Source organism: Pantherophis guttatus, chromosome 10, assembly GCF_059756535.1.
Source record: "Pantherophis guttatus breed Tessera chromosome 10, ASM5975653v1, whole genome shotgun sequence".
Taxonomy (NCBI): Eukaryota; Metazoa; Chordata; class Lepidosauria; order Squamata; family Colubridae; genus Pantherophis; species Pantherophis guttatus.
The window spans coordinates 10,698,350-10,808,149 of record NC_142072.1 but is presented as its reverse complement, the minus strand read 5'-3'; the positions used below and the strand labels follow the sequence as shown (position 1 = coordinate 10,808,149).

The 109,800-nt window shown below is 43.0% G+C and overlaps 2 protein-coding genes across 3 annotated transcripts; both read left to right on the top strand.

The window, feature by feature from the left end:
* Positions 1-19,193: 19,193 nt before the first annotated feature.
* Positions 19,194-29,484, top strand: HTR1D (5-hydroxytryptamine receptor 1D). The gene is made up of 3 exons (XM_034423621.2): positions 19,194-19,362; positions 25,827-25,868; positions 26,903-29,484. The coding sequence occupies exon 3, from the start codon at positions 27,007-27,009 to the stop codon at positions 28,138-28,140; it is 1,134 nt and encodes a 377-aa protein (XP_034279512.1). The 5' UTR covers positions 19,194-19,362; positions 25,827-25,868; positions 26,903-27,006; the 3' UTR covers positions 28,141-29,484.
* Positions 29,485-43,634: 14,150 nt separating this feature from the next.
* On the top strand, positions 43,635-109,077 carry LUZP1 (leucine zipper protein 1). Of its 2 annotated transcripts, none has more exons than XM_034423623.2 (4): positions 43,635-44,070; positions 93,882-97,142; positions 105,869-106,044; positions 107,607-109,077. In XM_034423623.2, exons 2-3 carry the CDS (start codon positions 93,984-93,986, stop codon positions 106,031-106,033), a joined length of 3,324 nt encoding a protein of 1,107 aa, XP_034279514.2. In that variant the 5' UTR covers positions 43,635-44,070; positions 93,882-93,983; the 3' UTR covers positions 106,034-106,044; positions 107,607-109,077. The 2 variants fall into 2 exon arrangements, with proteins under 2 accessions (XP_034279514.2, XP_034279515.2); XM_034423624.3 differs by lacking the exon at positions 43,635-44,070 and adding an exon at positions 54,496-54,585.
* The last annotated feature ends 723 nt before the right edge of the window (positions 109,078-109,800 follow it).

The window sequence follows — 109,800 nt, the reverse complement described above, 5'->3', positions numbered from 1 at the left end:
CCCCAGCCCTTGAATTAAAGGTTTCGGTTCAAAACAAAACAAAACAAAAAACCTCTGAAACGTAATGCAATGAAAGGCAGTTTGATGCCCAAATATGTCAAAAAGAAATAAACTGAATGACCTGTCTTCCTCTGGAAACCATTTGCACATTAGCAGAAGCTTCTGAATATAAATGGTTTTATAGTCAAACTACAGCCACATGCAGCCCCGAGAACGTCTTCATTTGATCACAGCGGCCCATTTGGTTCAGTCCACGTGATCTGATAAGAAAGGAGCCCCAGAGAAAATTGGGAAACTTTCCATGTTGAATTCATGAGAGAAGATTCCATGCTCCAACTCAAATTTCTTACCTATAGCACATGACACCTTGGAAAATCTACCTGTGCTTAGGATTCTCTAAGACCACTGCGCAAATAAGACTTCATAGTTGAGATTTTACTAGCTCTTGCCAAGTACTTTATGGAGATAGTTGCACATTCAGCTCCCTTCACCCGTGTAATCACTAATACAGAATTTTGCACACTTGCCAACAACTTAAATACAAGGTAACTTAAGAATTCAGAATTTGCCATATTTTCCCAAATCTATAAAACTGGTATTTTTAGCACTTAATGTGTTTCTTTAAAACGCATGAACTGAACCTGTTGTTTTCCCTGCGAATTTGTTCCCACCTGTTTATAGCTCACCTGTCAATAAAAAAAAAAAAATCTTCCCCCCACTCAGTGCCACCAAAAAATATTCATCAGATCTTATGAAAGTGTCACTGCAGTGTGATTGAAATAAATCTGCAACCCAAAGTGCCTTCTTAGCAAACTCTCCACACAGGTGTTGTTTTTTTTTTTTTTTACTCCAACCCCTTGTCAGAAGTTGTTTTCTGGATAACACCACCTGCCTGCCTTCTCGGTTATTTAAATTTGAATATAAGATATCTGAATCAATACATGAAAACAGTTGAAAAGGAGGATATGAGCTACTCTTAATTGTTTTCTTTCCTAAGCAATTTCATATTTCAAGAAATGGTGTGACAGCTTCAACATCATAAAACAATATTATGCCACAATTTAATGGCTAATGAAACTCTTCAAGGTTGCAGTTCCATTGTTTCAGACATTCTTAGATTAAAGGGGATGCTCAATAGGTAGAGTGGAAGTGATCAAAGTGTTCCTTTGATCATTGGGGAAGAACATTCATTATGCTAAACTATTATTTATTGAGTACAAGATCTTGTATTCCCTTTTCAATCAGTCGTCTTTTTAACTATGATGCTTATAGCATACAAATCTAAATAATAACTAGACAATCTATGACCCCTTAAGTCATCATCTCAGATAACTTTCTTATCAGATTCCTCAATGTTTTAAATCGGGGTGTCAAACTGAAGGCTTGCAGGCCGGATTCGGGCCACGGGGTGCTTAGATCTGGCCCGCAGACCTGGAAACAGCAAAGGACTGACCCGCAGTGCCTCTGCTAGCGAAAATGGAGCTCAGAAGGACCGTGCATGTGCCCCCCCCAGCTCCATTTTCGCTGGCAGAGGGCTCTCAAAACAAACTAAAAGCAAAAGGAGAAATGTTTCACCTTTTGCATTTGAGCATGCAAGAAGGGACAGGAAAGGAGAAAGGGAAAGAGGAAAGACAAAGAAAAAGAAAAGATGGGAAGAGAGCAAAGAAGGAAAAATAAGGTAAGAGGGGAAGGAAGAAGAAAGGAGAATGAAGAGGGAAGGAAAAAGGAAAGAAGGAAGGAAGGAGATTATAATGAGAGTGAGGGAGAATCTCAGGGAAGTCCTGCCTTAACACTTGGCCACCATAGGTCCCCCAACACAAGTCCCATGTCACACCCACCATGGCCACACCCCAAGCCACACCTCATCCCCCCCCTGGGCCCTCCGAGGTCAAACACAACCCTGATGCGGCCCTCAATGAAATCCATTTTGACACCCCTGCTTTAAATAGTGGTAGAGCTTCTAAGGTACTTGAAAAATTATTAAAAACCCAGAAAGATATTTAGAGATGTATTGTAACTGCCTTGAAAAGTAGCCCATGTGGAACTGAATAACTGAATTAAATGAATAAAACGAATATATTTAGTTTTGGTTTAATATGTCGTTTGACCTATTTTGGATGATACGATGAATGTGTTGTGCTAATGAAAATTCGTTCAATAAACAATGGCTTCACATGTTGAAAGCCGGCAGAAGAGAATGCAAAAGATTGAGGGTCCCACATTCTCACCCTGGATTGATAATAGTAATGTGTGAAAGATAACTGGAATTTTTATTATTATTAATTAATTATTGCTATTGTTATTGATTATCTGAATGCAAAAAGACTGCTGCACTTCTTCAGAGTTCTAGGTCTTGCTCTGAGAACTAAATCTTGGTTTTATTTGATTGATTGAGCCTCTACCCCAAAGCTCTCACCACTTACCCAACCCCAGTATGTCTATTCATTATCCTTATTTGCCAAGTTGTAATCCTAACAGAGCAGAGCTAAGTTTTCCTCTTCATCACACTTCCCAGAGACTCTTGCTTCCTCCCAGGAACATCATCATTTTTCATTTCCTTTTGATGAAAGAGGAAGTTATACCTCTCTCCACAGAGATCAGATACGATTTTATTAGCTGCTGCCTGAACAGATATTTCAAAAGAGGAGGGACAATACTCCGTTACTTTGGAAAAGCCTGGTGGTTTGTTGACAGGATGGCGGGGTAGATTTCTGAAGCTGTACTTTTAACATAACTTATATCAGTAATCTGACTTTTTCATATCCAGGCCAAAAAAAAATAAAAAATCCACCAGCTCTTGCCTGCACATTAGGTTTTCCCATAGTGTTTAATTATAGCTTATTGAATAAACCTCAATTGGTCAGAGTCACACAATGCTGTAAGCTGCAAACCAGGGTTTCCAAGCAACACTGATTGGATTCACACAGTACAAACGCACAAGCATGCACACCAACAGTCTCAGGACAATTTATAAAAGGGGAAAATACAGAAAAATTAACATAAAATGAACCAAAGATTACCTAACAAAGCAGCTCAGGCCTGTATAAAAAAAGGTAAGTGGGGGGATGTTTAAACTGTAGGCAAGATGTTCCATAACGTGGAGCTACCACTAAGAAGACGTGGCTCTGGGTTCCTGTTCTAGTCACCTCACAAATACATCACTTTCTTTTACTTCTTCCTTGGAACCACTGCTAAGCTTGTTTCCTGCTTCAGTCTGGCAATCTCACCAGTGGGACAATCGTATGCATGTACCTTTGCTTTAAAAGGGGGTGATGACCAGTTCTCTAAAAGCAATAGCAATAGCACTTATATACTGCTTTATAGTGCTTTACAGCCCTCTCTAAGCAGTTCAGCCTATTGCCCCCAACAATCTGGGCCCTCATTTTACCTACCTCGGAAGGATAGAAGGCTGAGTCAACCTTGAGCCTGGTGAGATTCAAACTGCCAAATTGCAGGCAGCCGGCAGTCAGCAGAAGTAGCCTGCAGTACTGCGTCCTAACCACTGCACCACCACGGCTCTAAGATGCAGCATCTTTAGTGGTAATTTCCTGACAATGCCTAAGAAGTGGGAACACATCATACCAAATGTGGTTAGTTGTTTGGCGGCTGTGAAGCCAACTTAGGCTGTGGTTTCTGTTAAGTACATCATGAATGCATCCCTGGCATATGTTGGGGGCAGTGCGTGTTATGTGACCCCAGCAGAGAGAGAGAGAGGGTTTCGTTAAACCAAAGTTTGGATTTAGCTGGTTGTGTAAGAAAGTTAGACATCTTTATGGAACAGTGGGCTTTGGCTGTTTGTCATGTTGACTAAATAATCTTCTCCCACCAGCAGTTGCTCAAGAGAAGCAAATTGACAGATCTGCTCCTCAGTTTTTCTCATTATCATCCAAGCTTCGCATTAAAAGAACATTATTGCCAAATTACTTGAACGCCTTCCAGCGGTGAATTGGGCAGCCTTAACAGAATTCAAGCATCATGCAAAGCCTTTACCAGCCACAGTGGCTGGCTGCACATATTCTGCTAGACTGAGAAACAAAAAATATGTCAGACAGACATAGAAATTCAATTAAATTGATGATTTTTTTTTTAAAGCAAAACTAGATCACCCGCCTCATACAGTGTCTGAGTAACTTCTAAAATTGGTTGAATTGGAACTTTCCTCAAATATCCAAAAAGACTTCGTGATTCATATATACTTTTTCACCCTACACATTATTAACTTATGGAATCTGTTGTCGGCAGTCATAATGGCAGCCAATTCAGATAGTTTTATAAAGGTATTAGATAGTTTCATGAAGGATCAGGCCACCATTAATTGTCATATTTAGAAACCAACCATTTTCCCCCACAGAGGGACCCTGTTAAAAATGTATTAAAAATTAAAACTGATGATGGTTTATTGCCTTCTGAAGCATAGCTGCATGCCTTAAAATACATTTCCTTGAAAGTTACAGTGAAAGAGGGATATGCATGTCCCAGATAGATACAACTGACCAGGGAGCCCTGTATTAAATGGCTGATCTGGTTGGCCTCTTCTTGTGGTCCCTGTCACATCAACTTATGGAAAGAAGATATAGTCACTAGAACTAAAATCAAAAGGACTTGTTAACTTTAAGTACCATAGTTGGATAGATGAGCTAATTTCAGAACTTCTGCTTTTATGCATAATTTATAATACCCTATCCACTTCTTTATTGGAAAACTATAGTAGCTAACAGCATCTAGATGGGTTTAAAGGCTCTTTGAAAGATAAGCATGATTGGAGATGGGAAATCACCAGGAAATTACAAAGACTGTTGAAAAAGAATCCCAGAAAAGCATTGTGGCTTGATACTTCAACATGGTCTCCAAGAAAACTGTATGGAGTTGTCCATGAAGCCTAGAAGAGTTCAGCTGGACATAAGGAAGATTTTACTTACTTTAAGAGGAAAATCTGGCACTGTAGAGCAGTCAAGAAGTTGGATTAGGACTGGGACATGGGACAGTCCAAGTTCACACTCAGCCCCAGAAGTTTACTGAAGGACTTTGGGACCATAATTCTTTCTCTGCCTAACCTATATCAAAAGTCTGTCAATGTGGGACAGTCAAAGGAATAGCTCAAGGGTGTCCACATTACATGCGTCAAAAAAAGTCAAAATGGCAACCACAATGATGCAATCAAAACTGCACCCATTTTTAAATGTGACAAAAGGTCTCTAGATCAATCACAGTTGAGCTCTGGACAAAAAAGTAGTGTATGAATCTCAGAAACAAGACAAGAAGCCTGGGAAATGTGCATCCCCAATAGCTTCCTAAAGCCCTGGGAGTTGGGGGACAGAATGAAGAGGCTGGCATTTTGCATTGTTTAGTTACCATGGCAAATATGAGCAGGCACAGACCTAAAGATTTTTTTTGCATTCTTATTAAGACATAGAACAAGGTGGGGACGGGGAATGGAGATGCGTTAACGAAAAACTTTGAAGAACTCCCTCAGCCTCCCTCGGAATAATTCCCTTCTTTCTGTAGAAACCGCAATCCCAATTTCACAGGATGTAGGCAGCCTTACTTAAGGGAAATCTTCCTCCCATACCTGAAACCATCAGAAATTGCATCCACAAGATAGAATGTGGCATTTTACAGCTGGTTTGTCTACAATATTTACCTCTAATTTGAACATTTGAAAGAGTCGCTTTTTATAAGATGGCCAGATACACAGATTTGATTGATTGATTGATTGATTGATTGATTGATTGATTGATTGAACAAACAAACAAACAAACAAACAAACAAACTATAGGCTGGAAAATGGCTGCTCTTGAGTTTATAATGATTTTCTCTTATATTTTCTCTTCCATAAAATGGAGTCCCATAACCCTAGACCAGGAATCTCCAAACTTGCAACTTGAAGACTTGTGGACTTCAACTCCCAGAATTCCCCAGCCAGCACGTCCACAAGTCTTAAAAATTTGTCAAGTTTGGAGAGCCCTGCACTAGATAGATTGGAGAAACCTGGCTAGTTTCTAATGGGATGAATTCAAATTCATCTGTCTGGGGAATTCTGGGTGTTGAAGTCCGCACATCCGAGGTTGAGAAACACTGCTCAAACTAAATTGCTAGTGCAAAGACACATCTGTCGAATATTACCCTGCCATGTGCTGGTGTCAATCAGATGAATCCTCTACTGAGCTGGGGGTGGAGGGGTGAGGGATAAATAACAAGTGGCAATCCTTAATTGTGGCTTGGTCTGCTACACAATCATGGAAATGATATTCAAATGGTTTTAATTGCTTGCCGCTAAAAGTGGCTCATGCTCTCGCTCCCCAACTTCCAAGGAAACCAGCCAGTCGCTCATTCGTGCATGGCAAGATAACTTTGAGTTTGCTCCTGTTCTTAGCTTGTCGGAGCCACCTGGAATTTCTCCGATTTGCATATCATCCACTCAGTTGCACTCCTCAGTCTTATGGGCACAGTGATGTTCAATAAAACAAATGACTTTGGAATTAATTTACATCTAAATAAGCGTTGTGAGAGAAACTTAAAGCTGAGTGGTACTTCTTGAGTCAGAAGAACTTGGTAAACGAGGACAGCTGTGCTCGGTGGGCGCATATTAAATCGGGGACCTGCAACGAAGTTAATGCTGTTGGGATTTTTACACTTTAAGTTATTAAAAAGTGTAAACAATAAAACTGTTCTAGAAGGCCAAAACGGAAACTTGTAATGAACAACCAAGCAATTTTTCGATAAGTATTTGTGAAGACCTTAAGCTTGGTTGGAATACAATGTAGAGGAGGGTTCACAAATCATGTAAATCATGTACAGGGCGTCCTCGACATACGACCACAATTGAGCCCCAAATTTCTGTTGCTAGGCAAGAAAGGTGTTAAGTGAATTTTGGCCCATTTTATGAACTTTCTTGTCACAGTTCTTAAGGGAATCGCTGCAATTGTTAAGTAAGTAACATAGTTGTTAAAGTGAATCTGGCTTCTCCATTGACTTTGATTGCCAGAAGGTCACAAAAGTGGATCACATGATCCCAGGACACTGCAACTGTCATAAAGCTGGACAAGAGGCATGTGTTGTGCAAGAGGATGCAGCCTTCCTGGCTTTCCACATTTACATTAAATCCCAAGGCATTCATATAAAGATGCACTAGATTTCTCAGAAATTAGGATGTTGATTTGCCAAATATTACGGTCTGGAACATCTGCAAGTTATTTATATCAAGAAAATGGGTAGCCCTTCCTCATTGCATCAATGGATGTTTAACAAGAAGATCTAATGAATGTAGAGATGAATGGATTGTCCAAGTAAACATATCCAGTTGCAAGATTTCTGCAAGATTTAGGGTTAGGGTTAGATTGCTAGGGTTAGGTTATTCCCTTTCAATAAAGACTGCTAGTAAGATTCTCTGGGATCTGACTTCTGCAAGACTTCTTACAGGTCTCTGTCAAAAGCAGAGCTCCTATCACTGTGAAGAAGGATTCTGTCCTTGAGAAATGGTAGGGGCATTTTCTTGTTCTTTCTGCGCCAACTCAGGAAACTCAAACTGCCCAAGGAGCTGCTGATCCAGTTCTACAGAGGAATTATTGAGTCTGTCATCTGCACCTCTATAACTGTCTGGTTTGGCTCTGCAACCCAACAAGACAGACACAGACTTCAGAGGATAATTAGAACTGCAGAAAAAACAATGGCTACCAACCTGCCTTCCACTGAGGACCTGTATACTGCACGAGTCAAAAAGAGGGCTGTGAAAATATTTACAGACTCCTCACATCCTGGACATAAATTGTTTCAACTCCTACCCTCAGAACGACACTACAGAGCATTGCACACCAGAACAACTAGACACAAGGACAGTTTTTTCCCAAACGCCATCACTCTACTAAACAAATAATTCCCTCAACACTGTCAAACGATTCACTAAGGCTGCATTACTATTACTATTAGTCTTCTCACCGTTCCTATCACCCATCTCTTCCCACCTATGACTGTAACTTGTTGCGGTATCCTTACGATTTGCATTGGTTGTTTCTTAGTATGATTTGATTGCTTATTTGTACCCTATGACTATTATTAACTGTTGTGCCTTATGATTCTTGACGAATGTATCTTGTCTTTTTATGTACACTGAGAGCATATGCACCAAAGGCAAATTCCTTGTGTGTCCAATCACACTTGGCTAATAAAGAATTCTGTCCTGTTCTATTCTATTCTATTCTATTCTATTCTATTCTATTCTATTCTATTCTATTCTATTCTATTCTATTCTATTCTATTCTATTCTCTTGGAGAAATGCCTAGAAGCCCAGTCTTCCTTTTTCAGCTGTGGTTTCTCTCCAAACTGGTCGACCACTTTCTGCTTTCAACACTTTTTTTTTTTTTAACATCTGCTCTTCCCTTCAGGATTCTTTATAAATATGCATGTGTTACTGAGGCTGAGAAGCAGCAGAATTCCTTAAACATTGATGGGTACAATTCAGATTCCTCCACTGTCGAGAAAACATCTGCTAAGGTCCTGGAGACACGTGATATGGCTTGCATCAAATTTTGTTCAGTTAAAAAAAACCAAGCATAGGAAGGCACGAGTTGAACCTAAACCAGAGCAGGAGGTGAGAGGTTTAACTCTCTCCCCTGTAATTGTGTGGAAGAAAATGGCATCTTTCTCCAGCATTTCAATATTAATGTTCTGATCCAGCTCCCCAAACATGACAAATCCTCTGAAGTTAACTCAAAGATTCCTTTATTAGGAGCGCCATTAGCCCCGGCAAAAAGTTTCTCTCTCAACGCAGGCTAACAAGTCCAGCTGGCCGGGAGATGAATAGTTGTCTGCCACATCTATTCATCTCCGCCCCCTGCCTTTTATCCCCAGAGATAGGGTGGGGCTTCGCTAGCAGCGGTGGCTCTTCCTTTCCAAGGATCAGCCCACGGATTTCTACTGCTCTCCTCTCCTCTGCCTTCTGTGCATATGCATGCCAGGCACTGGACCCAGCTGTTCCTCCTCTTCCTCATCAGCCACCTCCAGACCTGGGGAGGTTGTTAACTCTCCATTTGAGGGCTGACGGATGGTCCAGGCTCTGCCTCTGTATCTATCTCTGACAGCTCCATTCCCTCTTCCTCCTCGGAGCTCTCAGGTTGCCTTGATGCTGACCCTGACTCCCACACCTCCTCTTCTTTTTTTTGTAAATATTTTTTTTATTTTTTTCAAACATAAACATAAAATATAACTTTCAAGAACAGAGTCTCGATCCGGTCATAGATGGTTACCACACTTACATTCCTTTAACAAGCTCCATTCACAATTTCCCATTACATCTTTTAAGAATAAAAGTCCAAAACATAAAAGAACAAACTTTAACATAAATTCTAGCATCTTCATCTAAACAAATCCATTATATCACTACAATTTAATTTTAAGTTAACTTTCGCTCATTTTTATATCTGTATATCAATCCTGATTATATCTTGTTCTTCTTCACCTTGTATCTTTTACCATCAGTGTCAAAGTAATTTTTAACAATAATCTAACCTCTTATTCTAATTATTTACCTTACAATTTTATCACCACAAATCTTAATTTCAAATTCAATACAACTCCATTTTTATTATGCTCCCATAGAGAGGGGCTCCTCCAGGTGCCGTCGGCCAAACAATGTCGGCTGTCGGCCCCTAGGGGGAGAGCCTTCTCTGTGGGGGCACCTACAATCTGGAACGAGCTCCCCCCGGAGATACGGAGGTGCATTTATCATGACAGGAGGATCCCGGATCTGCACACCTTCCGCCGCGCGCTTAAGACTCTTCTATTTCATCAAGCCGGCCTGGCCTAAATCTTCCCCCTTTTAAATGTGGAAATTTTAAATTTGTTTTAATTATAGGGTTATGGGTAAGGCGTTTTAAATTGGGGAGCCATTTTGGATTTAATTTTCTTTTAAATGTATTTTAATGTTTATATTATATGTTTTTTAATCTGCCCCGAGTCCTTCGGGAGAGGGGGCGGTATAAAAATTTAATAAATAATAATAATAATAATAATAATAATAATAATAATAATAATTACATTTTATAAAACAAAGTTCTATCTAAGTCTTAATCTCTTGACCCTTTTCTTCGAATCTTAATATCTTAAACTTTATCAATTTATCTTTGATTTTATCCCACTTATCATCTATTACACCTTTCGTGTTACACAGGTTTATCACAAAAACATGTTTTATTTAAACCACACCTCCTCTTCTGATTTGGCTGCTGGAGGGGCCGGCGGCTGATAGGCCACAACAATTAGTATAGAAAAAGGAAGACTAAGTAGGAGTTTTGTTGCCCAAGCATAGGGCATGTGAACTTCTTTCATTATCAGCAGGGATCTTGAAAGAAAGATATATTTTTGTCATTTAATGAAATCCTGATTGCCCCACTCCTTCCTTTTAGTGTCTTTCCAATTGTACATTAGGACCCATTAAGTGACAAGACAATGCTGGACTGCTGTTGACTGAACAGCAGAAGTATCAACCATATCAGTTGCTGCAGAAGATATACCGTATTTTTCAGAGTATAAGACGCACCTTTTTCCCTCCTAAAAGGGGGTGAAAATTTAGGTGTGTCTTATACACCGAATGTAGTCCCGCCCACCCACTGGCCCCCACCCTTTGGCCTCTGCCTCCCAGCAGTTTACCTCCTTGCAGCAAGCAGCAAGAAGAAACAGTCCGTTTCAGCTTCAGCACAGCCTAATTAGCACAAGTTGATTGTCCGTTGGATCGGCCTTCCGACTCTCAGCTGTTTTGCGCAGGCCTCTGCTGCTTGCTGCAAGGAGGTAAATTGCTGGGAGCAGATTTTTTTTTTCTTGTGCTAATCAAGCTATGCTGAAAACAAAAATGAAAGTAAAGCAGGCTATTTTCTGTTTGCTGCAACGAGGCAAAATTGCTGGGAGGCAGAGGCAGATTTCTTTTTCTTTGGTTTTCCTCACCAAAAAAGGTAGGTGCGTCTTATTGTCTGGAGCGTCTTACACTCTGAAAAATACGGTATTTCCAGAAATGGGTTTTTTTGAAAGGACAATTAAACTCATCCTAATTAGGTAGCCATTCTTCTTTAGTTTCCACCTCAAAATCCTAATTTTATTTCTAGACCAGTTTAGCTACAACATGCATCTGATGTAGTTTAAAAAGGTTATTCCTTTTAATGTGCAGGCCTAGAACTGCCAACAGAGGTGGTTGTCCCTGCCTCAATTGCTCTATCTGAGCTTTAAACTACCCATTGTGAACTTTAACATTCAGTTACATCCCAGAGTTTCAGTAAAAGGAGGGATGCAGTTATCCAATAAAACAGGTCATAGAGACATAGAAGAATTCAACAACACATAAAGTGTAGGAGGCAGACTGGTTAAGCCAGGAGGAGGAGTCAAATGGGGACTTAGTCTAGAATCGCTACATGGACACAAGAGGGTGGAATCTGACTCCCTCTTGAAAGCAACTGAACATTCTGATTCTCATCTCACCCAGGTGCCTACTGTTAGTCTGAGAAGATGTCTAAGTATAAGCTTGAGTAATAAACCAGTTAAATTGAATTCTTCACATGTGGACCTGGTTGTTCACACATGACATGAAATGTATGAATAAAGTATAGTCATTAATGGCTGAATTGTTTGCCTTCATTATCCAGTTCTTCACACTCCTATTTGATTAAATTAACAAATATTTCATTTCAGGTAATAGGGCCTTGATTTCATTTCTCCCATCATCAGACTTCCTAGGTCTATCAATTGTAAATGGCTTGCTATAATATAAAACACAGGAGACCATCATGTGAAACTCAGTAGTTAATTTAGAATCCTGAAGAAATGTTATTAAAGAAAAAATTATGCAAATCTGTTTATCCAGAAATGTGACATCGTGTCTGCGGAAAAAAGACTAAACTCACACAGAGTTGAGATTACTGGCATCAATATTCCATGGTTGATTATCCAGAGTGACAAGGCCGATCAGTCTCATCTGCGTTGGTGAAAAGCCACTGGAGAAGAACAAAATAATCACTCAGTTTCTGGGAAATATTTCAGAAAAAGAAATAATTAAGGCAACTAAGTTGATAGAGCCTATCTAACACTAAGTCAGAATTCCAGAGAATCTGGGTTTATAGAAATACTTGTATAAGTGCTCTTTCTAGCTAGGAGTTATAGGTAGTCCTCCCCTTGTGACCATTCCTTTAATGACAGATCAAAGTTACGACAGCCTTGGAAAAGGTGACATACAACCTGTATTCACACTTAAAATTGTGGCACTGTAACTTGTGGACAGAAGCAGTGGTGGGATTCAGCCGGTTCGGGCCGGTTTTGGTGAACCCAGTGGTGAGATTCAGCTGGTTCGGGAAGTTTGGGCGAACTGGTAGTTAAATTGCTGGCTGGCTCTGCCCCTCCCCTCCCCTTCCAGGAGTCCCTACGTGCCCGATTTTGGCTCCCAGATAAGTGCAGGGAGGCCTCCTAGACCCAAAACAGGGTGCGGGAGGGTGTGTCGTGCCCCCCCCGTGGCCCGTTTTCGCTCTCAGGGGGGTGTAGGATGCCGAATGCTGACTGTCACACCCCCTGGGCACACCCACCATGGGCACGCTCACCCAGCCACTCATTAGGGCAGAGAACCGGTTGTTAAATTATTTGAATCCCACCACTGGGCAGAAGCAGTAAACTTGTGAGCTTGAAGTGACTTCCATATTTTTTTCGTAGCAGATTGATTGAGCTACCTCCTTTCGAAAGATATTTTGGACAAACATTGACTACTATAGGAATGTAAATCAAGATAGTCATCTGAGCTAATTTTTGGGCTTAATGCAGCTAAAGTGCCAATCCATTGCCATACTAACATAATTATTTTATTTTTTTTAATTTACTTGCTTTACAGAAACTAAAGCACCTTGGAGCTTCAAATGATGAGGAAGTCACGACTGTGTCTCCTGCTGCTCTCAAGGGATGAATAACATGGAATCTCACAGCGGGATACAGCCTACAAATGTCCCTTCTCTTCAAAGCTTGTTATTGAATTGTACTGTGACAGGAAGCACATTAAACAGATAGACAGTGATCATGTCCATTGAATTTAATTAATTTTAACGTGATCAATTCCAATTTTGCTCTTGTCTCAGGGCCGCCCATTTCTTTGCTGCCTCTGGCATCTTCCTCAAGATCTTCTGCAACCAAATAAAAGTTGTTAGCCTGACATGTTGCATCTGGTCATATTTCCAGCTATTAAGCACAAAGGTTTCTATGAATCTCTGATTCCACCAACCTTTGACTTTGGTATTGCATTTATCAAAACACATCCTTAAAGCCGGAACCACAAATGTTAGATATCACCATTTTGTCAATAAAAATCAAAGGACGTTGTTTCTTTGGTTTCATATATGTATCTAATTGAGATTGCATTCATTTAATTGCAACCTAGGCCACGAAGAATATAAACTATCTGATTTAATCAGGAACAAAAAAATAAATAAAGTACATTTAAATGAGCTGCTTGCAGAAATCATAATAATTAGTTATGTGGCTTGGTCAGAACTGTCTTAGCTTGGGAGAAAAGTTCACATTTATGTTAACTACTATACGAAGCAAATTTGTGGATGGTTATCTTCCAGAGATTTTCTTTACATTGGGTGGGTTCACACGTCCCACTTAAACCATAGCTTGTTTGGTTTGGCTTAGATAAAGTAAAGGTAAAGATTCCCCTCGCGCATATGTGCTAGTCGTTCCCGACTCTAGGGGGCGGTGTTCATCTCCATTTCAAGCCGAAGAGCCAGCACTGTCCAAAGACGTCTCCATGGTCATGTGGCTGGCATGACTAAACGCCAAAGGTGCACGGAATGCTATTACCTTCCCACCAAAGGTGGTCCCTATTTTTCTACTTGCATTTTTTTATGTGCTTTCGAACTGCTAGGTTGGCAGAAGCTGGGACAAGTAACGGGAGCTCACCCCATTACATGACACTAGAGATTCGAACCGCTGAACTGCCGACCTTTCGATCGATAAGCTCAGTGTGTTAGCCACTGAGCCACCCTTTGGCTTAGATATTGGGTAGCTATACTGGCTGATATTTGGTGGTTATTGTGGCCTTTAAACTAACGCTGATGTCTTATATGCTTTGTATGAATGTAGCAATTATTTTGGTAACTTTTTTTTAAATTTATTTTTATTGATTTTACAACAACAACACAACACAACACAACATACAAAACACAAACACATGATATGTGTTTCTTTTTACATATTAGTTTCATTCCTCTTACTTTCTACTATATACATTCCCCCATTTTTCCCATCCTTTATTATCATTATCTTTATCGTCCCTTTATTTTTAATTTTCTTCATTTACAATATTTTACACATTTGTCACTCCATCATTTATTCACATTTACTTTCCCTAATCTCGAGCCACTCATACCACTTAGTCCATACTTGATAATATTCTGTATCTTCCTTTTCTTTTATTGCTTTCGTTAATTTGTCCATCTCTCTGGTAACTTTAGTCTGTTTTCCCTCATCTGGCAGATCAACTTTAGACCAACCATTTCCTCCCATTATTCACCAGCCTTAAGACCAAGAGAAGATAAAAGACTTTCTTAATCTGGTGCAGCCTGCTTAATGGCTGGGAATAAACAAAATAGCCTACATTTTCTCTGCACCATCTACTTTCTCTGAAAGAAAAACACTTTTCATTTGGCTGCTGCAAGTTTCTGTTTGCCGGGGGTTTCAAAGCTCCATACGATAGGTTGCCTCCTATATCTAGGTCAAGGTTACTGCTGTATTGGCAACTCTGTTCCGCTGACACTGAGTGAAAGTTTCAAATGGGATGGAACAAATGCTGCACAGATGCCTACAATTTGGTCAAGTAGCCCATTCCTCCGCCATCTCACCAGCCTCAACCTGCTGTACTGTCGTCCAAAGTCAGAGAATCAAGAGAATAACAGAGTTGGAGGGGACCTTGGAGGTCTTCTAGTCTAACCCCCTGCTCAAGCAAGAAACCCTATACCACTTCAGACAAATGGCTGTCCAATCTCTCCTTAAAACCCTCCAGAGTTGGAGCATTTACAACTTCTGGAGGCAAGTTGTTCCACTGATTAATTGTTCTAACTGTCAGGAAATTTCTCCTTAGTTCTAAATTGCTTCTCTCCTTGATGAGTTTCCATCCATTGCTTCTTGTCCTGCCCTCAGGTGCTTTGGAGAATAGCTTGACTCCCTCTTCTTTGTGGCAGCCCCTGAGATATTGGAGCACTGCTATCATGTCACCCATAGTCCTTCTTTTCGTTAAGCTAGATCAGGGGTCTGCAACCTTAAACACTCAAAGAGCTATTTGGACCCATTTCCCACAGAAAAGAAAACACCGGGAGCCACAAAACCCATCCCATGCCTATTTCTTGAGTGGCCACAAAACTAGCATATGTAGTTGAATTAAACGTTCTGTTTTCTTCTGAAACTTTTCTTTTCTTGGATTTATCCATGGTTGGCCTACCGGTGGATGTCACACATTGGCGGTTGTGATGCATATTTTGAATGACAGGGAGCCGCAGCAGAGGGGTGAAAGAACCACATGCAGCTCCAGAGCCACAGGTTGCTGATCCCTGAACTAGAGATACCCAGTTCCTGCAACCGTTCTTCATATGTTTCAGCCTCCAGTCCCCTAATCATCTTTGTTGCTCTTCTCTGCACTCTTTCTTAGAATCTCAATATATTTTTTATATTGTGGCTGCCAAAGAGAACCATGACCCAATAGCATCCAAGCCCACCAAGTGTCCATTCTGATGTGCATCGTTCTCCTATCAATGCTTGTAGGCCTCTTTTCTTTTTTTTTTTTTTTTTTGGTTCGTGTGGCAAATTGAAGGCAGGGAAGAAAATCTAAACCAGGCAATTCTTATGCTCAACGCTCACTTGCAACTTGGCACCGAAAAAATAAAAATAAAACTTCAGCATAAGCATCATGTTTATAAACAAAAGCCTTCCTGCTTTGCTTTCCTTCCAGGTGTTTTGACACTTCATTTTAAATAAGTCCCTAAAAAAAAAAAAGGAATCACAAAAAAGAGAATCTGAGATTTGGGATGGGGGAAGCCACCTCATCTCGAGTATTTGTTTCGTCTTTCGAGTTCAGGCAGTTTTTTTTCCCCCCCCCTCTGGGATGACTCAGACTTTCTGCACCAGGGTGTCATTTTCTCACATTCATAACTTCACCCCTTTTCTATAAATTTCCTGCTGTGTGGTTGTCTTTCATCTAAACAATCTCATTTCTATGGTCATCCTCAGCAATGAGGAAATTAAAAGCAGAGCGCTTTAACGTCTCCTTTCGCCTTTGCCGTGTCCTATCCGTATCTTAATCTCTTTCCGCTTGAAAACTCTGCTTTGGAATGTGCTTGATGGGCGTTTTAATAAGGTAAGCTGCCTTTAGTCTCCTTCGCTTTGCGGAGGAGACATTTGGGAAAGAGGGAGAAGAAGGAAAAGGAATTTAAATGTTCTTAGGCTCTGGGTTCCAAGCCTTTTGGATGGGAAAGGATGCTGAGCAGTTAATGATCTTACTTCCAAGCAATTTGGAAGATCAAAAAACGTTGCTTTGAAATGCAATTTAGTGGGGTTTCTAGAAATACCATGGAGGAGCAGGTAATCTACCGTATGGAGCTGTCACTGTGCACCTGCCGGCAACACATTAATGTCACCCCAAGAAGTTAGGGATCATTGATTCTACTCAGGGCAGCTGGCTCAGTGCCCTGATGGAGGGGAAGCAGGTGGAACTTTTTCTGGTAGAAAATCTTTTCCTGAGGTAGCACCATCTTCTCTGTTTGTCAACAAGACCAACTAGATAGGGAGGGGGAAAATATCTTAGTCCTGCCAATATGTTTAAATATTTGACTTGTCTGCAAATTAACTTGCCTTATGCTGAATTAAATGATCGGTGGATTTATCAACAATGCCCAGATAGCAGAGTAACATAATTGGAAAAGACCTTGGAGGTCTTCTACTCCAACCCCCTGCTCAACTCCTCCTCCTCCTCCTCCTCCTTCCTCTTCTTCTTCTTCTCCTCCTTCTCCTCCTCCTCCTCCTTCCTAGCATATTTGCACAAGTGCAGGCTCCACTTTTTGGAACATTTGAACGCCACTTTACACAGTCAACTGCATCTCCCCCTACTCAGTTAGAAGACTCTATACCTTTCCAGACAAATTATTGTCCAATTTCTTCTTTAAAACCTCCAGTAATGGAGCACTCACAACTTCTGGAGTCAAGCAGTTCCACTGATTAATTGTTCTAATAGGAAAGACAAACAGCTACTAGTTTGACAGAAAAGACATTTGAGGGCCTGTCCCAGTTTAGTTATTCTACTCATGGTTAAAATAACTGTCTTCTAATGATATATTAATAGAAAAAAAGTAGGTGGAACACCAAGATCGTTCATTATAGGATGATTATATGGGATGATTTTAGTATATGAAGGTAAGGTTTAACTGGCAATGTAAATCATGGAATCTGAGTGAAGCCTATCACCAAATATTAAACTACTGTTTACTCCAACTATTTGCAAACTGTCAGTAATCCCTGCAGTAGAAACAGGAGTTACTGAAATGCAACTTTAGCCGGTTCCTGCTGTTCAAAGCTGAGTTTTACAGCAGCAGGTATGGTCTGTTGGAAAAAGATGCTCCAATCTATAACTTCTGTTCAAGGGAGAATCTGCTTTTTCAGGAGCAGAAATTACTTGCACAGTCATTGTGCTCCAATGGTTACCAGAAATACTGCTAGGTTTCCCAGCGTGTCATCTCTAGCCTCAGGAGGTCTTTTATGGGGTCATGCTAAAATCATGTTATCGTAATTTTATTTTTGTCTCTTGAGGCGGTCTGGAAAAGTCCCCGTTTTCTTGGCAAGGTTTTTCAGAAGGGGTTTGTCATTGCCTGCTTCTTAGAGAGAAAGGGACTGGCCCAATGTCACCCAACTGTGCCTAAGACAGGACTAGAACTGAGTCTTCTCCCAGTTTAACCACTACACCAAAGTCACTATGGTGTTAATATTAGAAATACCTAATCAAGGAAGCACCTCTTTGAGTTTTAGGTTTCTAAAGAAAAAAAAAAAAAGAAAGGCAAAACCACAGTTGTTGTTTTTTTGCAGCATTATAATAATTATTTTTTATATCAATCAGGTTATTTTTTTTACTTGTCTTCATCCTTCCCTCTTAAATTTCTTTAAATTTCCAAGGCAAAAAAAAAGGGGGGGGCAGAATTCATACTAACATTTTACACACTTGGACATTTAAACGTTAAGCAACAACTAAAACTGAACTAAAAAGGACTCTTCATGGATCAGGACAGACTCTGAAACGTGACTTTCCAATCTGTATTGGAATGAACATTGGATGAAAATACGCTCTGATAATCGTCCGGGACAGAACGAGACGGTTCAAGTCTAAATAGGCATAAATTTCCCCATAATCCCACACCAGAAAAAACAGTTCCCCCGCACCCACCCGCACCCACCCCCACTTTACAAATTTCTTGCTTACTCCTAAGAGCTCCGTCTTTGCACTGGATCCGGCAACCAATACAGTACCATCATCCTCTCTTTTTTCTTTGACTCGGTGGCTCAGTGGCTAAGAAACTGAGCTTGTCGATCAGAAAGGTCGGCGGTTCGAATCCCTAGTACAGGTCTCTTGCGTTGAGCAGGGGGTTTAATTTAATTTAATTTAATTAATTCAATTTATATGCCGCCCCTCTCCGAAGACTCAGGGCGGGTTGGACTAGATGACCTCCAAAGTCCCTTCCAACTCTTGTTACTGTTTTTTTTCCCTTTTAACTACCGATTTCTCTGCCGTTCGGCGACTTTTCCTGCCCGTCTGATTTGGGGCAAGGTCCCTGTCCCAGGTTGTTTCTTCGATCCGACCAGAGTGAAAACTACACAGTACTCTAGTCTAGTGTAGAATAGACGCGAACCTCAAGCGAGAGAAGTCTGTTAATAGGGAGGATGAGGGTGAGGAAGGGCTCCCACCCACCCCGTCCGACCGGAGTGAGAACTACATCTTACACCTTGGAGTCAGCGGGCGCGGAAGCTTTTAAGTCTTTAAGAAATCCTGGAAAGCCGAGGTGGGTTTTCCCTGTTCCGACCGGAGTGGGAACTGCCGCGTTCCAAGGAGCGCGCTGGGGGTGGGTGGGAAAATAGGCTCATTCTGTTCTGCTGTTCCCAGCCGGCGCACGTTCCTCTGCAGAGTAGCCGAAGAAGAGGGCGAGGGGTGCGGCGGCCCCCTTGGGGGTTCAGAACAGTTTGTCGGAGCTTTCCTGGCTGCCTTCTCGATTAACCGCGGAAGGGTCTAAAATAGGAGCCCAGCCTTCCAAGATGCGGAAAGTGACATCGGATCGACTGCCCCAAACAGCGCCCTAACTCCGGCTTCTGTAAGTTAGCCTTCGGGTTGTGTGGGTTTGCGTGTCGGAGCAAGGCGTACTAGCAGTGGGAAGGCGGCGATGGCGAGAGCCCCCCCCCCACCTCTCAAGCGCCTGGCTTTCCGACCTTTAAATCGGGCGTTTGTGTTTTTTTTTTTTTCGGAAGGTAACTTTGTGCACCGCCACCAAGCCTGTTGAGAAGTTCCTTTCGGTGCGTTCTGAGATGCCGTCAAATAAACCTCGTTGGCTTTTCAACCCCTTTTGCGTGGGGGCTTGTAGAACAGATCTCAAATGCTGCCCGACTAGGTGGCTCAGGGGCTAAGACGCTGAGTTTGTCGATCAGTAAGGTCGGTGGTTCGAATCCCTAGTACAGGTCGTCTGCCTGAGCAGGGGGTTGGACTAGATGACCTCCAAGTTCCCTTCCAACTCTGTTACTGTTTTAAAAAAAGACCTCTTTGTGTGTGTTTGTGTTACCAGTTGGAACCAAACCTGCTCAGTGTTGTCGAATAGCGGAGGGTCAACCATCTGTCCCCTCGCTCCCCTGGGTGAAGTTTTCAGTATTGAGTCAAATTAAGAGCCGCGGACTCCACGGCTGATGGTGCCCCCCTCCTAGTCAATTCCAGCTTTGCAACCAAAGTTCCAGCTTTGCAACCATATTTCCCCCTCCCCTGAAACGCAAAAATCTAGGAAGCTGATGCTGAAATCCAAGAACTTCCAAGCTTGACCTCCAATATCAATATTGGATAATATTGGATATTGGATATCAATAACCTTGGGGTTGCCAATGCCAATGCCAATCTCACCCACCTTTGGCTAGCTCTCTGCATGTTCATTTGTGAGCTTGATCATTTTGGGGCTACAGTATCTTCTGAAGCTGACATGCCACACTATTTCATTGATATAAGAGTAATGGGAAGGAATTTTAGATCACTCCAGGATAGCTGGATGCCATAGGGAGGATCTTCAGTAGACACTTAAGAGTATCCTCTAGTATCTTGACGAATGTATCTTTTCTTTTATGTACTCTGAGAGCGTATGCACCAAAGACAAATTCCTTGTGTGTCCAATCACACTTGGCTAATAAAGAATTCTATTCTATTCTATTCTATTCTATTCTATTCTATTCTATTCTATTCTATTTGCCTGACTTGGTGGCTCAGTGGCTAAGACACTGAGCTTGTTGATAAGAAAGGGGGTTGGACTAGATGACCTCCAAGGTCCCTTCCAACTCTGTTGCTGTTAGTTGTTAGATATGAGAGATGGTGAGGAGGCTAGAAAAGGAATCAAAAGGACAAGGGGGAAGAGATAAAAGATGAGGCTATCGACAGCTTTTTTCATAAACTGCAATTCAGTCCATGGAGCAAGAAATCTGTAAGTCATTAGTGGGAACCATCTTTGGGAAAGTCTTCATGTGACGTCTATGTAATTTTCTTGGCTACAGTGTGCGTTTCGCCTTTGTTTTCTTCTGGGATGTATTTTCAATGTCTCAGACTCACTTGAAACCTTGAGTTTCCTAGTGGTCTCCCATTCAGGTACTGATGTGGTCTACCTGCTTAGGTTTTCCAAGATTGCTCATGTTTTAAAAGTTTACTTCAGCTATCCATCTTCTCTACCTCCCGTCTTCTGAATTTAAAAAAATATGCCTGACTGGTTTGATTTCTCTTCCACTACGCATACAGGAGCTCAAGGTTCCTTCCAGTATAACAGGGGTCCTCAAACTTTTTAAGCAGGGGGCCAGTTCACTGTCCCTCAGACTATTGGGGGGGCGGACCAACTGGATCGGTGTGGCTAGGTGGTCATGTGACTGGGTGGGTGTGGCTAGGTGGTCATGTGACTGGGCGTGGCCAATTTAGCCATTCATGTTGCCTTTGTCTTCCTAAACTGTACTTGCTGAACCCAAGGCATCTATTTATTTAATTAACAACCCTTTGAAGTTGGGCTGAGAGAGTGACAGTGAGAGAGTCTCTTGTGGGTTTCTGTGGCCAAGGGGGGGGCTTGAACAGATGCCAGCCTGACCCCTTGACTCCTTCATCTCACCAGCTGTCAGTGCCATTGAACTGTGAAAAACATCCACAGAACTGGAACAGGCTGCGGGAAAATATTTTTCTTCTTCTTTGGAATAAATGAATGTGAAAAGATGACCAGAAGTTATTACTCCACTCCCGTCATGCTTCATTTCCATGTGAACATCAAATAATCAGGAAACTTTTTGACTCTTAATTAGGAATATGGAAATACCATTTTTTTATTAAGTAGTCCTTAACTTACGACCACAGTTGAGTCCTTAGCAAATTTCCTTTGCCTAAGCAAGACAGTTGTTAAGTGACATTTGCCCCATTTTACAACCTTTTTTTGCCACCGTTGCTAAGGGAATCACTGCAGTTCTTTGGTCAGAAGCAAGGTTGTTGAGTGAATCTGGCAAGCAATTTAATTTAATTAATTAATTTATTTATTCATTCAATTATTCAATTATTTAATTATTTAATTTCTATTGCCTCCTATTCGCCCACGGCGACTCAAGGCGACTTACAGACCACATTTAAAACAATAAAAACTAACAAAAAGAATCAAATAAATTAATACAGTACAATAGAACAAAATCACCTCCCACCCCAGTGACAGTAGATCACATGAGCCATTGAATGGGCTCCATCCTGCTCTTGGTTCCCCAGGCCTGCTGTCAGAAACAGGCCTTCAGCGCCTACCGGAAGAGAATTAGAGTAGGGGCCATTCTAATCTCTGGGGGGATGATGTTCCAGAGAGAGGGAGCCACCACGGAGAAGGCCCTTCTTCTGGGTCCCACCAGGTATATCTCCCTTGGGGATGGGCCCCTCAACATTCCCTGCCTCCCAGCTCTGATGGGTCGGGTAAATGTGACTGGCAAGTGACGGTCTCTCAGATAACCTGGTCCTAAGCCATGAAGGACTTTAAAGGTGACAACCAACACCTTGAATTGCACCCGGAAGCAAATTGGCAACCAATGCAGCTCCTGCAGGACAGGTGATACATGTGCACACCAGGGTCTGCACAAAACCATGCGGGCGACTGCATTTTACATCAACTGGAGCTTCCGGATGCTCTTCAAGGGCAGCCCCATGTAGAGCACATTGTAGACTTTGCTTGCTAGAGGGTCGCAAAAGATGATCACATGATCCCACAACAACGCAACAGTCATAAATGGCCAGTTGCCAAGCATCCAAATTTTTGATCACAGACTGAATTGAAGTGTGAAAAACCTGTCATAAGTCGCTTTTTATGAGCCACAGTGGCGCAGTGGTTAGAGTGCAGTACTGCAGGCTACTTCTGCTGACTACCAGCTGCCTTCAATTTGGCAGTTCAAATCTCACCAGGCTCAAGGTTGACTCAGCCTTCCATCCTTCCGAGGTGGGTAAAATGAGGACCCAGATTGTTGGGGGCAATAGGCTGACTCTGTAAACCGCTTAGAGAGGGCTGTAAAGCACTGTGAAGCATATAAGTCTAAGGTATATAAGTCTAAGTACTATTTTTCCTAAAATTTTATTTATTTATAAAACAACACAATATAACAAACACAAAACATATATTCCCTTTTTACAACAGTTTCGTAATGGTAATCTTCTATTGTTTACGTTTTCCCCCTAATTCTCCTTATAATATATATATAGTCTTCCTGTCCCATTATCCCTTAGTACTCTATAACTTCCTTTGCACATAATATTAATTTTATACATTATCCTACAAACACTTTCCGTTTGAATTTTTTTAAAAAAAATGCTATTGCTATTTTTCATTGCTGTTGCAACGTTATACAGTTACTAAACGAATGGTTGTAGGTTGTACCTGTAACAAGTTTTATTAAGAGGCACAAGCTTAAGTGATCTGCCAGTTGACAAGCACTCTGTGTGAAAAGGTAAAGGTCTCTCTGTGGATTTGACTCTGCTAGTCATCGCCGACTATTTTTCTTTCAAGGCCATTGAGCCAGTGCTGTCCGAAGACATTTCCGTGGTCATGTGGCCAGCATGACATCATGAGGAGCTGTTACCTATTTATCTACTCACATCTCCATGCTTTCAAACTGCTAAGGAGCACTCTGTGCACCTGATGAAAAGAACCTCAGTTCACTGAAAAAATGTGTGCTGTCTAATAAAATTTGCTGGTTTGAAAAGGTGCTGTCAGATTGCTCCTGATTTTGGCCTTCTATCCACGAACATGACTTTTACGTGGCTTTGAGTAAGACTAGAATGCTTTGAGTAACTGAAGCTGGGCTTTCTCTTGAATGAAAACGGAGTGCAAGGCTGCCCCCTGATGTCGATTTTCAGCCAAACAGATAACATTTTGGGGTTCAAGCGGGGAAGAGATTATATACGGGTCAATAAAATAATCTGTCCTCTGCAGAATAGGGCATGAGGAAGGACTGGCCTTATTGTTAAATTCAGAGAGACCTGCAAAGGGGGCAGTTGGAGAAAGGATTATACAGCCCTGAGAGCGTGGGAAAGCAACTCAAAATAATGCCACCTTGATTTGTTTAGAATCAGGTGGGGCAGAGAGAGACTTCCAAAGTTTTGTTACTCTACTTTATTACAATAAAGAGGATTCCTAGACTCCTTGCTGGGCCTGTTTCTTGACTCTAAAGGGCTGACAGTAGCTTATTTGAAAAGTAAAGCCAACCAACAAACAAAACACAAATAATTGAGCAGTAAAAGGCAGCTCAAAAGCATCTGCTTTTCAACAGTGATAAAATCTGATGAGCTTGACTGCTGAAAATAATTCATGTAGGGTTTTTTCCTTTTTGTTTTGGCAAAAATATAGAAAGTTTATGGTGGCGTTCCTCCAAGGTGTCGTTTATTTCTGATGATTTTCTACTCTGAGTTTATAATCCTGGTATGTCTGGTTTTCCCTCTAAATCTTAAGTAGCTTGTTTCATTTTTTTTGAACCATTCCAAGTTGGTTAGCTGCTACTCAAAAGCAGATCCCTATTGAAGTGGACTCAACATTTACAGACGGAAATCATTGTGACCAGATCTTGAAAGTGATGGCTCAGATTAGGGATGAAATTCAGCAGGTTCTGACAGGTTCTGGAGAACCGGTAGCGGAAATTTTGAGTGGTTTGGAGAACCCGCAAATACCACCTCTGGCTGGCCCCAGAGTGGGGTGGGAATGGAGATTTTGCAGTATCCTTCTCCTGCAATGCCCACCAAGCCACGCCCACCAAGCTACATCACGCTCACCAAACCACGCCCACAGAACCGGTAGTAAAAAAAAATTGAATTCCACCACTGGCTCAGATGCTTTTTAGACAATATATGTTAAATTGATGTATGTATTCTTTTTTATTAATTCAATGTATTGTCCATCCAGCTATCCAAGAAACCCAGGTGATGAACAAAATAAAAAAATTAATAGAACAACAACAAAAGCCCAACCAAAACTGCATTGTGGCTCAGTAAACCATCAGACACATCCATCCATGCCACAACTTTGCTAGCATCCAGAACCCAATGACTGGGGGAATATTTTTATCATTTGGTTAATTCCGTATAAGGGCCACACTTAGACGCCTTATCTAGGACAGAGAAAATTCAGCCTTCCTATTAGTAGTAAACTGCAATTCCCAGCAGCCGTTGGCACTATGGGGAAGGGATTCTGGGCATATCTTTTTTTTAAAAAAAAACACATTTCTTTAAAAGTTTATTTGTAAAAATGGAGGTCTTTGTAGACTTCCCACACATTCCTGGGTCCCTTACGCTAAATGTGAACAAAAATGGAAACATATTTCACAGTTGGCAAAATAGCTAGACTATGATTTTTCTTTCTGGATTTGGGTTTGGTTGACTTAATCTGCTCCTTCATCCTGTTGCATAACTTGAGGAATGCCTAACTGGACTCTGAAAACCAGGACGACGTTCTGAAGATTAGCCAAGGCCTGGGAAAAACCATTTAACGGGTAGCCTTTAACCTTGAGAAAATTAAAAACCACATTCTTTTTCCTTATATGTGTCTATAAGAACGTAGAAATACTTGAGGCTGGAACTTTGAGCAGAATTACTCAGTTTAAAAGATGGCATCGGATGACAAAATATTTCTGCAGTAAAGTTGTTTTCATGGCAAAGAAGTCAAAGTTGCAAGCCTTCCACTGGCTGCCATTCAGCACAACACCCATAAAAACCCCAAGTGGAACTTCAGTCCCATGGTTATGACTTGCCATCTTGACTTTTTGGAAGACTCCTTAAACATTATATGAAGTCCTGCAGCATCCTGTTTGTGATTTCCAGAGTGGGGGAATGATCTCAGAATGGGTGGAACCAAACATTTATATCTCCCTCCCCTTTTTGCATTTTTATTTAAGTCAACCAGGTTTAAAGCGCAAAAATGATGCCTGAGTCATTTTATTCCCCCTATATATTTAATTTTTGCTCCTTTTTACTCTGGTACAGTTACTCTGCTGCTTTACTGGTGTTATGAAATATGCATCTAATCTGTTGTGTTTTATGTTCCAGCCAGTTCAGTTAGCCGGTGTCTGTCTGCAGCTTTAACAACAGGTAAATATATTATTCTTGTCTTATTTTTTTTGGTCACTTTCCTTAACACATCAAGACTTCACAAGAAAATTGGATACAGCTTGCACAATGCATAGAATCTTCTTCTGACGTCAAAATACCTATTACAGAAACCTCCTACAGTAATATGATTAAGGACAAGACTATTTTTTAGAATACTTTGGTGTCTCTAACGCAGTGGCGGGATTCAATTTTTTTTACTACCGGTTCTGTGGGCGTGGCATGGCTTAGTGGGCATGGCTTGGTGGGCATGGCAGGGGAAGGATACGGTAAAATCTCCATTCCCTCCCCACTCCAGGGGAAGTATACTGCAAAATCCCCATTTCCTCCCGATCGTCTGGGACTCGGGAGGCAGAGAATAGATGGGGGCGGGGCCAGTCAGAGGTTGTATTTACCGGTTCTCCAGAACTGGTCAGAACCTGCTGAATACCACCTCTGCTCTAACAATGTAAAAGCTAAACTGTCCTCTTTAGAAAATCCCATCCCGTATATTCAGGTAGCTTCCCAGATTTTTTAAAAGTAACTTTAATTGAAAAAAAATTACAGAATAAAAATAAAAATGTTTAAAGCAAAAAGAAAAGAAGAAAAATAATGAGAAAAGTATAAAGAAGATTTTAAATTTAAATCAATTTAAGTCAGTGGTGGGATTCAAGTAATTTAACAACCGGTTCTCTGCCCTAATAATTTTTCCCAACAACCAGTTTGCCAAACTGCTCAGAAAGTTAACAACCGGTTCTCCCGAAGTTGTGCGAACTGGCTGAATCCCACCACTGATTTAAGTCCATAACACAGAAGGTCTCAGGTAGCTTCCTGATATGTTTAGATTCTCAAGTGGTCCAGTTGGCTTTGAAACAAACCTGGTTCCTCTGTGTTTATAACTGTAAGTCCATAAACTTGGCTGAAAATTGTTGCCTTTTCTTTTTACTTGTGAATGCATCTTCTTTAGAGTTGACAGTGCATGCCATTCTTCTGGCTCAGCTAATGTTTTTGTTGTCATTTTGATTTTTCTTTAACAGCAGCCTCTTCTCACCCCAGTCCTTGATGTTTTAGTCCAGAAAGCCTGTTTGAATTCAGAAAGCCAAAGATTTTAAAAACAAAGGAGACCCAGCACAGCTGAAAAATGAACCCATACAACTCATCTTCAGACTTGATTTTCCCAAGAGCGGCCAACGAATCTCTCAATGCCAGTGACGCGATAGAGGACTGGGACGAAGGGACATTGCTAGGCCTAAAGGTTTTACTGGCAGCAGCTCTGGTTCTGATCACGTTGGCCACCATACTCTTCAACACCTTTGTCATCATCACAATTATCCTGACCCGAAAACTCCACACTCCTGCCAATTATCTCATTGGCTCCCTGGCTGCCACAGACCTCCTGGTGTCCATCCTGGTCATGCCAATCAGCATTGTGTACACGGTCACTCATCTCTGGACCTTTGGCCAAGTCATGTGCGATATCTGGTTGTCCTCGGACATCACCTGCTGCACAGCCTCCATCCTGCATCTGTGTATCATCGCCTTGGACAGGTACTGGGCCATCACGGATGCTCTCGAATATACCAAACGCCGGACGGCTGGCCGAGCTGCCATCATGATTGCTATCGTTTGGGTTCTCTCCATCTGCATCTCTATCCCTCCTCTTTTCTGGAGACAAGCCAAGGCTCACGAGGAGCTGGCCACTTGCACCGTCAACACAGATCAGATCTCCTACACCATCTATTCTACCTGTGGCGCCTTTTACATCCCAACCGTGTTGCTTGTCATCTTGTACGGCAGGATTTACCTCACCGCTCGATCCCGAATTCTTAAGCCCCCCTCTCTCTACGGGAAACGTTTCACCACAGCCCAGCTCATCACCGGCTCTGCGAGTTCTTCTCTATGCTCCGTGACTTCTAATCTTCACGAGGGACCTTCCCATCCGCAGGGCTCCCCGGTAGTTATCAATCATGTGAGGATCAAGGTAGCCGATTCTGTCCTTGAAAGAAAGCGGATTTTGGCTGCGCGAGAAAGGAAAGCTACCAAGACCCTGGGGATAATTCTGGGTGCATTCATTTTTTGCTGGCTGCCATTCTTTGTGGCATCTTTGGTCAACCCTATTTGCCAAGGAGCCTGTTGGCCTCTTCATATCCTGATGGACGTTTTCACCTGGTTGGGTTATCTGAACTCGCTGATAAACCCCATTATATATACTGTCTTCAATGAAGATTTCAAGCAGGCATTTCAGAAAATAATGCACTTTAAAAACTGCTTCTAGCCACCTTGATTTTGGACCCTGCTCCCAATCATAGACTTCTATGCATAAAGTTTTCTATGTGGAAGTTCTCTGGGGTGGATTAGGAGCTGTTGGTAGTATTTTAGGTGCAGGCACTAAAAATAATTCAATGAATCCATGAAATACCAGAGTTCTTGAGATTTTAGCAATGCAGTTCCTATGATTTTGCATAAGAACACTGAAATCTCAATATTATTTTACATTCTAGCCTAGGATCTTGCACATAAACATTGAAATCTTGGGTGATTTAAAGCATAGGGGTCTCCAACCTTGGCAACTTTTAAGATCTGTGGATTTCAACTCCCAGAATTCCCCAGACAGCTATGTTGTCTGGGGAAATCAAGGAATTGAAGTCCACAAGTCTTAAAGTTGCCAAGGTTGGACACCTCTGATTTAGTTAATTCCTGAGGTTTGGGCCATTTTATTTATTTAATATATTGTGTTTGTGGCTATTTTCATTTTGCTATTCTGTGGATAGCACTTAGAGGTATTAGAGGCAGATGTCATGTGCTTGATGCTGCTGGCTGGAGACTTTAATTGTTGCTTCGATCTCATTGACTGCATTCAGACAACCATGAATCGGCTGAACTAGCTGAGATGTAGATGAGGTTTTGGGTTATTGACCTAAAGTATGATCATCCAAACTAAGTTTTATCAAGCACAATCATTCACTGTCTTATCTAAAAAGGACGAGTCTATGTTGTTGTTAATTTTTTCTGCACAACTGGGGCAAGGATGAAGATCTGGGATGAAAACAGATGATTTTTAAAAATTAACCTCTCCCTTAGCTATAGGAAGGAGTCAATGGCAAGCCTTTTCTGAAATCTTTCCAAGAAAACTTCTGAAACTTGTCGAGGCAGTTTCCAGGAGTCAACACTGATTCAGGTACCAAAACAACAGCAACAAAAATTAATGTAATACAGTTATTTTAGTCTTGGCAGTTAGTAGCAGTGGCAAATATAGGTAGTCCTTGACGTATGACCAGAATTAAGGTCAGAATTATGATTGTAAAATGCTGGTTGTTAAGCAGGTCACCATCATGTGGTTTTGCAACCTTTTTTTTGCAGTGGTCATTAAGTCATTAACACTTGCCATTAAGCAAATTTTTTGTCTCCTGTGGGCGTCCTTTGTTAGAACTTTAAATCTGTGTTGTAAGTAGCCTTGGAAAGGTCTGTTGTTGAACAGTCACTAAGTGAGGACAACACGTAATTTGAAGACTACCTGTATCTTGCTATTCTTAGTTAACTCTTGTTAGATAGAGTGAGATCCATTGAAATCGGAAGCACTTACATTTCTTTCAAGTAAATTAAATCTTCTTGGATTCCCACAGGTCTGTTCTTAAGTATGACTAAATCTGGATCCAACTTGCCAATTACTGTACAGAAATTCCCAGAAGAAATACAGCTTTCTTGCTGGCAGAAAAATTGTCATGAGGGACAGTCTAAAACTTTTCTCCAATATATCAGTGTTCAAAGAGTTCTGGCTATTTATAATTTTGTCCCACAAGAGTGGTGCGGTGGCCTAGAGGTGGAGCTCTCGCCTCACAATCAGGCGGCTGTGAGTTCGATCCTAGCTAGAGGCAGATATTTCTCGCTCTGGACACAATGAGAATATATCTGCTACGAACTACGCATTGGCGACAGGAAGGGTAGCCGGCCAGTAAATACTCAGCTCCATTCAGTTGCCCCAGTGTTTTTTTTACTACCAGTTCTGTGGGCGTGGCTTGGTGGGCGTGGTGTGGCTTGGTGGGCGTGGCAGGGAAAGGATATTGCAAAATCTCCATTCCCACCTCACTCCTGCGGGAAAGATACTGCAAAATCCCCATTCCCTCCCACTCCTGGGAGAAGGATATTGCAAAATCTCCATTCCCACCCCACTCTGGGGGCCAGCCAGAGGTGGTATTTGCCAGTTCTCCGAACTACTCAAAATTTCCGCTACCGGTTCTCCAGAAGCTGTCAGAACCTGCTGAATTTCACCCCTCCTTATGACCATTCTTCACACTTACGACTATTACTGCATTCCCATGGTCACGTGATCAAAATTCGGACATTTGGCAACTGGCCTGTATTTATGACGGTTGCAGTGTTCTTGGAGTCACAATCTATTAACTTAACAACTGCAGTGATTCACTTTAATAAGTCTGGCAAGAAGGATCGTAATCACTGTCTCATGTTAGACAGTTAACCACTGTCTAGCAACAGACATTTTGGACTCTGTTGTGGTCATAAGTCAAGGACTTCTTGTACTGAAAAATGAGAGCATTGTACCTGGCCATCTTGGATTTGCAGAGGGACATCTCAAGTAAAAAACAGCAACAGTTCTGGTCTTGTGTGAAGTGGTTTCACCCGTATAACAGTTTAGGACTAACCATGGCCATATTCATATTCATATTCATATTCATATTCATATTCATATTCATATTCATTCATTCATTCATTCATTCATTCAACCTATATGATGCCCATCTCACCTGGAGGCGAGTCTTAATTACCAAAACATTGCCTGCCTCTGTTTTAGAATATCAATCAGTTAGAGAGAATCTGAATAGACCAGCTAGGCTTCAAGTAATTCTGCAAATTAGAGACAAGCCACACCTGAATTATTCTTACCTGTGCAGTGAGCATGCACTGGTATAGAATTCCCATTGTCTCCTTTGGTTATGCTTTGTTTTGTTTTTAAATTCTAAATTTTCTTTTCCAATGTAGCTTCCAGGCTGGAATCCCCCAGTCAGTAGGAATTAAGACCGACTCTACATACTTAGCTTCTGAGATTAGTTTAACACATCCAGCAGGGGTGGGCTTCAAAAATTATAGCAAGGGGTTGTCTGCTCGGTTGCTGGGTGGGTGTGGCCATGGTGGGTGTGGCCTAGTTGGCCTCCTGCACCACAGTGGGTACTTGGGAGGGGGTGTTTTTGCCCTCTCTGGGCTCAGAAGGCTTTCCTCGAGCCTCCGGGAGAGCGAAAATGGCCTCCCCAGGCTCCAGAGGCCCTCTGGAGGCCAGAAACGGGCCCATTTCCGGCTTTCCCAAATTTCCAGTAGGCCTGTTTTTTGCCCTCCCCGAGCCTCCGCGTGCGCCCTGCACTTACCTGCATCCAAAATGGGCAGTGTGGGGACTCCTGGGAGGGGAGGGGTGGGCAGGGCCAGCCAGGAGTGGGATTTGGGGGTTCTCCGAACTGCCCAGAATCTTAGCTAGAGGTTTTCCCGAACCCCAGCAGCCCACCCCTGACATCCAGCCATGGCCATTTAAACAGCTATTCTGTATATTTCATTTCATTTCATTTCATTTATTAAATTTTTATACCGCCCCCTCTCCCGAAGGACTCGGGGCGGTGAACAGCCAGAATTAAAAACACACAATACAAATATTAAAATATAGTAAAACGAAATTAAATTATCTTTGGCTTCTCCAATTTAAAACCCCTTACCCATAAAATTCCCCAATTAAAAATTGTTAACCTTTTAACATGGGTCAGGATCCTGTGATCTCTGGTTTCATCTACAGCAGTGGGGTTACTAACAGGACTGGATGGATAGAAGGGCACTGACAATATCATCCACACCCATTTTTGCTTCTGTCTCCCATCATTGGCATACAACTCAAAAACAAATCCTCAACTTTTGCTTTCTGGTTTAGGCTGGTGTAACTGTTACAAGCTTTCCAAACAAGGCAGATGTGCTTCTATGTGTCTCTATTAAACCTGTTGTTTAATCCTGGATAAAATGGTAATGCATGCAGTCTAAAGCAGATCATGTTTTTTTTTCTGAGCATTGTCAATTCTCTGTATGGAAATATTTTGTTTTTTAAAAAATGCAATGTGAACGGTCCTGTTTGGAAATGATTTCTCTACCTTTTCACGTGTTGGATCTGGGCTGTCAAGGCCCCAGCAAAATAGGCAGCATGAAAAATAATTGGTTTTTTAAAAAATCAATCTTGATGCCTTCCCTCCACTCCAACAATCCAACAGCAGAAATCCAAATATTATTTCAATTATTTGATACATGCTGCTAGCCTCTCTGGCTGAACAGTCAAGGAACAGGCATGTAAGAATGTCAGGAATGCTACCGAGAGCCAGTTTGGTGTAGGGATTAAGGGATCGGAGTAGAGACCCTGGGTTCTAGTTTTGCCTTCGACAGGAAGCCAGTTGGATGACCTTGGGCCAGTCACTCTCTCTCAGCCCTAGAAAAGAGACAATGGCCAAAACCACTTCTCACATTTTGTTGGGAAAACTGCAGGGACTAGTCCAGGCAACCACAGGAGTCAAAAACTAACTCAAAGTTACCCCCACATGAACACTATTATTCTAAAGGATAATAGCAGAATCCCGAAAATGTCTCCCAATTTCTCTCTATCCCATCTGATACTAAACAAAACCAAGTTGTAATTTTTGAGTATATACCTCACATCCTCTTTTTCTCTTTTTCTCAGGACTTATAAAGCAAGGGGTGTCCAATCTTGGCAACTTTAAGATCTGTGGACTTCAGTTCCCAGAATTCCAGCTGGAGCCATGGGGACACAGTGGTTAGAATGTAGTAGTGCAGACTGACTCTGCCTACTGCCTGGAGTTCGATTCTGATTGGCTCAAGGTTGTCTCAGCCTTTCATCCTTCCATGGTCGGTAAAATGAGGACCAAGATTGTTGGGGGAAATATGCTGACTCTGTAAACCGTTTAGACTGGGCTGTAAAGCCTTATGAACTGGTATACAAGTCTTAAGTACTGTTACCAGGGGTGGGCTGCTGGAGGTTCGCAGGGGTTTGGGAGAATCTCTAGCTAAGATTCTGTGCAGTTCGGAGAATCCCCAAATCCCACTCCTGACTGGCCCACCCCGCCCCACCCCTCCCAGGAGTCCCACGCGGCCTGTTTTGGATGCAGGTAAGTTCTGGGTGTGCACGGAGGCTCGGGGAGGGCAAAAAACGGGCCTACTGGAAGTTCAGGAAGGCCAGAAATGGGCCCATTTCTGGCCTCCGGAGCCTGGGGAGACTGTTTTCGCCCTCCTGGAGGCTTGAGGAAAACCTCTGGAGCCCAGGGAGGGCAAAAATGCCCCCACCCCCGTGATGCAGAAGGCCGACTAGGCCACGCCCACCATGGCCAACCCCGCCCAGCAACCGGGCAGAGAACCCCTTGCTAAAATTTTTGAAGCCCACCCCTGACTGTTACTATTGCTTAAAGTTGGCAAGGTTGGACAAACCCTGCTATAATCTCTTCTCCAAATCCCTTCTTAATGGTTTGTTCCTTCTCCCACTTAACAGCTCTTTCATACTTTTCCCCAAGGTCAGATCTCACTTCCTTTATGGCTGCTGACAACTTCCAGACAAAAAATGAGAGATTTAGAGATTTCCTTCTGGAAATTTAATTTCCTAATGTAGTTTCCTGTTTTATTTAGGTTTTTTTTTCTTTTTTACAAATATGCAACACTGTGTACCCAAAGTTTTGGTTTCTGCCATCAAAATGATGAAGGCAGCCCTGCACTGGTGTGATACAAGCTCGCTCTCTTTCTCTCTCTGTGTGTGTGTGTGTGTGTGTGTGTGTGTGTGTGTGTGTGTGAGTGAGAGAGAGAGAGTGAGAGAAAGCAGGATGGATGCTGAAATGGTGCAGAGCACACAGTACAACGCTGATTGTGCTCTTTTGCCCCACCCTCTGTTTTAAAACCAATGACATATTAAATCCAGCATTGATACTGGAGCCCATCTACTGGTATCAGTAAGTCCTTGTTTAGCGACCACACAACTGGGACTGGCAACTTGGTCTTTAAGCAAAGTGGCTGCTAAGTGAAACCCCAACTGTGCTTGTAATCTTCCTTCAGCTTTCCTTTCCTTTACAAACGTGCAAAGGTCGTAAATGTGAGGATCGGTAGCAAAGTAACTGCAAACGGTCGCTAAAGAAGACAGTTGCTGAACAAGGACTTACTGTACATCAGCAAATCTTCACTGTCGGAAGGAAAAATATTTGATTCCCGACATAACTGAGACCCAGAAGACTTGAAATCAGCATTTCAGGATGAGGCAGAGTCAGCACAGACAACTGTTTCCACTTAAGAAGTCTGAAAATGACCTTAGCACGTCCAAGGTTAGAGATGTGTGACTTATTTTGAGACAAGGGACATGTCTGATCTCGAGATGACAGCACGGCAGATTTATCCTCCCAGAAGCCAGAGTTGCCAGACCAAAGAAGCAGTCAAGGTCAAGACAAAAAAACCCCCAATACATCTGGTTCCATTCGCATTAAATTTAATTACGATTGAACAAATTGGCTGGATCTGGCTCACCCCGTTGGTGTGTAGGAGAAGGATTTTTCTGCATGTTCAGTTCTGGCGGGAAGAAAAAAAAATGACCATCTGTTTTATTGAAGAAGTAGTTTGCTTGGATTATCTATAGATCATTTTCTGTTTGCATGCAGGGCAATAAATTAGGCATACAGGAACTCTTGTCTTATTATGAATTGGGTTGGACATTTGGAGCCCAAAGGAAAATAAGTCATGTTTCAATTCAATTTAAACCAGAATTGTTAGTGAATGAAATAACTGTCTCTTACTAGGAGAGGGCGCTATTTCCATGCAATTTGTTAAATGAGAGAATATTCAACAAATTGAAAAAAGGAGATTGAAAAAAGTCAGTTGGCTGCTATGCTGAATGAGTTTACTTAAATATATCCTTCTAATTCTAGATTCCATCTCTTCGTTTTTCTGCATATGCATCTACAGGATTTTTTTGCAGTTGATGTATCCAGTAGAAACTCCAAAGTGGCAGAGGGCTCTGCTAATTTGAAATGAGATTGGGGGAACATTCTCCCTGTAGAAATTAGAAATCTTGGCCTTTCAGAAGGCCCTCCTTGAAGACCTGGTTCTGGGCCTGAGGCCTTGAGTGTATGACGGGGCCCCTTTCCTGTTTGTGCTAACAACCACTGATTGTGACAGTCTCCTTGGCTGTTGTGTCTTTTCATTTTTGTATTTATGATAGAAAATGGCTTATTTTAAGATGGTTCGCCACCCAGAGTCATTCGCTGAGATGAGCAGCCATACAAATTGAAAGAACCAATGAAAATTTTAAAGTGATTTGTGGTTTGATAACCAAAATGGGAACCTTTCCCCCCACCCCTCGACCTTTGTTTTTTCTTTCCTGGTGAAATTTACAAAACAAGACAAAAGGAAAACCACAGGAGAAAAAAAAAAGGTTTAATAGTATTAAACAGTGAAAGAAACAACCTATATCAGTATTTCTCAACCTTGCCACTTTAAGAGGTTTGGACTTTAATTCCCAGAATTCCCCAGAGCATGCTGGCTGGGGAATTCTGAAAACTGAAGCCCGTTAAAATTGCCAAGATTGAGAAATACTTGTTCGATATCATGATTAAAATCAATTACACCTGACTACCAATTTTCACCAATTTTCCACCAATTAATTGGGGAAAAGATCCATATCATAATTACATGCAATTAATTCGATGCTTAAACAGTGCTTAAGGAAATCCATGGTACTAGTGATGGGTTTAGATTTAGGACTGCTTAAAATAACCATGGGATATGTGGGAAATGTTCCCCAGTATGGTGTCATACTGATCATGTCATACTGATCATGGCATCCGGCCCTCTCAATTCCTGGCAAATAGATTGGGAAGAAATGGAGGTAGTGACAAATTTTATTTTCATGGGCTCCAAGATCACCACAGATGGAGACTGCAGCCAAGAAATTAAAATATGCTTGTTCCTGGGGAGGAAAGCTATGGCAAATCTAGACAGCTTACTAAAAAGCAGAGACATCACCCTGCCAACAAAAGTGTGTATAGTCAAGGCTTTGGTGTTCCCAGTTGCAATGTATGGCTGTGAAAGTTGGACCATAAGGAAGGCTGAGCGCCAAAGAATTGAGGCCTTTGAACTCTGGTACTGGAGAATTATCCTGCGAGTCCCTTGGACTGCAAGGCGATCAAAGCCTTGGTAGTACTAGGGTTTAAGGCACCCTGTTATTAAGCTGCTTAAGACCAGCTGCCTGCAATTACTGCAGGGTTCGAATCTCGCCAAGGCTCAAGGTTGACTCAGCCTTCCATCCTTTCTAAGGTAGGTGAAATGAGGACCCAGTTTGTGGGGGCAATAAGCTGACTTTGTATAAATATACAAAAGGATGAAGGCTATTGCTGAGCACATTGTAAGCCGCCGTGAGTCTTCGGAGAAGGGCGGCATATAAATCAAATTAAAAAAAAAAAAAAAAAAAGCGGTCAGTCCTAGAGGAGATCAACCCTGACTGCTCTTTAGAAGGCCAGGTCCTGAAGATGAAACTCAAATATTTTGACCACCTAATGAGAAGGAAGGACTCACTGGAGAAGAGCCTAATGCTGGGAAAGATGGAGGGCAAAAGAAAAAGAGGACGATAGAGAACGAAGTGGCTGGATGGAGTCACTGAAGCAGTAGGCGTGAGCTTAAATGGACTCCAGAGGATGGTAGAGGACAGGAAAGTCTGGAGGAACGTTGTCCATGGGGTCGCAATGGGTTGGACATGATTTCGCAACTAACAAGAACAACAACATGGTGTCTTGGTGCTGTCTTCAACTCTGGCAAGGCTAACAACCCTCCACACTGCCTCTTGAGCCAAACCATCTTCTAATAGCTCAAGCCAAATGCTGAGATTTTCCGTATTCTTACTTCGTACTGCGAGGTATCCTTCTCATCCCTCGTATTAGGTGAAACTATTTAAATCTGGGGTTTCTCTAAACCAGGGGTGTCCAACCTGGGCAACTTTTAAGACCCGTGGACTTCAACTCCCAGAATTCCTCAGCCTGCATGAAGAATTCTGGGAGTTGAAGTCCACAAGTCTTAAAATTGCTAGGGTTGAACACGCTTGCTCTAGAACCAGGGTGTCAAACTCGCAGGCCGGATGCATCACACAGTGGCCACGTCCACCCCTTTTAGCAAAGGGGGAAAAGTCCACGACATGTTATGTGACGACGTGACACCCCGAGTTTGACACCCTTGCTTTAGAATGAACCAAAGGGGAACAGAGAATCTTGGTGGGGTTTTTTTTCCTAAAGCAAAGAACCTCTAAAACAGTGGTGGTGAATCTTTTACTCACTGAGTGCCAAACAGGTACGCACTTAGTTTATGCGTGGCTCCTCCCCTGGGCTCTGCGCGTGCATCCACACTATCTGCACATGCACACGGCTTTTGCGTGCCCCCCTATGCACTGTGGGCACAACTACACCATTGGCGCATGCGTGTGGCTTTTGCACAGCTCCTCTGTGCGCTGTGGATGCAGTTGCACCTTCTGTGCATGTATGTGGCTTTTGCACGGCTCCCCCGTATACTGCATGCGCAATTAAACCACCTGCACATGCGCACGATTTTCATGCGTGCAATGCATGTACACAGATGCCATCTGCACATGCACAAATGCGCACACATGCACAGGAGAGCTCCAAAGACCAGCTGGGTCTCTGGAATTGCACACATGAGCACCAGAGACCTGAACACCAGTTATGTCACACGTGGATTCGCAGCTGCAGGTGAGTTGGGCAACAGCTTGCATGCCCGGAAAGATGGCTCTGCGTGCCACCTCGGGCACGCGTGCCATAGGTTCGCCATCACAGCTTTAAAAGGTACAAAAATTACATGGAATCTTGAGAATTGGATTTTCAGGATTTAGCACTTTCCGAATTGGGATGGGGGAGGATGCTGATCAATACCAAATCAGCTGGGAATTTCTATCCATTTCATTCATGAGCTTAGAAAGTCCTTGGTTGATGGAGTCTGGGTTATATTATACTGTGAATACTTAAGGGGAAATGGGCTATTAACTAAAAGGATGAGGCTGAATCTAAGAGCTCTTCAGGAATTAAATGGGTTATATATATCAGGGTGGGAAGCGTGCAAAGAACCCATATTCTGTGCTGAGTTAGCAAAGGAAGGAATAATGCACTGGCAGCAAGCTTTGAAGCAGCTACCACAAGGTGGTTTAGGTTAGCTGGCTTTGAACACAAAAGGGTGTGAATTTTTCTTATCTAATCCACTGAATAGATTTTTGCTCTGCCCTCTAGCATATTAAAAGATGGGACCCAGCAAAGGGTGGTTAGGAGAGCCATGGATTTTAGGAATGCTTCTTTCCCCCCCCAAACATAATTTCTCATTCCTGCATACATTCTATTAGTTCAAGAATTTAAAAACTTAACCAGATGAGGCAGCAAAATCACCATATTGTAAATAAAATCTGCATTTTGAAATGTAAGATTCTGGGGAAGGAAATAGGCTATTTTCTTTTTATTTAGAAATCAGTGAAACCCCTGCAAAACACTTAAGGTATGTGTGTAGCATCTTTTTGCGTGCACGAATACAGCTGTTGTGCTAATGTGCCACTAATCTCCGCAACCTTCCTGCCTTTTTCTATGCTGGCTCCTGAGTGAATGGATACATGTGAAGGTTTATGAATTGATCATGGGAAGAACGAAAGGGGATAAAAGGAAAACAAATGTTTATAGGCCTTAAACCATTAAACACTGGGGCAGTGAGGGAGATTTTAAAAAAATTCTCCAAGGCTGGAGAAGTTGATTTAAATTAGTGTGTTATTCATTTTTTGCTTTAAAATACAGCTGTGTTTATTTACTTTCAGGCATGCAAAAAGCACATTTCAGGGCAGAAGTTTTCTACCTTGGCAACATTAAGACTTGTGGAGTTCAATTTCCAGAATTCTCTGGCCAGCCATGATGGCTAGGGAATCCTGGGAGTTGAAGTCCACAGATTTTATTTATTTATTTATTTAATTTATTTCCAAAAATTTATATGCCGCCCGTCTCCCTAAGGACTCAGGGCGGCGAACACAGGTTAAAACATACAATAATAAAAGGTAACGTAATTAAAACCCAGTTAAAACAATGACAATAAAATAAAAAAAGTTGCCAAGGTTGGATATCCCTGTTGTAGGACTTCCTGAAGCTTTGCAGAAGCTTTCTTTTCGATTGAAGGGCCCCCACAGTGATGGAGACAAAAAGCAGGATTCCTGCTGACCAGGTGGTTTTTCATCTCTGATTTTTCACCTTCCTTCTCTCTTAGTCAGCTATACCATGATAAAAGCCAAATTAATGCTGGAGTTACATTAAGCTTAGTGAGATGATTATCCTAAGGCAGGGGTGTCAAACTCAGTTTCATTGAGGGCTGCATCAAGGTTGTGTTTGATGGGGGAGGGGGGGTAGAGTGGGCGTGGCCAGGGTGGGTGTGGCTAACTTGACATCACTCGTGTTGGGGGCTTTGTTTTTGGCTGCCATGGACTCCTGCAACCCTCTGTCAGTGAAAACGTTTTAGCTGGCAGAAGCACCACAGGCCAGTCCAGTTTCCAGGGAGGTCCCATGGGCCAAATCTAAGTAGCTCATAGGCCAGATCTGGCCCCCGGGCCTTGAGTTTGACACCCCTGTCATACGTTTATCCTAAGACTGCTGCTAACTCTTTTTCACACTTGGACAGGGGTCAGCAACCTGCAGCTCTGGAGCCACATGCGGCTCTTTGGGCCTTCTGCTGTGGCTCCCTGTCAGGTGATCTCACCACTGGCTGGCCCCGCCCCTCGCCCTCCCCTCCTTGCCTGGCCTGAGACGGTAAGGGCGACAGGGGATGGAGAAGCGGCCAGGGCAAAAACAGAGAGATGCAGAGAGAGGGGGAGAGGGAGGGAGGGAGGGAGGGGAGATATATGTCAAAAGGGTTGGTGTTTTTTAATAACTAGTTCTCTGCCCTAATGACCGGCTGGGCAGGCGTGGCTGGGGGCGGTCATGTGACTGGTGGAAGTGAGTGACATCGAGTTGGCCACGCCCACCCAGGTTTTGTGGCTCCCGGTATTTTCTTTTCTGTGGGAAATGGGTCCAAATGGCTCTTTGAATGCTTAAGGTTGCAGACCCCTGCACTTGGATCAGAGTAATCTGATTGCACCAACATCCAATCCTTGATGACAGGAAATGTATTTACTAGGCTGTGCACAGGATGTTTTGAATTAATCTGTGAGAGGATTGTACCACAAGTCAGATTTTTAAGCTTTCTTGGTTTTGTATCAATATTGAGTTTATAAAATGATTCTTTCCCCACATACGATATAACCTGTTTTTAGCACTGGAGAACATGGGAATTAAACTTCAACCCGAACCTATCTAAAAGGACAAGTTCTCACATCTGGAAAGATAATTGCCAGATTAAGCATCCCATTGCCTTGCAAGCTTTTTTTTTCATCTGAAGTGTTCAGACTTAAATAGGCGACATTTGCACTGGAATCATTAATGAAGCTGGGCCACCACCCACACATGGATACCCATTAAGGAGACTGTGTAGCAGCTATATTAAGCCTTCAAGAGAATGCTTTGAGGAAAAGCTGGCATTATAGTGTTGGAAGAAACGTCCATCTGGGTACAGTTCCAAGCGGGGAGAAAGACACTGAAAACATGGAAGTTGCTTGGAAAGGTTTATTGATGAACAGGGTCATATGGCTTGAGATCCTGGGCAGAAAAAAGGGAAGAGATGCTGAGAGTGCCTGGGTTTTATACCCTTTGTTGGGTTTTGAATTTGAGCTTGTGTTCTGATTGGTTGTCAGACTCCCATGGGGCCATGCAGGGGTCACTTTGTAGGTTGTCTTTTGAGTCCCAGGCTTGGTTGACTCTTGCTGGGTGATGATGTAATGAAAGGGCTTTGGGCAATTCCTACTATGGCTCTGCCTGAAGAAGGTAGATCTTTGTTATGTAGAATAAACTGGCTCAGGCCTTAATGGCCCATTGACAAAGGTGGCGGCGGGCGGGGGGGCGCTGAGTTTCTGCCTCCCTTTTAGGGGAAATATTCTGCCTCCCTTTTAGGGGAAATATTCTGCCCTGAGTCCCCTGGGAGAAGGGCGGTATAGAAATCCAATAAACTATAAACTATTTCCTAAAATATCTCATTTTCCTAGGAGAGGGGTGGGTGCTAACTTCCTACAGTAGTTTGTAAAATGCCCCTTCTCAATGTATCACACACTACTTTACACATTATAGTGCCGAAACACCTCTAGGACAGGTGTGGACAAGCTTTTGATGTTGGGTGTCAGGTGTGAATCAGGACCACACATTAAATTTCAGTTAAGCTGATTTATTGCTCTTGCCTGTACACAAGAATCTAGTCAACTTACGGCCAGCACCAAATTGGTGCTAGATAAGAGGTAACAAGAATTCAAAAAGGGTTGAATTTAGATTGCTTGTGGGAACATAAGGACTCCAGACTGATTCCTCTCTTGACTCTGCCCCCACCCCAGGCTCTGCTTCTCCTTGTACATCAGGAACCCCACTGGGGTGGCTAAGAACTACAGTAGGTAAAGTGAAGATGCTTAGTGGTTAGCGTCAAGAAGATTAAAAGCAAGACAACCTAACACAATTGTTTTAACGCATGGGGAAAAGTTAGTCACGGAGTCAATAACAGCCATGGAAAAAGTGACGCTAATAAGACTAATGTTTGTTATCGAGTTATCTTTGCCTTTTTTAGCCAACCAGAAAAAAACCCTTTCTTAGATTCTTTTTATTGAAAAAGTTTTTCAAATACAGATTTTTCCCCCTGTCCCCCTCCCTAACGCCCCCTCACCCTCCCCTCTCTTAGATTCTGACCATGGGTTATACCTGCCTATTTGGGATTAATCAGCATGTATTTAAAACCACAGTCTAATTCCTTTTGTGTACTGGCAGAGTGACAACTTGTACAATGGCATACCTCCTTGTGATCTCTTAAGGAAAGTAAATATCTCTAAAGAAGAAATGTCAAGTATATGTATTGTATTAAACAGGCTCAGCATTTCAAAAATGGAATCTCTGTCTTGAAAACGCTGACTTCTTAAAATGTGTACTAAATGTCAACCTGAAGATTTAAATGCTTTTTAAAATAAGTGCTAAATATCAGCCTGAGGATTTAAAAAATTACAAAACAATAACTATACATGTGAACTCTGCACATGTTTAGAGGTACTCCTATTTAATAACTATCCTACTTTCTAGTCAATGTCTCTAATAAACAGTGATCCTATGTGGCTGCAAAGAAATACAATGACGTTCACCAGTTACGTACCAAATTAAATACCAAACCATTACATTCTTGCAATGAAATTTATCTATTCAATTTCTATAGCTGCCTACCTCAGTCAATGACTGGGTGCTTTACAATAAATAAATACATTACAATTAAAAATACTAAAACATATTAAAACACTAACAACACACAAAAACACTAAAAACATCCAGATTAAACAAGAATAAGATATTTGGCCAAATTAGCAATATGGCAGAAATGAGGCCCTTAATACATTATGTTACCCCTTTCTATGTAATTGTCTAAACAATACAATAACTTTGTTGCTTTTATTATATAACTGTCTTTTGCATAGTCTAAATAATTGGGAAAAAAGTTATTGTTTTTTTAAACAGTAAGCTTACACACCTGAGCAATATAATTATTGTTGTTTTAACCCCTTTTCCTAGGCCTCTGGAAGCGAATTTTTAAAGATTACTACATCAGATTTGTCTGCTCTGACTGATGTTGTCTGTCCTGATGATCAGCTGCCTTCCAAGATCTTTTAGTTAAGATGTTTCCTTTGCTGTAAATCACTCCTCACTCCTTGCTCAAGAGAGTTGGTGGGGCCTTTCATGTATTGCCCAAAACAGGGAAAGGCATCATAAAATAAAGAATCATAAAAAAAAAATATCTACAGGCAATTTTAATGCATTAGTTTATATACTTTAATAACCTTCGAAACCAGGGGTAAATCAGCTCCCCTTTGACCTAATCCTACTTTTTCCTCTTCTCTGGCCACATGGGCTGAAAAATCAGAGCACTTTTTTCCATACCGTCGTAAAACGGGAAGTTCCTCAAATCCGCAGTCTAAACTAGGGGTCTCCAATCTTGGCAACTTTAAGCCTGGCAGACTTCAACTCACAGAATCCCCCAGCCAATTCTGTGAGTTGAAGTCTGCCAGGCTTAAAGTTGCCAAGGTTGGAGACCCCTGGCCTAAACCTTAGACTAACTGGACTCAGCCAACAGCAGTAACATTAAGCCAACCAGGTTCGCTCAGCGACCGGATCCGTATATATTAATTATACTTAATATATAATTAATAATTAATATATACGGATCCGGTCGCTGAGCGAATTATATATTAAATTATATATTTAATCATACATTAAATTATACATTTAATATATAATTAATAATTAAATAATAATTAAATAATAATAATTAAATATATTAATTAATTAATTAATTAATTATTATATATATTAAACTTAAACTCGGGTGGGGGGGAATTCAAGTGACCCAACTCGTTGCGTTCACACAATATATATATACACAACGACGCCCACCCAAGTGGACACGGGCCGGGCCACGCGGGCTTGAGCCGAGGGCCGAGCCACGAGCGCGCCCTCTCCGCGGCCACGGGGAGAGCCAAACTCCCGTCCCTCGCTGGGCTCCCCCCACAAGATTCCGCGGCCCCTCAGGCTGCCCGGCCTCTCCGCTGCCAGAGGAAGGCCGCGCCGAGTGTCCGGCCGGGACTCTCCCGCCTCCTTTGGCGGGCGGAAGGCGTCTCGGGGGCTCGCGTCCAGGGAGAGCGAGGCGTCGCGGCCGTTGCCTCCGCCTCCTGACGTCAGGCCCGCCCGCAGGGGCTCCGGCTCTCTCGGCTCCTCGCCGCCTCTCATTGTCGGGAGGAGAAGCCCCAGCTCGCCAGCCAGTCAGTCCGCGGGGCCGGATCAGCAACTCCAAGCGGGCCGCCGCCCCCCCCTGCCGCGGAGTGTGGGCAGCCGGGGCGGGCAGAGCCGGCGGTTCCTGCCGGGCCTTTTAGGAGGGAAGCGGAGGGGAGAAGACGAAGGCGAAGAAGAAACTCTGGGGCGCCCTGGGGCTCCTGCGCGCCGCGCCGAAGGGAAAGCAGTGGCGGCGGCGGCGCTGGGGAGGAGGACCGGTAAGGCATGGGCTGGGGGGTGGGGGGCAGCGTGGGCACCGGGTGGGCTGGGGGAAGCGTCGGCGAGGGGCCGCATCTCCTCCTCCTCCTGCTGGCCGATCCGGGCTTCCAAGCGCTGCCAAACCCGAGCTGGGCTGGGAAGGAATTCAAGGCATCCGCTTTGTTCAGCCTGCCAGTGTGCGCGGACAAGCCCGGAGCAAAACAAAAAAAAACCAAAACCAGAAAACCCAGCAAAAAGCCGGGGGAGTCCCCGCACTTCCCGGCTGGCCAGAGCTTTGGAAACGAAGGAAAAGGAGGAAGGAAAGAAGGAAAAAGGAGGAAGGAAGGAAGGAAGGAAGGCGCTCAGGAGAGCCTGCCGGCCTCGCGCTTGCAACTTCCGAAGCCATCTCCAAGTTTTTCTTCCCGCTCGGACGCCAGGCGGCCAGGCCCTTTTCCTGCCCAGGCAATGGACCCGAGGAGACGTGGAAAGGGCTGGGTGGGGGCTTCTTCCTTTGGCTGTTTTTTTTTTTTTTGCACGGCTGGTGAGGGTCCCACCAGTGGGTTGTGTGTGTGTGTTGGGGTCTCCCTGGGGAAAGCAGTGCTGCTGCAGGAGGGGCGAGCGCGGCCCTTTTTGCAGCCTGATTCCCGACTCCAGGCTTCGCTCGGGAAGAAGCGGGGGCTGGAAAGAAGGAAAAGGGGTGCGTTTCCGAAGCGCTTTGGCGTCAAAGTCAGGCCCCCTCCGTGTCGGGAGATCAGACTGGAGATTGCGGCTAGCCAGCCAGTCCAAGGTCATCTCAGGAATTGCGGGGAAGGCGGCTGGGGGTGGGGGGAGCCTCAGAAATATCGGCGGGACTACCGTGAGGGGCCTCAGGACGTTTACCTGGGGGTGGGTGAGGGGCTTCCGCGAACTTGGTAGGGGGTTTTTTTTTCCCTTTGGTAAGCTGGGTGTGCTGAGGCTGTTTTCCCGCAGTGGTTTGGGAACGTGATCCCATTGCAGTTGAAAGGGTTATTTTTCCCCCCCTCAGAACTGCGCCTTGGAGAGGCTTCTGCGACACCCGAATAAATAAATAAATAAATATATATATATATATATATTCTCTCTCTCTCTCTCTCTCTCTCTCTCTCTCTCTCTCTCTCTCTCTCTCTCTCTCTATATATATATATATATATATAATATATATATATATTATACACACACACACACACACACACACACACACACACACACACATATACATATATTAAAAAAAATGCAAATCCTGCCCTGGGAGAAAGTATTACTTGTATGTATTTCATTGGATTGTTAAAACATTACTGCCGGAGAAAGTGTTAGATTATAATGAGGTAGCTTGTGTGTTGGTTGCTCCTGACTTGGTTTTTTTTTGTCTCCCACTTAACAGTTAGTTGGAAAACAGGGACAGGTGGAAATTCAACTGATGTAGTGTGGTGGCGGCTTGCAAAAAAAAAAAAAAGGCATCGGGTGAATGAATGTCTTGCCTCTCAGCCTGACTTTTATGGAGTGTTTAAAAAGAACAGGAGGCCTTCCAGGCTTGGGGATGGCTGGGAAAACTGCACTTTAGAATTGGGAATAAATATGGAGGTGGCTTGAATGAAGCCTAACTGAAGATTTCTTAACTTAACCAGTTTGGTATTTGGAGCTGCAGTTCGGGCTACCCGGACTGTTTAAGTTTGGGGAAATGTGTGCATCTTCATTGCCGAGTATAGTTTTGACAGCTTTTTTTTTTTCCTCTTTAAATGTGGCTTCTCCTTCTGCAGTATTCTGGTGCAGTATTTTATTATCTTTCAAGCCTTTTTTATGAGCAGCACCTCCTAGGACATGGCTTTTCCCTCAATCTTTTATCTTCATGGCAAGTCTCTCTGAAGCAGGAGACTGAAACGCCCACCTCTCCTTATAGTGCTAGATCATGGCGATACCCTGGCTTCGCTCCCTCTCAAACATGGAGCTATTAACCATGGTTTTAAAGACACAGAGTTTGTGTTCATGCCATGTGCAAAACTAGAAACAGGCAAATTTCACATTGTATTGTGAACTTTGCTTGTATCATATCATAGTCAAGCAGGGCTTAAAGACCAAGATTCGTGGGTTTTAGCTGCAGCGAATGTTAAATCCTTGGCTATTTCCCAGGACATTGGTGGGAATGCAGTTGACTGAAACTGTAGATGGCCCTCCCTTCCTCCAAATTTTTCAGAGAGGACAGGTGGAAGCAGTCACTACTGCAGCATGGTACATTCTCTCTCTCCCTCTCCCCCCCCCATGCTTCTGTGCAGGTATACCTATAAGGTATATGCATCTTAGAGATCCTGACTATTTTTACCCATAATTGTGGTTTAGAATGACCTTCGAGCAAAGAGATACTTCTTAGTATAGAAAAACTGTTATTGGGCAGGGGGTTGGACTAGAAGACCTCCAAGGTCCCTTCCAACCTTACGATTCTATGACTAATGTGGACAAGGCTAATAAGAGCCGGTGTAGTGTACAGGTAGTCCTTGACTTACAACCATTTGTTTTAATGACTGTTTGAAGTTACTGCACTGAAACAAGTGACTTATGACTGTTTTTCACACATATGACCCTTGCAGCATCCCCATGGTCATGTGATAAAAATTTTGGGTGCTTGTCAACTGGCATGTATTTATGACAGCTGCGTGTCCTGAGGTCATGTGATCACCTTTTGCGGCCTTCTGACAAGCAAGGTCAGTGTGGAAGCCAGATTCACTTAACAACCGTGTTACTAGTTTAAGAAGTGCAATGATTCACTTAATCATTGGTAAGGAAGATTATAAAATGGGAGAAAACTCACTTAACAACTGTCTTGCTTAGCAACAAAGTTTGGGTTCAAATTGTGGTCGTAAGTCAAGGACTACCTGTAACAGATCCAATGTTCAAGAATCGAAGTTCTGGTTCCGCCTGAGCTGCAGAATCTGCCTGAGGGGCCCATGCCAGTCTTTCATTCATTCAGCTCAACCTACTTCACAGGATGGTTGTTGTGAGAAAATTGATGGTAGCACGGTAGAATATAATTCACTTTTAAAAAGCCAGTCTGATATATTGAATAATGTGTTGGATTGAGACCAGAGAAAGAGCCAGATTCAAGTCCACCCTCAGCCGAGGAAGTTAAATGGCTGACTTTGGACCAGTCCCTCACTCTCTCAGCCCTATCTTCCTCACAGGGTTGTTGTTGGGAAAATCTGGAGAAAAAAGTTGGTCAGCTTAATTTTCTGGAGAAAAGGTGGGATGGGAATGTTACCTTCCATCACATAAAGACAGGTAGTTCTCATCTTTCTGTTGTTAAGTGAGACATTTGTTCAGTTAGTTTTGCCTCATTTTACCTTTCTTGCCTCAGTTGTTAAGTGAATCACTGCAGTTGATAAGTTAGTAACCCGGTTGTTAAGTGAATCCGGTTTCCCCATTGACTTTGCTGATCAGAAGGTCGCAAAGGGTGGGGGGGGAGATCACATGACCTTGGGACACAGCAACGGTCGTATGTATGAACCAACTGCCATGCATCTGAATTTTGATCATGTGATCGTGAGGATGCTGCAGAGGTCGTAAGCGTGACAAAACGGTCACGAGTCACATTTTCCAGTGCCGTTGTAACTTTGAACGGTCGCTAAAAGAAACTGTTGCGAGTCGAAAGAGTTACCTGTAAGAAAAACAAAATGGAGATGTGGATGTAAGGGGATGAAAAAGTATTTGCTGCCTTTTACATGGGATGCTGTTGGCATAACAGGAGAAAACATGTCCGTCGGTTTGCTGCTGCTTCCTCGGTTAATTAAAATAGTGGTGTAAAATCCTTAGCTTGCACACGTGTGTGAGGAGAATCCACCTACGTGCAGGTGGAGCGGGGAATTTTTAAACCCCATAACAAGCGGAGAACTCCTCGCCCTCCGAAAGACTTTATATTCATCAGCCAGCCTCCCCCTCACCCCCCCTGGGTAGAAATACTTTTGCTCAATTTACTCTGAGGAATTTTTTCAGCATTTTCCCCTCCTTCCTCTTTCTCCCCCCATCCCCCCTTTTTTTTCCTCCCTAAAGTGAAACCATCCTTGGGCTGAAAGGCAGGGCTTGGTGTGAATCTCTGCTTGTTTATTGCCTTGTAAGTCCATTTTTGTCCATTCGGAGCTGACAAGAGGCTGAGTCTTGTTTCTGCGGGAGGGGAAGGCGGAGTGGAGGGAGCCCAGGCCCCGTTAAAAGTTTCTGAGGAAACATGGCATTTGTTTTCACTAAAGATCTCTGGAATTTAGCACTTTTGGCTGTGGCCCTCCTATTGTCTGGAAGAAAACCCAGGGAAGGGTCATGATTAATTGTGTTTGCTTGTGCCACGGTGTGAAAGCATGAGCGTGCTGGATAGCAAGAGTGCCTTTCCCTAGACAAATAACACTTGTGTTGGTGGACTCCTGGTAGTCCTCGGCTTCCAACTCCCAACGGAGACCAGAATCTCTAAGCAAGGCGGTTGTTAAGTGAGTCACACCCAATTTAACAACCTTTTTTTTTTTTGTGCCGCTCAAGTAAATCATATGGCCTTTAAGCAGATCACGTCACCTCAGGATGCTGCAACCGTTGGGAAATACTATGCCAGATGCCCAAGAATCAAACTTTTGACGCGGCGTTGGTTGTAAATGCGAGGACTGGTTGTAAGTCACATTTTTCAGTGCCATTCACTAAAGGAATAGTTGCAAGCTGAGTACTACCTGTACACTACACTGGCTCTTGTTAGCCTTGTCCACATTAGTCATAGAAAGGGACCTTGGAGGTCTTCTAGTCCAACCCCCTGCCCAAGAACAGTTTTTCTATACCATTTCTATACTCGGGGAAAACTTGCAAAATTTCTTGCAAGTTTCCCCTCTCAAAAATATTGATCAATTCATTTAAAAATAAAAACGTGCGTGTTTGTTGTCTGTGTGTGCTATTGAGGTGGGAATACTGATTCTAAAAAATTTTGGGCCTAGAATTATAGCAGCCGTCCCTAATTGGTGACCTTCCAGATGTATTAAGACGATAAGAAAAGTGCTCTCGGATCAACCGTCACTATCTAGCCTGGCCTTTATGTAAGAGTCCACTGGGGTTGGGCGGGCAATAAATTTCAATAAATAAATGTTTGAGTCACAAACAATCTCTGAGCAGATGCTTTCAGGAAGTTCAGGAAAACAGGCAGCCTCCCCTTTTCATTGTTGTCCCCAGCAGGTACCCCTTTTGAGGTATTGCCTGAAAAGATGGCCTCCAGGGCTGACACAGTGGTGGAATTTAAATTTTTTTACTATCGGTTCTGTGGGCGTGGCTTGGTGGGCGTGGCAGGGGAAGGATACTGCAAAATCCCCATTTCCTCCCCACTCCAGGGGAAGGATACTGCAAAATCTTAATTCCCACCCCACTCCAGGGGAAGGATACTGTAAAATCTCCATTCCCACCCCACTCCAGGGGAAGGATACTGCACAATCCCCTTCCTTCCCCACTCCTAGGGGAAGGATATTGCAAAATCTACATTCTCACCCCCACTCTTGGGCCAGCCAGAGGTGGTATTTGCTGGTCCTCAAACTACTGAAAATTTCCACTACTGGTTCTCCGAACTACTCAAAATTTCTGCTAGCGGTTCTCCAGAGCCTGTCAGAACCTGCTGAATAACACCCCTGGGCTGACACTGTGATTCTGAAGGTAGCAAACACCCAGTATGGGCCTGTCCCCTCTCAGCCCAAACGCACCTCACAGGGTTGTGTTGTGTTGGGAAAATAGGGGAAGGAAGGAGTATTAGATATGTTGTTTATAAAAATAATAAAGCATGGATATAAAATAAATTGCTTCAAGAAACAAGCAGAGTTAGTTAGCTACTTCCAAACATTGGCCTCTCTTGGACATGGGAGACCTTGGAGAAGTCCTCTGCTCCATTTTGTTTAGCATGAAGCCACCTTTGAGAGGTCATCTGCCATCATGAGGTGGGGAATCCTTGTAAAGGGTTTCCAGTCATATGTCTCCATCCTGGCTAGAAAGGAAATGCAGGGGAAGTCTTGACTGGTATTTGGAGGCCATCATACTTTGGATGGAGAAAGGCAGATTTGGGCTTAACTCAAACAAGGTGGAATTGTGGTTCCAAGATGGTTCCAATTTTTGACTCTAAATGAGATTGGGCTTCCCTGAAAAGTAAATCCTATCTTGAGGATTCTCTTGGATTCATGACTCTTGCTAGTAGGTTGTTGCTTAACAACTGGTTTGGTGATTGTGCGCTTTGCGCATTCGTGTCTAACGCACACTGCATGCATGTGCGCCATTTGAAAAGTCTTCACTTCCGGGTTTCTTTGGAGGAGTAACAGAGCAGAGCCGATTGATCCATGCGAATCAGCTGAGGAGATAAAGGTAGGAAAATAATGCGGGTGGGTGGGTAGGCCCATTTGATTGTCTGGATGAACCGGTTCACTCCCGGCTGATTATTGGAGCTACCGGATTCGTCTGAACCGATAGAATCCCACCACTGGAGCAAATGGAAGCCTGGTTTAGGAAGATGTTAACTGGCATTAGCTGGTGTACCAGTTGCATTTGTTCCCTGGAAAGGAGACGCCAACTATAATCATTCGTGGTCTTGTTGGCTCTTTGCTCTGTTGCCCAAGGTACAGTATGTAAGCAGAGAATGCCTGTTGAGTTCCTTATGGGAAGCCAGGCAAAAAATGAGAATTGGTGGAGGGCAGAGGTGCTGACTGTTTCAGGAAATCAGAGAATTTATGAACTTGGAAAGTAAGAGATGGAGCTATGCTGGAGAAAAAAAATGCAACACAGGAGTGCTTTATTTGGCAATATGATGCCGGGTGGTAGTCTGCATCTTGACTTTGTAAAATGCTTCAAGTTAGTTTGCTTGAAATGGCACAGAAACTATAGCAAGCAGAATCAAGGAATCAATCAATTTACTTCTGAAGGATATGCCTACGTTCAGACAATAGAGTTAATTTGTGGTTACTGAATTAACAATTGTCCTCTATCCGTGCTGCTCACTGAGAAGGCTGTCTGTGATCCAGAAAGTAGTAAACTAGTAGTAACTTCATTTTCCATGAATTTGTCCAATCCACTTTTAAAGCTATCTATGTATCAGTCCCAGGTCTCCTGGTATTTCATTCTAACACCCGGTACACTCTCCTCCCAGTTCTTATATTGTGAAAAAAGGGGAAAAGGCTACATTTTTCATGCCAAACACGTTTGGATCTTCTTCTGATGTCTGCCTGAAGTTCCTAGCCGGTTTGGGCATGGGATTGGGAATTTTAGCAAATCTTGGCATATTTTGAAGTTCCCAAAGGTGCTTTTTCAAGAGGCAACTGGGATTTCTTTGTTTTTCCTTGCAGACATTTCATTTCTTATCCAAGAAGTTTCTTCAATTCATCAGTTCTTGGATGAGAAGTGAAATGTCTTCAAAGAAAAACAAAGAAAGTTCCAGTTGCCTCTTGAAAAAGCACCTTTGGGACAACCATGACCTGGATGACTGAGAATCTCCATAGACACATTTTCAAGGCATTAGTAATGATGGTAGCTGGATTATCAGAAAGTAAACAGTGTTTTGCTGAATCTGATCCTGCATTGTGCTTCACTCAAAGACCAGCTAAATTATCTTCTGGGAAGTCTTCAAAGATGGCACAAGAGTCATATCTCCTTTCTGCTGGGGTTCTCCAGCAACTTGTGTTGGAAGAAACACATTATTTCCTAGATTGGAGGTGAAATACTGAGATCATCATCGGTATTGATGATTATTGAGTATCATAACTGATTCTCTTTGTTTTGGGGGATTTAACACAGTCCAGATGTTGAAGATGCTGGAAGAGAATATCATGGAATCTGGGGATGAGACGAGCCAAAATCCTGAGTAAAAATCATCATATTGGTATTGTTATTTTAAAGGTGAATAAACAGTGAATATTTTGATTGTTGGACTAAGATGGTCTTCTTCTGGACTAGTGCAGTTTTCCCTACTATGTATGTACCAAAAGGGAAGGTAGAGAGATGAAAGGTTAAAAATATAGAGGAGGCCATTAATCTTCAGGCAACAGGAGAGCTTTATCCTTTCCTTCTTGCCTTATTTTTATTGCTGTCATACAACTACACCAAAAAGAGAAAAAGAAAGCCAAACTATACAAAAAAGAAAAAGAAAGAAACCCATTAACATCGGAACACAGTGACTGATTCCATGCAGTCGCGGTGTCTGCTGTTTAAAGATTGAACTGGACCGCTTTTGTTACATATACAAACATATTTTAATGAAAGAACTTTTAATGTCTTTAGACATCTTTAGATGTCTTTTGATTGTTGATGTTAATCTCCCAGACACTTACAGTTTTTCAGGAATGTCTAGTCTTTTGGCTTGTCAACCGTTCGAAAGAGGCTGTGTGATGGCTCCTGTCTTATGGAATGACCTACATTTTGCAAGATGCTGGACTAGGAGCAAGGAGATTCAGATTCAAAGTCATGGAGGTTCCCAGTCCCTTTCTCTCAGCCCATTTGCACTTTAGTGGAGAAGCTGCTAGACTGGGTGCTGGGAGACCCAGGTCTTTCTATGTACTTTGGTAGCTGTGGATAGATTTCACCTGGATCGCTGCTCCTAACTCAACACTTTAACCACTATGCCATAATGACTCTCTTTTGATTGTCGAGATTAAAAACCCAGATAAGGTCAGAGCAGCCCTTGAGAGACCCGTCCTCCTTGAATCTAAAGTCGTCCACTTCAGTGGCCCTCGTCACCACATGTCAAAATAATCCCACCAATTACAAGAAGGAGTGCTTTTATTAGTTCTAAATCTCTTTCCAATCAGCTTCATTGACTGCCCCCTGATTTTAGTGTTTTGTGAGCAGGAGAAATACACATCCATTTTTCTACATGTTTGATTTAATATTCCTAACTCACGAGTCCTTACTCCAGACTAAAGGGATTCAATCTTTCTCATCTTTTCTTGTGAGGAAAGTATCGAAGCTTCCTGGTTGTCTGGGTTTTATTGTTTATTTGTTTGCTTATATCTTGCCTTTATTATTTTTACAAATAACTCAAAGTAGCAAATATATACAATACACCTCCCCCCTCTAATTTTCCCCACAACAACAACCCTGTGAAGTGAGTTGGGCTGAGAAAGAGGGACTGGCCCAAAGTCACCCAGCTGGCTTTCATGACTTAGGCAAACTAGAACTCACAGTCTCCTGCTTTTGAGCCTGGTGCCTTAACCACTAGACAAAACTGGCCCTCTTTCAGATTCCCCCTCCCCCCAATCAACTATATCCTTTTTCAAGACCACACCTAGAATACTGCATCCAGTTTTGGTCGCCACACTATAAAAAAGTTGTTGAGACTCTAGAAAGAGTGCAGAGAAGAGCAACCAGGATGATTTGGGGACTGGAGGCCAAAACATACGATGAATGGTTGCAGGAACTGGACATGGCTGGTCTAGTGAAGAGAAGTACCAGGGGAGACATGATAGCAGTGTTCCAATATTTGAGGGGCTGCCACAGAGAGGAGGGGGTCAACCTATTTTCCAAGGCACCCAAAGGCCAGACAAGGAATAATGGATGGAAACTGATCAAGGAGAGATTCAACCTAGAAATAAGGAGACATTTTCTGACAGTGATAACAATCAACCAATGGAACATTTTACCTTCGGAAGTTGTGGGAGCTTCATCCCTGGAAGCTTTCAAGAAGAGATTGGACTGCCATTTGTTAGAAATGGTGTAGGGTCTCCTGCCTGGGCGGGCTGAGTTGGACTAAATGTGTCCTACAAGGTCCCTTCCAAATCTGTTAGTCTAATGTAATCAAAAGTGGCATCCAGAACTGTACACAGCATAGATAGATAAGTAGATCATAGATTTATATAACATTGTCATTTTCATTTTCCCTAATTATCCCTGGAACACAGTATACGTTTTTCACAACTGCTACATTCGCTTGATGTCTTCATTGAGCTATAGATCGGGGTTTTTTTTTTCTAAGTAGCACAGTCCCCATCACTGTAGGTGCAGTGTTAGAGTTTTGCTCCAGCACGCATCATTTTATACTTAAAATTAATCACATCTGTCGTGTGGTTGACCCCTCCTTCACTTAAACAAGATCTTCTGGAGCTTTTTGTAATCATTTTGGTCCCATTACCCGGCTGAGCCATGGGAAAAGGACTCTAGTTTGTGTTATGAATCACAATATGAACTTGCAGAAAAAGCTTCTCGCGCTTCGTGGCTGTTGAATCATCAATGGGAAACGAGTTCATGAAGAGAAAATGACGTGAGCTGTTCAAGGCAGAGGAACGGGCAAGAATAATAATTAGTGAAGTTAGCGAGAAATACAACTCCGTTTTTTTTTAAAAAATGGTGAAACATCAACCGGTTATACCTGGGCTTTTCAAACTTTTTCTTTGTCAGCTTCTAAATCTAGAAGCAAATGTTTGATCCCCCCTATACCCTATCCATTTTCCCCTTAGAAATATGAAGATCAAATAATCTGTAATATTAAGTGTGGGAGAAGATAGATTAATGAAAACTGGTGAAAGCAAGGCAGTGAAGACACTAAGGTATGCTTTACAATTTTGGGAGGTGTGTGTGTGTGTGGGGGAAACTATGGCAACTTTACGATTTGTAAACTGCAGCTCCCAGGGTTCAAATCCTGGGAGTTGAAATTCATAAATTCTGGGAGTTGAAGTCCACAGGTTGTAAAGTTGCCATAGTTGCTCACCCCTGCTCTAATGTTTACAACAGAAGTTGGAAAGTAACGTTTCATTTGATCTTTGTTGTTCAGTCACTAAATCATGACAATCGTGATACTCTGTCACTTAAGTCGCACCCCATCGACTGTAGGACTCTAGGCCCCCTTGTTGTCCATTGCCTTCTAGAGTTTTTCCAAATTCATGTTCATTGTGTCATTGACACTAACCACATGTGATCTTTATTGTGTCACAGAAAAAAAATATGTCATTGACAATATAGGGTTGCCGGATTTTGTGTGCGCGCATTTGCACACATGACAATATCTCTTAAGTTAGTAGACCTGTTCACACCTACAAAGGTTTGTTCTCTGAGTTTGTGATAGTGGAGACTAAGGCAGGAGTTGTAGCTTGTATTTATTGGAGAAGGTGTCATTGTTGAATTTGTACGGTAAGCTTAACCATAATCTGTCAACAAGATTGGCTAAGTGCCCGCAGTATGCTAAACCAAAACTCAGTAATCTATTTAGTGGCTTGGTAGCATGTGTGAATCGTTCTCCTGATTGACTTTCCCTAGAGAAATCTATAATTTTTGCAAACTTCCTTGGGAGAAGAAGGATAGGGCATAAGAAAGCTATGCTTTTGGGAGATTTCCCTATAATCTTTTTTTTTTTTTTAGGAAACAGTAGCCCTCTTGAAATTATTCCCCCCGCCCCCTCATGTTTCTGTCAGTTGCCTGTGGTCAGGCTGAATGTCACAGTTTAGGAGGTAAAAGAAAGATGATCACTAGACAGGGTGGAAGAAGGATGCCCAGATTTGTGGAATACTGACCTTAAAAAAAAAAACCTAGAAAAAAAAAGAAGACTCCTTTGAAATGACCGAATGAGGGTTGAGTAAAGAAGATGGCTAGAAAAGAAAACCTCCCACAGGGCAAGTTCTTATGTTGAAAATGCTCAAAGTTGCACGGAAAATTAGATGTATTATTTCACAATTATTTCACAATTAGCTATCTTTTCAGATTACATAAAAGTGACCACAAGAGGGTCATGTCTTGGCTAAAACGCAGAAAAGGAGGTCAACATTTTAAAAGTGATTTCCAGGGAGGTGTGGCCCACATCTTTGGAGAAGCTAGACATCTGAAATTATCTACTCAGTAAAACAGTGTGAACGAACGCATTAGTCAGTTGAATTCCTGTACATTTCCTCCTTCCTCTGTCTCCAGCCCCAGCTTGTGATTAAATGTTATTGTTGAATAGTTCGTTAAGCTTTTTCAAAATCCCGATGATACATCCAAGCTACCAGGGTTCATTCCAAGCTTACTCATTTCTTTTGAAAAAAGTTATTAGCCAAATTATTAGGCGCCCTTGAAGACAAGGGTGGCTTACAAAAGACTTAAAACCATAAACAAAACCAGTAGCTTAAAAAACATAGCATATCACTGGGTATAATTGATCGCTGGGCCTAAAAACAACAGCACCAAATTTAAAGCTTGCAGTGCATCATCACAGAGTAAGAACATTAAAACACCAAAAGCTGTACGTGGAGAAGAATCACTGCAATTATGAAATTTGGGGGTAATCACAAGTATCTAAGACTCATTAATTTCCGTAGGCCTGTTTATAAGGATGACTTGAGCCTGGATCCAGTTCATTTCCTGTGAAGAAACACTCATCAGAACTGTAGACACTGTAGGAAATTGTATAACAATGCTTTGTAGGAGGAAGCCCTCGATAGTCAAAAATCAGAAGAAATCTAGTGGCATCTTGCTAGACCAGCGGTGTCAAACTCGATTTCATTGAGGGCCGCATCAGGGTTGTGCTTAACCTTGGGGGTGGGGGTGAATGGCCAGCTTGACATCACTTGTGTCGGGGGCGCCTGTGGTGGCCCAAGCGCTCTGTCAGCGAAAACGGGCTCCCGAGCTCTGTTTTCAGCTGTGACGGCTTCCTGAAAGCCAGCAAAAACACGAGCTCCATTTTCACTGGCAGAGCCACCGCGGGCCGGCCCGCTGCTTCCAGGGCAGCCCCGTGGGCCAGATGTAAGCACCTTACGGTCTGGATGTGGCCCGCGAGCCTTGAGTTTGACACCCTTGTTCTAGACTAACAAATTTATTAATGAAATGTGATCATCTGGAAAGATGCTACTTACGGTACTCAATTGCTTAGGATCATCAGAAGGGTAAAATCTTATTACATGCAGGTAGTTCACAACTTATAACTGTTCATTCAGTGACTATTCAAAGTTGCAATGACTCTGGAAAAAGTGACTTACAACTGATCCTCACACTTACAACCATTGCAGCATCCTCGCAATCACATGATCAAAATTGAAGCACTTGGCTACCATCAGATATTTTTTACGACAGTTTCAGCATCCTGAGGTCATGTGGTTTCCATTTACAAACTTCCCAGCTGGCTTTAGATAAGCAAAGCCAATGGGGGGGGGGAGCCTGGATTCGCTTAATGACCAAATGATTCCTTTGACAACTGAAGTGATTCACTTAAGAACCATGGCAAAAAAAAGTCATAAAATCAGACATGATTCACTTAAGAACCGCCTTGCTTAACCACATAAATTTTGTTCCCAATTGTGGTCGTAAATCGAGGACTACCTGTGTTAATCTGTGGGAGGGGGAGGAGGGGGATCCACAAATATTTTTGAGAGCAGATTCACTGTAATTCAAATCACTCTGTTCCATAAATGTTGCAATCCTTTACTTGTTTACTTGGGACTTAGTCTCATTGATCCTAGTGGGGCTTAAGTATTTAAGGGTAGCTGTGAATAGGATTTTCACAGATGACATTAATTTCCCCCTTTCATTAAAAATCCATAGTGGATTAATGATGCTGTTTATTAACATTAACATTTCAGATTCTCAGAGTCTCAGCAGCATAAAACAGTGAGATAAGACATAATCTGCGGAGGGCTAATTTAGAGAGGCAGCAAGAAAAATCATAGCATATCTGTGTTAGTACCTTGTCTTGGTAGCATAAAATTGTATCAACAAACTATTAAAGCCAGATGTTGTAGGCCACAGGTCCCTTTACAACAACATTTTTTTTTTTGCAACTGTTGAAATATTGCAAAGAAGGAGATTTTTTTTCAAAAAAAATGTTCCTAAATGCAATTTCCTTCTCAACTGAATTGAATTAACTCTTACTTACTTCCAGGAAATGGAATGCAAATTGGGAATTGGTCTTATTAAACTCAGTGGCTGCATTTACATATTATGCCAAGGTGGAATATGGTTTATTTTGTCTTTGATGAAATAAATTTATGAAAAGTAGCTTGTTAACATTCAGTACTATATTATACAATTTAATTGTAATACGTATTGCATATAATTAAAATTAGAGAACATGTCTATATATTGTAATCTTTCTAAATGTGTAAAATTATATTACAATATTACCAGGTTGTATGACATTATACAACTCTGCTACACCTTATTTTTTTTTATTAGCTGTATTTTCTCAATAGGCAGCACATATTTTAATAACCGAGCAATTAAATATTGGCCCATCTTCCTCCACCTTCCAGACGGATTGAAATGACAATTTCCAAGCCATCATGGGCAGGGTTTGAGAATTTTTATTTTTAGCATTAGATTCTCCCATGCTATTTAGCATATTGGGCAGCAGGATATGAGAATATAGGAGTAATAATCCCAACATACCTAGGAGGTGTTTGAATGGAAAAGGTTCTCCTCCATTGTGTCAGTAGATCTTTCCACTTTTGTGTAACTGGAGATGCCAGGAATTTCATTTGAAGCCTTATAACCAGTGAGATCTCCAGATCTCTGGTTAACTTATTTGCATGGACTAACAATCTCCAGAGATCTTTCATAGCCTCGCTTGGAGGTATAAATGAAGCACATTTTGCTTCTCATCCAAGAAACTTCATCAGTTCTGGTAGGATGGTGGGGGTGATGGAAGGATGAACTGATGAAGAACCGATGAAGCTGCTTGGTTGAGAAGTGAAACTTCTTCCTCAAGGGGAAAAACAGTCCAGCTGCCTTTTAAAAAAAGCACCTTTGAGACAACTATGACTCAAAGGTCTCATCTCCGCAGACATCCAGGTTTTTAGGGTGAAGTCCTTCCAGGCCTGCTTAAAGATGCTGAAGCATTTTGTTTGAATAACCTAGGTTTTAATACTGAGCTTTGTGTTTGGAATTGAGGCCTTCAGGAGCTCCTGTTCAGGTGCTGCATAATGAAATGTCTTTAACCTTCCTTAGAGTTTTGTTTCTCTCACTGGCTGGGTTGGCCCTTTCACCATGGCCTAAGGCCTGAACAGTCATACTATGTAATAAGCCTATTAATGTTTGCATTCAGAACTGGTAACTGGTTCAGCATTTTAGCAACTCATCTTGAACCATCTCATTCTCCACTGATAATTAACTTTCAGAAGGATGGCTTTGATGAGCCTCATCTTGCTGGATAAGATAGCAAAAAAATATCAAAAAGCAGAGATAAAATAGCTAAACTTCAAGGACTACGTAGCTCCAGATGATGATGGTGAAAATGATAATTTAGCTCCATGAAGATCTGCTTTCTAATGACGATGCTTGCAGTACAAGTACTGTAGTCCTCAACTTACAACCGGACACTTAACGACCATTCAAACTTGTGACTCACTTCCCCAATGCTATTTACCACCTGTTTTTGGAGTTATGATGGCCACACACACACACCTGTGGTCATGTAATCGCATTTTGGGCACTGGGCTACTGGCTCACCTTTATAGCAATGTGCAGCATCCTGTGATCACACTGCTGCAATTTGTGAATATTGTTTTTTTTTTGCCAGGTTTTTGGTGTTTACTCCCAAGTTTCTGGTATTCATTTAACGACGGATGCAAAAAAATGTCATAAAAGAGAATTACCTTGCAGTGAGAGGGGCAGCAAAAAATCAAATGAATGAATGGATGAATAAATAAATAAAATGGATAGATGGATTTAACCGAGAGATTTACAGAGTTGGAAGGTACCTTGTAGATCATCTAGTCCAACCCCCCATCCAAGCAGACCCTACACCATTTCTGACAGATGGCAGTCCAGTCTTTTCTTGAAAGCTTCCAGTGATGAAGCTCCCACAACTGTTCCATTAGTTGATTGCTCTCACTGTCAGAAAATGTCTCCCTATTTCCAGGTTGAATCTCTCCTTGTTCAGTTTCCATCCATTACTCCTTGTCTGTCTTTAGGGTGCTTTGGAAAATAGCTTGACCCCTTCCTCTCTGTGGCAGCCCGTCAAATATTGGAACACTGCTATCATGTCTCCCCCGGTCCTTCTCTTCACTAGACTAGCCATGTCCAGTTCCTGCAACCGTTCATCGTATGTTTTAGCCTCCGGGCCCTTAATCATCCTGGTTACTCTTCTCTGCACTCTTTCTAGAGTCTCAACATCTTTTTTATAATGTGGTGACCAAAACTGGATGCAGGATTACCTGTGGTCTTACTTTACATAGTGGTATTAGTACCTCCCTTGATCCTGATTGTATCCCTCTGTTAATGCAGCGTAGGATTGCATTGGCCTTTTTGGCTGCCACCGCATACTGTTATATCATGTTTAATTGGTTGTCCACTAAGAGTTCAAGATCCCTCTCACAGAGATGGATGGATGGATGAGAAGGGAAATGTCTTCTTAAGAGAAAAAACAGTCCAATTACCTTTTGAAAAAACACCTTTGAGACTAAAAACCTGGAGTTTTTAGTCAAGTCATTCCTCTACTTATGACCTCAACAATCTATGATTATAATTCCAGGGTGAATTACCTTCGTAAGTTGAAGTCTACCTTTCAGCATTTAGTGATTTGCTAAGCACAAAGAAATACTAGGATGTGCTAGAATAGTCTCCCCAGTGGTAAGCAAGATGCCTTTTGAAAACCAGAAAGCCATGGGGGGGGGGGGTTGTGTGGAAATGAGAAGGGGGGAAGAGGAGGCTTTGTAATTTTAAAAGAATGCATTAAATCCAATAATTTACAACATCAGGCATCCTTGAAAGTTGAGAAGGAATGAGAAAATTGTTAGCGTGTCAGAAGAGCACAAAAGTTTCAGAAACAAATACTACATACATATAATAGGAACCACATTCAGATCGTGAACAAAAACATCATAATAGAAAAACTAATTTCATGTTTGCATCCACACCACATACTTAGTCAACCGAGTCACTTAGAAACGTAGCGGCTGCGTGGGTTTTAGCCTTGGTTTGTGTGATGTGTAAACCCAGATTGTTCAGTGAGTTTATGATGCAGTGTATTCCACAAATCCATAAACTGGGTTAATGAAACTGATTGTTTGAACATTACCCCAAAAAAACATAACCTGAGAAACTAACTTAAACACTCACATCTGAAACAACACTTTATCGTCATCACTGATTGAATAAATTCAGGATGATTTATGATGATGGCATCAGAGTGGAAATGTAACATCCATCAGTCTCCCAAAGAGTTAATCCCAACCATCCAAATTGCACAAGATCTTTAAAGAGTTTTAACAGTTTAATTTGAGATCTGGTTGACATCTTGTGCTATTTGGCAGTTTAAAAAAACCCAAATCCAGATATTTAACTCAGGAAATCACTGCTGTGCCCAACAAAATCTCCAGTGCAGCTACTTGATCTAATTTAGGGTAACATTATCTCAACTGCACAACCCCAGATAACCACTAGATGGCAACAATGAGTGAGAATGTTCTGTATTTCTTTTCAACCATATCCCAGTCATCTGTAATTTAGCAGCCCAGATACAGTAATTCTAATCTAACCTAGTAAAATCTGTTCTGATTGACCAGTCTTTTCTAGAATCTGCCAGACAGAAAAATGTCTCTGGTCAGTATGGATAATGCTGGTTTTAATTCTGCAGCTTGGAGGACCATCTATTGGGGGAAAGTTCCAAAATCTCAAGCCATGAATAAATGAATGAATGCGTGAGCAAGCAAGCAAGCAAGCAAGCAAGCTCTTGATGTTCAGAATTGCACTGGAATCTTCTGCATGCAAAACCAGCATGCTGCCTACTGAGGTTGCAGCTGGGAAAAATGATTTCAGCAGACGCTAACCAGGATGTTTTGCATGCCTGTGGTCCCTGATTCCCAACAGGGGGATGCGGGGGACCGGTCCAACCAGTTACAAGCCCCTTGATTAGGAATGGGGAACTGCCGCTGTCCGCAATCTCTCTAGCTCCCAGGCATGTCAGTTTGTTTAGTTATCCCCTACACACACACACACACACACACACACACACACACACACACACACTGAGGTTCAGCTGACTGCATTACAAAGGGGGTGGGACAACAGCCCCGTCCACCACTCATGGGAAAAAGTAGCCGATAGAGCTTACTATAGGTCACCTTATCCCAACAATGTAAAAAATGTTTTAAAAAGACGCTAGTTTAACTTGTGAAATGCAGACCCTTTGATCATTCTTCGAAATTCTTCACATATTTTGGACTACTGCTCCCATAATCTCTTGTCCCTTGGCCATGCAGAATGGATCTTGCGGGATTTGAACATCTGTCCGGAATTAAGATTGCTTGCCCATTTTCCAGGTGCCACATATTGATGTTATCATGTTCATATTTTACAGGAAGCAAAACTTGGCTGACGTAAAATTCTTTGATTTAATAAGCGCTGCCAGTTTAAGTGTTACGTGCTTCAGAGTTTGCTCCTTCTTGCTGCGACTGTGCAGGTAAAAAAAAAGACAGAACCTGAGGACACAGTTTAGGGAATACAGTTGTATTATAGGTAGTCCTCAACTTAAAACCGTTACTGCGTCTCCATAGTCACAGGATCAGCCCCTTGTCAGTCAGCATGTATTTATGACAATTGCAGTATCTGGCATCATATGATCACCGTTTGTGACTTTCCCACCTGGCTTCCAACAAACAAAGTCAGTGGGGGAAGTCTGATTCACTTAACAACACTTATGTGGCAAAAAAGGTCATAAATCAGGTTCATCATGTGATGACCTTTTTTGCCACATAATGTCTGTCTTATGACTGTCACGATTGATGACTGTGATGGGCAGGCTCTAACCTGTTTCCCCGAAAATAAGACCCAACTGGAAAATAAGACCTAGCATGATTTTTCAGGATGCTCGAAATATAAGCCCTATCCCAATAATAAGCCCCAGTTAAGATTGTTAGCCAGATGGATGCAGTTAGTATCGTATTTCCCTGAAAATAAGACCTAACTGGAAAATAAGCATCTTTTGGAACACAAATTGATTTAAGACGTGGTCTTATTTCCGGGGAAACATGATATTACAGACGTTAAGTTGAGGTGTACCTGTATTCCAACTGGGTGAACTGCAGCAAACTATGGTTTCTTTCAAAAACAGTGGATGGATCAGGGAACTTGGGTATTCGCGTATCTAGGTTGACATACAACACCTCTTGTTTCATGTTCTCTATATTGCAGTCACATTTGCTTTCTCTAGAATTTGTTTCTGTAATTTGTCATGCAAATGTTTGACATACCAAGCTTGTCATATGTACATTGGCCTGTAATTGAGACATTATATGGGGCAGCTCCAGACTGAGCTGTCTCCCCCTCAGAGAGTACCAACACTTATCCCAGTGTTGACCTCCATTTGTACAAGGATTGTACTGTGCGAGGATTGTAATATATATCCAGGGGTGGACTTCAAAAATTTTAGCAAAGGGTTCTCTGCCCGGTTGCTGGGTGGGCGTGGCCATGGTGGTCGTGGCCTAGTCAGCTTCCTGCACCTTGGCGGGTGGGGGGCATTTTTGTCCTCCCCGGGCTCCGGAGGCTTTCCTCAAGGCTCGGGGTGGGGGGCAAAAACGGCCTCCCCAGGCTCTGGAGGCCCTCTGGAGGCCGGAAACAGACCCGAACGTTTGGTAAGCCCATTTTTCACCCTCCCGAAGCCTCCGTGCACGCCCTGCATTTACCTGCATCCAAAACAGGCTGCGTGGGAATTTCTGGGAGAGGTGGGCGGGGTGGGGCGGGGCCAGCCAGGAGTGGGATTTGGGGGTTCTCTGAACTGCACAGAATCTTAGCTAGAGGTTCTCCTAAATCCTTGCGAACCTCCAGCAGCCCACCCCTGCATATATCTCACTTCAACTCTCAGAATACCTATCTGTACTGCCTAGGTATTGTGGGAGTTGAAGTCCCCATATCTTCAAGCACCACATTGGAGTGGCTTCTAAATACTTTGATCTTTTTCTTAATTCACAAGTTCACTTTGTTTGGTAATAATTTCCCAATCCCTTTCTCTATGAGTAGCACTTCCTACAAACTTGAAGTCATCTGCAGAGCTCAAGACACCCGTTTTCGTAGTCAAGGCCATTAACCCAGCTTCTGGGTACATTGGTCCTGTGACTATAAGCTGGAGAGGTCAGTTGCCCAACTGACCCTGGGGCTGGCTTATGATGATTAATAGCTTTTGCTTTTGTATCTGTCAACACAATGGGCAGCCTTTTCGAAATACAGATTGTTCATGGTGATGTAGGAGTTTCGTCCCAATATTTTTCTGAGCTAGGCGGTCTTTCACCTGGTGACCGATTCCACTTCAATAGAATCCAACTCCGTGATATCGTCCTGTCCAGATTTATGTGTCTCTCCATTTCTTGCTTCACCATTGTTGGTTTAGTTGTTGAGTTATAGTGCTAAGCTTTTATCCATGCTATGCCGAATGGCTCCGCACACAAGGTTTATAACACTTTTCACCAGTAAAACAGGGGTTGCACTCCAGGAAATCAGGAACAGGTGAAATTGGGCAGATTTACTTTTGGAAGAATTTATTCTGATTATATTTAAATGTAATTAAAATTAAGAATAATGAATATGTCCAAATAGATGGCAGCCTCTGGTCTACTTTAAAGGTAAAGGTTCCCCTCGCACATATGTGCTAGTCGTTCCAAACTCTAGGGGGCGGTGCTCATCTCCGTTTCAAAGCCGAAGAGCCAGCGCTGTCCGAAGATGTTTTCGTGGTCATGTGGCCGGCATGACTAAACACCAAAAGCACATGGAACGCTGTTCCCTTCCCACCAAAGATGGTCCCTATTTTTCTACTTGCATTTTTTACGTGCTTTTGAACTGCTAGGTTGGCAGAAGCTGGGACAAGTAACGGGAGCTCACCCCATTACGTGGCACTGGGGATTCGAACCGCTGAACTGACGACCTTTCGATCAACAAGCTCAGCATCTTAGCCACTGAGCCACTGCGTCCCTTCTGGTCTACCTTGGCCGATGTCAAAAGCTAAGTAGGTTTAGAATTGTTTACTAATTGGATGAGAGCCAGTTCGGTGTAATGGTTCAGGCACCTGGCTAGGAACTGTAAGACCGTGAGTTCTTGTCCCACCAAGGCTGGTGACCTTGGGCCGGTCATTTTCCCTTAGCCCTTGGAAGGAGGCAATTGCAAACCACACCTGAGTAACTTTGCCAAGAAAGCTGCAGGGACTTGTCCAGGCAGTCTCTGAGAATGGGACATGATTGAACAGAAAAAAAAACCAACCCCTATTTGGATGGGAGACTACTAAGAAAAGCCAGGACTAACTCAGACTGGAAAACCCAAAATAATTACGGAAAAAGGCAAAGGCAGGAAATATGTATTGACACATTGCCAAGAAAACTGTTGAAGTCCTTGGGAGTTGGGCTTGAAACAGAGTTTGCATTATTTCCCTTCCGTTATTTTAACATTTCTGCCTCTGGTCCTCCCTCCTTCAACTCCAGTGACAATTAATATTCTTATATGTCATCACAGCAAAAAAGAATGAGGATATTCCATAAGTCACAGTTGTTTATTGAATACACTTTGCACCCTTTTTTCCTTGTTGTAATTTTCAATAGTGCTATTAATGAACTTCTTGAAGTGTAGGGTGTTCATCCTATTTGGTTGCTTCTCATGAGTCCAGCTTTTCAGTAATATACTTATTAGCTCATTCCTATTTCCAGGCCAAAGACAATAGTGTTTAGAACATACAATCTCATTCAGAGTGGAGGAAGAATGCTTGATTGTTCTAGATGGAAGTCACCCTAGATGAATTTGTGTTTTGTTGGTGCGTGAATGAAAAGTGACTAGATTGGGTCCTTTTTTGCTCCCTAGCATGATCCTAACAGCTCTGCATCAGACTGATACTGGGCGGGTGGGCTCATTCAGGATCTATAGAGTTCAGTGGGTACTGTTCATAAAATGGACTATCTAGATATCCTGCCGAGAAGTTGAATCCTAGATTCTTTGATTCCCGTTTGTTGGATCTCAGTCCTTACCTGCTGATGGATGTCAGGTTTCGTCTCTGGAATTATTGCCTAAGAGCATCAAATAATAGATGGGAAGAAGGGTGTCTTAGGGTTAGTGCCAAAACCTGTAGGAGAGATAGTAGCACTGGGCTAGATTGACATCAGGCTGGGATCATGAAACACACTGGACCCAAATCTGGATTAACCAAAGTATAGTGGCAGTTTTACATTGTCATATGAAGCCTTTCCAATGAATCGCATGGTGGCTTTATATGAAGACCAGAACCATATGAGGCTAGGCTTCTCCTTATGCACTGAACCACAAAGTCCTCAAACCCATTTTATCCTAAACTAGTGTGATGTGTAAGCCTCCCCATATTCTTATTCATTATAAGGTCCATGTCCCTTCCGTGTGTTCCTATGTCATCACTGGAGGGGGCAAGGCAGGATTCTCCACCCTCTTCTGATATTAAAACTGGAGTGGGGTGGGGTGTTGAGTGACATTTACTTGAATTTTATTTATTTTTAGTATACTGTATTTTTCAGAGTATAAGAGGCGCCGGAGTATAAGACGCAGCTTAGTTTTTTGGGAGGAAAATAGGGGGGGGGGAATCTGCCTACCAGGTATTCATCTGGCTAGCGTCCTTAGTCTGGTCAGCTTCAGCACATTAGTTCGCTGGTTTTGAGACCGCACACACTTTTTATCCCCTGCTTGGGGATAAAAAATGGGCTTTTTGCTGCTTGCTGAAAAAAAAGCTTCTAAAGCACAGCTGAGAGTTGGAGGGAGCAGGCAAAGCACTGAGATTGCTTCTCTCACTAGCGCCTCATTAGGGTTAAAAAAACTGCTAAAGCACAGCTGAGACTCGGAGGGAGCAGGCAAAGCATGGAGATTGCTTCACTCGCTAGCGCCTCATTAGGGCTGAAAAAAAGCTAAAGCACAGCTGAGAGGGAGCAGCAATGAGAAAAGCAGGCAAAGCAATTGCTTCACTCGCTAGCGCCTCATTAGGGCTGAAAAAAGCTAAAGCACAGCTGAGAGTCGGAGGGAGCAGGCAAAAGCTACATTCAAAGTATAAGACGCACCCACATTTTCAGCCTCTTTTAGCCTCTTTTTTGGGGGGGGAAGTGCGCCTTATACTCCGAAAAATATGGTAATTAATATACAGGTAGTCCTTAGTTTACAACCTGGAATTATGGTTGTAAGTATTTGCAGCTGTAAGTCGAGACATCACGTGGCGAGACCTGATTTTTTCCCCCTACATTTTGCATGGCAATCATTAAGTCAATTTTCCCCAAGGGGCATCTTTTTTTTTTTGCTGGAAACTAGCCAAAAACATTACGAATTATGGTCATGTGACTGCAGGATGCTGTGGGGGGGGGGGTTTGCTTAGCACCCAAAAGGCAATCTCATGAGTGCAGTGTGTGTTATGTGGTCATCATAACTCCAAAATTAGGTGGTAAGTAGCTTTTGGGATGTCGTCATAACTTCTAAGTTGGTTGTTCAGTGGCCAGTCGTAAGTCAAGGATTGCTTTTATTAAAACCTCTGAAGATTTTTCCTTTCAAAACCATTTAGCTTTTCTTTAAAAAGCCAAGGATTGCATTGCTGCCCTGATGTGAAATATAATATCGAATTTTCTTGTACCAGCTATTACACTTTAGTACATCAGCTGCTAAATTTCCCAGATTTATTGGCTGATCAGTTATTTCAGTGTTTCTCAACCTTGGAAGTTTGAAGATGGGTGGACTTCAACTCCCAGAATCCCCCAGCCAGAGCTGCTGGCTGGGGGATTCTGGGAGTTGAAGTCCACCCATCTTCAAGCTTCCAAGGTTGACAAACACTGAGTTATTTGAACTGCAGCTTTCTCAGCCCAAGTCAAATACAGGATTTACAAACCATTTGTTTAGTGACCACCGGAAGTTACGACGACGCTGCAAAAAGTGATTTATGACAATTTCCCACCCTTACGACCATTGCAGCATCCCCCTCCGGTTACATGATCAAAATTCAGATGCTTGGCAACTGCTTCATATTTATGACGGTTGTCCATGTGATCCCCCTTTGTGACCTTCGGGCAAGCCAAGTCAGTGGGGAAGCCAGATGCACTTAACAACCGGGTTATTAACTTAACAACTGCAGTGATTCACTTAACAACGGTGGCAAGTAAAATGGGGCAAAATTCCCTTAACGGCCGTCTGGCTTAGCAAGAGAGATTTGGGGCTCCGTTGTGGTCATAAGCCGTGGACTACCTGTATTATGATTATTAGTCTAAACCTATCTTTTAAAAAAAAAAAAAAATCTGTGTATCATTGCATCTTTTCTACTTTGGCTTTCGGAGGCCAGTTCTGTATCACGCATATCATTTTCCTGGCTCTTAGGCAGTGTGGTGGGGGGATCCTTTGTTCAGTATGCACCAAAGTACTGTTTGTGTTGCATTATTTGTGCTATTTTTTGAGAGCTGGATGGCGGATATGAGTCAATACTGTTTCTTGACCTTGAAAAATTGAACTATCTTCTTGCAGATGTGTTCCAACTGCTGGCAACCAAGCTGTCACTTAAATTTAGAAAGAAATGCTTAAATTCTTGGCTGTCTCTTTGGCTTTATTTCGCTGTAACCTTTTTTTTTTTTTTTTAACATCTAATGCTTCTATTACTTTTATTTTATAATTTCACTGTCTTATTGTTGTTTTATTATGTTTTACAGCATGCCTTATATTCTTCCTCTGTGGTTACAACAATAAACTTATTTACAGTCCTACACTTTCTTTTTTTAATATATCTCCATTGATTTTAATAAGCTATTTCAGGCTTAGGCCATAATCTGACACATATTTTAATCTGCTTAAAGTTTAATTGTAATTATATACTTGGAGCTACACTCAGGTTTTAGGTGGGTTTACAAAGGTTTTTTTTTTTTTTTGCCTTTTCATTAGAAGCATTTCCTTAATATAATGATTTCCTTAGTAATCTTATGATTAATTAATTAATCATAATTAATTAATTAATTAAGGTTGCAATCTTATCAGGTGGCTTCCAACAAAGTCAGTGGCAGTAGCTGGATTTCCTTAACAATTGTATGAATCGCTTAATGACTGCAGCAAAAAAGTAGCACAGATAGTCCTTTACTTACAACACAGTACATTTAGTGACTGTTCAAAGTTACAGAGGCACTGAGAAAAGTGACTTATGACCATTTTTCACATTTACGACCATTGCAGCATCCCCCCCGGTCACTTGATCAAAATTCGGATGCTTGCAATTGACTAATATTTATGACGTGGTCATAAATATTATGTCTGTTATGTCTGTCCCGTGGTCATGCGATCCCCATTTGCGACCTTATAAGCAAAGTCAGTGGAGAACCTGATTCACTTAACAACCTTGTTACTAACTTAACAATTTCGGTGATTCGTCTTTTGGCGAGCAAGGTCGTAAAATGGGGTGAAAACTCACTTAACAAGTGTCTCACTCTGCAACAGAAATTTTGGGCTTGGTTGTGGTCGTAAGTGGAGGACTACCTGCAGTGTCTTGGGTCTTTGAGTTTTCTTCTATTAGAGCTGAAATTTTGGAGGCTTTCTATTGTGCCAATAAAAAAGGGAAAATGGAAATGGGCTGGAGAACTTTCTCTTGAACTAAGACAGGGACCTATGGAGTGGAATGGAAGAATAAGGGAGGACCAGCAGAAAGGAATTTCTGGGCCCTGCCTTTTTGGTTGCCCCATAATCTCATAGGAAGATGCATTGCATCAACTCAGATTATTTGTACGTTGACTCTGCTTGATGGCAGCTTTCCATAATTTCCAGCAAAGGCTGAAGAGCACCAAGATGCCAGAGCCATGATGGCGAACCTATGGCACGCGTGCCACAGGTGGCATGTGGACCCATCTCTGCGGGCACATGAGCTGTCGCCCTAGGTCAGCTCCACCGCGCATGCGCACATGCCTCCCACCAGCCAGCTGATTTTCAGGTCTCTGCCATGCATGCGGGAAAGGCGTATGTGTGGGGGGGTTCCAGGAGGCTTCAGGGAGGCCTGCTAGGCCCAAAATGGTGCGGGGGTGTGTGTCACACGCACATCCGCAGGGGCGCGTGGGGGATTACATTATGGGTGTGGGCACGCGGTCGCTAAACAAATGGTTGTAACTTGAGGACTATCTATTGCCTATTGCCATTTTCGAAATGTCATTTTTAATCTACAACAATGCAGACACATTTTTGTCACCTTCTCATTTCTTTCCACCGCAAACATGACCCACATTCGGTTGAGCCTTGTTTGGCTAATACCAGTGAGGTGCCCTGTTTTAAGAGAAATTGTTGAGAATTGCATCCATTCCCACAGTACTGTAATCCTGCAAAATAAATCACCTCTTTTAACCCTGTTTGTTTCCTTCCTAATTGACGCACCTGATCTTCTTCCACCAGAGAACTTTGCTTGCATTTAACTTCTTCTTCTTCTTCTTTTTTTTTTTTTTGCTGAATTTCAGTTTGTTGTGTTGTGTGAGCCAAAGAGTGAAGTTTGCAGAAGCCCCGTTTAGTTTTAACAAGCTGTTTTCATAATCCATAATGAATAATGGCTGGGTTTGAAACTTGACCAGATTTTGCCAGGAGCCAGATTTTATTCTAGATCCTAGACATTTTCCTTTGGAGATATTTCACATAAACTCCTTGCCTCCCAGTAACTACAAAAGTCTTCATTCTTGGTCCCATGTCACCTTTTAATACATGATGATTTGATCTGATCCTGGGCTCTGCCCGAAAATACTGTGCCCATTACTCAGGTTTTCCACTACTTGAAGCTCTAAATGCCCCAAATTCTTAGCCAGGCAGCTGGGAACATGGGAGAGCTATTGAATTCAGCACATCTGGAAAGCACTAGATTTTAGAAAGCTGGTCTGCATCCTTGGGCAGATGCCAGGGAAGGCACACACACACACACACACACACACACACACACACACACACACACACAAAACCCACCACCCTGTGTCAGCAAATGTCATTGAATGACGGGCAGAATCTTCATCAGGCTTGGCCTGGGGGCTGTGGTGGCTTGCTGGCTATTTTTTGCAGCCTACTGGAGTTTGCTGCATTAAGGAACTGCACTTCAGCATGTTGGGGATTTATTTTGCTCTGTGTTTTTGCTGCAGCGCTGCAGGCTTGCTGAGAGGCTGCCCTGTTCTATCCTTTCACTTTGTGATCCGGTCGGTGGGATTAGCTGCTTTGAATGTATTCTGCCATTACAAAAAAGAAAAAAGAAAGAAAAAAAAGAAAAAAAACCACCTAAGGAATGCCTGCCAGTGTTAGTTGCTTCTGTGATTTGAGAAGGATGTGTGTGTGTGAGAGAGAGAGAGAGAAAGAGAAAGAGAGAGAGAGACCGAGAGAGGGAGGGAGAGAGAAAGAAAGAGGGAGGACATAGAGAGTGGGAAAGAGGGAGGAGGAAGAAAGTGATGGAGAGTGAGAGAGAGAGAAAGAGGGAGGAAGAAGAGAGAGGGGGAGAGGGAAAGAAAGAGGGAGGAGGGAGGGAGAGAAAGTGAACGAAAGAGGGAGAGAAAGAGGGAGAAGAAGAAGAGAGGGAAGAGAAAGAAAGGGAGGAGGGAGTGGGAGAGAGAGATACAGGGAGGAAGAAGAGGGAAAGGGAGAGGGAAAGAGGGAGGAGGGAGAGAGAAAGGGAGGGAGAAAGAGAAAGAAAGAGGGAGGGAGGAAGAGAGAGAGAAAAGGAGGAGGAAGAAGAGAGGGAGAAAAAGAAAGGGAAAAAGAGAAAAAGGGAGGGAGGAAGAAGAGGGAAGGAGGGAGAGAGAGAGAAAGAGGGAGGAGGAAGAAGAGGGAAGAGAAAGAAAGGGAGGAGGGAGTGGGAGTGAGAGAGATACAGGGAGGAAGAAGAGGGAAAGGGAGAGGGAAAGAGGGAGGAGGAAGAGAGAAAGGGAGGGAGGGAGAAAGAGAAAGAAAGAGGGAGGGAGAGAGAGAAAGAGAGGGAGGGAGGAAGAAGAGAGGGGGAGAAAGAAAGGGAGGAGGGAGAGAGAGAGGGAGGGAGGAAGAAGAGGGAAGGAGGGGGAGAGAGAAAGAGGGAGGAGGAAGAAGAGAGGGAGAGAAAGAAAGGGAGGATGGAGAGAGAAAGAGAGGGAGGGAGGAAGAAGAGAGGGAGAGAAAGAAAGAAAGGGAGGAGGTAGGGGGAGAGAGAGAGAGAGAGGAGGAAAGAGAGTTGGGGGAGAGAGAGACCTACTTCCTTGGCAGGGTGACTGCAGAACATTGAAATGGCAGGCAGGCAGTCACCTGATTTCAATGCAGAACTTTTTAGCTTGCTGATGTCTGGCTGGCCCGCCCCCTTTCCCATAGGAGTGTGCAAAGCAGCCATGAAAAGCTGGCCGGGAGTGGGGCGGGGGGTGGGGGTGGGGGGGAGAGAAGAGGTGGAATCTGTTGAAATGCCTTTGTGAACTTGTCCTTACATGCGCTACCTAAGTGAAAGGCACGGAGGGAGAGAGGCAAGAAACCAAGACATCTTTCATTTCCTCCATTGTTACCATAAATAATTTGGATAGGGCCTTCCTCTGCCTCCCTGTTCCTTTCCCCCCCAACCCCACGGTGTGTGGGTGTGGGTGTGGGTGTGTGTGGAGGAGAGAGAAAGAATTTCGCGGTAGATTGCTAAAGCATTCCCTGAATTTGGCGCTGCAGCTGAGAATGCCAAACAGACAGAGGAGCCTGCAAATGTTGCCGTTGATTGTTTTTTGTAACTTGGCCCGGTCATCTTGGAATGGGAAATGCCCCTTAAAGTGACCGCTTGCTCTCCTGGTGACGTCCGTGCAAGATTTAGCCCCATAGGTTGTCTTTGGATGGTGCCTGGAAAACCATTAATAGGACAGACGTGTCTATTTCGTGTATGTCCTACTTTTGTTTCTTGTTCAGAAACTCAAAAAGTATCTAGAAAGTACCTCCCTACCAAAACAGCCTTGCGAGGTACGTTGTCTAAGACCAGGGGGATTAACCTACAGTGGTGGCCAAAATTGTGGAAACCTTTTGGGAAAAGTGTATTTTCTAAAACTAACTAATAACACCACTTTTTTTTAGAGGAGCACCATAAAATTATATATCAATGGAAAGATAATTGAATCAAGAATGTCATGCAATAACTTTTATGAAGGATTTGCTATTAGAATAGCGGTTACAGTATAAAGAAGAAAAGTGAAACAGGTGGAAAAAACGAAATATACAAAAATTATCACCATGTCAGTTAATAGTTGAGTAACCTTTGGCATGAATGACGGCCTTACAACGTCTTCCCATGGAGTGAACCAAGTCTTTTATTCTGCAACGGTTATAATGTGAAACCAAGGTTGAACGATGGCTTCTATTAACTGGGTTTTATTGCTGGATCGCTTCTGACTAACAAGTTTCTTTAGTCGGCTCCCTAGATTTTCAATTGGCTTAAGGTCTGGGCTATTCCCAGGCCATTCCAGCAGTGGATTAGGATTATCTTGAAACTCCCCCCTCTCCCCAAAAGTGGTGTTATTAGCCATCAAAAATACAACTTTTCCCAAAAGGTTTCCACAATTTTGGCCACTACTGTAGAAGGTCTCCCACTGGGCTTTCATAGCTGAAGGGAGGAATAGAAGCTGGATCTCCCCATTTCTGGTCCTATCACCACCGTGCACCGCCCTGTAACTTGGGGTACGCTTTGGAGCTCATCCGAACTCCTTCAACAGAGAGGCTGGCTCCTGATCAGTAGGTTGTGCAGCAATCTGGATTCAAAAGTGGGACGGTGATGGAAGCGTGTGTGGGCATGCCTGTCACACCTTCCGGGCTTCACAAGCCTAGGAGAAGGCGTAGTTTCTTTCAGGATTTGCTGATGGGAATGAGCTGTGTAGCCGTGGGCACTCTGAATCGCCTCCTCGGCCCATTTTTGAATCCTCCAATTATCCTAGCACAAAGCTCAAGAAGCGTTTCTAGATAGGGTTGAGTTGGTTGCCACCAGATGGATGCCTCTTGTTGGTATTGAGCTCAGCTGAATATTTTTTTGGGGTGTGTGTGCGTGTATGGGGAAAAATAACTCAGCTATCTTCAGCAGTTAATTCGACTGCGGCCTTCTTGGCCATTTCCCCCCCCCCCCCAGCTCTAGGACTATTTTTTTGGTTTGTTTTAGCTGCCGGGTTGAGAAAAAGTGGAATAAAACTGAAATATATTGTTTTGGCTCAGTGATTTTTAAAAGTAGAAAAATAGGGAGGAAATGGGAAAGGGGGGAGGAAGGAAGGAAAAAAGAAAAAGAAAGAAAAAGAAAGAAAGGAAGATTTATTTTTACTTATATTTTGAAATGTGATCCTTAATTGTTTATATTCCATGCATATTTTTATGAAGAATTATTTAACATTGATTATATTGAGCACAAGTCCTTACAATCACAAGTGTGATTTTTTTAATCATTTGCTCTTGTGTGTGTTCTGATGTGCACTATTATTATTATTATTATTATTATTATTATTATTATTATTGATATTGATTTAAATTTAATGTTGCTTGTCATCACTGTGAAAAACCAGAACACCGTCCTGCTGAAACACTGTCTAACCCAGTCTTTTTCAACCTTGGCAAAATGTGTGGACTTCAGCTTTACTTCAGCAGGCTGCCAAGTTGGGGAACGCCGAAACCCCTAGGACAGATCTCTGAATCTGCGGAAGTTCCGGTGTCTAGAAACCGGAGTGATTCTTTCACCTTCAATCAACTCCTTTTTGGAGTGCCCTCAAAAGAGAGGCCTCCCCCTCCCACCTTTCCTTCTCCTGTGATGTCATTCCAGCTCTTAAAACATGAATATTCATCAGGCAATTTAGCTCAGAGCCCTGAACTGCTGACTGCGAAATTTTACACTTCACGGAGAATCTATCGGCTGCATTTTCTGATTTGCATCGAGGTTTCATTGCAGTTTGGGGCTGCTGCTGTTTTTTTTTTTCCCCCTCTTTCTGCATTAGTGAAGATGCTGAAAGTCTCTGCTTGGCAGGAGGCTTCTTGGAGATCTTTTTAGATGAAAAAATGCTGCTAAATTGAAAACGTAACCATTTCAATAGGCAAGCTTCAATTAAGGTTGGAAGAAACAAAATTGAACAAAGGCAGTTTGATTGATTGATTGATTGATTGATTAGCCAGATTGACATCCTGCCTTTCATTCAGGAGCTCAAGGCAGAATACATAAGACTCCCTCCTCCTATCTTTCTCCATGAAAATAACCCTGTGGTGTAGTTGGGGCTGAGAGAGAGAGAGAGACTGGCACCCTGTCATCTAGGGAGCTTTTGTGGATGATGAGGGACTCAAATCCGGGGTTCCTTGTTCCCAGACTAAACAACCTTCATCACTATTCCACACTGGCTTTTTGTTGAGAAAGAAGAATCCGTCTAAACAGTGATCCTCAACTGTGGTAGCTTTTAAGACACGTGGACTTCAATTCCCAGAATTCCCCAGCCACTCCAAAGAAGTCCACATGTCTTAAAGTTGGCAAGGTTGAGAAACAGTGGCCTAAAGTAATGCATTGAATGTGTGTGTGACCGAGAGGGGGAGGGAGGGGGAGGAGGGAGAGAGGGAGAGAGAGAGAGGAAGAAGGAGGAGGAAGAGAGAGAGGGAGGGAGAAAGAAAGAGGGAGAGAAAAAGAGGGAGGAGGAAGAGGGAGGGAGAAAAAGAGGGAGAGAAAAGAAAGGGAGGGAGAGGAAGGGAAGGAGAGAGAAAGGGAGAGAAAAAGAAGGAGTGGGAGGGAGAGAGAGATAGGGAGGAGGAAGAGGGAGGGAGAGGGAGGGAGGGAGAAAAAGAAAGAGTGAGGGATAGGGAGAGAGAGAAAGGGAAGAGGAAGAGAGGGAGGGAGAGAAAGAAAAAGGAGGGAGAGAAAAAGAAAGGGCGGGAGAGGGAAAGAGAAAGAGAGGAGGAAGAGAGGGACGGAGAGAGAAGGAGGGAGAGAGGGAGAGAAAAAAGAGGGAGAGAGAAAGAGGGAGGAGGAAGAGAGGGAGGGAGAGAGAGAAAGAGGGAGAGAAAAAGAAAGAGGGTGTGAGAGGGGGAGAGAGAGAACATTTGGGACTCACCGGTCCTAGTTCAATACTGCAGCTTCACTGTTGAACCACATTAGCTCCATCTATACCTGTGTCTGTCTGCCTATCTATAAAGAACCTATAAATAGTCCTTGACTTAAGACCACAATTGGGACTATAATTTTGCTTGTAAGTTGTGATGGCTGCTAAGGCGAGGCACTCACGTGACTGGACCCGATTGACTGTTTTTACAGCGGTCGTTAAGTGAATCATGAGGTGGTAAGCCTGAATCATGTGGTCCTAAGTTTGAATCCAATCTCCCAAATAGGTGTTGTTGTTTTTTGCCAGCCTGGCAAAAAACACCCAAAACCAGCAAACAAGTCACAAATTAGTCATGTCACTACCCAAAATCTGATGATGTGTCACTGGGGAGAGGCGGCATCATTTTCAATGGCCGGAAGTGCTTCACAGGCTGTAAAGCACCTTTTCCGTTTATCATAAATCTGAATGGTCAGAAATGACTGGTCATAAGTCAAAGTCTACTTGCACACCAAAACTATGCTAACTATATGATATTTTAATGTGGTGTGTGATTATTCACTTACCTTCACTACCAGTTTGCAAATGGGAGAGCTCCGCTCGCATGCACCACCTCCACGCACAGCATCAAAAACAGGACATGATGGCGGGTGGGCGGAGCCTCCCACTGCCGCTACCAGTTCTCCCGAACCTGATAGAACTGGCTGAATACCACCACTGGTGTGTGGACATGCTCTGTAGGCTTTCCTGCACAACTTCACATTCCCATATTACCTGTTGCTACTTCTCTCTTATACCTGGATGGTGCCACTTTTAACACACAAGTCTAGGGGTTAAGTAAGGCACCAGGTTAGAAAGCAGGAGCCTATGAGTTCAAGTCCCCCCTTAGCCATGAAAGCCAGCTGAGTGACTTTGGGCCAGTCACCCTCTTTGCCCAACCCACCTCACAGGGTTATTGTGGTGGGGAAAATTGGAGGAGGAAGGCATGTGGGATATATTTGCTGCCTCGAGTTACTTGTAAAAAAATAATAAAGGTAGGATACAAATAAAGGAACGAATGAATGAATGAATGATTCACAGCCGAAGTCCTGGAAGTAGTTCATTGTAGGTAGAACGTTGAGGCATATTTTATGCAATAAAAAGGTTAAGAGAAATGTTTTAATTATGGGCACCTTCCCTAAAATATATAGGACACTCCATACAATTCATGATTTACATGGCATCCTTGCTGTGCCTCCTTCCCACGTAAAGAGTGCACTAAGGGTGTTGTAACTGGGTAATGCCAGCTGAAGGCGGGATCACCATTTTCATCCATCAAGGAGTAGAGTAATGGCTTCTACCCACTCACATCTTGATTTAACAACAATGTCCTGGATTGTTCTTAATTAAGGGGTTGATTCATGCATGTGTTCACGTCTCATCACTTCTTGACTCCCAGTAATGGATGTCGTTCTGTTGAGAAATAGTGCATTGGAGGTGTTTGCGAGATGTGTAAGACGGTGACATCACTCGAAGCTTCTGTCAAGCATGGAGGCATACAGGAATGCACCCAAATAGTAATGGAATTGTGGGTGTTTGTGATCTGGGGAGGGCAAAGAGGGAGTGGGGAGATTGGTCATTTTTTTTTTGTTTTAAAAAAAAATTAAGACCAGCCAATATCTTGACCTTATTTCAAGCACATGCAATATGTCAAAAATTGCATTTCAGAAGATGGCAGGGCCAGGACCCCATGTTTGGTGCTCTTTATTTATTTATTTGCTAGGTTGATATTCTGCCTGTTCATTTAAGAGTTGAAGGCAACATTTATAGCCCTCCTTCCTTCATTTTTGGTTGAGCTGAGAGATAAGGACTGGTCCCAAATCAGCCAGAGAACTTCCAATTCAGTGTCTTGACTATTATATGATACTGATACATGCTCGCGGCTTGGGGGGAAAAAAAGCATTCTGGGATTTTAAGCAAATGCAATAATAACGTAATACTTATTTTTGTTCTGGAAACATTTCCTGAACACCTCAAAATATAAACCACGCTTGCAAGAGATTAAAAATGACACATTGGTAGGCTACTTAGAGTGGTTTGATGACTTTTTGCACCCCTGTCCTAAGTTTTCAGCCCATTGATGAATGGAGTAAATTTCTTTAACAGATTTTTAGACATTCTTTAGTGTTGGTAAGAGGAGGAGGAAGACAAACATTAGGTGAGAATAGTTGGGATTGCTTTATGGGTCAGGTGACATCAGACTAAAATAGCTTCTGTAGCAGTTACAAATAAATTGGCAAAAATCTGATGAAGCAAAGTCAACAAAGATTTTGGTCTACCAAGAAACTTCATTGTGGTATCTTATGATTTATGATTGTATCCTATGATTTACGATCTACAACTTACCACTTCGTTGTTTTTATGTACACCGAGAGCTTAGGCACCAGAGACACATTCCTTGTATGTTCAATCACCCTTGGCCAATAAGGAATATTCTAATATTCCAATTCCAATTAAGGCAGTAATCCAACTCCTTTGACTGAATAGGTCTGGCTTTTGAGTTCATAGGATTCCATAGTTGTCAGACTGGATAAAAGGCTACCTGTGATACAGGTTAGTGTAGCAGATTTCCAGAAGTTCTGTGTGACGTTTGATACCATTATTTAAAGAAAGCCATCATTTTGGGAATGGGCAATTCTAATGACACATCCCACCAAAGTCTGTTGGAAATAATGAGTATGAAATCCAGGAGGCATAATATCAAAGGAAAAGCAGAGGTACATGAGCCAACATGGAGATGATGAAATGGGATCTCCCACCCTGATGTTGTTGAATAAATGACCTGGTGGCATACAGGTGATCCTTGACTCATGACCACCTCTGAGCCAAACATTTATGTTACTGAGGCAATTGTTAGGTGAGTTTTGCCCCATTTTAGGACTTTGCTTGCCACAGTTGTTAAGTGAATCATTCTCTATCTGAAGCAATTCCTGATGACTTCAGGTGGGATCTGAGAATGACATTAGATCACGGGGGAAAAAAACGAAAGACATTTGAAAGGGTTTGTCCGTAGGAAAATCATAGGCATATTAAGGATCTGGAACCCATCTTAGTCCAGCCCCGCCCTACAGAACTACCTTTCCTCACTTGAAGGAAAATAATTGCAGACGAGTTCTGCCTCAAGTCAGAAACCAGGCAGTTCCTGTCCCTGCTAAAGACAAGATGCTTTCTTCTGGAGTGACTCAGCATCAGGCGTAACCTTCTTCTGGAGAGCCTGTCCTCTCTCTGCCCACAGACAGTGAGGGCTGTTTTCTGGACCCTGGGCAAAGACCAGCCACAAGCCAGCTCAGTTGGCAACTTTTAAGATGTCCGAATCCCAGAATTCTCCCAGCCACACATCTTAAAGTTTCCAAGCTTGGGGGTAACCCAAGTGATCTAACTCTTCCAATTTACCCAGGGGTGAAATCCAGCAGGTTCTGACAGGTTCTGGAGAACTGGTTGCGGAAATTTTGAGCAGTTTGGAGAACCGGCAAATATCATCTCTGGCTGGCCCCAGAGTGGGGTGGGAATGGAGATTTTGCAGTATCTTTCCCCTGGAGTGGGGTGGGAATGGAGATTTTGCAGTATCCTTCCCCTGTCACACCCATCAAGCCATGCCCACCAAGCCACGTCACGCCCACCAAGCCACATCCACAGAACCAGTAGTAAAAAAATTTGGATTTTACCACTGAATTTACCTAAGAACTTTGGGTTTGCTGTATTCATACAACAGAGCTAAGAAATTCCCCTTGGCTTTGCCCCCAATTTCTTGGCTACTTAAATTCATGGCCCTTGCTCCCTTGTGGGACCTAGGAAATGTGTCTTTTGGGGGCAGACCCCGTACTCTGGAATGTCCGCCCCCCCAGGTATTCCACAATCGCTCTCTCCCACACACACATTCTGCTTCCCTTTAGGAAAGTCCTAAAGACAAGTGTTGTGCTTTTATTCTTGCTAGCTGTCTTCTGTTCTGATTAGTCAGGATTTAATTTTAAATAAATATTATTCTAATTATAGAATTAGAAGAGACCTAAGAGGTTATTGCGGACTAGAGCATTTACTGCCGCACCATCTCTGATAGATGACTATCCAATCTCTGTTTCAAAACCTCCAATGAAGGGGAAGAAACCACTGCATAGGATAAAGTAATTCATGGTTTTTAATCAAGTAAGTCTTACAGGGTAACCCATACAGGGTTTATACTGCAAGTCTTCTGGACATGTTCTTTTCCTGCCCATCCTTCTGGGAGCTTAGGTGTTCTTAGGAAGGTGATGTCATTGTTGTTGATGGTTTCTTTGTATTTGGACCAAGGGACAGTGATGTGTAAGTAAGTAAGTAAGCTTTTTTATTGCGGTCAGAGACCAAATTAAAATACACATAGAAGGGGAGTATATTTTACAAATATAGACAGTGATGTGGTCATAGGCAATGAACGAGTTGGGAAAAGTTTGGGTTTCTTTTTTTTTCTTTTTTCTTTTTTAAATTATTTTCTTTTAATACAAACATTTCATATTTCATTAAACAGTGTGCCGTCTGAGTACAATTTTTTTGCGCAATAACCATTAAAATTTATAACAGTTATTTATATCTATTCTTGCATTGACACTAATACGTAACATATCTACTATTGTAACATTTCTCTTCTTAGCTTGTTTGACTTTGTAATACATTTTCGATATTTCACTCCTCTACTTTTATTTCTAACTTTCATATTTATTCTCTAGCTAGTGATAAAATAACTCCCATATACTATAATAGTCAGATGATAGCTCCTTTCCTTTAATTGCAAGTGTTAATCTATTCATTTCTGCACATTCTAATATTTTCTTAATCACATTTTCATCCGTAGAGATCTCTTCACTTTTCCAATTTTGTGCAAATACAACTCAGCTCTTGGCGAGATTTTGCCCCGCAAAAGTTCTTATGAAGACTTTCTAGGTACCAACAAAAGAGAATATTTGTAGCTCAGGAGTGAAATGAAGGGCCCTTGGTTTCATTACCCAAACATGAACATTTTTGATGTTACCTAATTTGAGTGATGAAACATTTGCAAGAAAACAACCAAGCTCAGAGGCCACCAAGGATCTCTAAGACTTTCTAGGATTGCAAATTTCAACCAGGCATCTAAGGATTAGCCATTGCAAACCCATCCTCCTCAGCAGAGGAGCACCTAGCTTAAAAAGTTTGCAAAAAAAAAAAGGAAAAAAAAAAAGCAACTGAAATGATTAGAGAGACGAGGCAGATCTTTTATGGAGAAAGATGACCACAATTGGGGCTTTTAAGCTTAGACTGAAGACAATTAAAAGAAGACATGACAGAGGTATGTCAAAACATGGGGGAAAGTGGAAAAACAAACATTTTTTTTTTGGCTTCCCATAATGTTAGAACTTGAGGCCAGCAGTCAGAATGAAGAGCAAAGGGAATGAGGACGGATTCAAGAAAGTCCTCCTTTACATGATGCTAAATTAAACAATGGAATTTGTTTCCATTGTTTGCAGGGTGATAGATGCCAGTAGAGAGGCTTTTAAAAAAGAATGGACAAATTTGTACAGGTCTGGCCTATCAGCGGTAAGTCAACCTCCTGGCTGTTTATTGCCCCCGGAATTGTAGACAACATTCCTTCAATACCAGTTTCTGGAGAATGTGGATAGAAAAAAAAAATGAGATAGTCTCCCTTTTGTCCATATTTGTGAACTGTCTGGATTGCGTGAGACTTCCTGTTCTGCATTCCAGAATTTCTGAACCTAGATAGGAGAAGCGTTGGGCCTTTTATGCGCATCTGCGGCATTTTTGTTCACAGCTCCTTGTCCGAGATCTGTAAACGCTTCAATCCAGATTGTCGCCCCGTTCAAACTGCATGTTTTAACCGAGCTTGGCTGAGAGGAGGGAGGGTTTTTTTTTTTTTTTTAAAAATGGCCTGCTTGCAACCTAAGACGGACTACAACATGGTGGGCAAAATAGACGTGGTTTCCACAAGTTGAGAAGGAAAACAAAAGAAATCGGGAGGTTAGCAAGGGTTCTGCAGTGATCGCACTTGTGGGTCTAAAACAGGAATGTACCCTTGGCAGGAGAAGGGGGAAAAAAAACAGACAGATCTGTAGGCTTGGATTTTGTATACAGCACCCGCTTAGCAGGAGTAGTCTATCTGCCTAGCAAAGGACTTACCATATTAAGCAGCACTTGGCTTCAAAATGTCTGCGACTATTCTTAACTCTGCTGATAGTTCCGAGGCTGGAGAGGAAAGGAATTATAAAATTCAGAGCTTGCTTTGGGCATAGAGATTATGGCGCAGGCTTCAAGCCAGTTTAAAAAAACAAAAGAAAGAAAGAAACAAAGCAAAACAGGAAAACTGGGTGTTTCTGAGTGCCGACTTTTGCTCCAGATGCCAAAATTCCATGGATTTCTTTGGCGACATCCCAGAGAAGCCAACTGAACACATCCTGACGCCCCCGAATGAAAGACTTGACTGCACAACGCTAAATTTTGCGCTAGCTAGTGTTTGCGGCTTTCCCGTCGGGTGGCGCTGCCGGGAGCCCTGTGCGCTAACCCGAATGGTCCCCATTGGCATATTTGTGAGTCCTGAGCCGGACCAACATGGAATGTTGTGCCTCCTGCAGCTGACTCACCCAGGAGCCCTGGCATTGTTTTCCTAAGTTGAGTTTGAATGCCAAGAGGAAATCCAAGAACAATAACTCAAAGTGTGCGGTGTTGTGAGCCAAGCAGCCGGGTTCCGGAGGGGTGTGCAAAGCAAAGACGGGTTGGAAGGTTCGACGGAGCTGATTATTAAAGTCTGCCACCAACCTGGAATGCAAAGGCAGGCAAGGGGACTCACGCAAGAAGCTATTTGCTAGGTGACTCAGAGCCGCCCTAGCAGAAATGGGTGACATTTCTGATTAACCGCTAAACAAGATTTCCTAATCTGTAGGTCATAACTTCTGGTTGTCCTTAGACTCAAAGTCAATTCCTATCTTGGGCCTTAACAAAACGCCTGGGGCAAAGAAGAACAAGGGGCCCTGAGCAGGGGTGGGCTGCTGGGGGTCCACAGGGGTTTGGGAGGACCTCTAGATAAGATTCTATGCAGTTCGGAGAACCCCCAAATCCCGCTCCTGGCTGGCCCCGCCCACACCACCCCTCCCAGGAGTCCCCACGCGGCCTGTTTTGGATATAGGTAAGGGCGTGGAGGCTCGGGGAGGGTAAAAAACGGGCCTACCGAAAGTTCAGGAGGGCCTCTGGAGCTTGGGGGGGTGATATTGCCCTCCCGGAGGCTCAAGGAAAGCTTCCAGAGCCTGGGGAGGCCAAAAACGCCCCCCCCCCGGTGGTGCAGGAGGCTGACTAGGCCATGCCCACCATGGACATGCCCACCCAGCAACTGGGCAGAGAACCCCTTGCTAAAATTTTTGAAGCCCACCCGTGGTCCTGAGCCAGTGGATGTCAACCCCAACCTAGCCCATTCTGAATCTATTCGTTTTAGGGACCATTCAAAGTTACAATGGCACTGAAGTGTCTTACTCGATCGGTTCTCACACTTCTTACTGTCTGTTACAGCATCCCCAAGATCATGTGATCAAAATTTAGGTACCTGACAACTGGCATATATTTATGACGGTTGCACTGTTCCCACGGGATCACCATTTGCAACCTTTCCAGCCAAGTCCATGGGGGAAGCCAGATTTTGCTTAATGACCACGAGATTTCACTGCAGAGATTCACTTAACAACCACGAAAGGTCGTAAAATGGAGCACGAGTCACTTAACGCTCATTTAACTACTGCCTTGCTTTAGCAACAGAAATGTTGGGTTCCATTGTGGGCGTAAGTTGAGGACTGCCTTAAGGGAGAATTTCAGCAGGGTTTTGGGTTAGATTCACCGATCAAAGAGGTGGCTTTGGGTCACTTTTGAGAAGCGAAGTGGGTGTGGCAGCATCAGCAATGAAGATGGGGAGCAAAAGAAACATTTAGCAGCCATCTGGAGGTTTGGGGCAGGAAAACTGGGGACATTGATTTCTTTTCAAAAAAAAAAAAAAGAGGGGACTTAAACCTAGTGAAGGTTTCACACACCCATTGTAGGAGATGAGTAGGCTGAGCTGGAAGGCGGAGTTAAACACGTCATCTGCTTGGAATCATTGTGCAGCCACAAGAAACACAAGTCCAGCCCCCCCATGCATTCCATTGACACTTATCTAGCTCCAATTTAGTTTTGGCTATTAATTGACTATTAATTAATTGCTAGCTGAGGAATTCTGGGAGTTGGAGTCCACAAGTCCTAAAATTGCCAAGATTGGACACCCTTGCTTTAGTGCTTTGAAACCCAGCAAGTGTTCCTGGTTATTTGTGCCTGATACCCATGTTGCTTTTCCTCTTGTTAAAAGGAAACAAACCTGGTCGTGTCCTGATGCTTTAAACAAGGAGGTTGGGGGAGCCGTCTGCAGCCCCTCCCTCCAAAGCCAGATGAATTCAAGGCAGATTTAAAAAGAGAAGTGCATGTTTGTTTTGCAATATGGAAATGAAAGAGTTAACCTTCTCGGTTTCCCTGGGGCTATCCGGTTTGTGTTTTATTAATATTAACAGGCTAATTCAGCAATAAAATTGAAAAAGCAGCTTGATGGCATAAACGGTTACTCTCCAGAAAGGCTTGGCTAATTTCAGCCTGCATTTTATTAGCGTGGATATAAATGTCTATAAACGGAACATTATTGATATTTCATCTCAGCTACAACCTGCATTCAGCAATGAGCTTGGTAGGCGAGGGCAGGGCCTTTGACACAAATCAATCAGCCAGCCTAGTGGGAGACAGAAGAGGAGCAGGACTGGGTAACCCATAATCCTGTGAGGATGCTACTGAAGCCTCTCCTCAAGAAGCCTTCCCTGGACCCGGCTGTATTAGCCAATTATCGCCCTGTCTCCAACCTTCGCTTTGTGGCGAAGGTTGTTGAGAGTGTGGTGGCGCGACAACTTCCCCAGTACCTGGATGAAGCCGATTATCTAGATCCGTTCCAGTCGGGCTTCAGGCCAGGGCACAGCACGGAAACGGCATTGGTCGCATTGGTTGACGATCTCTGGAGGGCTCAGGACAGGGGTTGCTCCTCTGTCCTGGTCCTATTAGATCTCTCAGCGGCTTTTGATACCATCGACCATGGTATCATGCTGCGACGATTGGAGGGGTTGGGAGTGGGGGGCACCGTGTGTGTTGTGGTTGCTTCCTAGCAAGGCCTGGATGGAAATTCTTTACTGTATAACAAAAAAGTTGATTGTGTCTCATTCAAAGACTCTGGGAAAGGACTAACGTGTAAATCACCCTATTTCTATTGGAATATATAAATCCAGGTGATAATTCTCTCTTCCTTGCTTTGCATTAAAAATCTTGTTATGCTGTTTAATGACCAACCTTCTCTTGGTATGCTGGTTAGTGACCAACCTTCTATTGGCATGCTGGTTAATGACCATCCTTCTCTTGGTATGCTGCTTAGCGACCAACCTTCTCTTGGTATGCTGCTTAGTGACCAACCTTCTCTTGGCATGCTGGTTAGTGACCAACCTTCTCTTGGTATGCTGGTTAGAGATTACCTTCTCTTGGTATGCTGGTTAGAGATCACCTTCTCTTGGTATGCTGGTTAGAGATTACCTTCTCTTGGTATGCTGGTTAATAACCGTCCTTCTCTTAGTATGCTGGTTAATGACCAACCTTCTCTTGGTATGCTGGTTAGTGACCAACCTTCTCTTGGTATGCTAGTTAATGACCATCCTGCTTTTGTTATGCTGCTTAGTGACTAACATTTCTTGGTATGCTGGTTAGTGACCAATCTTCTATTTGCCCCAGATCTGCACTTAGTGACCTAAACAGACCCGGCTCTGTAAGAGTTCATTTCAGGCTGACTTCTTGCACGGATTTATCCGCCACAGACTGAGCTGGCTCACAGTTTGATTGGTCAGCATTTTTTCAGAGGCCAGAATTTTTCCTTTCTTTCCTCTCTGGGTTGCACTTGACTAATGACCACTGGTGGCGATGAAATTGTCATTTTTCTCTGCGGAAAGATTCAGCACTGCCCGCTATGGAGGAATGGTTGATGAACTTGTCAGGCTTCGCTGAAATGGATAAATTGATTAGAGGAAAATATATTACTTAACATTTATTGGCGCTTGGAAGCCTCTTATGGTCTTTCGGTATAAAAATGAAAGGGAAAAAAAGAACTTTTGATATATGGTTCTGAGGATTAGAGAGGATAGGGTATGGAAACAAGAGTAATGAGTTGTAACTTTTGAGAGAGAAGTTAAAATATATTTCTGCTTTTAATTGTGAAGAATATTAGAAGCCTAACTCCTTTATATCTTTTTCTTTTCTATTTTGCTTCAACTTTTTTTTTCTTTTTGATCACTTTTTGCTTTTTTATTTCTTTTTTCTTCGTTACTTTATATTCGTTTGTATTTCCTTTTAATCTTGTTTAAGAGTTTCAATAAAAATGGCATACAAAGATGTTGTTTTCTTGGAATCTAAAGTGACATAAGGAGCTTAATGTGAGTATTTTGAGCCTTTCTGATGTGTTTTTCCCTCTGCTTAGCAATAGCAATAGCACTTATATACCGCTTCACAGTGCTTTAGAGCCCTCTCTAAGTGGTTTACACAGCCTATGGCCCCCAACAATCTGGGTCCTCATTTTACCCACCTCGGAAGGATGGAAAGCTGAGTCAACCTTGAGCTGGTGAGATTTGAATTGCCAAATTGCAGGCAGTCAGCAGAAATAGCCTGCAGTACTGCACTCTAAGCACTGCGCCACCACAACTCACTATCTATTGCTTAGGTAGCATCCATGCTATTTTTCATTGCAAAGGTAACATGAGGCCACGACTGTGCCTTATATGGCCTGTTCCAGACATTTGGAGTCTTTGAACTGGTGAAAGAGAGGCAGATAAACAAAGAAATGATCACAAGGAAGAGTCTGTAGAAACATGTTTCTAGTCCTCTGCATTTGTATGTGTGGGTTAATAAAAACTTTATTTACTACTAGTAGAATAGAAAGAAGAAAGCTTTTATCTCTAATGTTCCCTCCCCTTTTCTGTTCCTTATTCTTCTTGCCTACGTTGACATGCTGAAACAAGATAATTTCTTCCTGCAGCAGAACACATCATCTGCATAGTGTGTTAATGGTTTTTCTATTTTTCTATTTGCTTTGTTTTGCTTCCCTGAGCTTAGAAGGTCAGCAAATCATCAGGAATTCTAAATTTGCTCGAATCTTAATAAACCTGTGTGCTTAATGCTGTCAGCAGAAGCTATTGAATTTAGCTAAGTGTATGAGAAACAAAGCTACTGGACAGAGAATTGGGAAGTGATGAGAGCAGAAACACCCAGGAGCTTTAGTTTTGCATATGTCTACATTCCTAAAATTCTCTACTCTCTTATTCAGGGTGATAAGTTTGAGGACTAGAAGAATACTCAGCAAAGCAACATAATTAAATCAAAACTATCATGAAGAAGTCTTTCAAGGCACTAGAAAGTTTGTAACTAATACAACCATTGATTGACCTATAAAAGTGTAATGTCTGGAGTTTGGATTTTTCTTTTCTGATTTTATATCTATATATCTTTATCTACATCTCTATCTCTCTCTGTCTGTCTGTCTGTCTGTCTCTCTCCCTCTCTATCTATCATCTGTCTATCATCTATCTATCATCTATCTTAAACAATACCGTGATAATACAACCAGAAAAGTTTAAATACACAATAGCAATTAAAATGAACAAAAATTAAAGAAGAAAGCTCACATAATTAATACAGATTTAGCTCAACCTTTAGCATATTATTAAATCCTAGAGCAATGTTTTTCAAAGGAGGCAATTTTGAAAAGTATGGAAATCTGGGAGTCCACACATCTTCAATTTGCAAAGTTTGAAAAACACCCATCTAGGCCAGGGGTCAGCAACCCGCGACTCTGGAGCTGCATGTGGCTCTTTCATCCCTCTGCTGCGGCTCCCTCTTGCTCAAAATATGCGTCACAACTGCCAATGTGCGACACCTGCCGGCACACGATTTATTAAGCTTTTCAACTCCCGGTAGGCCAACCATGGATAAATCCAAGAAAAGAAAAGTTTCAGAAGAAAACAGAACGTTTAATTCAACTACAACAGCTAGTGCTGTTAAATGCTAGCACTTAGCTGCCAGCTGCCTGCAATTAGTGCGAGTTCAAATCTCACTAGGCTCAAGGTTGACTCAGCCTTCCATCCTTTCGAGGTAGGTAAATTGAGGACCCGGATTGTGGGGGCAATAAGCCAGCTTTGTATAGAACAACACTGCTTAGGGGGGGCCGAAAGCCCTAATAAGCAGGTATATACATAACAGTATGCAGACTATTGTTATAATGCATTGTAAGCTGCCCAGAGTCTACGGAGAAGGGCGGCATATAAATTGGACTAATAAATAAATTGGACTAATAAAGTTTTGTGGCCGCTCAGGAAATAGTCAGGCACGGGAAGGGTTTTGTGGCTCCCAGTGTTTTCTTTGGGAAACAGGTCCAAATGGCTCTTTGTGTGTTTAAGGTTGCCGACCCTGATCTAGGCCATATAGAAAGTCATTTATTTATTTGTGTGCCACCTGATTATTTACAAATAACTCGGCAGGGAACTAACACACCTTCCTCTTCTTACTTTCCCCACAACAAACCACCATGTGAGTTGGGTTCGGCTTACAGAGAGTGACTAGTCCAAAGACATCCAATTGGCTTTTTCATGCCTAAGGCGGGACTAGAATTCACAGTCTCCTGGTTTCTATTCTGTTTCCCTGAAAATAAGACCCAACTGGAAAATAAGCCCTAGCATGATTTTTCAGGATGCTTGTAATTATAAGCCCTACCCCTAAAATAAGCCCCAGTTAAGATCGTCAGCAGACAAAAGCGTTTAGTACTGTATTTCCCCCAAAATAAGACCTAACCGGAAAATAAGCCACAATGCGTCTTTTGGAGCAAAAATTAATATAAGACCCGGTCTTATTTTGGAGGAAACACGGTAGTCTGGCGCCTCAACCACTAGACCAAACTGTCTCTCACTGCTCCATCTTCTCATTTTTGCAATACAAAGACATTTCAGTAAACTACAGAAGTACCTTCCAAGCATCAGGGTAAGGAAGACTATTCTAAGGTCACCTGGTATTTTCCAGATGTTTTTGACTGAAGTCCCCATTGGCTCCAACCCAGCATAGTTTATGGCAAAGCATTGGAGGAAGTGTCATCCAAAACATCTGGAGGACATCTGATGTTGAGTCTTCCTGGTCTAAGGAGCTGGGAGAGGCCATTTTACATTTTTAATTTAACTTAGTCCAAAGCTACCTTTCGTGGTTGCTGTTTATAGAGAGAGAGAGGGAAAAAAAAAACCCTATTCCTTTCTGATTGACAGGAAAGCCTGCCCTTTAAAAAGGGAAGAAAACATCTGGAGTGGCCATGGTCTTAGCTGCTAAATAACACTCCAGAGGCAAAGTCAGGTTGACCTTCAGCTATCATTTTGGTTTTAAAAGCAGCAATACCATCTCAGGAATGGAAAGAAAAATCATCTACTATTTGCAATAATGTCGTTCTAGTAGATAAACTCCATCTGTGCCAGGGTCTTTCCAGATAGAAATATTAGATGCAGATGTTTAATTTTTTGTGTGTCTCCTTAATGTGCGTTCGTATGTTCCCATATACCCACAGCTGTGTTTTCCCCCTCCAGTGTTTGCTTTTAGTCCTTGTCCCCCCCCCACCTTTTGTTTTTAACAACTCCTTTTTTCCTTTTTATCTTGAATTTTTTGTTGATGTTTGGTTTGTCCCAATAAAAAAAGAATGTTAAAAAGCAGTGGAAAAATAAAACTAAAAAAAGGGAACGGGGAAAGGCTGTTTACAGTGTTCCTGCCCTCTGAGCTTTCATCATCTCCATGCCCTCCTTTTTATTTTGAATATTTCTGGGTTAAATATTTTTCTCCACACGAAGGCAACATATAAATATTTATGATAAAAGGACCCCTGTTCCCTTTTCAACCCTAAATTTTCTGCAACAATTGGAACCCTGCCATTGGAATGCAGTTAGTGGGGAAAATGGAGAATCCATCACTTGAATGGGTGGGGCATGACGATTTGTATTTTAGTGCAATTTTCTGGTCCTTCTAAGGCTGCAAAGAAAGCTGTGGAAACAGCTGATCAAAAAGAAGCCAAGAAAAAAAAAGTTCTTGCCCAAGAAGGATAATTTTGCACAATAGTGAGGAAGACCTAGATGGAATGAGGAAGATCTAGAACAGTGTTTCTAGAGGCAAGTTGTTCCACTGATTAATTGTTCTAACTGTCAGAAAATGTTTCCTTAGTTCTAAGTTGCTTCTCTCCTTGATTAGTTTCCACCCATTGCTTCTTGTCCTGCCTTCAGGTGCTTTGGAGAATAGCTTGACTGCCTCTTCTTTGTGGGCAGCCCCTGTCGGAGATACCAAATCATGTTGGACTCCTTGTCTCAAATCTACAAAATGCTCTTTTGCCCATTTTTTTTACAAGGCTGAGTAATTCAGCAGTAGGAAAGGAAAAGGAAGTGAACTAACTCTCTGGGAAAGGACATCTGTTGGGTGGGAGCCGTCTAATAGGACTGTGAGCGATTCATATCACAAGAGGTTGGGTTTGGGGTATAAAGAGCTTTCCCTTGCAACCAGATGGCATCAGGATTCAACTGAAGAGGGAGAGGCTTCCCAAGGAAGCTGTCTGCAATTACTGTAAGTTCGAATCTCACCAGGCTCAAGGTTGACTCAGCCTTCCATCCTTTCTAAGGTAGGTAAAATGAGGACTCAGTTTGTGGGGGCAATAAGCTGACTTTGTATAAATATACAAAAGTATGAAGGCTATTGCTTAACGCATTGTAAGCCGCCCTGAGTCTCCGGAGAAGGGCGGCATATAAATCAAATTAAAAAAAAAAAAAAGAAGAAGAGGATACAGGAGGATATTTTTGGCTCGTTTAAGTGTGTGATGATATCAACTTGATTTTTTTTTTTTTTCGTTTTCATCCTTGACCCTCTTAGGGTCACTACGCCATCATTTCTGTCTTTGGGTTATAGCAGGGTACCATTTTCTCACCCCTACAAAGTTTGTGCTCCGAGAATACAGGCTGCTTTAGGGGTTTTTTCTCCCAAATGGGGTGCACACGTCCCCCTGTTGTCTCTTGAAATTCCAGCTGGACATGGCAAGAGGCAACGGAAAGCAAGCCATGTCTTGGACTATAAGGAAACAGCCTGCCCTGCTTTAATATGACCTTTGTTTTTTGCCATTGTTGCTCAGTGTACAACACGGATGACGTAAGTCATGTCCAAGGAGGTCTCACAGTATGCTGGCCCACTGAACCTTCATGCGCATTGTGGATTTTATGTTGGAACATAATAAATTGGTACACAGTAAGGTGTCTATGCTACCTCAGTGGCTGCAGAGTAAATTACTATATTTTTCGGAGTATAAAATGCACCTTAATTTTTGGGGAGGAAAATAAGAAAAAAGCTGATTGGCAGGTGGATCGGCCTCCTGGAATACCCCCAATCAGCTGTTCCCAGGGGTGAATTTTAGCAACAGGTTCCTTGGTTGTGAGCTCTGTGTCTTGCTTTTTTTTTTTTTGCTTTTTTTTCTGCCTCTGAAACCTCTGAACCTCTATTTCAGAAAAAAACTTTTTTTTTCTGCCTCTAAAAACCTCCGAAACAGAGCTTCAGAAAAAAAAGCCTCTGAAGCTTTGGGGGCTTCTTTTTTGAAGCTTCGTTTCTGATGCTCCAGGGCTACATTCGGAGTATAAGACGCACCCAGATTTTCACCCTCCTTTTGGGGGGGAAAAAGGTGTGTCTTATACTCCGAAAAAATACAGTAGTTGGGCTTCTGTTTGGTTATGCCAGGAGCCATATTGGGACTCTGTGTAGTGGGTCACAGGACCCATGCCAAAAAATGGATGGGGCCACAAAAAAAACTGGGTCTAATTTCATTTAATATCACAGTAATCAAAGCTAACTCCATTTATTTATTTAACCTATGGTGAAAATGTTAAAAAAGCACATTGCAATTACATTCTCAACGAGCGAATATAAAACTATTTAGCTCTATTTACATGTTCAAAGGTAAACTATTTATATAGTCAATCCATGATGGAGTTGCATACGGAAAGCCTCTGGGATTTCCCTGGTATGCGCTCAAAGGACACTGTTCCACAATGCATCACATTGTCTGCTTTGGAGCACCATAGCTACGTTCCGAAGAGGAGAGCTTTTCCCCATTGATGGAGGAGACTAGGGCCCTTGTCATGTACTTATTAGCTATGTACAGCTATAGCGAGTATTCTGCAGTTGTGTCTTTCATAATCTTCTCCGCTCACAGTATTGCAAATGACAGTTTGATAGCACCTTTTGGTAGGTCTCTGAGAATTGGGCCCAAGCTTAGGGAGAAATATATAGTACTATGCAGTGGTGACATTCAATTTTTTTCTCTACTGGTTCTGTGGGCGTGGCTTGGTGGGGTGTCCTGTGACTGAGTGGACGTGGCCAACCCAATGTCACACCCACGCCCACTCAGTCACACCCACCCACCAAGCCACGCCCACAGAACCCGGTAGGAAAAATTGTGTGTATGAGCACCAGAAGGGTTCATAGTGAATGCTGTAGCAGAGAGAATCCGAACTTTTCTCCCTCCATTCACAGTGGAGCTGCTGCTCCCTTTATAGTCCCCCACTGGCCCCCTCCCTCCCAGGGGTTGAAGTACCTTAAAGGGACAGGCTGCAGCAGCTCCGCTGTGAATGGGAGGGAGAAAAGTTCGGATTCGCTGCTGCAGCATTTAACGTTAAATGCGTTGAGCAGCCGGAAGGGGTGAGCAGCAAGCGGGCGGGTGTGGGCAGGGCCAATCGGATAGTTTTTACTGGTTCAGCGAACTGATTCAAATCGTCCCTACCGGTTCGCCAGAGGCGGTCCAAACCGGTCGAATTTCACCCCTGGTGCTATGGCTCTTTAAATAACTGGTATGTTATATATATTTTGTACCGATTTATAATTTGAGCAATGAATTGAATGCCCAAAGAAAGTATTTTCTAGTTGTTAAATATTGGTACAGTTTTGGGTGGTAGTGCTGGTGGAGAACGCCTTTTTCTGTTCTTCACACACCATTTCTAAAAATTATCTCTGCTATTTCTTCTGTAAAATTTGGAACTTATATGGGTTTGGAGATATTCCAACTGTTAGTATTTTTGTTTAAGGTGTGCCTTCAGGCAGGGGTTTCCAACATTGATAACTTTATGATTTGAATAGAATTTTTTAAAAAAATTGTGTGCCAAGTGTGATTGGACACACAACGATTTGTCTTGGTGCATACGCTCTCAGAGTACATAAAAGAAAAAATACATTCATCAAGAATCATAAGGTACGATGAGAAGATTAATAGTACTAGTAATGCAGACTTAGTGAATAGTTTGACAGTGTTAAGGGAATTATTTGTTTAGCAGAGTGATGGCGTTCGGGAAAAAACTGTTCTTGTGTCTAGTTGTTCTGGCGTGCAGTGCTCTATAACGTTGTTTTGAGGGTAGGAGTTGAAACAGTTTATGTCCAGGATGCGAGGGGTCTGTAAATATTTTCACAGCCCTCTTTTTGACTCGTGCAGTATACAGGTCCTCAATGGAAGGCAGGTTGGTAGCAATTGTTGTAGACTTCCATTCCCAACTGGCTGAGGAATTCTGGGAATTGGAAGTCCACAAATCTTAAAAGTGCCAAGGTTGGAGATCCCTGCCTTAAGGCCATCAAGTTGACGGCTAGATTTAGCTTTTGTCAGTCGTATCTTAGAAATGTAATGAATTGTCCTCCTGAGACCATTGATGAGCTACTGTCCTTCCAATTAGAGCAAACTCAATCATGGAACTTGAAGAGAAAAAACAAAATAAGTCACAATCTTTGTATTGACTTTTTGCTTTTGCTTATTTTTTAAGGTGCTGATTCTCTACGAAGCCTTATGAAATCAAGGAGAAGAACCAACCAACCATCAAATTTCATTTGAGACCTAGGAAAGGGAAATAAACTGAGCGGCAAACATGGCCGACTACTCGTCTTACAAAGAGACCTCCAATCGGCATTTGCGCTTCAAACTTCAGAGTCTCAGCCGCCGCCTTGATGAGTTAGAAGAAGCAACAAGAAATCTCCAGAAAGCAGAGGATGAGTTATTAGACTTGCAGGATAAAGTGATCCAGGCGGAAGGCAGCAACTCCAGCATGTTGGCTGATGTGGAAACCTTGAGAAAGAGAGTTTTGAAAATAGAAGGCAAGGACGAGGAGATCCGAAAGGCAGAGGAGCTCTGCCACCTGATGAAGACCAAACTTGAAGAAGAGGAGAGCCTCACCCGAGAACTGAAATCTGAAATCGAGAGGCTCCAGAAGCGAATGGCTGAGCTGGAGAAACTGGAGGAGGCTTTTGGTCGGAGTAAGAACGACTGTACTCAGCTTTGCCTCAGCCTCAATGAGGAGAAAAACCTGACCAAGAAGATTTCGACAGAATTGGAAATTCTTCGGGCGAAAGTGAAAGAACTGGAACAGTCAGAAGACCGGCTGGATAAAACAGAGCAAAGCTTAGTGAGTGAACTGGACAAATTGAAATCTTTAGCCCTCATTTTTGTCAACGAAAGAAAACATTTCACTGAAAAGGAGAAGCAGAGTGAAAAGCTGATACAAGAGCTCACCCTAAAGCTGGAACAGAATAATAAATTCAATCGGGCTGACCAAACGCGCAATACATCAAACCTCTTGGAGAGATCATCCAACAGTATAATTGATAGAAATGACCTGAGGATTGAGGTTGACTTGACAACTTCAGCACTATCCTCAAAAGAAACCAGGAGAAAAGCTAGCTTGGACTACCTAAAACATGTGGAAAACGAAACTCGGAACAAATCGGAAAACCAGAAGAATAAAAACCAAGAAGACAACAAAGTGAGGGACCTCAATCAAGAAATTGAGAAGCTGAAGACCCAAATGAAACATTTCGAGTCTTTAGAAGAGGAGCTGAAAACCCTAAGAGCCAAAAACAATGACCTCCATGACAACTACTTGAGCGAACAGAATAAGAATAAGATCCTCGTGGGCCAGCTGGAAGAAATAAAAACAGAGATGAAAAAGCAGAAAGAGCTGGAGAATGGTGAAGCAGAGATGGAGGAAGTGAACATGCCCAGCCGAGTTAAGCATGACCGGCCCAAGCATCGAATGGTTACAACCGAGTCAGCGGTTTCTAAACATAAGTCACGGGAACTTTCACCTCAACACCGGCGGGAGAGGCTACGCAATCGAGAATTGAATAATGAAAGTTACGGCCAAAGTAGCAAGCGAGTTACAAGCCCTAATATGAACAGCAGAAGGGCTGCCAAAACATCTGGCACATATACTGTATTAGACTCTTTATCAACTGATGCTAAACGGGTAGAAGACAAATCCACCTTAGGCGTGAACAGTTCTCTACCAAAAGACAACGGCACCTCTGCCACTGAAGTGAAGAAGTCTAGGGAACAGCCTTCAGTGCTTAGCCGTTATCCACCTGCAGCCCAGGAGCATAAATCTTGGAAGGCCTCTCCAAAACCCAAGCACGAAAATACCACAAAGAATAGAGTTGAAAAAGGACCCCAACCACTGAACGATGCTCATCACGTTAAACCTGATGAACTTGAAGACCAGCCCAGCAAACCAGAATTCACAGGGCCTTCTTCTGAAAAGGGACTAAGGATGCATGCCGCAGAATCGCTGGTTCTCACAGCGGAGACTCGCACCTCCAAAGCTAACGGTGGGCCACCCAATGGTGCTGCTTTGTCCTATGGGCAGCATCCCTCAGGAGAAACCTCAACTTCTGAGTCGGTGAGCTTGAAGACGGAAACTACGTTTTCAGCTCGCAGGCAGCCCTTGGAAGAGGACTCTCAAAAGGCAGTCCTCTTCCAAAATAGAGAGCCCGTGGACCTTCCACTTGAAACGACAAAACCTTCTCTTTTATCGAAGCCTTGGCTCGTTCCGAAAAGCCAAGAAGATACTTCGCAGAATCATCCAATTCCTCAAAAAGGGGAAACAGACCAAACTTTTTTCTCGACTGTAAACTGCAACAATTTGGACCTAAAAGCAACACGGTCCAAAGCTGCCAATCCCAGCCGGATCGAGAAATCCGGCATTGAGGAAGGGACAAGCAAAATCGGAAACCTCTCCGCTACTTTAGATTTAGGAATAAGAAAAGAGAACGCTTCCCGGGAATTCACCACCTCCCGGGGATCCGTTCATACGTCTTCCTTTGAAAACGATAGACATGCCAGCAGCGAAGAAGACCTCAGTCGACTATCCAAAATGACAACAGCCGGTGCGATGTCAGGCTTGAAATCCCGACGGCCATTTAGTCCACGGGAAGCTCTACGCTCCAAAGCCATCATCAAACCTGCAATTGTGGAGAAAGACGTGAAGGAAGTCATGGGTGGTGTGGGTTCCGGTCTGGAAACCCCCTGTGAAAAACAGCCCCCCACCTGTAAGACAGTAGCACATAAAATGACCAGTAGCATCACCATTTACCCATCTGAGCCAATGACTCCAAGGAGCAGCCTCATGGACCCTACAAAGGAACAGCTGCATGCAACCCTTCAAGCCATTCCAAGCCAACTGTCCCCAGGAGCAGATGCAACCAGCGTTCCTAATGACTTCTCACTTACCAAGAGCAGCATAACCTTAAAGTTACCAGATACCGATAAAAACGGAGACTCTGTTCTGAGAAGCAGAGTAGAAACGGTCATTTCCAAAAGTAGTATTACAATAAGGCCTTCGGACGCCACCGAAAGAAACAGCGAACCGCCCATGGAGACAGTCAGCTGGAAGAGTCACAGCAATCTGGCGACAAACTCATCCGAGGCCAAGCACGTCACAGTAAGAAGCTCATGGCGGACAAGGCGAGGATTGCGTTCTTTGGAAGACTCTCTAGCCAAAGAGGTTGACCATGTAAATCCTCGGACTCCATGTAGGTCATCTACTGACCCTTCTAAACCGGAAGGGACCACAGCACGCATCTACGCGATTGAGCAGAATTCCAGAAGGGCGAGTGCCGGGTCGAATTCTTGGAATACTCCTGAAATAGACTCGAGAAGGACCAAAAGTAACTTGAGCGCATCTGAGATGCTAAACCAGAAAAGCTGCGTCAATGATCTTGTGACCGTTTCCTCCTGGAATTGCACAGTAATGCCAGTAAGTGTGACATCCTTTTCTTCTGAAATAACTGCATTGTTAAATTAAGGTGGAAGAGGATTGTTTATATACCCTGTTTCCCCGAAAATAAGACATCCCCTGATAATAAGCCCAATCGAGCTTTTGAGCGCATGTGCTAAAATAAGCCGCCCCCCAAAGATAAGCCCTCCCTGAAAATATTTAAACACAGAGCTGGAAATCAGGTAAGACAGCAAGAGGAGCCGTATCTTGCTCCACGTGCCCCAAAATAATAAGACCTCCCTGAAAATAAGGCCAAGCGCTTATTTTGGGGTTCAAAAAAACATAAGACAGGGTTTTATTTTTGGGGAAACATGGTAAAAAGGGGGAAATTATCCTTTTCTGGGGCCAGAAGCTGTCTTTTAAACAAGACAACCATCCTACCATCCTTTCTGATAATAATCAGAGTTAATCACCTATACAGGTAGTCCCCGACTTAACAACGGTTCATTTAATGACCGTTCAAAGTTACAACAGCAGTGGAAAAAAGTGAGTTATATGACCACTTTTCACACTTACAACTCTTGCAGCATCCCTGTGGTCATGTGATCAAAATTCGGACTCATATTTATGACGGTTGCAGTGTCCCGGGGGTCATGGAATCACCTGTTGTGACCTTCTGACAAGCAAAGTCAATGGGGGAAGCCAGATTCACTTAACAACCGTGTCACTAATTTAAAAACTATAGTGATTCACTTAACAACTGTAGCAGAAACGGTCATAAAACAGGACCTGTTTCACGTAACAGATGTCTCACTTAGCAACAAAAATTTTGGGCTCTATTATGGACGTATGTCGAGGACGACCTGTATGGGCTTGTATGCATCTGACTGATTGAACGCTATAAATTTCTCAACTTCTCTATTAGCGTGGTTCCCCTTGCCCTAGGAGAGATTAAATGCAGTTCATGTGTGTATATCAGAGATACTTAGGATGTGTCTGTACAACTCCCATTAGATAGAAATTACCCAATCAGCATCCATTTCATGCCCCGGAGTCTGGATGCTTTGCTGATTTGGCATATCTACCCTGCGTTTGACGGCGGTGTTTATGTACATCCATGTACATCAACATTATTTTTTATACTCTGCAATTTCATCCATTAGATTTGCATACCTTATGTTCCATCTGCAACATAACTTTGACAACAATATGAATTACAACAATTTCACAGAACAGTTAAAAAGGGCTGGGGCAGCAAGATCTCTGTGTACCACAAAGGGAAGGGAAGATATTTGCCTTTTCCAACAATCTGTTCATCTTCGTTTGTGCCTCAAACTCAACAGTTGGTTAATTTTCATTCAGAACTCTTCTGCAAACTGCTGATTTTTCTCTCCTTAAATGTTAAATCTTGCACTGTGCTTGGAACGGGGACAGAACTGAATAGTAGTAAAAGGATTTGTCCCACAGTTGACATCTCAGTAACCCTTGATTCATCTCTAGATATTTGGATCCTTCCTATATTCCCATGGATAGTCTGGAATTTCCCCACAATTATATTAAGAGCCAGAAGGAATTAATCCATGGATCTTGTTATATCTCTGATACAGTACATATTTGTTTCAGTTTTAATGGCAGGGCATATTGGAAACAGATTTGGATTGGGCTCTAGTTTTAGCACTAGATATGTTTTTTTTCCTTTTTGATTTATTTACTGAAACATTAAAAAGAATAAATAACTACCAAAAGAAGAAAAATAAAAATAAACACAGCGGATAAAGAAAACAAAATAGTAAACAGAAAGGAAGTTTACAATTGTCATGAAATTTGAAGTTCATGATTTTCATTAATTCATTGATGGTGTCGAACAAAGTTCATTCAATCATCTTAAAAAAAAAAAAAAACCTCCATGGGGAACTTTATAAAACCCTGAACATAATATTAACATGCCGACTATTTGTCATTATCGAAAGGATAAACGGACGTGATCATTTAAAAAGAAAACAAAAACGAAAGAGCGACGGAAAAAAAAAAAACCCCAGAGAAAGAAAAAGGTTGAAGAAAAGCAGCCCTAAAAAAATGACTTGGCTTATATTTCCCCAATCAGGGTGCCTATAGAAGAAAAAAAAAATGACTTGGCTTCAAATTCTCTCCCATTGTGCTCCGACTAATAAATACATCCACATGTACATAAATGTCAGTGGTTTCCTCTGAACATCTTACTCAACGTCTGCCTTTTTGTATGAGTTATAGCTCAGCCATCCTTGCTTCAGTTTGCTCAAGCTTCTTTTCTGAATGTGGACCGTTACTTGTTTAGAGATTGTTTAGAGCAGGGGTTTCCAACCCTTGACCACTTTAAGACTTGTGGACTTCAACTCCCAGAGTTCCTCAGACAGCTTTGCTTTGCCAGCTTTGCTGGCTGAGGAACTCTGGGAGTTGAAGTCCACAAGTCTTCAAGTGGCCAAGGTTGGAGACCCCTGGTTTAGAGCACATGGAGGTGCAAATGTAGGGTGTGTCTTTTCTCAGGGTTTTGCGGAGGGCACTCAGGGGAAATCATGGCTATTTTAAAGAGTTGCCATCAGGGGCCACGTTCAAGCTGGTGTACAGCCCAAAGTGCCCTTTTCCCTCTGGATTTGCAACAATGCATTGCCCTTGCATCAGTGGTGGGATCCTTCCGGTTCGGCCCGGTTCTCTCGAGCCGATAGCGGTGACGATATGACGATATGTGAGTGTCTGACAGAGAGATCCTTTGGGATCTTTGGGAATGATTCTTCGATTTCCATGTGGGACAATTGAGAATGCCTAGAAAGTATTGAATGCTTGCTGATTTATAGTGCGATGCGGAAATGGGGAGGGGTTAGAAATAGTAATTAAAGGGGAATAGAATCTGGGAGATGGGATATGGTATGGCTGATCAGGGTGACCGTATGTGGCATTTTTTAAAAATAGGATATCTTCTTTAGAGAATGCCTTTGGTTGGTTGAGTTAGATATCTGGGGTCCCCAAATCGAAGCACAAGATTGACAAAGTTTTAGCTGGACTGCCCTCTTGGGATGAAAGCCTGACACAGAAGAATTTAAGCAAGATGGGCACGGCCATTATTTCTTATACTTTTATTAATAGCAATAGCACTTAGACTTATATACCGCTTTACAGTGCTTTACAGCCCTCTCTAAGCGGTTTACAGAGTCAGCCTATTGCCCCCAACAATCTGGGTTCTCATTTTATCCACCTCGGAAGGATGGAAGACTGAGTCCAACCTTGAGCCTGGTGAGATTTGAACTGGCAAATTGCAGGCAGCCGGCACAAGTAGCCTGCAGTACTGCACTCTAACCACTGCGCCACCACGGCTCATAACTTAAATCCATTAACTTTTAAGTCCATCACAAAATGCTTGTAGTTGCCTATTTTGGCCCCTCTGCATTGGATGTGTTTTGATTCTTTCAAGAGTTCCTACCAATGCCATCTTATTTTATAGTGTTTATTTTCCTTCCCGATCCCTAGAACTTACTGACTTAATGCTGGACGATGGTAAAAATAAAATAAGAGCAGTGAGAACTTCGACTTTGAAAAATAAGCTACATGAAAACCAGCCGAATCAGATAAACATAACAATGCCAGGATTCTAAAAGTAGCACATTCCGAAGTCTGTCTTTGTTTGTGTTGTGTAACTGGAATCAAATTGCAACAGATAGAAAGGCCTAACAGCTCAGCTTATGGGGTCAGTTATATATCCAACCTCGCATCCCAGGCTGGCAATCCCGTATTCCAGAAACTCTTTCTGAGTGCTTGGAAGCTGCTTTCAAATTTTAAAGATTTGGGAGTTGTCACACTAAATGTACAGTATTTTAGTTAATTAAAAGAGAGCCAGTTTGGTGTGGAGGTTAAGGAATCAGGCTAGAAACTGGGAGACACTGAGTTCTAGTTCCATGAAAAATCAGCTAGGCAGGGGTGGGTTCTACTTACCTTTACTACTGGTTCGCAACGTGAGCACGTGTGCGCATGCGCAGATCGTCCATGATGACGTCTGGGTAGGTGGGCGGAGCCTCCCGCCGCTTTTACTACCGGTTCGCAAGAACCGGACAGAACCGGGAGCAACCACCACTGCAGCTGGGTGACTTTGGGCCGGTCTCTTTCTCTCAGCCCTAGGAAAGAGGCAATGGCAAACCACTTCTGAAAAGCCTTGCCAAATGAATTGCAAGGGCCTAGTCCAGTCAGTTTCCAAGAATCGGACACCATTGAACAGAAGGGGAAAAAAAGTAATTAAAATCTAATGGAATTAAAACTATTTTTCCCCGTGCTCTTTTGTCCTGGCCGTGTTCGCTTTTCACAGGATGGGTTCCTGTCATGACACTCAAAAGGCCACTGGCCCACAGCACGTGGTGCAATGCAGCTCACCACTAATCCATATAAGGATGTACCACACAGCTCTACAGGAAGCAAAATTCCTGTTGAGAAATCCCATGATTGTTAGGAAGGTTCTTGTTTATTCCATTTTATAACCTGCTGATTTCCCAAGAATCCGGGGGAGGATTTTCTTGTCCCCAATCACCACAACTCTCCGTTAGCTGTTACATCATTGTGTGCTACTTGCTCACAGCAATAAGCATTTCCTTGGCCCTTTTTCCTGTCCTTGAGAACGTGTCAGCGCTTCGGATTCTGTAAAAACTTGGATGAAGGACGGCCTGCCTTCCACCCCAAATCTGAATGTCTCAACTGATCATGGTCCATGGGTGAATTTCTCTCGGGGACTTATAAGAACCCTGAGAGAAATTCTCCCATAGACCATGGTTAGGCAAGCCACCATAGTATCTGGTCTCCAGGATTGCATTTTTGTTCCCCTTTCGCGCTGCCTCTCCCAAGCCAAACCTTTTCAATGGAAACTGCCCCAAATGAGCTGTAATTCTCCAGCCTTTATTTATTAATTGCATTTGGAAAGCTGCCTCTTCGATGCTGAAAGATCTAAATTAAATCCTCTTCTATTTGTGCTGAATGGTTGCGTGAGTCAGATAAACTGTCAGTGAAAAGGCATAGCGTGACTGTTGGCTTCTGAGGGAGGATAGGGCCCTGCCCGGTGGTGTGCCTGCCAACCATTAGGATGTCTTGAGCACTAGCGACACAATCTCAACCCATTTGGCAGAGTCTTAACTCTGTCCTCAAAATTCACAAGATGGTTAGAGCTGGTCATGGTTTGCGCTCCTGTTCCGCCATGTTCCTTTCCAACTTTTCTCTCTTCCCTCCTGCCCACCAGAGAAAAAATCTTGTCTCGGAAGTTAGAATACCCAACCAAGAAGACCCGCGGTCCAAACTGACCTTCAGAATGCCATCTTAGAAACCGACTGCCGACTGTAGACTTTCTAATTAGTCTTATAACCCATCAAGAAGTAGAGACCTATCAATTGCAACCTGTGTAGTTGCGGATGATGACTACCAATTGATTTGGGGTAACTCTTGGGAAGCAAATTTCTCCTCACCCTACTCCGGTTCCTGCCATGAAGTACCAACAATAGGTATCTGATGAAAATGTTTTCTTTTTCTGATGCACTAGTAATTTACACAGTCCTCCCTTTCCCTCTCTCAATATCTAGCTAGCTAGCTAGCTAGCTATAGTTATCATTATATCTATGCATCTCTCTCTCTCTCTCTCTCTCTCTCTCTCTCTCTCTCTCTCTCTCTCTCTCATATCTATCTATCATCTCATTCCTCTGTCTTTCTATATAAGCTGTGGTGGCGCAGTGGTTAGAATGCAGTACTGCAGGCTACTTCTGTTGACTGCCTGCCGGCTGCCTGCAATTTGGCAGTTCGAATCCACCAGGCTCAAGGTTGACTCAGCCTTCCATTCTTCCGAGGTCGGTAAAATGAGGACCCAGATTGTTGGGGGCAATAGGCTGACTCTGTAAACCGCTTAGAGAGGGCTGTAAAGCACTGTGAAGCGGTATATAAATAAGTGAGTAGCTATTGCTATATGTACCTTATCTATACCTATTATCTATACATCTAGTCCAGTCCCGTCCCGTCCCGTCCCGTCCCGTCCCGTCCCATGTCTGTCTGTCTGTCTGTCTGTCTGTCTGTCTGTCTGTCTGTCTGTCTCTCTCTCTCTCTCTCTCTCTCTCTCTCTCTCTCTCTCTATCTATCTATCTATCTATCTACACACACACATACAAAAATTTAGGTGGCGGTCCATTCCACTAAAGGCAAAGTCTGGGTAGAGAACAAGAGTTGCAGATGTAATTCTCTGACTGAAAAAGTCTTAAGGTTCAACCAGGAGGCCTTTTTTCTCTGCAGATGGATTCCCCCCTCCCCCTGTCCGTCTTTCACAGGTGAAACTGGCTAGACTCTCAGTCCCTGATGCTTAGGAGTGACTTCTCTGGATGAGGGATTTATGGAAGCAGTTTGGTTCAGCAAAACAACCATCAAATGCAAATTTTTTTCTGGCAAGGAGTGGAAGGGAGAGCTGAGCCTGGTTGTCTCCTCTTCTCACCCCCCCCCCCCCATTGTTCATGGAACCAGAAAGTGGCAATTAAAAAATGTGTAAAGGGGCAGGGTTTTCTTTTTTTTTTGAAAGGAGCTATAGTTTTGACCGTTTGAAGGAATTTAGATCTTGTAATGCAATGCACTCTGCTGGCATCAGCCTGAAAGTGCAGGATCGTGCGGCAAGAAGTAGGTTTTATTTATTTAATGGATTAAAAATCACACAGCCAGTAGATCCGTCTAAAACACAGCAGTGGAACAATTAAAAGTAAAATCAAAACTCCATGCTAAAAACCACCAGAGATTTGGGGAAATTGTTTTCAGCTCAGAAGATAAGGCTGCAGGAAGAGAACTTCCAGAGTTACCGGCTCCTTAAGAGAAAGAACTATTTGAAGGAAACCAAAATGTCCCTGAATGTTTTGGTTTAACAGTTTAGACAGAACACGGGTGTCAAAGTCAATTTCATTGAGGGTCGCATCAGGGTTGTGTTTGACTTCTGGGGGCCAGAGTGGGCGTGGCCAGCTGAACATCACTCATGTCGGGGGCGCCTGTGGTAGGCCAAGCACTCTGCCAGCGAAAATGGGCTCCCGAGCTCTGTTTTCGGCTGAGATGACCTCCTGCAACCCTCTCCAAGTGAAAATAGAGCTCAGAAGGGCTGCATGCCATCCTCATGAGCTCCGTTTTTGCTGAAAGAAGCACTGCAGGCCAGTCCTTTGCTGTTTCCAGGGTGGCCCTACGGGTCAGATCTAAGTACCCCACAGCCCGGATCCGGCCCCTGGGCCTAGAGTTTGATACCCCTAGTTTAGAATTAGGGACTCTAGAGAACATTTAGCCCAGCCCAATGGTTCAGAGAAGCAAATTAGACTGGGCAAAGGAACAGAAAAGTTAAATTCATACCATATCCTCAACTAGGATAAAAGGAGAGAGTTGATAGGTTGTGGTTCCAAATGTTGTGGGAAACCAGAACAACTGTGTTTTGTAAATCACGCTGATGCAGTCACCCAGCAAACCTTGCGTCTAATTGGAGATTCCTGGCTTCTCCCGATCCCCATATTGCTCCCGTCTGATGTCTTTTAAGTTTTATATCTCTGTCTGTACCATCTCTGTTGGCCCTTGATTACAGGTAATCCTCGACTTTAAACAGCTCGTTTAGCGACCGTTCAAAGTTAGAATGTCACTGATAAAAGTGACAGGACCAGTTTTCACACTTAACAACCGTAGTAGCATCCCCACGGTCATGTGATCAAAATTCAGACGTTTGGCAATTGAGTCATATTTATGACGGTTGCAGTGTCCCGGGGTGACGCGATCTCATTTTGCGACCTTCCGACAAGCAAAGTCAGTGGGGAAGCCAGATTCACTTAACAACAGTTTGACTAATTTAACAACTAATTTAAGGAGCCTGGTGGAGCAGTGGACTAAAGCGCTGTTAAATAGCACTTAGCTGCCAGCTGCCTGCAATTACTGCAAGTTCGAATCTCACCAGGCTCAAGGTTGACTCAGCCTTCCATCCTTCCGAGGTAGATAAAATGAGGACCCGGATTGTGGGGGCAATAAGCTGACTTTGTATAAAAAAGAACACTGCTTAGGGGGGCCTGAAAGCCCTACTAAGCAGGTATATACAAAAGTATGAAGGCTATTGCTTAACGCATTGTAAGCCGCCCTGAGTCTCCAGAGAAGGGCAGCATATAAATGGAACCAATAAATAAATAAATAAACTACAGGACAACTTGTATTTTGATCCTCTTAAATTTGAAAGCACACCCAGACCTGATTTCCAAGAAGTAACTTCACTGTCATTTTCATATGATTTTAAAACTTGGTTGTTCAGCAGGAGAAAAGAGTTCAAGGGACCATCCTCCCCTCTCAGACTGTGCAAGTATTAAAACAGAGGCCACCTTTCTCCTTAGTTCACACACACACACACACACACACACACACACCGAATTTAGGAAAACATTATCTGACATTCCCCCCCCATAAAAGGAACCTTGTGCATGCATGTAGAAAATAGTAAAATGTAATTTGTTTTTAATATATAAAAATTTGTTTTTTTATATATTAAATGAGCATTACAACAATGTTAGTCGAGGTTTTTTTTCATAAAACTACAGCGATTCACTTAACAACTTCAGCAAAAAAGGTCATAAAACGCGGTGGACTCACTTAACAAATGTTTCGCTTAGCAACAAGAAATTTTGGGCTAAAATTTTTGGTCGTACGTCGAGAACTACCTGAATAGGTGACTCACAAGGGACTGCTTTGTTAAAAGTTCTTTCCTCCTGCTTTTGGTACAGGAAGACAAAGATTCTGCTCCCAGGAGAAAAGCATACAGTTCTTCCTCCGAGCAACTGACGTCAAGGAGGAGGCCAGAGGTCAAGCCGGAACTGCCCCGCCAACTTCCGAGCAGCAGGGCTGAGGAACGGAGGCGGTGGTCCAGAGACCACTCGGAAGCCCACTGAAGTGGCTGAGGGTAAGGCTGGGAATTGCATTCACCGGTTGAACCTTTTTTCTTGGCTTCATTCTGTCTTTTTGTTCAAGAGTTCAGGGCAGCCTAGATAGTGTTCCTTTCTTCCCTTTTCGTCACAACCACCTTGCAAGTTGGATTGGGAAGGAAGACTATCTCAAATCACGTGAAGTATCGGTACTAAATCCTTAGTAAGGCCACACTTAGAATACTGCGTCCAGTTTTGGTCACCACCTTACAAAAAAAGATGTTGAGACTTTGGGGGGAAAAAGTGCAGAGAAGAGCAACTAAGAGGATCAAAGGCCTGGAGACTAAAACATATGAAGAACGGTTGCAGGATTTGGGTTTGGCCAGTCTTGAGAAAAGAAGGACTAGGGGTGACATGATAGCAGTGTTCCAGTATTTGAGGGGCTGCCACAAAGAAGAGGGGCATGGGTTCAATTTATTTTCCAAAGCACCAGAAGGCAAAACAAGAAACAATGGATGGAAACTAATCAAGGATCGAAGCAACCTGGAATTAAGGAGAAACTTCCTAACTGTGAGGACAATTAACCAGCTTGCCTTCAGAAGTTGTGGGTGCTTCCTCACTGGAGGTTTCTAAGACTGGACAGCTGCCTGTCTGAAATTGTATAGGGTCTCCTGCTTGAGGAAAGGGTTGGACTAGAAGACCTCCAAGGTCCCTTTCAGCTGTATTCTGATTGGAAATGGGCTGCCCTTGTTAACTCTTAAACTAATTACTTGGAAATTTCGGAAAGTCATACCAAAATAAGGAGGTGTACTAAGACGGTAAAATGATATAAAACTAGACAAATGGTGGGCTCATTTTGATTTCTTGCAGACTGCTACTGGTGGTACCATGTCAGTTAGTCACTTAGTTGCTTAACATATTGATGGAGCTCAGTGGATACATAAATCATATGGATCTACATGAAAACGTCCTAGATTACCCTCGCACAATTGTCCCTCAAAGAATTTTTAATATATGGCTTTAAAAAGAGATTTAGACTTAGAATAACCTTATTGTCACTTTGAATGTACACTAATCGGCATACATTAAAATGAAATTACGTTGCCTACAGCTCTCAAATTTCAGACCTTCGTGTGTACCATTTGAATTGGCCTGTATACAGAACGGAGGTTATTTTGTGTCACTTAATGACCTCCTGAAGTTCTTGAAGAGATTCACCTCAGAATGTCGGTTTGAGGTTTTTTTTCCCAATGTGACTGAAGTATAGTATCCAAGGCAGCAAACATAACTCATACTACACCTTTTTATTTTCCCTACAACCACAACAACAACTACCCTGTGAGGTGGGTTGGACTGAGAGAGAATGACTGGCCAAAGTCACCCAGCTGGCTTTTATGCCTAGGGTGAGACTAGAACTCGCAGTCTCCTGGTGATTGGCCCAAAGGCACGCATCTGGCTTTCATGCCTAAAGCGGGATTAGAACTCACAGTCTCCTGGTTTCTAGGCCAGCATCTTAACTATTACACCAAAGTAGCTCTAAAACTGACACTTGATGTTGTCCTTTCTTTCTTTCTTTCTCCCTCTCTCTCTGTATCCCCAGCTTATTTCCTGTTGCAGTTTGCATGACTTCCAGACCTGGAACAGCATCGTTCTCCTGCTGCTGCTGATGCCAGTCCACCATGAGGGACTGATTCGGTGCCTGACCTTTTACCCCCTTTCAGTGCTCAAGTACTCTCCCTCTTCCCTCCCCCCCCCCCAACCCAGATGGATTTTTCTTTTAATGGTGGCTTTGCGTTCTCCTTCTCCTCCACGAAGGAGGAATGTGGAGATTTTGCTCAGGGGAATCCCACTCCGGAACTTTACCGAGCGCGAATCAATGGAGACCCTCAGCTAGCAACTTGCTTGGAAGCATCCAAGAACTTTGGATATTTGGCTTGGGTGTTTAATCGACTCCATTCCCGGAGCAGCTTTTGGTTTGGTTTGACTTGAAAGTCCCATGGAAAACCACTTTGGACTTGGGTCTGCTGGTCCTCAGCTTTGGAGAGCCATTTACCTGACACCTCCTGGCCACAGCTCTTGAAGAACGGCCTAGCAGGGTTTCAGGGGCCATTGCTTCCCAGTAGCAGCATCTCTTTTTCCTCCTCCTCCTCCTCCTCCACCCGCATTGCAACCGTTTGGCCGCTCATACCGATGTTTGACTGAGCCATCTAGAGAAGCAATAAATTTGAGATGCGTCTCCTCCACCGTCTCCTGCTCCACTGGCAGGGACCGGAGCAGCGAAGGTTCGTGGGTTCCCTTTGGCCTCAAAACAACCGCTTCCTTTCCCGTTGGCATAGCACACTCCTTGAAAAACCCAGCCAGATTTGGGGGGTGGGGGGATACAACGACGGATCCCATCGACAAGCCTCCCCGCTCTGCTCCCCATCAAATTGCATCCCGATCCAAAGGGACCAGCATGCCTGGTGAGGCTATTCTGATGTCACTTGAACTAAGCCCTAGAAGACTTAAGAGTGGCCGGCAGTTGGGAGGTGTTGGGTTTGTCCAGCACCTCAGTGCATCCTTGGGGGGTGGGCAACACATTCCTTTATTTCTGCTACCTCACCCCTTGCTTGGACAAAAGGACCAGCATAGGATCATCCAGAGACCCAGTGGCTGCCCTCTTCCACCTCTGAAACAGCAAATTGAACTTGGTTCACACAGTCATCCCAGCCCCCCACCCACACCCACACCGCCCCAGGTCTGTTTTTCATCGCATTCTGTGCGTCTTGTTCAGATGCTGCTCCATTGTAAGTCTTCTTTCCTGCCTCTGTCCCTGTTTTGCCAAGGTGGGGACTCAAAAAAACTGATCAGAATTAGCTGCTCTTCCCTTTTTAAAGGACTTTCTCATGCGCATGTACAATCATGCCGAGCACTAGAATGATGAGAACCAGTCCAGAGGTTCTCTCTATAGAGCATGTGAGCTGTGGGTTGTCATCCACACTCGCAAGTTAACACCCCTCCAGCCTCCGGCTGTTTGACAAAGAGATATGCATGGGTTCCTAGAGTTAATTAAAAATGCAATTATTATGGCAGCCGGTCCGTGTGGCTCGGATGACAATAATGGGGTCAAGGGAGGAGAAATCAGCCAGTGGGTTGCTGAGTCTGCTCACCTGCACACCTCCCTCACCTGCTACTACCTGCAAAGCTTGTGTTGTCTGGATAGCTGGGAGCAAACATGGGGAAGTTTTGAGGGGTGAGAATTTGTGGGTATCTTGTTTCTCCTTTTCCTGTGTTCTCCTGCAAGTTGTTTTCACCCACATATTGGGAAGCAAACATGGAGTTGATGTTCTTGGCATTCAAAACCAGGTTTATATTCAGACTTGGTCACATTCTCTTCCCCCACACCCCGGAACAGTCTTACATTCCTTCTGCTGTCATTCTGCTTCAGATGCACACCGTGTTTCTCCGAAAATAAGACCCTGTCTTATATTTTTTTGAACCCTGAAATAAGCACTTGGCCTTATTTTTGGGGAGGTCTTATTATTTTGGGGCGCATGGAGCAAGACGGGGCTCTTCTTGCAGTCTTACCTGATTTCTAGCTCTGTCTCCCTAAACCTAACCAGTGGAAATGGCGGGGACTGGCTGTGCATGTGTTTAAGTATTTTCGGGGAGGGCTTATTTTTGGGGGAGGTTCATTTCAGAGAAACACGGTAGTAGCTGTCTTTTGGGGGGGGGAAGAGGGGAGAATTGTATCCGTTGTCACTTCCTCACTGTCAACTATCACCTACCATCAGCTCCTCACTGTCAATCATCGC

Bases quoted from the DNA above. Each gene is read 5' to 3' on its own strand.
- HTR1D (XM_034423621.2), top strand. From the start codon at position 27,007: ATGAACCCATACAACTCATCTTCAGACTTGATTTTCCCAAGAGCGGCC.
- LUZP1 (XM_034423623.2), top strand. From the start codon at position 93,984: ATGGCCGACTACTCGTCTTACAAAGAGACCTCCAATCGGCATTTGCGC. The intron at 97,143-105,868 runs GTAAGTGTGACA...CTTTTGGTACAG, and splicing joins GGAATTGCACAGTAATGCCA to GAAGACAAAGATTCTGCTCC.